General features: G+C 49.9%; 8 protein-coding genes across 8 annotated transcripts in view; 7 read left to right on the top strand and 1 right to left on the bottom strand.

Annotated features, from left to right (window-relative positions):
- LOC306813589 (uncharacterized protein) overlaps positions 1-3,359 on the top strand; it is a gene marked incomplete at both ends in the record, with an annotated part of 10,599 nt that extends 7,240 nt beyond the window's left edge. The window contains 7 exons of the mRNA XM_079329097.1: positions 859-1,019; positions 1,882-2,096; positions 2,197-2,257; positions 2,418-2,513; positions 2,636-2,800; positions 2,895-3,020; positions 3,135-3,359. Of these exons, the coding sequence (XP_079185223.1) occupies positions 859-1,019; positions 1,882-2,096; positions 2,197-2,257; positions 2,418-2,513; positions 2,636-2,800; positions 2,895-3,020; positions 3,135-3,359 (1,049 nt within the window). The remainder of the gene's footprint in view (positions 1-858; positions 1,020-1,881; positions 2,097-2,196; positions 2,258-2,417; positions 2,514-2,635; positions 2,801-2,894; positions 3,021-3,134) is intronic.
- Positions 3,360-48,954: 45,595 nt separating this feature from the next.
- LOC306813607 (keratin, type II cytoskeletal 73-like) lies at positions 48,955-54,366 on the top strand (the record flags this gene model as incomplete). Its single annotated transcript, XM_079329124.1, has 9 exons — positions 48,955-49,410; positions 50,379-50,593; positions 50,981-51,041; positions 51,686-51,781; positions 52,369-52,533; positions 52,613-52,738; positions 52,983-53,203; positions 53,458-53,486; positions 53,894-54,366. The coding sequence occupies 9 exons, from the start codon at positions 48,955-48,957 to the stop codon at positions 54,364-54,366; spliced, it is 1,842 nt and encodes a 613-aa protein (XP_079185250.1).
- Positions 54,367-68,822: 14,456 nt separating this feature from the next.
- LOC306813697 (keratin, type II cytoskeletal 4-like) lies at positions 68,823-75,692 on the top strand (the record flags this gene model as incomplete). Its single annotated transcript, XM_079329266.1, has 9 exons — positions 68,823-69,761; positions 70,863-71,077; positions 72,119-72,179; positions 72,444-72,539; positions 73,268-73,432; positions 73,914-74,039; positions 74,590-74,810; positions 75,161-75,189; positions 75,295-75,692. The coding sequence occupies exons 1-9, from the start codon at positions 69,216-69,218 to the stop codon at positions 75,690-75,692; spliced, it is 1,857 nt and encodes a 618-aa protein (XP_079185392.1). The 5' UTR covers positions 68,823-69,215.
- A 4,764-nt stretch (positions 75,693-80,456) lies between these two features.
- On the top strand, positions 80,457-87,290 carry LOC306813696 (keratin, type II cytoskeletal cochleal-like; the record flags this gene model as incomplete). The annotated part of the gene is made up of 9 exons (XM_079329265.1): positions 80,457-81,203; positions 82,030-82,250; positions 83,087-83,147; positions 83,641-83,736; positions 83,843-84,007; positions 84,116-84,241; positions 84,527-84,747; positions 84,860-84,894; positions 85,302-87,290. 9 exons carry the CDS (start codon positions 80,457-80,459, stop codon positions 85,826-85,828), a joined length of 2,199 nt encoding a protein of 732 aa, XP_079185391.1. The 3' UTR covers positions 85,829-87,290.
- Positions 87,291-91,510: 4,220 nt separating this feature from the next.
- Positions 91,511-97,575, top strand: LOC306813592 (keratin, type II cytoskeletal 5-like). The gene is made up of 9 exons (XM_079329103.1): positions 91,511-92,189; positions 92,753-92,967; positions 94,551-94,611; positions 95,227-95,322; positions 95,574-95,738; positions 96,115-96,240; positions 96,418-96,638; positions 96,918-96,952; positions 97,125-97,575. Exons 1-9 carry the CDS (start codon positions 91,620-91,622, stop codon positions 97,424-97,426), a joined length of 1,791 nt encoding a protein of 596 aa, XP_079185229.1. The 5' UTR covers positions 91,511-91,619; the 3' UTR covers positions 97,427-97,575.
- A 7,372-nt stretch (positions 97,576-104,947) lies between these two features.
- Positions 104,948-109,237, top strand: LOC306813595 (keratin, type II cytoskeletal 75-like; the record flags this gene model as incomplete). The annotated part of the gene is made up of 9 exons (XM_079329110.1): positions 104,948-105,430; positions 106,337-106,551; positions 107,052-107,112; positions 107,344-107,439; positions 107,683-107,847; positions 108,098-108,223; positions 108,457-108,677; positions 108,921-108,952; positions 109,041-109,237. 9 exons carry the CDS (start codon positions 104,948-104,950, stop codon positions 109,235-109,237), a joined length of 1,596 nt encoding a protein of 531 aa, XP_079185236.1.
- Positions 109,238-113,630: 4,393 nt separating this feature from the next.
- LOC306813695 (keratin, type II cytoskeletal cochleal-like) lies at positions 113,631-122,619 on the top strand (the record flags this gene model as incomplete). Its single annotated transcript, XM_079329264.1, has 11 exons — positions 113,631-114,110; positions 114,490-114,704; positions 114,968-115,028; positions 115,121-115,216; positions 115,452-115,616; positions 115,867-115,992; positions 116,386-116,606; positions 116,829-116,863; positions 116,971-117,113; positions 121,791-121,875; positions 122,540-122,619. The coding sequence occupies 11 exons, from the start codon at positions 113,631-113,633 to the stop codon at positions 122,617-122,619; spliced, it is 1,707 nt and encodes a 568-aa protein (XP_079185390.1).
- A 14,201-nt stretch (positions 122,620-136,820) lies between these two features.
- Positions 136,821-139,914, bottom strand: part of LOC306813599 (keratin, type II cytoskeletal cochleal) — an 11,672-nt gene continuing 8,578 nt past the window's right edge. Inside the window, exons 7-9 of the mRNA XM_079329115.1 lie at positions 139,398-139,618; positions 138,918-138,952; positions 136,821-137,975 (exon numbers count right to left, since the gene is read on the bottom strand). Of these exons, the coding sequence (XP_079185241.1) occupies positions 137,788-137,975; positions 138,918-138,952; positions 139,398-139,618 (444 nt within the window). The 3' untranslated portion in view covers positions 136,821-137,787. The remainder of the gene's footprint in view (positions 137,976-138,917; positions 138,953-139,397; positions 139,619-139,914) is intronic.

Below are 139,914 nucleotides of genomic sequence, written 5' to 3'. Positions count from 1 at the left end.
ATTTGGGGTGTGCTTGGGGGAATTGTGAAAGCCTCATTCCATCTGGGTTTCACCAAAATCCTTGGCTGGTGTGGAGTGTCAGGAGAAAAAATCTGGAGTCAGACAATCTGTGGAGTCGTTAGGAGCAGGCAGGGAAGTGGGAGGAGGGAAGAACATGACAACATCACTGTAAAACATATTTTTCCAGATGAAATAAAGATATGGGAGTCCACTTACTCACAGAGACCTGCCTCGGTACTCCTGCTTTTCCTTCTGCACGGCGAAGCGGATTTCTGGGTGGAGTCACCAATTTGGCAAAAATCTGTTAACCGCACCAAGCTGATGAAGACAGTAAATTTGTTTCCTCCTCACGCCCAAGCTGTCCCAGCCCACCTCCAGGAGCAGATAAAAGGGAATGCCTGGAGCTGTGAAGCCAGAGAAGACTCTGAGCACTTCTCTCTGCCCTCAGCACCAGCTCAGCTCTGTCGATCTCTCCTTCCTCCCCAGTTTTGGATCTTTTGAGGAGAACCATGTCTCGTCAGTCTGTCTGCAGGAGCTTCGGAGTTGGGAGCAAAAGGGGATTCAGCTCCTGCTCTGCTGTTGGTGGTGGCTTTGGAGGCAGCGGCCGGAGCAGGATCAGCTACAGCTCGTTCTCCACATCCAGGGGGATTGGAGGTGGCGGCGGACGCTGCGGAGGATTCAGCAGCCGGAGTCTCCACAACCTGGGGGGCAGCACAAGGATTTCCATGGGCAGCTCTTACGGCAGTGGCTACGGATGTAGAATTGGTGGCTTTGGTGGAGGATTTCCAGGAGGATTTGGTGGCATTGGAGGAGGTGTCGTTGGTGGAGGAATGGGCGGCTTTGGTGGCCCTGTCAGAGGTGGCCCTGGGTTCCCTGGAGGGATCCAACCAGTGCAGGTGGACCCAACCCTCCTGCGGCCAGTCCACGTTGACATCGACCCTCAGATCCAGCAAGTGAAGTGCCAGGAGAAGGAGCAGATCAAGACTCTGAACAACCAGTTTGCCTCCTTCATCGATAAGGTGAGAGGTTGGACTTGCTTGGGAATGGGAAAACTGCAGAAATTCCTTTTGCTCTGGAGAGGGAAATATTGAGCTTCTCAGCTCGGTGTTGGGTTGGGATTATTTCCATTGGGTTCCATATCGTTTCCTCCTGAGGAAATATGGAAATTTAGCATCCACAGAGAAACTGAACAACTTTCTCCAGGTTTGGTGGATGCACACTGGTTTTTCTCTCCAATGCAGACAGGCCAAAGTGATGGGGATATACTCAATGACCAAAGTATCTTTAAGTCTGTCCTTTTTCTGGGATAATTTTTGCTCAAGGAAATGAAAATCTAGGAATGAAATTTAAAAAAATCCCAACCATTTCTTATTTCAGTTTAAGCGCAAATGAGTTCACTTTAAATTATCTGAATTGGGAAAATATTGGTTATAAGTGTGCTCCATCTTTTTTAAAATATATGACATGTATATGGAATAATTTCTGTGTCTGATAAGAGGGATGTTCTTGAATATGGAGACCAATGGGATTTCATTCACTGGAAGGTCAAAAAGGATCTGATGCTCCTGAAAATTAATGTCAAAATCCCAACTGGCATTGGAAATAATTTGTAAGATTGGAATAGAAGCATTTCAATAGCTACAGCCCACCTCCAAAAAAATAACCAACAAAAAAAGAGCAGAAATACAGGAGGGGAAGAGAGGTGGAATTTAAGGATAATGAGGAAAAAAAGGAGAAAAAAGGGAGGAATTTTCCCCTTGGAAGCAGTGGTAATGCTAAGCTTTTGGGGAATGATTCCTATGGCCTTCCAAAGCTCCCAGGAGGTTTGAGCAGTGGGATGAGTCCCTGGGGAATGTTTCACACACCCTTTGTTGGCTGTAGGTCCGATTCCTGGAGCAGCAGAACAAGGTGCTTTCCACCAAGTGGGAGCTGCTCCAGCAGCAAGGGCCGTCAGGTCCCAGGAAGAACCTGGATGTGATCTTTGAGAATTACATCCAGAACCTGCGGAGGAGGCTGGAGTCTCTGCTGGGGCAGCGGGGCCAGCTGGAGTCGGAGCTGCAGAACATGCGGCAGTACGTGGAGGAGTTCAAAACCAAGTGAGTGTGGGGACAGACAGGGACAGCAGAGCTGGTGCAGAGCCTGCAGGTGCAGTGAGCAGCGGTGCCAGAGCCTCACCTTGTCCTGCCCCCACCACAGGTACGAGGAGGAGATCAACCGCCGCACGGCTGCTGAGAACGAGTTTGTGGTGCTGAAGAAGGTGAGTCTGAAGAGTCCAGCAGGGAGGGGGTGAGGGGGGACAGGAGGCAAAGACATGGGAAGGACTCAGCTCCAAAATGGGGAGATCTCAACAGGAAGAGCCAACAGCTCTTGTGTGATGAGACAAAGCCATGGTCCAATTCTGAGATCTTTTGTTTTAGGACGTGGACTGTGCCTACATGACCAAAGTCGAGCTGGAAGCCAGGGTTGGAGCTCTGACAGATGAAATCAACTTCCTGAGGTGCATCTATGAGGAGGTAGGAGCTCTCCCTTCTCCCGGGGGCTGGACTTGCATTGAGGAGGCCAAACATCAAGATTGGATGCGTGCCTGGTGCATTTAGGCTTGAGATGGTGCCTCTGACTCATGTCTTGGTTGCAGGAGCTGTCTCAGATGCAGACCATCAGCCGGGATCTGTCCGTGGTGGTGTCCATGGACAACAACCGGCACCTGGACCTGGACAGCATCATCGAGGAGGTTCGGCGCCACTATGAGCAGATTGCTCAGAACAGCCGGGCTGAGGCTGAGGCTTGGTACCAGAGCAGGGTGAGTTGGGAAGGGTTGAGGCACCTGGAGCATGGGAACACCCTGAGTTTTTGGTTGGTTGTGTCTCTGATGGTTTTTGTCCCCATGCCCACAGTATGAAGAGCTCCAGAGCACGGCCGGCCGGCACGGGGACAATCTCCGCAACACCAAGATCGAGATCCAGGAGCTGTCCAGGAATGTCCAGAGGCTGCGGACAGAGATTGAGAACGTCAAGAAGCAGGTGGGGGTTGGCCAGTCTCATGAGTTCCTCCTGTTTTTCCTCCAGTTTTGCCATGAGGATGCTCCAGCAGAGGGTGGGCAGAGAGAAATAATGAATTTATTTTCTTCTCCACAGAACCATCATCTCCAGTCAGCCATCGCTGAGGCTGAGGAGAGGGGAGAGATGGCCACCAAGGATGCCAGGAGGAAGCTGGAAGAGCTGGAATGTGCCCTGAGCAAGGACAAGGAGGAGCTGGCTCGCCTGCTGAAGGAGTACCAGGAGCTGCTGAACATCAAGATTGCCCTGGATGTTGAGATTGCCATGTACAGGAAGCTGCTGGAGGGCGAGGAGAACAGGTGAGACCTCCCACCATTGGCTGGGCCAGGGTTCTGTCCCCCCTTGGGTCAGATTCGAATTCCTTTCCTTTTTTCCTCCAAATTTTGAAGACCAAAACAGAGACATGGTCCCCACCCGAAATACTTCTCAGGGGGCTTGATTGACTTTACATGAAACAGGATATAAAAAGAATATTTGGGGAATATTATTACTTCTGACTGTGTATAGATTCTGACTGATGTTCCTCTCCCTACACAGGCTCTGCTTAGAGAACCCCTCCAACGTGAATGTCTGTAAGTACTCACACATTGTTTTCTCCGCAGAATTACCTTTATCCTTGGTTTTGTGAAGATTCCCAGGATGTTGCCTGGTGTTCAATGAGCCTCTCCCTCTCTTCCAGCTGTGGTGGGCAGAACTACAGTGTGTGGAGGCAGATCTGGCAGCTTTGGAGCCAGCAACGGCCTGGGAGGAGGAGTGTGCACGGTTGGCGGCGGGAACGTCGTGGTCGGCAGCTGTGGTGTGGGAGGAGGGATCCTCAGTGGTGGCTTCTCCTCTGGGAGTGGGAGGATGTGCAGCACTGCAGGTGGCAACTTCGTGGCCGGTGGGGGCTCCTCCTCCGTGCGGAGATGCGTCACCACCACGACGGTCAAATCCTCTGGGGTCAAATACTGAGCCCTTCCCTCCGTCCTCCCAGGGAAAGCAGCACCTTCCTCTTCCTCCCACCAGCAGCACAGCCCCTTCCATCCCCATTGGCATCCAGGGGGAAACAGTTTCTGGGGGAAATCTCTCCTGAGTGAGATTGAGAATGAGACACATCCCTCTGGCCCAGCCTGGCCCTCACTGAGCCCCGCTGGGGTGGAACATCTCCCTCGTGAGTCCCCAGCACTGCAGAGCTCCCCAGGGCTGTGCACCAGCTGGGGAGGAGCCTGTGGAAATCTGCTCTTTCCTGTCACTTTTCAAGGCCTGTGTTTCCCCCGTGCCCCCCATGGGTCCCCTGCACCTGCTCCAGCTGTGGCAGGAGCCCACATGAACAGAAGGAAGGAGATGATGTCCCATAGTCAGATTTAGGAGTGAGAAACAGGTGTCTGGAATTGTCCACCTCCCCCAGGTGGAGTAATTTGGCAGCTTTAATGTTTTATGAGTCCCTTTCCCTTTTCTCCTTCCTGCCTGGAGTGTGTGGCCCTGTTACCCCCTCTGTCGTGTGAATCAGCTGCTTCCTGCCAGTGTCCTGGCCCCAGGGTCCTTCAGTACCAATAAACTGCAGAGAGATGAAGATGTTCTTGTGTTGTCTCATCACTCGATGCTCCCCAGGGGAGGGGAAACATGGGTTTGCCCTGGATCAGGGTGATTGCAGGACAAATACAGACTGAACAGCAAAATAATTGAGAGCAGCACTGGGAGAAGGACTTGGGGGTGCTGGTGGCTGAGAGCTGGACCCGCCCCAGCCCAGAGACCCCCAAGCCTGGGCTGAGCCCCCAACATGAGCAGCAGGGGAGGGGGTGTTCTGCCCTGCTCAGGTGAGACCCCACCTGCAGAGCTGCTCCCAGCACAGGGAGGAGAGGAGCTGCTGGCAGAGCCCAGAGGAGCCCCAGAGCTGCTGCAGGGCTGGAGCCCCTCTGCAGCCAGGCTGGGAGAGCTGGGGGTGCTCAGCTGGAGACAACAAGTGAAAGGAGACGTTTGAGCCCCTTCCAAAGGACTCCAGGAGAGCTGGAGAGGGACTTGGAAAGGGAGTGAAGGGACAAGAGGTAATAGCTTCAAACTGGAAAAGAGGAGATTTAGATGGGATATTGGGAAGGAATTCCTGGCTGTGAGGGTGGGGAAACACTGGAATGGATTTCCTTGAGATTGGCCCTTTGCTGAAAGTGTCCAAGGCCAGGTTGGACAGGGCTTGGAGCAACTTGGGATAATGGGAGGTGTCCCTGCCCATAGCAGGGCGTAGAATGGGATGAGCTCTAAGATCCTGTCCAACCCAAACTCCTCCGTGATCCTATTTTTAGCTGATATCGATGGTCTTGTGGGAATGTCAAGATTTCCTTGTCATCCTCCTGAGAACTAGGATTCACTATTCCCATTCAGGGTTTGGGCTGTCCAGAGGTGGATGGGAGCCTGGAGCAGCCTGGTCTGATGGAAGATGTCCCTGCCTACGACAGGGGGTGGAACTGGGTGGGTTTTAGGATCCCTTCCCATGTTCTGTGATCATCTCATTCCATCTCCTACCATGGAGGAGTCTCCAGTGGGTGACTGGAGCCAGGGTGAGGAGGATAAATCCTCCCTGGGAATGGCACAAGGATGAGCAGCACCCTCTGCCTGTCTGGCTGGCTCTTACACCAGCTCCTTGCCCCAGAGCCGTGGGAAGGTCTGACAACTCTGAGTGGACAAAAATTACTCACAAAGGAAAAAAAGCCGGCATGAAAGAATATTCCAGAACCCAGAACCTGCCATCAGAGCTCCAGGTTGCTCAGCCAGGTTAGTCATTAGCCCTCTCCAAATTACATCCCATTGCAGCCAAATCAATTTGATTAATGCTTGACTGGATTATTCTGTAGCTCTGGGAGGAGCAAGAGGTGAATCAGCTCTGGCTTCTCTGCAGTGTGTGTTATGGAAGGTGGGACCAGATGGGATTTAAGGTCCTTTCCAGCTTCAGCCATTCCATGATTCTATGATATGGAGATCAGTATTGTCAAGCCCTTGTCATCTAAATGAGCGAAATAAAGAAGAAATTATTGTTTTTATTTGAACCAGTGTTATTTTCCTGCTGTTTTTCTTATTTACCTCTGAATTTCCTTCCAGTTCACCCTTCTGAGTTCTGAATGATGTTTACACCAGGCTGCAATGCATCTTATCCTCCTGTTTGAGTCAAAAATAACATTTCTGATTCTAAAATTCACAGGTTGGGATGGGAAAGACCAAAAAGCCATGGCTCTCTTCCTTATCCCAGGGAAGACCCTGAAATCAGCTCCTTCTTCCTCATCCCAGGGAACAGTCCAGGGACAGGTGTGTGTCCCAGTCTGGGGTTTCTCCTTTGCCCTGAGATCACCCCAGAGGGACACGAAGGTGGTTCAAACCCTGGTTTTTCTCTCGAAGCCGCCAAAGAGAGATTGCCAGAGACGGTTTTCTCTTTTTCTAAGCATTGTTTATTATTTCTTATCTCAGGGACCTTTTGCCTGGCCAGCAGGGTCTGCCCAGCCTGGCATCCATGGTGGAATCTGCCTGGTGAAGGCAGGGCTGATCTTATATAGTTTGTACTACATATTACATGATTACAAAAATTTCCCAATACAATACAATTTTATTAAATGGTCCAGCCCTGACCCCATCCAATCTAAAAGTGCCAACGTGTCACCCAGCATGGATGACATGGAGAAGAAGGAGGAAAAGGTGTCCACCCCCCAAATTCTCCATCTTGGCCACGTGTCCCTTATCATAAACATTCAAAAAAACCTATTTCTCTACGTACTAACAATCTAATTTACACTTCACTAATTTTGGTAGCTTGTTTCCATTCCCTTTGTGCTGACAACTTCTCCCAGGGGTTAGAATTCAGCCCCTGAGGCACCAGGGTCTCACTCAGAGTCTTTGAGACCCTTTCCAGGGGGGTTTTGAGACCCCCAAGGAGGCCAGGGGCACACCCTGGGCTCCCACAGTGTGGACCCCAGTGGTTCAAAGCCCAGGAGAGTCGTGGGACACCCTTGGGAGGGTGGCAGAGAGGACAGAGATCTCCAGCCTGTTGAAGCCAAAGGTGCTGATGTCATCCTGCCAAAACCCACTAGATTTTTCTGAGTTCCCTGAGTTTTTCCTGGAGGGGAGCCAAGAGATGCCAGGGTTTATCATTCCCATCTGCTGCACTCATGAGAAAGGGAGGTGAAGGAAGTTGCTCAAGTGCATTGCTCTGGGATGAAAGGGTTGGGATCCCCTCTGCCAGTTCTGTGGGGCACTGTGAGAGCTGCTGGTTCCCATCCAGGGATGCCAAGAAAGACACTGAGGGGCTGGAGCATGTCCAGAGACAGGAACAGAGCTGGGGCAGGGCTGAAGGCCAAGGAGAAGGGTCTGGAGAACTCCTGAGGAGCAGCTGAGGGAGCTGGGAGGGGGATCAGCCTGAAGAAAATGAGGCTTGGGGGAACCTTCTCACTCTCCAGAGCTCCCTGACAGGATGATGCAGCCAGGTGGGGGTTGGAGGGCAGGGAAATGTCATTGCTCCACTGGGGACAGGGCATGGGCTGAGCTCCTCCTCTTCTGCATTAGAACATGAGAAGAAACCAACTCAACCTAAAGTAAGTGCTGTGCTTTCTGACCTCCTTGGGAAATTAACCCAAGTGGCATTTTATTGGCTGCAATTAGGGCTGTAATGAGTTTTTAATTGTTACTAATCACGTTGGTGGGAGGGCCTCAGGAGCCACCATGCTTTTTTCCCCCAGGTGGGTCACTGTGCAAACATGGAGGAGAATCCCCCAGTTTGGGCTTGCAGGGGATGACATTGGACAGCTGGGGAGCAGGGAATATTTGCTTTTGTGAGAAGCACTGGTTTGTCACCTGGGAGGTGACCTCCCTCTTCATCTCCAGACTGGGGCTTTCCTGGCACTCTTCTCCTGAGCAGCTGGAGCCCTTTGGGATTCTTGAGGATGGGACATTCAGGGGAAGGGATTGAGGAACAGAGAGGTTAAAGGAGGTTAAAAGTGGGGATCAACATCCTTTGAACCCCTCTCTGCACTTCAAAAGCAACACTCCCAGTTCTCTCACCTCCAACTTGACTGGTCTAAAAAAACAGGTCAAATACACACTAGAAAACCCTCTGACCTCCTCAAGAGAGACCAAAATCAGCAGCTCATGGAAGCAGTGACTGCCACAGAATATCTGAGCCTTGAGGGGAAAACTTCTGTGGGCAAATATATCGACAGAAGTACCTAAAGCTGTGCAACTTCCAAAGAAATTTAGCTAAGGGGAGCTCTTCCCTTTGCTTTCCACACTGTGCTCCTGATGTTTAATCCAGGATACTCCATCACCTCCTTTCCTGCTCTTTGGACACTGCCTTGGGTTCCTTGTGAGTGAATCCACTGCCAGTCTCCAGGGGTGACTTGTGCAGGATCCAGAGGCATCTGTGTCCCAGAGCATCACCTGCAGCTGATCAGAAAAATGTGGGCCCTTCATCTAATCAATATTCACCCCAGCTTTGCTTGGACATATTGAGCTGACATCTGAGCACTTTTCCTGCTGGACTTGGCCCCTGTTGGGGGCTGACCCTCTCCCCTGAACAAAACAGCTGCTCCCACCCAGCCCCACGGCCTGGATGAGCTGGGAATGTGGTGCCTCCTGCTCCCTCCTCAGCTGCAGCTGGGACAGGTGGAGCCAGATTTGCACAATTTATGGCAACTGCATCATTCACACCTGGTGCTGACAGAGATTGTTCCTCCTCTTCCTCCTCCCACCCATTTCAGTTGGGATGGTGGTGCTTCCCTGAGCTTCATCCTCCTTCCACACTGCCTAGTTCTGTCCTGGGAGTGGAATGATATTCCATGGGGTTTATAGGCACAACCCCAAAACCCCCATTATCTGAGCAATTCTGTTGGAGTGTGGGTTGCATCAATTCTGCCTCTCCTGTGGACTGGGGACTCAGCTGGTCTGGGAGGGTAAACACAGGCACAAAATGTCACAGAATGTCACTGGGAGGTTTGGACCCTTTGCAAGGGGAAGTTCTGTGACACAGCTGAATCTGCTGGTGACCTCCAGGTGCTGCTGTGACACCTGAACCTGTCACTGTCCTCAGATGCTGCTGTGACACACCTGAACCTGTCAGTGACCTCCAGACCCCTCCTCACACACCTGAACCTGTCAGTTACCTCCAGGTGCTGCTGTGACACCAGAACCTGTCATTGTCCTCCAGGTCAATGACAAATTGATTTTCCCAGAAGGTCAGGCTGAGATGGGAATTGCAACTTGGGTACAAACCCACCCACGTTCCAGGTTGTGACTCTGGCTCATAATCAGGAGGAAGGTGACAGGAGAGGAGCTGGGTTGTTTGTGGTGGGTCTCTCTGGGCTGGGGATTCTCTGCTGAATCTGACCCCTTCAGGATTTGATCTGGGGCAAGAATCAGCTGAAATGGGAACTGCTCTGTGTATCAGCCTTGGACAAAGACCTCCTGCTGGCCCTGGGGGCTTTGGAGCTGCCTCCCTCCCTCCTCCCCCACGAGATTTCTCCCAATTTTGGGGGGCTCTGCCGGTGTTTGTGATCCCCTGGAGTAAAGGCTGGGCTGGTGGCCAAGGAGCTGAGCCCTTCATCTCGATTGCTTTTCATGGGGCATCCTCTGGAAAATCATTCCAGGACCTCAGTGACCTCACAGGGAGGAATTCCTTCCCAGTATCCCATCTATTCCCCTCTGACAGTGGGAAGCCATTCCCCCTTGTCCTGGCACTCCAGGCTCTTGTCCCCAGTCCCTCTCCAGCTCTCCTGGAGTCCCTTTAGACACTGGAATGGGCTCCAAGGTTTTCTTTCCCTTCTTCTCTCCAGGTGAGCACCCCCAGCTGCCCCAGCCTGGCTCCAGAGGGGCTCCAGCCTTTGGAGCATCTCCATGGCCTCCTCTGGACTCACTCCAACAGCTCCACATCTTCCTATGTTGAACAATGCTCTCGGCTCATGGTGGAATTGTTGGGATTCTCCTGATCGAGGCCAGGCTTGATGATTCCCATCTGTCCATTCCAGAACTTGAGATATTCCAGGAGTCTGTACCTGTCAAAGCCCTTCCCCACCCCATCCTCAGACTTTCCCTCCCCAGGAAGGAGGTTTACTCTGGAACCATCACAGTTTTGGTGTTTTTTGTGGAGCTTTAGCTGTTCCCCACCTGCCTCATTGCCCCGTGGCTGCTCCTGCTGCCTCTGCAGAGGGAACCACGGCAATTCAGATCCACCAATAGAGGGATTTACTCAATTTATCATAAAGTCTGACCTTGATTGGGCTGATAATGAGCTTGGAGTCCAGCCCAGGTGGAGCTGGGTGTGGTCACTCACCTGCTGCTGACGCTGCCCGGGAAGGCACAGGGAACCCACCTGGCTGGGAGGTCGGTAATCACCTTGTTTACGGGATTTTACATCTGCCAAAATTAACTCCAGCTGCTTCAGCTTCCTGTGGGACAGGATGTGATTAAAATCATTCTCAACTCACACGGCAGCTTTTGAAGCTTCTTCGCCTTGGAGACCAAGTGAAGAGGTTCCCAAGGTTCCAAAAGCCTGGAGAGGCCATTCCTGAGACCTCTGATTGTTGGGTCACCTGGAGATCCTCATCAAAATCCTGCCCTAATAGAAATAAAAATCATTTATATCATGACTGCCATGTCCATTGACCACTTTTTTTCTGAGAAATATGTGCAAGCAGAAAAAAAAAATAAAAATTCTCATGTTTCCCTGTATTTTTAACCTGGAGTTCAACCCAGTTTCCTCCTCCTCTTTTTTTTTTTTTTTCCTTATTTTAATATTTTTTTTCCTTGCAGGTCGTACCTTTCCTCCTCCTCCTCCTTCTGAAACCCTTTGGAGATTTTATCTCTGCCTTGTTCCAGCTCCTCCCACCCGAGCCTGAGGGCATCAGCTGTGTGTGGAGGCAGCTCAGCCTGTTGGAGAGCTCAGGGATCAGAGGCTGATATTTGGCATTAGCCATTTAAGCAAAAAAATTAAAGAGCTTCTCCTTCGTCCACTCGCCACTCTTGTTAATAATAACAGCAGTAGAAAAAATTAGATCAGCGTATTCACAAATAATTTACAATTTAATTAATAAACTTTCACATTATTGTCAGGGAAAGAGGAGATTAACTGACATTGTAATTATGTTGTTATTTTCTGGATTGATGATTTAATATCAAGGGTGTTATTGAGGACGTTATTGGCCTGTTTGCCTTCCTGTCAACCCCAAATCACAAACCATTTATTAAAAGGGATTAAAAGAGCCATCAGTCCTTTGTTAACGGGATCACTAGTTAAAGTCAGATTTCGGGTTCCTGGTCCCTAAATGAGCCCTGCCAGTTCCCCCCTCCCTCAGGGACACAACACCAGGACTGGCTGACCCTGGGGCTGGTCACCTCCCTCCCCACTCTGGGTGGAATCCACCCTCAAACCTCCCTCTGGCCTTCTCAAAGTCAAAATTCCAGTCTGAAACCATCACCAGGGCATTTCACCTTCTTTTTCCTGCATGAACAACCCCATGGTTGTTCATGTTTTGACATTTCCCTTCCTTCATCCTTTCAGAATTTTCCCACCTTTGCTGACCCCAGGCAAGGGTTGTGGCCATTCCCTGCAGGGATGTTTCTGGCCCTGGGGAAGCCCCTCCTGCTCTTTGAGGGCTTCCCAGCCCTTCCCACGCTCATCTCCCTTGATTCCCTTGCTCCCATTGGATCTTGGACTTGATTCCAGCCTCTACCAGGTTGTTCTGTGCTGCCCTAGACATCCTGGTCTCCTCTTCATCTACTTGTGCCTTCCTTTCCCTTAAAAAAATACTCCTCTGTGGCAGCAGTGTCATTCCTCCTGCTCTGGAATTCCATGTTCCACTGGCTGCTTCCTTCAATTTGTGCTTTGGATCAGCTCCTGATGGGTGCTGTTCCTCCTTATCTGCCCAGTTTGGAGCACCCAGCACTGCTCCTTCCCCTCCCTCCAAACCCTGCCCTGGCTCCCTCCAGTTCCCACTGAGTGTTTCCATAAGACACAGCTGCTCAACAAAGGCAAAACAAGATATTCCCCCCACCAAAATCATTCCCAGCCACCTGAGCTCTGTCTGTCTGCACAGGACAAATCCTTCTCAATTAGAATCTTCCCAGACCCCCCTCCAGTTACAGTTTTCTCACCAGGAAACTTCACTATTTACCACAAAGTGTTGAGAATTCACGGAATTCTAAAAATTCCCCAATAGAGGGATTTTTTTCTTGTGGTTTAATAGCAACTTCCAGTCTCACCCAGCTCTAGGTCTGTGTGAGGGAAACTCCATTTGATCTCCCTGTCCATTAAATGATGGATGTGGGATCCACTTTGGAAAATCTGTATCATTAGGACAATATATTCTTACAGCTGGGAAAGCTCAGGCTTGAAATAGGATAAACTTTGGGAGAGTACCAATATTTCACTTCTTGTTCTGCAAAAAACACCAGGTTTTTGCCATTTCTCTCCTTTTTTTTCTTTTCTCTTCTCCAAGTCCTTGCTGCCTTCACTGACCACAGGGAGAGGTTGTGGTTATTTCAGAGAGGGAGGGGGGAGAAAAGGAAAGTCTGTGGTCTAAAGGCATTTTTATCAGTGTGTCTGTGTAATCCCAGCCCCAGTTCCAAGTGACTGAGAGCCCTAATTATGCAGAAACTTTGGCAGCTAGAAATCAAGAGATCTCTCTCTGTGCTCATTTATCTCCTTCACTGGGGTAGTCATTAGATTTAAATACTGTATTTCTTCATGTGCTACTGTATGGCTCTGGCAGTACTTCTCAAATAGTCAGAAGTGCATTGATATCCCTATTTATTCACTCTGTTCTGCCAGTGGGGCTTGTAAAGGTCCTCCATTTGTATTTAGGATCTGTTTTTTTCACGACACCCTCAGGATTTTAGTAATTTCAGTGTTTATGTTTTCTGTAGTTCTTTTTTCCCTCCCTTTTCTTTTACTGTTTTTTATTTCTATTTTCTAAAGAGTTTATGGCTGCCTCATCTGAGGAGGTGCTCAAGGACAAGCTGGATGGGGGTGGTGGAAGGGAGACCCTGGAGTCCCTTCCAGTGCCCAAAGAGGTTCCAGAAGAGCTGGAAAGGGACTGGAGAGAAAAGACAAGGGGGAATGACTTTCCACTTCTAGAGGGCAGGGATAGATGCAATAGTGGGAAGAAATTCCTCCCAGAGAGAGTGGTGAGGCCCTGGAATGGATTTCCCAGGGGAGGGTCCATTTCTGGAAGTGTCCAAGGTCAGGACAGAGCTTGGAGCATCCTAGGATAGTGGAAGTTGTTCCTGCCCATGGCAGGAATGGGATGAGCTCCCTCCCAACCCAGACCATCCCATGACCTTATTTTGAGCTGATTTAGATGATGCTATGGGAATGTTGAGGCGTTTCCTTGAGTATCAGCCTGAGAACTGGGATTTAGGGTTTGAGTTGAAGGTGGACAGAGGTGGATGAGGGTGGTGGAGTTTGGCAGGTTTCTGCCCCAGTTGTGCTCAAAAAGCTCCAGTTTGGGTCTGTCTCTAAATTTCTGGGTATTTCCAACATATCCATCCTGGTGGTTTTCTGTTCTCTCATTGTTCACAAAAGCTGCATTCATGTCACTGTCTCAGAGGCTTTTCCAGGTGGGAGGAATTTCCCCACCTTTGCTTTGGATGGGAGGAACAACACAAGAGCCCTCAGTCCCTGCTCCAACAGCTGCACAAGTGGCCCAGGCAGGCAGTTTTAATGGCTCAAGGTCTGGGATGCAATTTAAATTTATCCTTAAAATCCCCAGACAAAGAACCAGGTTGATCCTGTGGTTGTAACACCCTGGTGCCACGAAAATCTATTTCCCTGGGAAGGATGATGGATGAACCTGTGATTCCTTTGCTCCAGCTGTGTCAGAAAGAGGAAGGAATGACAGGAAGCTCCCCCTTCATCCGCAGGATGCGTGGACATCTCTTGGGATGCATCCCTGTTTCTGGAGCCAGCCTGACAGGTCCAGGTGTGGTTGGGATGTGCTGCCAAGGCTGACCCAGTGCCAGCTCTGATCACAACAGCTGCCCACGCTCTGGATCATGGCACGTGGGGTGGGATGGCTGCTCTCCTCACTCCAGCTGATGGAAAGCTCAGGATTCACACCTGGTTCACTTCAGCTGCTGCACAGGGCTGTCCCAGTCTGGGGTTTCTCCTTTGCCCCGAGATCACCCCAGAGGGACACGAAGGTGGTTCAAACCTTGGTTTTCTCTGAAGCAGCTGAAGAGAGATTGATGGAGACAGTGTTTTCTTGTTCCAAGAATTGTTTATTATTTCTTATCTCTGGGACTTTTTGCTTGGCCAGCAGGGTCTGCTCAGCCTGGCATCCATGGTGGAATCTGCCTGGTGAAGGCAGGGCTGATCTTATATAGTTTGTATTACGTATTACATGTTTGCAAAGTTTTCCCAATACAATACAATTTTTATAAATGGTCCAGCCCTGACCCCATCCAATCCAAGAGTGCCAACGTGTCACCCAACATGGATGACATGGAGAAGAAGGAGGAAAAGGTGTCCACCCCCCAAATTCTCCATCTTGGCCACGTGTCCCTTATCATAAACATTCCCAAAAGTCTATTTCTCTACATACTAACAATCTAATTTACACTTCACTAATTTTGGTAGCTTGTTTCCATTCCCTTTGTGCTGACAACTTCTCCCAGGGGTTAGAACTCAGCACCTGAGACACCAGGGTCTCACTCAGAGTCTTTGAGACCCTTTCCAGGGGGGTTTTGAGACCCCCAAGGAGGCCAGGGGTACACCCTGGGCTCCCACACAGGGCAGGGTTTTGGGATAGACACCTCTCTTACTGGTGTTCCACAGGGAGCTGTGGCTGGTCACTCTCTGGGTCACAACACTTCCTTCCATGGTCCATGGGGATTACCTGGAGCAGCTGCAGAATTGGGAAGAGGAGGAGAGGGGAAGCACACTGGAGCCAGCACCAGCCTTCAGAATCACAGAATTTAATCATAGAACCATTTAATCATAGAACCATTTAATCATAGAACCATTTAGGTTGGGATCACCAAGTCCAATGATTCCCTTGGCACTGCCAAGGCCACCACGGACTGTGTCCCCAAGTGCCACATCCACACATTTCTTGGACACTTCTAGGGATGGGGACTCCACCCCTGCCCTGGGTAGCTATGCCAGGACTGGACAACCTTTTCCAGGAAGGAATTTCCCCCAATTTCCAACCTAAACCTGGCAGAATTTGAGGCCATTTCCTCTCATTCTGTCACTCATAACCTGGGAGAAGAGTCAGACTCCCACCTTGCTCCAACCTTTCCAGTCTCCTTCAGAAATTCCCTCCCCTCTCACCTGCTTTTAAAATCCTGGCAATTGCACCATTTTTAAACGTTCATCATAATTAATACCTGCAGGACACAGAATTCCCAATCCAAGTCAGATTTTTATACAGGTTTATAAAAAGGGGGAAATTGGCTAGAAATCTGGTTGAATTTCTTCAGGAAATGTAGATAATGAGTAAAATTTAATTACAAAATTAGCACAGAAGGGAGGTCTGAGATACTGGTTTGTCTGTTCCTGGAGTAAGGTGAGGCAGGGAATTTTGGTAGGGAAAAGTGGATTTCTCAGCTGCTTTCCTGGAAAACACTGTATTTCCAGGTGAGAAAAGCCTCGCTGAGCATCCAAAGTCTTGTCCACCTTGAGATAGTCCAGCTGTTTTAATAACAGCTCTAGCTGTTATTACCTCTAGCTACAAACCCCTAATTTAGTGAATTTATGATGCACTTTCCAAATGGAGGCAGGATTGCACAGCCCTGACCACAGAACCTCTATGTAACTGATGGATTCTCAGCCTGGCCTCATCTACCTCCTTTGGGAGGAAGAGGATCCTGCCAGGTGAAGTCCAGCTCCTCCTCAAGTCATAAAGAGGTTCTTTGCATGGGGAAGTGGTTCCAGAGGTGGTTTTGGAAGAACCACATCTCTGTGACTTCCTGAGAAATTAATCCAGGCTGGAGCCTCCAAGTGGTGCTGCCAGCAGTAGGGTTTGGCTCCCAAATGCTTTTCCATATGTCCATGGCCACTGAGCACTGGAAATGTGGGGTCTGGCACAGAGACAGGGAGAGGGATGGATCCTCCCCATAAGAGGCAAAAGCTGCTCCTGGGATATTCTGTGAATGAGAGAAGAACAGGAATCAGAAGCAAAGGGTTCTGTAGGTGCTCCTGGTGATGTGGTGAAAGGAGGTCAGACATTCCCAAGGACCACCAAGGTTTTGTGCCCCTTGAAATACCAAAAGAGGTGGGGAAATAGGGGAGAGAATGAGCTGTGGGGATGAGCAGGGGTAACTGTAATTACAGATGAAGGCTAATGAGATAAGGAGATCTGTCAGCAAAGCTCATGAGTCAGGCAGGATTTGGGGAATTTCACAACTGCCCCACTGGTGTTGGTGTTTATCTGACCTCTCTGGGCAGCCATTAATTGCTGCCTGATGAACCAAACCCAATAACAACATTAGAGACCTGCTAATTACCACGGAATGGAGACAAGCTCCTCCAGAACGTATAAAGGAGAACTTCCATACTCCTTCAGAGTACCTGAGGATCCTTCATTCTCATTTCTCCTCCTGTTCCACCACCTTCTCCACTGGCTCTTTCACCTGGAAGTGCTGCCATGAGACGATATTGCTCCAGATATGGGGATGGGAGTTTCAGTTCTTCTTCTGCTCACTGCGGGACCTTGGGTGGTGGAGATGGGAGATTTGGAGGCTTTGGGCATGGGTATGGCAGCAGGAGCCTCCACAATCTTGGAGGGTTCAGGAATGTCTATACTGGTGGAGTCTATGGAGGAGAAGGAGCGAGATATGGGAGATGTTTTGGGTTTGGTGGCTGGAGACAACCTGAGAGAGGCTTTGGTGGAAGAGGATATTTCGTAGGAAGTTTTCAAAGTGGTGAAACAGGGCTTGGGGGCACCTACAGAGGAGGTTCAGGCAGGGAGGTGCTCAGAGGAGGCCTTGCAGCAGGGGGACAAGGGGCTGGACAGGGATTGGGAGTTCTGCGGGGCATTGAGGAGGTTCATGTCAACACCAGCCTGCTGCGGCCAGTACAGCTCCGGGTGGACCCCGAGTTCCAGCGAGTGTGCTCGGACGAGAAGGAGCAGCTCAAAGCTCTCAACAACAAATTTGCCTCATTCATCGAGAAGGTGAGTCCCGGTCTCTGCGCTGTTATCTGGGAAGGGGGAGATGTGAGTCACAGGGTTCATGTTTCACTTTCTGCCCGCCGAAAATCCCAGCATTGGCTGAATTCCCACAGGCATCTGTGAAGCTCACAATGGGTCACTGTGAATCACTGTTTGCCTTGGGATAACGATCTCGGAGTTGTCTTTTGTGGCAGGACAATAAACTGCCAGGATGTCACTGGCACGTTCACTCACTCCTCTTTGAGGAAAGGGGTTTCTGGGAATATATATTCCTGTATTCTGGTGCCTGGTTGTTGTTGATGCCAGCAGGAAAAATGGGTGATGGACTTGGACATCTTGATGAGTTGGTATTTTTTTTCTAAAGCAAAGCCAAACTTTTCAAGAACAGACTGTTTTAGTGCCTCCTCATGCAGGGGGTTGCACTTGCCAGAAATTGCAAGTGAATTCAATTTCTCTGAACTATTAAACAAATCACTTTCTGATTTGGAAGCCCTGTCCTCTACTAGTTCTTTCATGACTTTCCATCTCTCCAGTTTTGTCTTCTCTTCTGCTTCTACTCAAACCAGCCACGAAAGCTCTCTCACCCTGGTGGTATCTGGGAGATGTCTCTGTCTCAGTATGTTTCTGCTACATGTGGAGACTTCAGGGTTTCCTGATTCAGGGGGTGTTACTTGCACTGAGGAGGTTTACAATTCCATAGGGATGAAAAATAAGAGTCTGTGACTCTTCTTTCCCTCCTAAATTGTTGGGTGTTCAGGCTATCACTCGGTCAGCATTATAGAAATTGTGGAGTGATTTGGGTTGGAAGGGTCATTAAAGCTCATCCAGTTCCTGCCATGGGCAGGGACACCTTCTACTGGACCACTCTGCTCCATGGCCCTGGTCTTGGACACTCCCAGGGATGGAGCATCCCCTGGGAAATCTATTCCAGGGCCTCATCACCCTCTCTGGGAGGAATTTCTTCCAATTATGCACCTATTCCTGCCCTCTGGCAGTGGGAAGCCATTCCCTGTGTCTTGTCCCTCCAGGCTCTTGTCCCAAGTCCCCCTCCAGCTTTCCTAGAGCCCCTTTAGGCACTGGAAGGGCCTCCAAGGTCTCCTTTCCCTTATTTTTTCCAGGTGAACACTTCCAGCTCTCCCAGCCCGTCTCCATGGCGGAGATGCCAACTGGACACATGCTGCCCCTTTGGATCTTCTTTCTCTTCCAGGTTCAGTGTCTGGAGCGCCAGAATCAGGCACTCCTGGCCAAGTGGGAACTTCTGCAGCAGCAAAGCTCTGGCCCTGAGGAGAGCAGGAACATCAATAACTTCTTCCAGTCCTATGTCACCAGCCTGCAGCGGCAGCTCGAGACGCTGCAGAGCCAGAAGGAGCAGCTGGATCCCGAAGCCTACAACATGCTCCAGCTTGTTGAGGATTATAAAAACAGGTGAATAGTCACAAATCTGGGATAACAGCTGTTGGGGTTTTCCCAGGTGATGCTGACTGTGCCCTTGTAGGGCAAAGCTCAGATTTGTATCTGCAGGAGTTTGGAGTTTCTTAGCTTTGCTCTGCTGCAGGTGCATTACAGGGCTTGACTTTGATGCTGGAAGAGTTTGATAAAGGTTGAGCTCCCAAAAATAAGAGGAAAATCAAAGTTTGTGATGATCTCCCTTATACTTTTTCCTTCCCAGTTTCCTCCTCATATTTTTCCACCCTAGCAGTGAGTGACCCAGGATTCCACTTGTGGGGCCCTGGTGAGGAGGGACAGGGCTGAGCTTGGGGTCAGGTTGGGAAGAGTTGTCACCTTTTCTGGCTTAGATATTTTATGTCCACTCACAGCTCTGAAAAATGAAAGTTTAGTTCAGGATTACTAAATTTAGGACTGATCTGTAGTGATCCCACTTTTTGGGCTGCTTTAGTGTCTCTTTTTGCAGAGGGTTTGCACTTGCCAGAAATTGCAATTCAAGTGAAATGAAAACTCAACACATTCAGTCTTTGGGTGATTCTGTTGTTTACTGGTCTACTTGACTTAAAAATTAAGAGCAATACATAAGATAATGGATAAATTAATTAAATATATTTATAATAGATAATAGATAATGGATAATAAATAATCTACCTCCTTCTGTCCCCCAGATTTGAGGATGAGATCAACAAACGCACTTCCAAGGAGGAGGAGTTTGTGGAGCTTAAAAAGGTGAATTAACCTGAGACCCTGAGCAAAATCAAAGCCTTGGAAATAAAACAATATCTGGGTGGTTGCCACGGTTCTCAAAGGCTGAAGTTCTTACTGAACTTTGTCTAATTTTAACCAAAGTAACTGAAAACCAGAAGACTGAGGAGGGATTGTTTCCTCTAGAGAATGAATTGGTCCTTTGTAGGTCAAATATTTAAAAAGTGCATGATTTTCCCTAGTCACTCAATCTCAATCCAGGTGCAATATTGTTATTATGTTAAATAATGCCAATAGATGGCTTAGAAAAATAAAACTATCTGTGAAGAGAAAATTTAGGCAACTTTTTACTAGAAGTATGAATAAAAATGGCGTTTTTCCATTTCTCATGTTCCCCAGGAACATATTTATTGCTGAAGTTGTGGTACTCATTTCCCAGCCAATTTTTTCTTCTTAAATGCTTTCCCTTTGTTCCCATTGCTTTTCAAATGAAATCTGAGATCTCTAGGCCATTATTTGATCCCAGGAATGAAGGCTTTATGGAAATAGCCCAAGAATTGCACTTCAGTGGAGCATTTGAGTCAACAAAATGCAAATATTCCAATGGTTTTGGGGTTTTTTTTACAGGAACTGGATAGTGCCTACATGGGAAAAATGGAGTTTGATGTCCGAGTGGATATCCTGAGGCAGGAGCTGGAGTTCCTACGGTGTTTATATGAAGCTGTGAGTGATTAAACTCTTACCCTCATGTCTTGAAGGACACACCTTCTGGAGATCCCCAGAAATTTTGCTTGGGTGGGGTTTTTTGGCTTGGAGAATGAATTATCCTTGGCTTTTTGTGTGTGAAAAGGGATCTGGTGTGTCCCGATGGCTGAAAGACCTTGAAAATTACAAGTGGTGAGGGTACAGTGGTACCTGGGGGCTGCAGGTGGAGAAATTCCAGTGGGAAATTGGCCACGAGGTCCTATTTTTTTTGTCATAAAGACCACAAAGACTGTTAAAACCCTAACCTGGCTCTCTGTGCAGGAGCTGTCCCAGCTGCAAACGGTTGTTGGGAACACCGACGTTGTTCTGTCCATGGACAACCACAGGGATCTGAACATGGATGGGATCATCGAGGAGGTCAGGCAGGAATACGAGGGGGTGGCCCACAGGAGCACAGCTGAAGTGGATGCCATGTACCGGGGCAGGGTGAGTGGACACCAGGGAAACAGGAACACCAATCCCCTCCTTGGAAAAGAAACCAACAACGTCTTGTGTCCTCTTCCCATCAGTACCAGGACCTGCAGAACATGTGGGTGAACCAACGAGAGCAGCTGAGGAACAGTCACCAGGAAATCCAGGAACTTGCCAGGCAGATCCAAAGACTCCAACCAGAAATTGAAATCGCAAGGAAAAGGGTAAAGCTGATACTTTCCAGCAGGACTAAGTGGTTTAAGCCCCTTTTCCGTGGGATCCCAGTGCAGAATGTGGCAGCCAGTCATTTGGAGGCAGACCTAGGGATGAAGTTTCCTCTTCCAAATTAAGCAGACTTGGATTTATGGGATCTATGTTGGGGTTTAATTGCATTAATTTACCCAGTTTAATGCATTTTGGGTGTTCTGATTTCCCAGGAATGCCAGGACGGTGTGAAAATTACAGGATTTGGGGGTTTTCCTGTGCTGGAATAGGAGTTGGCCTCGATGATTCCTGTGGTTCCCTCCTGACTACAGATATATATGATTCTGTTATAAAATCCTCCCCACAGACAGGACATGGTCACATTCCCTTTGCTCCCTCTGCAGAATTCCAGCCTCCAGGACTCCATCAAAGATGCTGAGCACCGTGGGAGCTCAGCTGTCAGGGACGGCCAGGAGAAGCTCCAGGAGCTGGAAAACGCTCTCCAACAGGCCAAGGAAGACCTTTCTCAGCTCGTCCACGATTACCAGGAGCTCCTGAATGCAAAGCTGGGCCTGGACATTGAGATCGCCATGTATCGATCACTCCTTGAGGAGGAGGAGAACAGGTGGGGGCAAAATCCACCCTGGGTGAAACACTCAGACAAAACAAGTGTCCATGGATCTGTCACTGGGATGGACTGGGCCTGGGAGCACTCACCTTTCTGCAGATCATTGATAAAGCCTAAGATGAATTTTAATTCTGATTTTATTGGCTGTTTTACCTCAATATCACTTTTTCTCCGCAGGATCCAGGAAGGATCACCGGCCACGATCTGTGAGTATCTCAAGGATTTTCTCAGGGTTTTTGTAGTCTTGACACCACTGGAATAAACCATCCCAGTTCCCGTCTTAATTCAGGAAAGGATCCAAAGGGGAGTTTGTGAACACACATTAATATAACAACTGGCTTTGGAATTATTGGCTAATTCCTAATAAATTTTGAAGAAATAGGGAACACTGCATTTAACCCACAGGTCTGTTTGATGCAGGGCAGAAGGAAAGGAAGGAAACAAAATCTAGTCCTAAAATTTGTGGAAAAGCTGAGGAGCTGAGGGACAGAGAAACACAGTTTTGGCCTTTGTAAAGGATGGGCTGCACTGAGTGCTCATGGGTGGAATAAGACATAAATTATGTTTTTAAAAAAGCTAAAAACCCAGAAAAGTGAGAAAATATTCCATAGGTTAATCTCTACTAAGGGATATTCTTGTTGGCCTCTTCAAAGATAAGTCCAAGACCACCAGGGTTGGAAAGATGATGCTTAAACCAGCCTTGCTCTGAATTTTTTCGGGTAGAAAGAATAAATAGAGCATAATTTCCATTTCTTGCAGGTGTCATTGACCACAATGCCAGAGCTCCTGGAGTCTTTGGAGGCATAACAAGTGTGAAGGGAAGAATGTGCTCTGATGGTACAAGTGGGAGCAGAATCAAAGGGCCAGTCTCTGGAGGGGGGAAAGGTGGAAGCTCTGGAGGGTGGGGATCCAGCTCTGGGGGAGGTGGATCCATGTCTGGAGGAGGAAAAGGATCCATCTGTGGAGGAGGAGGAAGCTCTGGTGGTGGAGGTTCCATGTCCAAGGGTGGCAGCAGCTCTGGCGGGTGGGGATCCATCTCTGGGGGAGGTGGATCCATGTCTGGAGGAAAAGGATCAGGATCTGGAGGAGGAGGAAGCTCTGGCAGTGGAGGGTCCATCTGTGGAGGAGGAGGAAGCTCTGGTGGTGGAGGTTCCATGTCCAAGGGTGGCAGCAGTTCTGGAGGGTGGGGGTCCAGCTCTGGTGGAGGTGGATCCATGTCTGGAGGAGGAAAAGGATCCAGCTCTGGAGGAGGAGGAGGAAGCTCTGGTGGTGGAGGTTCCATGTCCAAGGGTGGCAGCAGCTCTGGAGGGTGGGGATCCAGCTCTGGTGGAGGTGGATCCATGTCTGGAGGAGGAAAAGGATCCAGCTCTGGTGGAGGAGGAGGAAGTTCTGGTGGTGGAGGTTCCATGTCCAAGGGTGGAAGCAGCTCTGGCGGGTGGGGATCCAGCTCTGGGGGAGGTGGATCCATGTCTGGAGGAGGAAAAGGATCCAGCTCAGGTGGAGGAAGCTCTGGTGGTGGAGGTTCCATGTCCAAGGGTGGCAGCAGTTCTGGAGGGTGGGGATCCAGCTCTGGTGGTGGTGGATCCATGTCTGGAGGAGGAAAAGGATCCAGCTCAGGTGGAGGTGGATCCATGTCTGGAGGAGGAAAAGGATCCATCTGTGGAGGAGGAGGAAGCTCAGGTGGAGGAGGTTCCATGTCCAAGGGTGGCAGCAGCTCTGGAGGGTGGGGATCCAGCTCTGGTGGTGGTGGATCCATGTCTGGAGGAGGAAAAGGATCCAGCTCTGGAGGAGGAAGCTCTGGTGGAGGAGGTTCCATCTGTGGAGGAGGAAGCTCAGGTGGAGGAGGTTCCATGTCCAAGGGTGGCAGCAGCTCTGGAGGGTGGGGGTCCAGCTCTAGTGGTGGTGGGTCTATGTCTGGAGGAAAAGGATCAGGATCTGGAGGAGGAGGAAGCTCTGGGAGTGGAGGGTCCATCTGTGGAGGAGGAGGAAGCTCTGGTGGTGGAGGCTCCATGTCCAAGGGTGGCAGCAGCTCTGGAGGGTGGGGATCCAGCTCTGGTGGTGGTGGATCCATGTCTGGAGGAGGAAAAGGATCCAGCTCTGGAGGAGGAAGCTCTGGTGGAGGAGGTTCCATCTGTGGAGGAGGAAGCTCAGGTGGAGGAGGTTCCATGTCCAAGGGTGGCAGCAGCTCTGGAGGAAGTGGATCCAGCTCTGGAGGGTGGGGATCTAGCTGTGGGGGAGGTGGATCCATGTCTGGAGGAGGAAAAGGATCCAGCTCAGGTGGAGGTGGATCCATGTCTGGAGGAAAAGGATCAGGATCTGGAGGAGGAGGAAGCTCTGGCAGTGGAGGGTCCATCTGTGGAGGAGGAGGAAGCTCAGGTGGAGGAGGTTCCATGTCCAAGGGTGGAAGCAGCTCTGGAGGGTGGGGATCCAGCTCTGGTGGAGGTGGATCCATGTCTGGAGGAGGAAAAGGATCCAGCTCTGGTGGAGGTGGATCCATGTCTGGAGGAGGAAAAGGTTCCATGTCTGGTGGTGGTGGATCCATGTCTGGAGGAGGAAAAGGATCCATCTCTGGTGGAGGAAGCTCAGGTGGAGGAGGTTCCATCTGTGGAGGAGGAGGAAGCTCTGGTGGAGGAGGCTCCATGTCCAAGGGTGGCAGCAGCTCTGGAGGTGGAGGATCCAGCTCTGGTCGAGGGGGGTCCAGTTGTGGAGGAGGGAAAGGATCAGGATCTGGAGGAGGTAGTTCAAGCAGTGGAGGGTCCATGTCTGGAGGCGGAGGACAGGGAAGTTCTTGTCATGGAGGCTCCATGTCTGGAGGTGGTCAGAGCTCTGGCAGGAGAGGGTCCATATCTGGAGGTGGAGGACAGGGAAGTTCTTGTCATGGAGGCTCCATGTCTGGAGGTGGCCAGAGCTCTGGAGGATGGGGGTCCAGCTCTGGGAGGTGCAGCCCCCAGAGTGGAGGGATGAGCTCTGGAGGTGGCCAGAGCTCTGGCAGGAGAGGGTCCATGTCTGGAGGTGGAGGACAGGGAAGTTCTTGTCATGGAGGCTCCATGTCTGGAGGTGGTCAGAGCTCTGGCAGGAGAGGGTCCATATCTGGAGGTGGAGGACAGGGAAGTTCTTGTCATGGAGGCTCCATGTCTGGAGGTGGCCAGAGCTCTGGAGGATGGGGGTCCAGCTCTGGGAGGTGCAGCCCCCAGAGTGGAGGGATGAGCTCTGGAGGTGGAAGCAGCTCTGGCAGGAGAGGGTCCATATCTGGAGGTGGAGGACAGGGAAGTTCTTGTCATGGAGGCTCCATGTCTGGAGGTGGCCAGAGCTCTGGAGGATGGGGGTCCAGCTCTGGGAGGTGCAGCCCCCAGAGTGGAGGGATGAGCTCTGGAGGTGGCCAGAGCTCTGGCAGGAGAGGGTCCATATCTGGAGGTGGAGGACAGGGAAGTTCTTGTCATGGAGGCTCCATGTCTGGAGGTGGTCAGAGCTCTGGCAGGAGAGGGTCCATGTCTGGAGGTGGAGGACAGGGAAGTTCTTGTCATGGAGGCTCCATGTCTGGAGGTGGCCAGAGCTCTGGAGGATGGGGGTCCAGCTCTGGGAGGTGCAGCCCGCAGAGTGGAGGGATGAGCTCTGGAGGTGGCCAGAGCTCTGGCAGGAGAGGGTCCATGTCTGGAGGTGGAGGACAGGGAAGTTCTTGTCATGGAGGCTCCATGTCTGGAGGTGGTCAGAGCTCCGGTGGTCATGGATCCAGCTCTGGGAGTGGCGGATGCAGCCCCCGGAGTGGAGGGATGAGCTCTGGAGGTGGCCAGAGCTCTGGCAGGAGAGGATCCATCTCCGGGGGAGGAGGAGAAGGAGGAGGAAGCTCAGGTCATGGAGGATCCAGATATGGCAGTGGTGGGTGCATTGGTGGAGGAGAAGGAGGTTCAGGTTATGGAGGAAGCTCTGGCAGGAGAGGCTCCATGTCTGGAGGTGGTCACAGCACGGGTGGATATGGCTCTGGCAGCGGAGGATCAAGCTCTGGGTGCATTGGTGGTGGAGAAGGGGGTTCAGGGTATGGAGGAGGGTCAGGTTATGGAGGAAGCTCTGGCAGGAGAGGCTCCATCTCTGGAGGAGGAGGAAGCTCAGGAGGATCCAGTTATGGCAGTGGTGGTTGCATTGGTGGGGGTGAAGGAGGCTCAGGGTATGGAGGAAGCTCAGGCAGTGGAGGATCAAGTTCTGGGTGCATTGGTGGCGGTGAAGGGGGTTCAGGTTATGGAGGGAGTTCAGGATATGGAGGTGGCTCAGGCAGGAGAGGCTCCATCTCTGGAGGAGGTCACAGCTCGGGTGGATATGGCTCTGGCAGTGGCAGCTGCAGCCCCCACAGTGGAGGGATGAGCTCTGGAGGTTGGAGCAGTTCTGGCAGGAGAGGCTCCATTTCTGGAGGAGGAGGAAGCTCAGGTCATGGAGGATCCAGTTATGGCAGTGGTGGGTGCATTGGTGGTGGTGAAGGGGGTTCAGGGTATGGAGGCAGCTCAGGATATGGAGGTAGCTCTGGCAGGAGAGGCTCCATCTCTGGAGGTGGTCACAGCTCTGGAGGATTTGGATCCAGCTCTGGTGGTGGTGGTCACAGTTCTGGAGGAGGAATCAGCTCAGGGTATGGAGGAAGCTCTGGCAGTGGAGGATTGAGTTCTGGTGGGGGAATTGGTGGAGGAGAAGGAGGTTCGAGTTATGAAGGAAGCTCAAGCAGGAGAGGCTCCATCTCTGGAGGAGGAGGAAGCTCAGGAGGATCCACTTTTGGCAGTGGTGGGTGCATTGGTGGTGGTGAAGGAGGCTCAGGGTATGGAGGCAGCTCAGGATATGGAGGTAGCTCAGGATATGGAGGTAGCTCTGGCAGGAGAGGCTCCATTTCTGGAGGAGGAGGAAGCTCAGGTCATGGAGGATCCAGTTATGGCAGTGGTGGGTGCATTGGTGGTGGTGAAGGGGGTTCAGGGTATGGAGGCAGCTCAGGATATGGAGGTAGCTCTGGCAGGAGAGGCTCCATCTCTGGAGGAGGAGGAAGCTCAGGAGGATCCACTTTTGGCAGTGGTGGGTGCATTGGTGGTGGTGAAGGAGGCTCAGGGTATGGAGGCAGCTCAGGATATGGAGGTAGCTCAGGATATGGAGGTAGCTCTGGCAGGAGAGGCTCCATTTCTGGAGGAGGAGGAAGCTCAGGTCATGGAGGATCCAGTTATGGCAGTGGTGGGTGCATTGGTGGTGGTGAAGGGGGTTCAGGGTATGGAGGCAGCTCAGGATATGGAGGTAGCTCTGGCAGGAGAGGCTCCATCTCTGGAGGTGGTCACAGCTCTGGAGGATTTGGATCCAGCTCTGGTGGTGGTGGTCACAGTTCTGGAGGAGGAATCAGCTCAGGGTATGGAGGAAGCTCTGGCAGTGGAGGATTGAGTTCTGGTGGGGGAATTGGTGGAGGAGAAGGAGGTTCGAGTTATGAAGGAAGCTCAAGCAGGAGAGGCTCCATCTCTGGAGGAGGAGGAAGCTCAGGAGGATCCACTTTTGGCAGTGGTGGGTGCATTGGTGGAGGAGAAGGAGGTTCAGGTTATGGAGGAAGCTCTGGCAGGAGAGGCTCCATCTCTGGAGGAGGAGGAAGCTCAGGAGGATCCACTTATGGCAGTGGTGGGTGCATTGGTGGTGGTGAAGGGGGTTCAGGGTACGGAGGCAGCTCAGGATATGGAGGTGGCTCTGGCAGGAGAGGCTCCATCTCTGGAGGTGGTCACAGCTCTGGAGGATTTGGATCCGGCTCCGGTGGTGGTGGGATGAGTTCTGGAGGAGGAATCAGCTCAGGGTATGGAGGAGGCTCAGGCAGTGGAGGATCAAGCTCTGGGTGCATTGGTGGTGGTGAAGGGGGTTCAGGGTACGGAGGAAGCTCAGGCAGGAGAGGCTCCATCTCTGGAGGAGGTCACAGCTCGGGTGGATATGGCTCTGGCAGTGGCAGCTGCAGCCCCCACAGTGGAGGGATGAGCTCTGGAGGTTGGAGCAGTTCTGGCAGGAGAGGCTCCATTTCTGGAGGAGGAGGAAGCTCAGGTCATGGAGGATCCAGTTATGGCAGTGGTGGGTGCATTGGTGGAGGAGAAGGAGGTTCAGGTTATGGAGGAAGCTCTGGCAGGAGAGGCTCCATGTCTGGAGGTGGTCACAGCACGGGTGGATATGGCTCTGGCAGTGGCAGCTGCAGCCCCCACAGTGGAGGGATGAGCTCTGGAGGTTGGAGCAGTTCTGGCAGGAGAGGCTCCATTTCTGGAGGAGGAGGAAGCTCAGGTCATGGAGGATCCAGTTATGGCAGTGGTGGGTGCATTGGTGGAGGAGAAGGAGGTTCAGGTTATGGAGGAAGCTCTGGCAGGAGAGGCTCCATCTCTGGAGGAGGAGGAAGCTCAGGAGGATCCACTTATGGCAGTGGTGGGTGCATTGGTGGTGGTGAAGGGGGTTCAGGGTACGGAGGCAGCTCAGGATATGGAGGTGGCTCTGGCAGGAGAGGCTCCATCTCTGGAGGTGGTCACAGCTCTGGAGGATTTGGATCCGGCTCCGGTGGTGGTGGGATGAGTTCTGGAGGAGGAATCAGCTCAGGGTATGGAGGAGGCTCAGGCAGTGGAGGATCAAGCTCTGGGTGCATTGGTGGTGGTGAAGGGGGTTCAGGGTACGGAGGAAGCTCAGGCAGGAGAGGCTCCATCTCTGGAGGAGGTCACAGCTCGGGTGGATATGGCTCTGGCAGTGGCAGCTGCAGCCCCCACAGTGGAGGGATGAGCTCTGGAGGTTGGAGCAGTTCTGGCAGGAGAGGCTCCATTTCTGGAGGAGGAGGAAGCTCAGGTCATGGAGGATCCAGTTATGGCAGTGGTGGGTGCATTGGTGGAGGAGAAGGAGGCTCAGGGTATGGAGGCAGCTCAGGATATGGAGGTGGCTCTAGCAGGAGAGGCTCCATCTCTGGAGGTGGTCACAGCTCTGGAGGATTTGGATCCAGCTCTGGTGGTGGTGGGATGAGTTCTGGAGGAGGAATCAGCTCAGGGTATGGAGGAAGCTCTGGCAGTGGAGGATTGAGTTCTGGTGGGGGAATTGGTGGAGGAGAAGGAGGTTCGGGTTATGGAGGAAGCTCAGGCAGGAGAGGCTCCATGTCTGGAGGAGGAGGAAGCTCAGGTCATGGAGGATCCAGTTATGGCAGTGGTGGGTGCATTGGTGGTGGTGAAGGGGGTTCAGGGTACGGAGGCAGCTCAGGATATGGAGGTAGCTCTGGCAGGAGAGGCTCCATCTCTGGAGGTGGTCACAGCTCTGGAGGATTTGGATCCAGCTCTGGTGGTGGTGGTCACAGTTCTGGAGGAGGAATCAGCTCAGGGTATGGAGGAAGCTCTGGCAGTGGAGGATTGAGTTCTGGTGGGGGAATTGGTGGGGGTGAAGGAGGTTCAGTGTATGGAGGAGGAAGCTCAGGCAGGAGAGGCTCCATGTCTGGAGAAGGTGGAAGCTCAGTTTGCGGGGGATCCAGTTATGGCAGTGGTGGGTGCATTGGTGGGGGAGAAGGGGGCTCAGGGTACGGAGGAGGGTCTGGATATGGGGGAGCCTCTGGATATGGGGGAGGCTCAGGGTACGGAGGAGGAAGCTCAGGCAGGAGAGGCTCCATCTCTGGAGGAGGAGGAAGCTCCATCTCCAGAAGTTGGGAATCAGGCTCTCCTGGCACCTGCAGCCCTGGCAGGGTGGGGGAAGGAGGTTGGGGTTGCTCCGGGGAGGATAGTTATTATGGAAGTGGAACCTATGGAGATGGGACACCCAGCTGCCAAGAAGGGACTGAGGAATGCAGCTCAAGAGGAGGATGGTCTTCTCCAAGACCAGGTTACTGGTCTGCCTATGGAAGTGGCTCAGGTTCCTCTGGAGATGCTGCCCACAAGTAAAACCTGTCAGCAAAATCTCACCAGTGGAACAGGATGAAGCTGTTGCCTCATTGTTGGGGCAATGGGACTTTCCTACTGTCACCACTGGTCTGGATGTGCTGTGTGCCATCCTGAGCTCTCCCTGCACCATCCCTGGACTCTCCATCCCACTCCTCTGCTGGATGCTGATATTGTGACAGTGTCCCTTCCTTGGGCTTTCTCAGAACTTTTAATCCCTGGCTGTCTGGAACCTTTATCTTTGGCAACTAAAAGCTTGAAACGCTGTCTGGTATGTTTGTCTTGGTCTGGGGGAGGGCAGGACTCTGATGTTTCTGATGAGATATTTGATATAACTTCCCATATAAATATGTCCTGGTTTGGAAGGACAGATGTCTGCCAGTAAGGGCAGAAGTTTCCCCTTGAAATAGAGACTTTGGTTCCACTCCCCCCCAAGTATTATAATTGTTTGAATCAAGGACTCTGAGGCAGAGATAAGGGGGTGGGAATAACAGCTCTTTTACTGATATATCTAACTGTACAAGCAGAAAACAACAGCAGTTGTTAAAATCGCTAACAGAACAGAATAGATAACTCGGTGTCAGTTCCTTTAGATGCAAGCACGCTGTCTCTGTGCTTAGTCCCAGCCCGGAGCTGCCGAGGGGCAGGCGGGAACGGAGGCAGGAGGGGGCGGCAGCCACGCTGGTCTCGGGCGGAAACGGGCTGGAGCGGCGGCTCCTCGCTCACCGTGTGTGTCTGGGGGATCAGCTGTGTCCGCAGAGGCAGGAGGCTGGAACGGGGCAGATGCAGGGCAGGTGATCACAGAGGGTCTGGCTCTCCTGTGCTCGGCCTCGTGGCTGAAGATCAGGGATCCTCCTCCCCACTCGTCAGAAACACGAGTCCCCACCTGGAAGCCTCAGAGGCCCCTCCGGGAGCCGCGGAAATTGACCCCTTTTGTCTGGACTCATCAGAGACCCTGGGTGTAACCCGGCAAGCTCCATTGGCATGATAATGGGAAAATTTCTTCCAATTGACACAGTAATAGAAAAACACTCAACCCCCAACAAAATGAATTCATGGAAATTTGATCCTGGAAAAAGCTCCTAGAAAAATTAAAAAAGTGGAAGAAAGTGGCTGGAAAAGAATGACAAATGCAGATTGTCTGGTGTACAAATGGTGTTTAGGGTCAAGCCCTTTAGGTCTGGTCTGACCAGTCAGCCAGGACATGTGGCTACACCTTGGATCCATCATTCCCTCCAGGAGTCACTCATTAAGTAATTTGGGGGCAGATGCTCTATATTGCTTTATTTGGGGCACTGCAGCTGCAGATGAAGAAATAAACAGAAAGTCTAGGAATAACAAAGTCTCATCTCACTTTTGGTTCAGTTTTCCCCCTGGAGAACCAAGTTAAGGTGAGATGGGGTCTATATGAGGAAACATTTCTTGGCCAACATCTGATTTTGGGGTTTTCATGTGCAGGGTCATGAGTTGGACTCAATGATTGTTGTGTGTCACTTCCAACTCAGGATATTCCACGATTCCATCATCTTATTCAGTGGTGATTTTTATCACAGGAAGTAAGATATTCTCCAAATTTCTTCCAGAACCTCCTTGAAGTCAAATCAAAAGTTCTGAAAAGCACAGAGCAGCTGATTTTCTGTCAAAAGTTTGTTCAAGTTTAATAATGTCACCCTTATTTAGCAACACTCCACTGAGATAACTGGAGTGTCCCAATCTCATTAGGAATATTCCATATTGTTTCCCCACCTGGTGGCAAGGAGGATCCTCTCTTTCCCAAAGAATTCCAACTGTGAAGAGTCCTGAAAGGGGCAGGAGGGTGAGGGGGTGTCTTGGTTTAGGACAATATTAGGGGAAAACTTTTCCAGAGGAGCCCCCTAAGAAACAAACTTCCAGAACTCCTCCCCCCTCCCACTACCGGGTTCGGGAAGAACTTTCTTTGAGGGAAAAGTGGAAAAAAATTGTTTATTTAGCAAACACGCAAAAAAAACCACTCCCCAACACAAGGAAAAAACAGCCACGGATGCCAGAGGAATTTGTCACCCATCTGAGTAGCTGCACAGCCTCAGAGCATCTCTAGTGCTGAGGAGGGCAGAAAACGTGTATTTGTTGTTGCGAACGAGCAGAGTTTAGGATTTTCTTGGTGTTCCAGGTTTAGGTGGTATTTCTAGCTAATAAGGGAAAAAAAAGCCAAAAAATGGCCAAAAAGCAGCTAAACCAAGCAAAGGTTGGGGGGAAAGGGGGCAGCCAAGAGAGCAGGAGCAGCTACCAAGTCAGCTGAGCAGCGAGAGCGAGCGGGGCGGGGGGACCAGCAGCCCCCAGCTAGCGGCGACAGCGACAGACTAGTTAAAACAAACCTGCCAAGCATGAACAGCACAGGATTTGGGGATACAAACATTGTAACATCAACTCAGGACAGGGGGAGAGACCCAAATTTCTGCGAAATCCACTGTGGAGACTGTTTTGCAAAGGACTGTAGAGCCACAAAACCAACAATGGAGTGTTAATGGAATTATGGAACTATTTTGATTGATCTTTAATGGTCATTTTCCTTCACTGGGGGCTCCAAGAGAGCTGGGGAGGGACTTGGAAAGAAATGATGGGACAAGTGGTGGGTTAGGGGATGGAAGAGGGGAGGGTTAGGCGGGTCATTGGGAAGAAGTTCTTCCCTGTGAAAGTGGTGAGGCCCTGGAATGGATTTCCCATCCCTGGCAGTGTCCAAGGCCAGGTTGGATGGCGTTTGGAGCAGCCTTGGACAGTGGAAGATGTCCCTGCCCACGGCAGGGGGTGGAACAGGATGGACCCTAAGGTCCCTCCCATCCCAATGCATTCCATGTTTCCATGTGGAGCCACCAAGGGCTAAATCAAACCCTTGCAGCAAAGTCTGGAAACATTTTGGATACAAATGAAAACCACTCTGTACCATCACAATCCTGTTTTGATCCAAGGAATTAGGCTTTAATTCAAGCAAAACCTCATTTTTTGTGATAAAAAGTGGAGTGATTCTGCACAGTGTGGAGGGTCACAGGGCTTTGGTTTCACTGATAAATTTATTGTGCAGCCAGGTTGTTTCTCATCTCTAATAGGAGGAAATAAAATTTCATAAATAATAAAAATATGAGATTATTAATAAAAAATATTAATAATACAAGTATATAATTAATTTAAAATTATCTGATTAATAATAAATTAACAATAAAATGATTATTGAAAAAACATCTTAATAATAAACATGTATGTTAAAATTATCTAACATAATAATAGAATAGAATAGAATAGAATACAACACAACGCAATACAAATGCAATACAATACAATACAATACAATAATAAAAATATAGAATATTAAAATATTGGATTAACATAATTATCTGATCAATAATATAGTTATCTGATTAAAATGAAAATATTGAATTATGGATTAAATATTTGCTTAATATTAGACTCATAATAAATTTATCAGATTAATAATTAGAATATTGGATTACTAACAAAAATATCTGCTTAGTAAAAAAAAATTGAATTTATGACAGGAATATCTGATTAGTAGTAAAATATTTTATTAACAATAAAAAGATGAATGCTGTGGTCTGCAGGAACAAAGGACTTTTGGACAGTAAATTAATATGATTATGCAGAAGTCAATTTATTGTTTACTTTTGACCTTACTTATATATTTTAAAACTACTGTCCATGCAATTATGCATTTCTTGATTGGTGTTTCTATTCTGTCCACGTGCCTTGCATGAGCCTTGCGGGTATGATAATTGGGGGCAGCCCAGAACTTTTATCACTTAATTTTATTTTGGGTTTTTTAATCTTGGTATTCTGTTTGCCTCTTACCTTTATTTTGGGTTTTTTCATCTTGGTATTCTGTTTTTCAGCTTCTTTTTTCTCAATTTAGCACAATTTATATTTTAGTAACCTTGAAGAGTTCCAACAGGTTCAATAGACTGCAGAAAAACACCTAAAAATGGCTCATCTAGTGCACTTGTTATAAACATTGGTTTAAACTAAGAAACATGTAGAAAAACAACTAAATGTGCAGAAAAACAGCTAAATATTGTTTGGCTGGTGCACTCGATACAGATTATGGCCTAGACTGTTCAGATACATTGCTACAGTGGTCTACACTAAGAAACATGTAGAAAAACAACTAAATGTGCAGAAAAGCAGCTAAATATAGTTTGATTGGTGTACTTGATACAGATTACGGCCTAGACTGTTTAGATACATTGCTACAGTGTCTTTTTTTTTATTGATCCCTTTTTTAGCGCGAAAGGACAAAATGAAGAAAGCCAGTAAGAAATGAGCGTTTCTGGAGTCAATTCCTGCCTCCCAATCATCCCTCTCCCTTGGAGGGGATGAGTCACCCGCCGGGATCAGACACAGTATCTGCCAGACTCCTGAGGCTCCAGGGAGAACTGAGCAGTAATTGGGAACCCCCGCGGGGTTTTACACGCTCAGGAGTGTCCCAGGTACCGCAGGGGAGGCTTGGAAGGAAACGGCCCAGCCTGTTCTGCTCATCAGCAGAGCCATCCAGGGCTGCCTGGTTTCTGGAGACAAGTGTTCCAGCACCTCCTTTCATATCTGATTATCTCTGTTGCAGTAGGAGGGGAAAATCTCATCTGGCGTTTGAGTTGCCTAAAAATACCATATTTTTTAATATTTATGGTGATTACTTTCTTCCAGTGGCTTTTGATCTGGCTCCTGCTGGTTCTGCTAGGAGAGTGTCTGGCTCAGTTTAGGACCTTGGACCACATGGATTTAAGACCAACACTGATTATTTACGGCTTTGGACCACATGAATTTAAGAGCAAGACCAAATTTCTGGGCTTTGGACACAAATTTTAGTTCAAGATCAAGTTTTAGGTCTTGGGACCACAAAAACTTAAGACCAACACCAACATTCAGGTTTTTAGACCACACAAGTTTGAGATCAAGGTCAAACTTAAGGTGTTTAGACCACAAAAATTTAAGACTTAGTCTAAATTCCAGGGTTTTGGACCACAGAGATCTAAGACCAAGCACGAATTCCAGGTCTTCAGACTGCACAAACTGAAGATCAACACCAACATTCAGGTCTTTGGACCACAGAAATTTAAGACTAAGAGTGAGATTGAGTTCTTTGGACCATTCAGATTGAGCAGGGGTGACCAAGCAGATGATTTTCTTTCCAGTGCCAAAGCACATTGAAAAATGAGTGGGAAACATCAAAAAAGATGGAATGTTGATGTTTCCACAGCAATGTCCACTGCTGGCTTCTCACTGGATCATCCCTAAGTAACAGAACAACAGAACCATCGAATATCCTGAGCTGGACCCACAAGGATCATCCAAGTCCAGCCTCTGTTTCAAACGTCAATTTGAGATCACCCATAAATTTTTTGATGGAAAATGTCACGAGATTGAATCCATAAGACTGCAGACATTTTGAGTTTTGGCCTTCAGGGGCTGAGCTGAAGACATGAGAAGAAGAGGATCAAAAGAGGGGGCCCTGGGCTGAAACCTTGGGGTGTGTTTTCCATCACCATGGGTCTGTGAACGCTGAGAGAAGGAGTTTGCTGACACCCTGTGCCCAGGCAGAGCAGGAGCCTCTGGGAGCGGTGGGGGATGAGCAGGATCTCAGGAATGGGGGGCGGACAGGGAGAAGGGAGGAGCTGGTGGAAGGTCAGCTGTCTTTGGAGCTGGTGTTGGCTCTGTCCCATTGCTGGTTTCATGCCAGAGGTTCACACGTGTTTTACAGAACACCCCAGGCTGAGTCAGCCTTGGAGCATGAGTCTGTGGGGAATGTCAGCTTTCATGGATTAAGGACCTCGTTGTCCAAGTGCTGTCCGAAATATTATCTCCCACTGCTGGAATAATCTCCTGCTTGTTTCCAGGTGTGAACTGGATCATCCCACGGAATCTCAGAACTATGGAATATCCAGAGCTGTAAGGGACCCACAAGGATCTTTGAGCCCAACTCCTGGCCCTGCACAGACATCCCCAAAATCCCATGAATCACAAAATCCCACCTCCTGAGAGCATTGTCCAAATATTCCTGGAGCTCTGGCACCTCGGGGTTGTGCCCATTCCCTGGGGAGCCTGTTCAGTGTTCAACCACCATCTGGAGAAGAAGCTTCTCCTGATCTCCAGCCTGACCCTCCCCTGGCACAGCTCCAGCCCTTCCCTGGGTCCTGTTCCTGGTCCCCAGAGCAGAGATCAGAGCTGCCCCTCAGGACAAAGCTGCAGCCTCCAAAGAGTCTCATCTCAGACTCCTCCAGCTGGACAAACCCTGAGCTGGTCCTTGTGTGGCCCCTCCAGACCCTTCCCCATCCCCACAGCCCTTGTTTGGGTCCTCCAGGATTCTCCAGGATGCTCCTGACACCCCAGGAACCCGACCAGGGGCCCAAATGCACTAGATACCACCATCTAGTGGGAGGAAAAGGCTGTGCTGTGCTAGTGTGGGGCTGGTCTTTGCCCCAGTTCTCCCAGTCTGACTAGTGGAGTTTTTTGCATCTTTGCTGTGCAGATGTGACCAGAACAAGATGTTCCCTCCTGATTTACTTTGGCAAAAAGCCGTGAAATTAGTCATGGCTGTATTGTAGCACCATGAAAATTGTGGGGCTCATTGCTGGGCCTCTTTCCAAAATTCCTGGTGATTAGAAGAGCATTAGTGAGCTGTGATTACCGTGGTACACATCCAGCCCTCCCTGTCCTGGGAGGGAGCTGCACAAAGGTGACTGCTCTGACACAGATACACCAAGTTCCACCAGCTGGGTGGGAGAACTGGAGAAGAACCTGGTGTGCTTCAAATCTGGGGACTTTCTGCTGTCAAGTGAGGCATTTTGTCTCCTACAGCAGTTTGGGTAGGATGGGATGGAACTGGGAGAGGGAGGCAGAGCTGATGTTGTGTGCCTGTAAGCTACAGCCCAAGGGAGGCATCAGGTGGCCCCAGGTACCTTTTGGGGACTTGGGTCATCAGGGGTCAAGTGGGCTGGAAGCCAGAAGAGAGGCCCAATGGATGAACCTTTTGTGATATTCAGGGCTGTGAAAACCCAAATTCAGGAGTTTGGCTTAGAAAAGTGGAAGAAAACTCAATTAAACCATGAATTTTTCAATTTATTCTGGGAGGATGACCTAGGCCCAGCCATGACCCTGCTGGCTCTGGCCACAGGAAGGAAATAAAGACTCTATGTGAACTCTTTCTTTGCTTGAAAAGCTCAAAATTTTCAAGGCAGGTGCTGTGAGAACCCTGCTCAGGGCCCAGGAGTACCAGGAGGGGGATTCAGGGGAGTCCAAGGAGAGACAAACTGGAGGCACAAAATGAAGCTGAGTCAGAGCAGCTCCAGGCCAAGTGTCCTCCCCTGGGCTCCAATCCTGCTCTTCCAGCTGGGAATGCCATGGACGCTGCCTCTGTTTAAATGAAACATCCAGACTTCAATCACTGCCCTGTGTGGGTGTAATTGATAGCGCTGTCAAGAACCCCTAATTAAGCTGCTTGTCTTTCCAGCTGCCTCATCCTATCAATTATCTCCCTAGCTGGGCCGAGGGCAAAATGTTCCAGAGCAGAACATTTGCAAATAACGAGGTACAGGGAAACCTTCGGCATCAGCTGCTCTTGGAAACAGAATTCCAGCAAAGTTCCTGTAACCAGATTTGTTTTTCATCATCTTTTTTGTGAAATGTGCTGAAAACTGCTTTGATGAGCCCAGGAATTGAAAAAAAAAAAAAAAAATTAAAATCCCTGAAAAACCAAGGAGAGAAATGAGCAGGGGAAATGTTATCCCATTTCTTGATGATTTGAAATGCTTAAATGTTTAATGCCCACAAAAACACTGACTGAGGTTTGAGAGTATTGAAAAAGCTCAGGATTAGTCTGGTGGAGTAGCAGAGGAAAATTATTCCTTCTGAGTGATCTGAATGCAACCTTCACCATTTTTTTTTTAAAGAGATTTGGCAGGAAGCCATGAGCAGAGAGATGGAATCTTGACTCCACCTCTCAGGCTCTCAGCAACTCTGTGAAACTTCTCAGCCTTTTTGTCTCCATCTGTCAAGACACTCCAATAAATCCCTTTTTATTTGCCTTGAGCTATCCCGAGGATTTTAATTACAAGCTCCCATACAAAGGATAGTGACAAGGAGTAGCAGATGTATTTATAAGGAATTTTGCAGGATACAAGTTGCTCGTTCCTTAATGCTCTGCCCACCACAGCCAGCTTACCACTGCTCTCAATTAAATGATTAGCCAGTGTCTAATCAATAGCCTTGGACAGAGCCTCCTAGTTTAAAATTTCTTCATTGTCTTCTCCATGTGAGTTTTGTTTTCCAAGTGTTCTACATAATCAAAGCCAAAGACTTAACAAAAATCGCAGAATCATGTATTGGGTTGGAAGGGAACTTAAAACTTGTCCAGTTCCACCTCTGCCATGGGCAGGGACATCTTTTACTTCCAGGGTGCTCCAATCTGCATCCAGCCTGGCCTGGGACACTTCCAGGGATGGGGCAGCCACAGCTACTCTGGGAAATCTATTCCAGGGCCTCATCGCCCCCACAGGGAGGAATTCCTGCCCAGTATCCCACCCAGTCCTGCCCTCTGGCAGTGGGAAACAATTCCCTGTGTCCTATCCCTCCATCCCTTGTCCCAAGACCCTCTCCAGCTGTCCTGGAGCCCCTTTAGGCACTGGAAGGGGCTCTAAGGTCTCCCTGGAGCATTCTCTTCTCCAGGCTAACACCCTCAACTATCCCACCTTGTCTCCATGGCAGAGGAAACTGTCCTTGGAAGAAGGAAACACCCTTCAGACTATTTCTTCAGCTGTATTTACTGTAGGGAAGGAAGACAAACTAACCCAATAGAAGAATCTGAGCTGACTACATGATTTACATCTAGAGGAATTGCACTGGATTTCACAAATGTTCACTTGTATTGCATATTTAAACCACCCAATTTCTGCCAAGTTCAAAGAACCCCAGGAATGGCCCAAATTATTCCTTTTGAAGATCCAAGCCCCATCCTGAGATGTGCATAAATGAGGAGCAGAGGGGTCCTTCTGGGTTGTGTCCTCTCCTCCATTGTGTATTCCAGCATGAGCCAGCAGCTGCCAGCTGGGTGAGCTTCCCATGAGAGAAGATTCTTCTCATCCTCTGCTTCTAGTGGGTTTATCCTAGGCTGAAGCAGCAATTTCCCCTCCTGGCATTGTTTGGGAGAGGCTCTGGAGCCTGCAGCCATGGCCAGGTGCTGGGGCCCAGCAAATGGAAAGGTGCTCAGCTGGTGCAGCTCAACAGGGACCTCCTGCAACCCCTGGATGTGAAAGTCAACCCTGAAATCCAGCAGATCTGACAGCAGGACAAGGAGCAGCTGAAGAGCCTCCCCAGCCAATTTGGCTCTTTGTTTGACAAGCTGAGAGTTGAGACTTTGGTGTCCCAGACTTTGGTTTCTCTTCTTCTCCACTGCAGCTCATGAGCCTCGAGCTGGTTTTGGTGTGTGTGACCCTGGCACCATGAGCACAGGTCGAGCTTGTTCTGTTTTTTAATCTGATTTATGCTCTTAAATACTTGGAGGAACTGCAGCTGTTTTTATTATTAATAGTGATATTTATTATTAACAGTGATTATTAATAGGGATCTGTTCTTCCAAAGTGTCTGGCAGGGCTTTGGCACTTTTGGCTTCTTTCTGCAGCCAGACTTTTTTCCATGGTCTCTTATACATGGCTGAGGATTTCCACTTTCAGCCACTGATGCAGATTTATTTAAATGTTTGGTGCTTCCGTAGCTGCCACAAAGGCTGTGCTGTCCAGGGCTCCCCTGGAGAAGGGATGAGCAGCAAGATTACTTTGCTCCAGAATTCATGGAAGATGCTAAGTTGGAAGGGACCCACCAGAATCATTGAGTCCAGCTCCTGATCCCATGCAGGACACCCCAAGGATTGGGATAGACCCCAAGGATCATCCAGGTCCAACCCTTTTCCATGGCAGGGACACCTCCCACTTGATTGTAAGCTTAGGAAGGTCACATTCACCCCCTTTTCCCCTCTCATTCAATTCAACAAGCCTGGGGACTGCTGACCCAGAAAAGCAAATTCCTTGTGTCCTCCACACTCCTGTGGTCACAGTAGGATCATCCCACCTTGCACCTGAACAGTGGCTTTGCTCTCTGCAGCTTCTGGAGCAGCAGAACAGGGTCTTGGCTGCCCAATGGGATGTCCTATGGAAGCAGGCACTGCCAGCCCAGAGGGACAGCAGGAATGTCTTGGGCAGCTTTGCCTGCAGCTGGTGGCAGTGGCTGGGCTCCCTGCGGTGGGAACAGGAGCAGGTGGAGCCCGAGCTGAACCACTCTGAGAAGTTTGTGCAGGAGTTGAGGTGCCAGTGAGTGAGGAGAAACTACCCTCAGGGCAAGAGCTACAACTGCTGCACTAATGGGACTCTTGGCTTGGACAGTAGGCTTCCAAAAAACTGAGATAATGAAGGCGATTCTAAGGGTTAGGACCTTAAAGACCAAAGGGTTGAGATCCGAAAAGGGCAACGTGCAAAAATCTGGGATCCAAAAGGCTGAGATCCAAAATTCTGAGACCCAAAACATTGAGATCCAAGAGCCTGAGATCCAAAAGTCCGTCATTAAAAAGCTGAGATTCAAAAGGTTGAGATCCAAAAGATGAGCCCCAAAAAGCTGAGATCCAAAAAATCTGAGACCCAAAACATTGAGATCCAAGAGCCTGAGATCCAAAAGTCTGTCATTAAAAAGCTGAGATCCAAAAAGCTGAGATCCAAAGCGCTCTGTCCCTTAAATATCCACTCAAACAAGTCTCCAGTTTTGGAATGACCCCTTCATGGTCTCCTCTTTTCCCCACCAGATATGAGCAAGAAATGAACAAATGCACCACTGCTGAGAGTGACTTCATGTTGCTGAAGAAGGTAAGGAATTGGGATGAATGGAAGGTTTGGGTGCAGAGATCCAAAGGTTTTCCTCTGATCCACTCCTTGCAAAGCAAGGGGCAGGTCTAGAGAACCTTAGAAGTCCTTGGACAGGTGTGGGGTGTGGAAAAACACCACTGAGTGAATACTTAATTCTAAACTGCTGCTTTTCTGATCCTCGTTCTTGAGCTATGACAGTTTTTCAGCAAGAACTCTTCAATGCTGAATATATTCTTGGGAAACCCCCAGCTGTTGCTGGTCGGCAGCTAACTGAGTTTCTCAAATTTCTTACTCCAAAAATATAATGGAATTGCCTTAGATCCTTGTGTGGGCATAACTTTGACTCCTAAATGTCTGGAAACTCTTTTAGGACATGGAGTGTGTCCATCTGACCAAGGCTGGAAGCAAAGGTGGAAACCCTAAGGCAGGAGATGGAGTTCCTGAAATGTATTTCTGCTCAGGTAAGGATGCTCCTGTCCCTGCTGTTCCTCATGGCAGCTCTTCCTCTTCTCTATAAGAATTTTGGGAGATTAACCCATCAGACTCTTTTTGGGAATCCCAGATCAGGAAAATTTTGAGATCTGAAAAAAAAATAAACCAAACCCAGTTTCAGCTCCTGAGCTGTGGCTCAGGTCAGATTCTCTATGTGGTGGTGTTGCTTCCACTGGGATGTAAGATGAGTAATCCAGGAACAGGGATGTGCTGGTGACTTACAGCCACTTATCACAGATTTTAGGAAAAATCTGAGCTGGAGACAAGTCCCTGTGAGGCCTCTGTCATTGGAAAAATGGACAATAGCCAAGTCCTGGACATGGGGGGCATCCTCAGAGGCATGGAGCACTGGAGTGGGGGTACAGCTTGGAAAAGCAAATCCCAGTTGGAAACATTGTACTGAGCCAGGGTAATTCTGGTGGGAGCTTCTTAAGCCTCTCATTGTCAGAAATGATAGTGCAAAAGTGGTGGGGTTTGGTTCCTGTCTTCAATAAATGATTTCTGGATCTAATTTTCCATTCTGATGCACTCTGTGAGTCTCAAAGCTGAGAAGACCCCTGGAAGAGAGGTGGTGGGATGTGCTGGGAATGGGGAGTTGCAGGTGAGTTGACCTGTGGAGGGAAGTTCCATTTTCTGCTGGCAGCCTCAGGATCCACAAATCTTTTTTTTCTAAACTGGGTTTAATTCACTCTGGATAGAGACTCAAGGCTCCTATGTAAACCACAAATATCAACTCCCAGCTTTCTCCTTCCTTACTAAGAGCTTGAGGAGGAAAAGTGGAGGCACTTCAACGAGCTGAAGTCCCACCAGTGAGAGATGAAAAAGCTGAGTTTTGTGCCACAGAAGGCAATGTGACCTGGAAAACATGAAGGAACAGGTGGGATGGATAGGATTTACTGTCTGGATCCTCTGTGTCACATCCCAAGTTGTGTTTTCTACACTTTGTGGCACCTTTAAAAAAATGGGGGCGAAATTTTAGCAAGGTCTGTGGCAGTAGGACAAGGGGTGATAGTTTCCAAACTGGAGGAGGGTGAATTTCTATTAGATATGAAGAAGTTCTTCCCTGTGAGGTTGATGAGGCCCTGGAATGAATTTCCCAGAGCAGCTTGGAGCAGCCTGGAATAGTGGAAGGTGTCCCTGCCATGGCAGGGTGGCATTAAATGAGCTTTATTGCCCTTTGCCACCCAAACCATTCCATGATCTCACAATTTCTTTATCAAAAAGAGTTGCCTCACACTGGCTCCATCAGTCTAGGGAAACTCTTCCCAGAGCTGAGCAGGGAAGAAGGATTGTCTCCCAGTCTATTATCTGTTGGATCCTTTTGATTATTGCAAAGAACTAATTGCACCAAATTAGATCATGGGATTAGCTGCAGCTCTCAGAAAATTGCTCAAATTGCTTCAGCAGGAATTCTGGCTTTTGACATGGGTTCAAAGCATCCAATGAATGGGTAGAATTATGAGTCACCAGTAATTCAGCACCAGTAGAAACTGGTATAATTTCCAGACCATCTAATTCATTATATAGTTTATAACGGGAAGCAATGGGAAACCTTAATTATTAGTTCCAGTTAGGGCAGAGTATTGGTATCCTCCACACAAAACTCAAACCCAGTCTGGCAGCACAGGGACATGCTCAGACTTCTTGGAGTATTTTATAACTGATTATTGATCCTGGAAATGTTTGGATTTCCTAAAAAAAGCCCCGATATCCCCCAGATTAGGACTCTCAAAATAGGCAGGACTTTCTCTTTTAGAGGAGGGAATGATGAGACAGAAGGCAGGAAAAGGCAGGATGTCTCATGTGCCCCAGATGTTTGTCTGCAAACTTCACGTGGTGACACTGAGCAGCACGGGGGTCTCAGAGGAGCCTGGGGGAGGCAAAATGAGCTCCAGAAGAGCTCCAGAAGGCCAAGGATGAGCTGGCATGGGTGCTGCAGGATTCCCAGGAGCTGTGGAATGGCAAGATGGCCTGGATATTGAGAGTACAATCTACAAGACTCTTTTGGAGAGTGAGGAGAGCAGCTGGGTTCCACCACTGGTGTGTGGGCAGAGTTTGGTCCTTGGGGCTCCTCCAGAGTCCCAGCAGGGTGGAAAGTGCTAGAAATGCTCATTCCATCATGGATAATCTTGTGGCCTCCTTCTCCTCCAGATGTGCCTCGGGAGCCCTGCTGGAGTATGTAAGATAAAGGTTTTCAATTTTCAAAATTTACAAAATTAAAGCATTATGGCTTGGGTGGGGAGGAGAAGAAGGAAGAGGAGAAGGGAGGCTGTGTCCTTCCTATGAGTGACTCCTGTTTTGTTTTCCCCCAACAGTGATTTCCATCAGCTCTAGGACTGACCTGGGATGTGGACCTGGACAGCACAGAAGATTCAAGTCATCCTGCAGTGCTGCATCCTGACCCCTGATATTTGTGAAGGATTCACCTCTGAAGGTGGCTCTGTAGTGAGAAAATTCATCCCTGGTTCTCCTGGCTGCATCCCCCAGAGAGAGGAATTTAGGGCTAGAGCTGGGGAGCATTTCCTGACCCTGGGGAGGTGTGGGAAGAGCTGCAGGGATGCCAAGAGCTGGGGAAGTGATGTGTGGGCCAGGGTGAGGATTTCAGCTGGAGCTCCTTGTCCCAGGAACAGCCAGATCTGAACTGCAGCTGTGAGGACTGTGACAAACAGGATTTAAGGGCTAAAATAGAAATATTAAAGTCCTGCTCCACTTTTAGGGCTAAAAATAACCTCAACTGCACCTCAACACGAGAGAGAGGTGGATTGGGTGTGAGAACACTGGAGCATCAGGAAACCACATCAGAGAAGTTCCACCACTGGGATCACATCACAAAGGGACACTTGGAACACTTAATATCCCCAAATCCTTTTGATTTCTGCTCTTTCTTTAAAGGCTTGTTGGTTGTGTTGGGGCACTTACCTTCTTATCACTCAATTCCTGTTTCCCTTTTATTTTTCCTCATTAAACCTTTGCTATCTCTGTGCCAAACTGTGAGGTGTAATAGATAATCTTTTACCTAAAGTGTTGTGGGAAGTGTTTCTGGAAAGGAGCTCATAAAAGTCTCTCTGATGTAGCATTTAGGAGACTTACTGGAGTTGTGTGGTGGGATACAAGGGGTCATGGAGAGGAAGGAAAGATTTTAGTGATGTCTTGAGAATGACTGGTCATTCATGTCCAGGAAGGGAAGCCATAAAGGAAATCTTGATTCAGAATTCCACCTGCTGGAGTCAGCAAAGATTAATTACTCCACTTGTGCTCCTTGGACACACATAAATTACATCACCCTCACTTCTCCTGGGATGACTCAATGGCTTTAAACCTTTTTCTCCTTTTCCAGTCAAATTAATGGAAAACCAGCATATTACTATTTGCTTTTAGGTGTTTATCAAAGGTACAGAAATGCCTATTCTTTAATGGCACAAGACATATCTAACGATTGGAAGTCTTAATTAAACAGAGGAGGTAGAATGGTCTGGAGAGTCATGGAATCACAGAATGGTTTGGGATGCAAAGAACTTTAAACCCCATCCAGTTCCACACAGTGCCAAATGGGGAGGGACAAATTCCACTGGACAAGGTGATTCCAAACTCCTTCCAGCCTGGCCTTGGACACATCCAGGGGTGGAGCAGTGTGGATCCAATGATGTAGATACAGCCTTTAGTTGGTGTAAATTTAAGCTCTTTTAAGATTATTTGCACCAAATTCGAGTCCTGCCTGAATTCAATGGGTGTTTTAAAATTCAGAATAAAACCATCTCAGTCTTTGCATTTTTATGTCTGCCACAGATGTAAAAACACATTTTTTTAATATCTCTACAAAATCTGCTGAAAGAGGGTATTATGGGGAAAGAGCCCCATAATGTGCTTGGTTGGTTTTGCAATACAGTTTTTGAGGTCCTATGAGTATGATTTAGGCTCTCAGAAAGATCAAAGGGAGATCTTTTTGTTTCATTGTACATTTAAAAAACAGACCAGAAGTAAGTAACGTAAATCAACACACAATCTATAATAAAAAAAAAGTACTAAAGTGTTTTGTGATTAAACTGATGAAAGAGCACAACAAAGAAATGAACCTGAGGTTGGGCAGATACATTTTACCAAAGGCAAAATCCAGAGTAAAACTCTTACCCCCCAAAATTACCAAGACTCAGAACTGGAAGAGCTTCCTCTCCCCCCACACTCTCATGTGATAAGAAGTTATTTCCCAATCAAATATGAGAAGCACAAAATAAGTCAGGCTCAGTCTTTAATGAAGGAAACCACAAGCAAGATTTGACAAGAAAAGAGCAATCAAATAGGTATAAATATTCATTAGGAGGACTCTGATCTCCAAAGGTTTCCCATTGGAAACAGACCATCCTCTCACTCTTTATGCAAGAGGGGAATAAATCAGGGCAATGGCATTGAGTGAGGGTTATTTCCTTGCCTCCAAAATCCCCTATCACCATTTCAAGATGTGATAAGCTAATTTGGCAAGTGTTGAACTTCAGCCTGGCCTCTCTGAACATCAGACATTCTGCAGCACCTCCCAAGGCTGCACCAATCCAATCCAATCCAATCCAATCCAATCCAATCCAATCCAATCCAATCCAATCCAATCTTTTATTTGGGCACTGGGCTTTTGGCATAACAAAAAGAAGAGCTTTTCTCCTTCTGGCTGAATAGACTTCCCACTTTCCACAGGCAGCTCCTTCCTTGGGATGGCTCAGGGAATTTTTTTCAACTGGAAAATAATTTCCACTGGAAGGGATCAGCGATCTCGTGGATTTACAGAGATATTTCTGTAACCCTTTAACAACTGAGGTACTTTTCTCACCTTTTCTAACAGTTTTGCTATGCCAGGAAGCAAGATACCATCCTGTTCCAGGATTCCCATACATCCCTCATTCATTTCCACTGTGGGAGGAAGAAAACAACCGGAGGAAGAAAATAACAGGAGGAAGAAAACAACAGGAGGAAAATCACAACAGGAGGAAGATCACAACAAGAGGAAAATCACAACAGGAGGAAGATCACAACAGGAGGAAGATCAAACCAAGGCTTTGCTTTGTTGGGAGCCTCAGCTGTGATGCCTCCAGTCGCAGGATCGGGCGATGCAGCACCAGGAGCCGAGCAGACCCAGGAGCGTGGGATGTTTGGGCTCTCATTAGGACTTCAAAGGTGCTGAAGAAATTTAGTGCCCAAAGGGTGGGACTCATTTCACCTCCCTCAACCTCCCCAAGCGGGCGCCGGGGCCGGTGTCTGGCTGTCTAGACGGCCTCTGGTCTCCTGGAAGAACAGAGGGAAGGAGCTGCAGAGGTGGATTCCTCCCACCTGCCTCCACTGCCTATTTTGGGAGGTGATGAATCAACGTCTGGAGATGCCAGATCTCTTTCCATGAGCCAGAGAGACTCTCAAAGAGGAAATTAGAATCCGTAGCCAGTTTGATGGCTGAAGGAGAGAGGAATGTGCACCCAGGCCCAGTGTTTGATGAATTTTATGAGGAATATCCCTTGAAAATCCCAGCTTTGACTTCCACGTGGATTAAGAGGATGTTAATGAGAGGCAAAAACACATGACCAGACTAAGTTGCCTTGGATAACCTTGGTTTTAAGAAACAAGAGGCTGCACTAATCAAATCAATCCTCCAACACGTCATAAGTGACTTGGACAAGAGTCAGCACAGCCCAAGAAAATGTAAAAGTCCATGTTCCAACCATGTTACATGGATCAAATGGTGGTGGCACAGGCAGGTTCCTGCCATTGTCCAGCCTGACTGAGGAGCTCTCGATGGCTAAGGATAATAACAGAGCCCTTTGAGACTATCGCATGAAACACCTTCTGGGAGCTCGTCCGGATTCATCTCCAGAGGCAACAAAGAAATTAGTGAACGCCACTGTTGCCCTAATGAATTCCCTTTTCGGCAGAGCATTCAGGGAGTGAAATGCTGACAAAGGAAGAGATTGCAAGTTGTCAAAATGACTCATCCAACCCCTCATCAAAATATTTTTCTTTTGCCTTGCTGCTTCCTCTCTTTTTTTTTTTTTTTCTTTTTTCTTTTGAATCATAAAACTGCAGGTTTTTTTCAGAGTGCTCTCCTCTTTCCCATCCCTATATTCACAGAAACAAATTGATTATTCTTGAAGACTTATGCACCACTTATTATTCCTTAGAAATACTAAAAGACATTAAATGAAACTGCCTTCTCACTGGGATACAGAAGAAACAACAAGAATTTGGCCAACACATAAATTTTACCCAATGCTGAGTAAGTTTCCCCAAATCTCTTCCCTCTCAGGAACCCAGTGGCTCTGGTGAGTTTGGGAACCTGGGCTGCTGCAGCACAGCTGTTCCACAGATGTTTAATTGCAGCCTATGCTGCATTCCAAGTGTCTCCCACACATCCCACTGGGATAATGGGGTGCAGAGCGGGAACGGGGCACATCTTCAGTCTGACTGATGAGCCCCGTTTCCTCCACAGGGTTCTGAACAACTGCTCTTCTTTGAAGTCAGATCTGCATCTTGCAGTCTGTTTAGAACTTTAAGGACAGTGGAAGTTTCAAACTGCAGCTTGAAGCCTCTTGTATTTGTTTAATCTGATATTTCCAATTGTGCTGGCAGCTCAGTTTACACTGTAAGCCAGAACTACTACAAACAAAGGTGTAATCTAAACGTTGTAAATATCTGGAATTATCCCTTTTGGATACAGCAAAAGTAGCAGTTTACACAGCTAATTTATACCACCAGCCCCTCAAACTCACAGAAGCTGCAATTACAGGTTCAATTAATGGCTTTGGGGATCCTGGAGTTGCAGTCACATCCTGCGGTTTCCGTGTGCATCTTCTTTTCAACCTCTTGATATTGGAAAGTTGTGTGTTTGGAGGAGGTTTGGCATAATTTTTATGATCCTGACTCTTGGAAAATGTTTTTGGAGGAGGTTAATGAGGATGAGGAACATAGAACCTGGGTATCTCCAGCTGCCATCCCACTGTATAATATTCCTCCAAGCATTGCTCCCTTCTAAGGGACCAAGGGTGTTCAGTTGTTTGAACTATAATGTCCTTTTCTTCTCCCAAACACTTCATCCACAAGGAGCTGAAAGAGCCCTTTTGTTTTGACTTTCCAACTGCCAGTTTGGAGAAGGCCTTGAGAGGTTTCCTGCCTCACCTCCTTGGGCTGGTGATTAGGAAAGAGAGGGATTCATGCCCCTGGTGTGAGTCAGAGCCTTCCCTGGTTGTCCAACCTAATCCACTGATTAATACTTCCTCTGTTGGTGCAGAAAGCCCCTGTGGAGAGCAAATTACCCTCATTGCCCTGAGCATGGCCATGGGGAATATTTACCTTGGAGCTGTCTCCCTGTGGAGTCTGAAGGACAGGTCTGGCAAAGTCACCCAAATTCAGCCGTCGCTTGGTGAGTGTGGTGGATCTCACCAAGCTGGAACAGACTATTGTTCCCTTTTTGTTCCTCATAGAGACTTCCAGGAGGTGAATCTGAAAGCACTCTGACACCCAGCCTTGGGAGAAGCTCCAGAATAGTAAAAGCCAAAGAAGCAACGGTCACAAATATGAATTTGCAGCATAATTGTAGAAATGCCGACACTGATGGCACAGAATATTTATTTGTGAGCAAACAGAAATATGTCACATATCCTGGATGAAACCTGATCTGCTTCATTGGTGTTTCAGGGAAGGTCATAATGAAATGCTGCACATTCCCAGGATTCAGCACATTCCCAGAATTCTGTGATTCTCTGTATGTAACTGGTAGATATTTTGAGTCCTTGCATACAAATCCAGGCCTTCAACTCAGTGAATTTACTGGTGTTTTAGATACAGAAATGATCCATTATGACACAACTTCCACAGTGTTTGTTGTTCTACAGTTGACTTTCTTCTTTTATTTTTCCTTTGAGTTACTTTTCCGCACCCAAAATTGTGAAATTACCCCCACAAAGTGCAAGTCCGCAAAACATCCCATCATACGCAGCCCTATGAGACACAAAACCCCAAACGACACACTGCAAACAAATCACAAAGAGTCCCTTCAAAAATGTTCCTAAACTATAATTAGCACTAAGTTAGGGGAGTACTTCAAACCGTAATGTATTCAAAGGCAACTTGCAAACAGAGCACTTTTAGATTCCTTTTTATTTCCTCAGTAGTTACTATTTGCCGGGCTGGTTTGCATTTTGAGGAGCATTTATTGCTGCCAGGCAAACCAAACCCTTAAGTACTTAAATTAACGTCCTGATCCTATCAAGGCCAGCTTCCCAAAATATATATAAGGGACAACATCCCCGCGTCGCTCCAGTGGGATCTCTGCTCCTACCCTGCGCCAGAGCAGCCCCATAACTTTGCTATTCCACCTTCAAATTAGCCACGATGAGCAGGCAGGCACCGACGGTGAGATCTGTCCTGGGAAGAAGAGGTTTCAGCTCGGCCTCGGAGATCTGCGGGCGCAGCTACGCGGCGTCGGCCAGCCAGCCCGTGCGGTGCGGCGCCTACAGCAGCCGGAGCGTCTGCAACCTGGGCGCCAGCAGGAGGATCTCCTACGTCAACGGGAGCTGCGGCACCGGCTGCTTTGGGGACATGGGTTTCGGAGGAATGGGCTACGGGAATGTCGGAGCAGGGAGGATGGGGCTGTGCGGCCCCCGGGGATACAGCATCGTGCGGGGGTACCCCGAGCGCAAGGCGGACGGCATCCAAGGGATCTGCATCGACGAGCGGCTGCTGAAGCCCCTCTGCGTCGGGGTGGACCCGCTGGAACACGAGATACGCTGCCAGGAGAAGGAGCAGATCAAGACCCTCAACACGCAGTTTGCCTGTTTCATCGATAAGGTGAGTGCAGACCTGCTCAGGAAAATAAAATCTGGCCAGCCCCATCCCAAATCCATCTTGTCCCAGCAGTCCATGACCTCCTCCAAAGCCCCAGACCAGCTCTGCCATGAATCTCTGAGCTGGATCCACACAGGGGTCCAGCTTTCCACAGAGAATTTTAAGATAATTCTAATAATTTTTAAAAACTACTGATAATTTTAAGAGGGTGTTGGTGCAGACTGAGATCTTTCTAATGGGGGTCATTTCAGCCCTGTCCCTTGCATTTCATGGCCTTTGAATCATGGCCATGGCTGCACTGGACTTTCTTGCAGGTGTCTCCTCTTGAACAGTCTCAGTTCAAATTGGATTTCTTGCTGCAGCTCAGGTAGAAGTTACAGCCCTGACAGGTTCATCTTTCTGTCCTGTGCTAAATAATTCCAACAACTCCCTCCTGTCTTTGACTTTAAATACAGCAACAGTTCAAAAAACCTTCCTGAAGGCAAAAGTGGTTAGTCTTGATCCAGACATGTAAAGTTTGAGATCAAATCTGATCTGTCACCCAAGGATCCCTTTGTAAAAAATACAGAGACAAAGCAGTTTCACTATCTGAGGACTCAATTTTATCCTAAAATACATCAGAGGCACCATCTGGAAGGGTTTTGTTCCTAATACTTATTAAGAAATGCAAATTGAGATACCAGGCTCCTGAATTTCTAATGTATACATGGGACTCTTTCGAAATAATGTAGACATGACATTTAGATTTCTAAATAATTTAGATGTCTGAATTCTAGATTTTGAAATAAATCAGACTCATGGCATAAAGATTTCTTAATAAGGACAGATAACTTTCAGATCAAGCTGCTGTACCATCTCTCACATCCTAAAAATTCCATTCCTGCACCTGTGGTTAAGAGCAGAGAGTTAAGCAGGTGTTGTGTCCCTGCCTTCACCTCTTTACTTAAAGAATTACTATCTTTTGCTTTCAGGTTCGATTCCTGGAACAGCAGAACAAAGTGCTGGAGACCAAGTGGGGCCTCCTGCAGCAATACGTGCTGCCAAAAAAAGGGAAAAACCTGGAACTCTACTTTGAGAATTACATCTGTGACCTGAGGAAGCGCCTGGACTGTTTGCTCTGCGAGAAGCAGAAACTGGGCAGTGAAGAATGTGCCACAAGCCAGCTGGTGGAGGAGTTCAAGTGCAAGTAAGGACCTTCTGGGCTCCTCTAGTTGGTGGCATTTTCTGGTTCATCTCAGGCAACTTCTCCCAGACTTGTGGCATGTCCCCTCTGGGAGTGCCACATTCTTCTGTCTCACTGGCAAGCTCTTTGCATTGGTAATGTTGTTGTTGCTCATGAAGAAGCTTCTGATCTTGGGATGGTTTAATGTTGGTCTCCAGACACTGATCTGGCAGTGCCCGATGGCAGTCCCAGCTAAACAGAGTTGTCATTTATACCTGGTGGTTATTGCCATTTATACCTCAGGTTACTGTCATTTATACCTCAGGTTATTGTCATTTATACCTGATGGTTGATGTCTTAGTAGCTGAGTATATTTTTTTCCTCAGCCCTTTTCTCCTCCTTTTCCAACAGGTATGAAGAGGAAATCAACAGGCGCACAACTGTGGAGAATGAGTTTGTGGCACTCAAAAAGGTGAGAAGCTCAAACGACACGAACTGTTGTGCCAGCAGCAGGTTTATCTGGGGCAAAACTTGGCTGAAATAGTTAATTGTTTCCAAAAATCCACAAAAACGTTAAGATGAGTTGGGGGGAGACTTAGAAAGAGGCACAGTGTTGGGAAAAGAGGCAAGTAGAAAGTAAAAATAAAGTTTGCAAAAAGTAAAAAAAGTAAAAATAAAGTTTGCATCATCAGCACTACAGCACCAGTTTTGTTGCTTCAAAAACATTCCTGAAGTGTGGGAGGGGGACAGAGCAGGACAGGTCACACCAGAACACCAGGTTATTTCTGGCTGTCTCTCCACATCCTTTATTCTTGGACATCAGAAAAGCAGGAATCATTTGAAGAATATTAAAAAATTGTGTTTAAATACTCATTAGTCAATTGTGGGTTTGTAGCTGCGTCCTAAGTGATAAATCAACTAATTCCTGTAAGTCGTGTTGGAAAGGTTTCATTTTCCTTCTGGAGGCACCAGGATATCCTGACTCACACTCTCACACCTTTTTTCTCTTGAAATCTTGTTGAGACACATTTCTGTCTTGTTGGTGTTGCCTCTGTGTGTTTCTCCAACATTTACAGCCAAGTTTGGGCTAGAATGTGTGTGTCTCTTCTCTTGCAGGATGCAGACTGTATCTTCCTGAACAAGGAAGAGCTGGAGGTGAAGGTAGATCTGTTAAGGAGGCAGCTGGAGCTGCTGAAATGTGTGTTTGAGGAGGTGAGTTCCTCTGGTACATCCCTGGACTTTGGTGGTCCTGTCTCATCCTTCAGCTGTTCCAAATTCGTACTGCTTGAAACTCCTCTGGGATGTGTCTCATACAAAGCCCTGAATAATTAAAAGCATGGAAGTACAAGGTTGATATAAAATTAACATGATTATGCTGGAGATGGGGTGTTTCCCCCTTCCTTCGTGCAGCCCCAGGTAGGAATTGGCTGAGTCCTAACTCTACCCCAGAGTGAAGATGCGTCTGTCTTGTTCCTCCGGATTGCAGCTGCCTGATTAGAGCTGAAGCAACTCCCAGCTCTGTCCTGTCATTAAATCACTCAGGCAGCAGGAGATGAGAGGATACCAAGGGCTAAGTCATTCCAGTTCCTTGCCCTTGATGTGGACAGAATTGCTGCAGGTCAGCACGTAGGTCAGCAGTAACAGGTGGCAACTCATGCCGCCGCAGGATTTTCTGCTGAGCCATCCCGAGGGGCATTTCTTGACTTGTTCTATCCCTCAGCGACTCCATGTCCCAGCCTTTCCCTCCCTGCAGAGCCTGGGAGGTGAAAAGAGCTGACTAAGCCCTTCCCAACCCACAGGAAAGGGCCCAGGTTGATCGGCAGCTCTGCGACACCTCTGTCATCGTCAAGATGGACAATAACCGAGACCTGGACATGGAAAGCATCATCAAGAACGTTGAGTGCTGGTACCAGGAGATCGCCCAGAAGAGCAAAGAAGAAGTCGATGCTTTCTACCAGACCAGGGTGAGCAAGAGGCCAGCTTGGTCTGTGCCTGGCAAAGCCACAGGCCAAAAGTGACAATTGTCCTGTTTCTTGGTTCCAGTTTCAGGAGCTGCAGGATAAGAGAGGGAAATACTGCCATGACCTGCAGAGCAACAAGTGTGAGATTTCAGAGCTGACCCGGATGATCCAGAAGCTGCAGTGTGAGCTGGAGAGCGTCAAGAAGCAGGTAGGAGATGTTTCCAGAGGAGTAGGACAGCTCAGACAAGGGGCAAGGTGATGCATTGATCTTGAGGAGACTTGAGATCTGCTCTAGATCCTGGCTAGAAAGTGAAAAGTGGGTGGAGAGGGATGGGATGCTGGTGGAGTTCCCCTGTTTGCACTTGGAAGAGCAGATTTATCCAAGCCCAGAGTGTCCAAGAACTAGGATAAGAAGTTTTACAGACACCCACACTGTTGTGCTCCCCTGACAGGTGTCCTGCCTGCAAACCTCCATTTGTGACGTTGAGCAGCGTGGGGACTGTGCCCTCAAAGATGCCCGGGAAAAGCACGTTGAGCTGCAGAACGCTCTGCAAAAGGCCAAGGACGAGCTGGCCTGCATGCTGCGGGACTACCAGGAGCTGCTCAACGTCAAGCTGGCCCTGGACATCGAGATTGCCACCTACAAGACTCTGCTGGAGGGTGAAGAGAGCAGGTGGGTGACTCATTTCCCTCCTGTGTATCTGAGGCCATGGCAGCTCCTGCTCCACAGTGAATTCTACAGCTCCAAGACCTCCCCAGGCTCACAGAAATTGGACCTGGAGAGGTGCTTGGAGGCCAGGGAGGTAACACAGGTGCCAGCAAAAGCAGTCCCTGTCCTAGGGATAGTGAGGCGTGTTACAAGGGACTAAGGGTTTGGATTGTGGCTGGGAGTTGTGAGTAACGTGTGTTTCTCTTTTCTCCCCACAGGATATGTGTGGGGAACCCTGTGAGCGTGTGTAAGTAACTGCACATTTTCAGTCATGAAGGCTTTATTGTTTTAGGAAAGATTCCTTTGGGAGCAGCATTACCTGTCTGCCCCAGGTCCCTCGCTTACCTTCTCCAGTTCTGGAAAGTTAGCCTTAGAAATATCAAGTACCTTAGAATTTAAAAAAAAATCAGTTTTTGAAGCGAGTGGAGAAGGCCAAACTCAAGACTCCACCCTTGGAGTCAACAGGGGACATGTGCTGAACCTGGGAGGCACCAGCAACATGGGAAGGGGGAGGATGTACTGGAACGGGGAAGGAGCAGGGGCTCAGACACGTTGGACAAATCCAGAGCAGATCAGGTTTGGTTGGTTCTGTCACTCAAGAAACAACCTGCCTGGTGAAAACGCTCCATTTTTCCTCCCCGGGCTCTGTTGCAGCTGTGGTCAGCAGCGGCTACGCCGTGCCCGAGGAGTGCGGGATGATGGTCAGCGGGGCCGCCTGCGGCTACGGCTCGCTGGGCCGGCGGGCCGGCAGGCACGGCTCGCAGAGCGGCGGCTTCAGCTCCCGCAGCGCCGGCGTCCACCCCAAGAGAGTGCTGAGCGCCGTGGCCAAGCAGTGCATCCCGGAGGTGTTCTGCCAGGCCGGGGCGGCCGGCTGCAAGGCCGGGGGCTTCAGCTCCCGCAGCGGGGGGTACCCGGCGCGCACCGTGGTCAGCGCCGGCGGAGGGGCCGTGGCCGCCAGGATGGGGCCCTGCCAGGCCCCAGGAGTGATCATTGGCAACCAGGGCTGCGTCATCCGGCAGCTGGCAGGGCCTCCCGTCGTCGTGTCCAGCAGCCCCGAGGTTGTGGGATGCAACAACGGCGTGGTGGGGAATTTTGGGGTGGTCAGAGACCCCTGCGTGGTCCCGTAGGGCGGCGGAGCTCGCGGACGCGCCGAGAGCCTGCAGGGCCATTCCTCTGCCCCTCAGCATTTGTCACCAAACATTTGTCAGCCCCGGATTTATCCCCCCCAAACTGTGTTTTCAGAGTCCCCAAGCCTGAATACCCTTCTAGAAACTTCTCCTGCAGGCGCCCGGCAGGATTCTGAATCCCAGTGCGCCCGGTGTGATTTCTGAATCCTCACTCAAGGTTATCGCAGCTTCAAGGGTTTGTTTGTCGCGCTGCTTCTCCCTCTGTCATCTCCCAGATTAATTCACAATATCCCCCACTCCAAGCTCCCTCTTTTTTGTTCCAGCTCCTCCCAAAGCATTTCAGAAAAGAGAGTGAGGATTTAACTGCTTAACTTTCCCAGGAGTTGCTGTAAAGAGCAGACTCCTTTATTTTTATCCTACCTTTTTTGTTTTTTTTTTGCTCCAAGAAAACCATGCGCTGCAAATTTATGCTTAAATCTGAAACAAGGCAATTTTCAAAGCACCTGCTGGTTACTCCACAGACATCAGCTGCTTTTTTTTTTTTTTTTTAATTTTTTTTTTTTTTTTTGCGTGTGGAATTTGCTTATGGATGAACATGTAGTACCTTAATTTGCTTCTGCATGTTGGGGTGGCTAGCTCAAGGTGTGTTGATTTTTAGAAGAGATCACCCCCTTTCCTTTTCCATTCCCCCAAAAATGAAAAGGGAAGTTACTGGTGCATAAACTGTCCATGTTGACACCTTGGACAGCACAAATGGAGCTGTTCCCATTGACTGCCCAAACTTCCCAGCTTCTCACTGTGTCCTCAATAAACTGCTTTAAAAGGATGTCTTTTGTCTCTCAATTTTTGCATAGCTAGTATTTAAAGAAACTACAAAATAGGTGAAAAAATACTCTGGGGAGAAGTAAAACCCAAGAGACTTCTGGGTTCTCTGTAGGCAGTTTGAGACACAGGGGACTCAGGTGTCACTGGGGGTTACTCTGGTTTATTTATCTCCTCACAGCATATCATGTAAGATATTTTATAGACCAAGTAACAATTGATGTCAAAAGTTTCCAGGAATATCCAAAATAATCCTGAGCACCAGTGGTGTTTTCCAGCCTGTTGCAACCTCCAAACAATGTATTTGTTTGATCCTTTCATGTCAGAGCAGTCGAATGAAGATGAATTCAGCACTGCCCTTCTGGGCTCATAGGTCTGGTGATCAGGGCTGTGGCACCAGAGTCCTGTTTCAGACACAAAAACTCAGCTTTAGTGGCATTGATGATGATGACAAAGTGTTATTTGAATGGTGTGACTAAAAAGGCAATGAGATCTCTTGGCCATAATGGGGTGGGATCGACTTTGCCACGGTTTTGGAGTCTCCCATGTTGAGCTCAGCAGGGTTACTGGGGGTTTATTTCATGGAAAAAAAAATGATATTTCCAGAGGGTGATTCATCTGGCCAAACACAGGTGCCTAATTCAGTATGAAATGCATTGAGCTTGAGGCTGTCTGGACCATTGGATCTGTCCTGGCTCTGGAGGCAGCCCAGGGCAGGGGGATTAGCCCAAATAATGGATGTCCCATGCCAGGCGCCTGCAAGTTCCCAGGAATCCTCCCTGCCTCTCCCCGCCAGGCTTGCAGACACTATTATCACAGGGAATTTCTTCCTGTCTCCAGCCCAGGAAGAATTACAGGTCACACAGCCCCAGTAATCTCCCTACTCTCACAGGGCAAAATTCTAATTGCAACCTGAAAAAAGGGGACAATTAAAGGGCGAGGCAGGGGAGAAGATCAGCACCTTTGGGGAAGGGCAGGGGATGTCCTTGCTATGCTGAGGGTGGAAAATGCATCATCCAGCTCTGACCAGCTGAGTGTCAGACCCTGGTGAGGGGGGTGGATGCTTGTCCTCCACCCATGTCCTCTCTCCAACGAGCAATCCCAGCACAGCAGGTTCATTTTTAATTGGTTCCAAGTAGGTAGGATGGAGCCCACCTCAGTAGGGAATTCTGCATCTGAGCTTGCTTCATTCACCACTTGCAATTGGAATTTGGAAATAGGAGTCCCTCGTATCAGGCAGCTTCTGTGAATTGTGTGAACATCACGGATTCCTCGTGACGTGTCCGGGTCTCACTCAGCCTTGGCCAAGTGTCCAGGAAACACTGCAGCTCCAAATTTGGGTCTTGTGTCTGTGAGGAGGCCTGGCCATCCCTTCACAATCCATACCCAGCATGATTCATCTTGGCTTTGTGCTGAGCTCTCTTTCTCCTGGGTTTTGCTAAAAAGATGGTTTCTTGAGGAAGAGGATGGGGAGGAAGCCCTGCTGTGGAGCTGGGCTTTGGTCCTCACCTGGCTGACCTGACCCATTGCTCTTCCCCCACCTTCCCTGCCTTTAAGGCCTGGAAAAACAGGAACTGGCTTTGCATGGCATTCCCAGCTCAGCGGGGTGGGGGCCTGGCAAGCCCCAGAATTTCCAGAGCTTTTCCCCCCTGACCATTAACATCAGACACTGAGGCAGCCCCAGGTGAGAGAGGACCTGAGCCTGGGCTGACCCTGTGGGGCCTTGGGCTGAGCTCAGACAGGAGCCTGAAATATTCTGAGCATTACCAAGAATGACTCTTCCCATTCCTGACTGAGGAAGCAGGAGGTGACTGCCTAATTTCAGAGGAATAATGAACTTTTACTGGCCTGAATAATAGAGAGAAGAAAGGGAGATGATCCTGCCTCACCCAAAACAAGGGCAGCTCCTTTCCTCCTCCTCCTGGAGCCAACACCCAAATATTCTGAGCTATAATATTAACAAACCAAAGAGGGAAATGAAGGCTGCATTTATTTTTCTCTCTCTGGCTACAGCTCTTAAAACTTTTATCACAGGAGCAAAGGGAAAAGGTTAATCTCAAATGGCTTTCAAACCATTCATTAAAGCTGTAAAACAACCTCAAAATCCTCTCCTGGCAAGAGATTGCTACCTGTCTTCCCAATATTTATTTTGCGTTTTTATCTTGGGGATTGTTTTGCCTTTATTATTTTTGTTTCCTTTTTAGTCTTAAAGGGTGTTTTGACTGTTTTTCCCGTTCTTTCCAATAGCAACAAGTACAAACACTTGTTATAGGTTGGGGAACTGGAATTTCTGTCAATTAAGAATAATCAAAGGAAACATTTTGATACTGGAGCAATGTCTCTATGAATTTCTTTTAGAAAAAAAAAATTTAAATTCAGAAATACCATTCCAGGAATCATTCCAGGAATTTTATTCTATTAATATCTTGGGGTTGGTTGACTAATTGAATAAAATTAACATCATCCCAACCAAACCCAAGACACCAAACCAAAGCCTAACATGGCCAAGGAGATGAGAATGGCAAGCAGCAAAGCCATCCAGGCTGAGTGGCACAATCCAGGTCTCTTCCATCTTCCAGGGGACACATGGAGGGGGTTCTCCCTCCAAAAACCAAATGTGTGCTGCCAGAAGAGCAGCATGAGGAGAAGGGAGACTCTGCTCCTGCACCAGACACCTCCCCACCCTCCCTAACAAGCATCATCCAATTCAACCATCCTGAGCAGGGTGGGACAATTATGCCACAAATTCATCTTTAAATAGGAGAGATTGATGGCACAAACCCACCCAGGCTGAGCTTAATTTACCAATTAGAAAGGTGAAGGTGAGGCCTGGCACAGGCTGCTGAGAGAAGCTGTGGCTGCCCCATCCTGGAAATTCCAAAGCCAAGTTGGACAAGGCTTGGAGCAGATGCTCAATGGGATTCTTCTTCTCCTACATCATCTCTCTGCACTGGATGCACCACAACTGGAATGGAGGAAGAGGAGGAAGAGGTGGGACCCTGACAGGAACAGAGAGAAAGTAATCTCCCAGAAAATCACCTCTCAAAAGTCCTGGCCACAGCGTGTCCCCGCAGCACAAGGCAGGAGCAGCAGCACAACCACAGCAGGAGGAACACCCATCCCACTAAATAGCTGAGCTGGTAATTAACCCTGGCAGGATGAATGGAACAAGGAAATGTTCTCCCAGCCAAGGCTGTCATTTAAGCTTTTCCACTTGCTCATTATTCCCTGGGTGTAAGAGTTGCTAAAATGTTTTTTTTTTATGTCAAAAGCTGACACCAGCCACCACAAGCCAAACAAAACCAGGCAGGCTCAAGAGACACTTCTTCCATCCAGCCTGGATAAGGAATCCAAGATAAGGAATATTTATTTAAGTCTAGCACTAGACAGGCTCTTTCTCTGGCGTCTCTGCCCCTTCCTTCTCTCCTGACCTGGAATAAGATAAAGATGCTGAACCTCTGCATTTTAGCCTTGAATGAGGAGTTTTTGAAGCCTTTAGCTCAGGATCAGCAGTAAAGGGAAAATCAAACTCATCCAGCCTTTAAATCAACAGCAACAGCAAAAATTGGATCAGATTTACTGGGACAAGAACCCTTTTTGGCCTCTGTGGAGATGGTGGTGGTGGAGAATGTCAGGAGAAGGTGAGAGGGACACGAGGGGAGGACGTTTATCCCTTAGGCTTGGCTTTAACAATCTCAGAGTCTGGGCATTGCAGAGATTTGGGGTTCTGGCAGCAGAGGAGTTGCAGGATGAATCCTACTCATGGTGATTCCAGTTGCTTTCACTCTGCAAACAATGAAATAGAGACAATGACAGAGATCTGGGGATGAATCACTTGGGACTGTGAGAAAGAGACAAAGAAATCTCAGCAGTAAATCTGCCTTGCTGACAAGGCAGGAGTGGGATTTTTGCTTTACTCCATGGTGAATTCATTACAGAGTCAAACTGGGAAGTCCCAACCACACCACAATGTTTTGGTTTGGAATATCCCACTTTAAACCAAATCAACTTGTGCCATTTCAGCTTTTGATTTTAGGTGTTAACAAAAAGGTTTCAATGTCTCAGAAGTTCCTGGAGGACGGAAGGTGACTGATGAGTCCCCATCCCTGGAGGTGTCCAAGGGGTGACTTCATTCATAGCTTGGGTGTGGGTGACAAGGTGGGGATCTGTCACAGGTTGGACTCGATGATCCTGGAAGGCTTTTCCAGCCTCACTGGTTCTGGAATTCTGTGAAGCAGATGCAGATTCATGACATCCTATACCCAGGGAATGATTATCAGGTATAATCTGAGCCTCTTTGTTTTTGGCTATCCAATTATCACTCTGTTTCCAGTTCCTGGGAAGTCCAGTGGTTTTATTTCATCTTTCTGACTCCAAATGAGATGTCTCTTCTCCTGAGACATTACTTTCTGTTCATTACCATTTACTACATCCATTTACTACTATCCCATTACTCCACTGTCACTGATTCCAGCACACAAAGGTGGAGCCAAGTGGGGGGGACTCAGCTGCACTCATGAGAAACCCAAGGCTGGATTGCCAGCCCTGCAGCCCCAGGAAGGTGGGAACAAACAAGATCCACAGAACCTGCAACAGAGTAGATTGTGAATAGATAGGCAAGAAATTAGTCCCTAATTAGTTCCTCCTGCCAACACTCATTCCTTGCAGTAAGACAGCTCCACAATCCATGCTTTATTCCAAAGCAAGCTGTTCCCTGTGATGTGGTCAGTGTTACTAATGGGAGGGAGGGGAAAGGGTTTGGTCAGAGATCTGAGTTGTGAAGGGGTGGATCAGGGCAGGACAAAGATATTCCAGGCCTGTGGTCCAGGCTTAGTGTGTGGGGAGGATTCTCCACCTCCTTGGATAAAGCAAAGTAGGATCATGCAGGGCTTTTTCCCCCTCAGCTTAACACAGCTTCCCTTTCAAGGTGGTGTTAGTGGAAATGCCTCTATATATTTATATTTATATTTATATTTATATTTATATTTATATTTATATTTATATTTATATTTATATTTATATTTATATTTATATTTATATTTATATTTATATTTATTTTTTAATTTTTATTTTTTGTTCAGCCCTGGAACATGGGGAACATTGGACCAATTTCTTTGGTGACCAAACCAAACATCTGGGTAAATTCTGACCTAATTTTAAGGGGTTCAAGTTGTTCTTTTCTACAACCATGAAACCTTCTTAGGAGATTTGCTCTTCCCAGAGCACAGACAAGCAGAGTCACCTCTGTACAAGTTGGACTTGGTGATCCTTTTGACTCCCTTCCAACTGAGGATATTCTGTGATTGTGTGATGGTTCCTCTCTACTTTTTCCAGGTCTGTGTCACTGAGATGGCTCGAGGAAGCTCCTAACCACAGACAACACCCTCCACAACCCTGCTCAGAAGAAAAGAAAGGAACCCAAGCCCCAGCCAGCCATGCAAAGCAGCCAGGTGTGAACCAGTGTCACTGGTCCTGTGCTGGCTCTGGGAGCTGCATGGTGCTGCAAGAGCCGTGGGGCAGGGTGGGCTGGCCAGGCAAGAGCTGGCAGTGCTGGGGTGTGTTTGAAGAGCAGAAATCCCTCTCTTTCTGGCCATAGGGAAATGCAGGTTGGATTTGGTTTTTTCCCCTGATACACCCATGTATCCAGGACAGCCTAGTTTGGCAGAGCTGGGCTGTGCTCCCCACCAGGGTTGTGGGTTGGTTCTGTATGGGAGCAAAAATACCATGGATATTCTTCAGGGTTCAGGTGGAGAATCCTCTGTCTCCACCCAGTGCTGCTGGCCATGGCCCAGCTCAGCAGGGGGATTTATTCACTTCCAGGATTAAAGGAGGCTTTGGTGTTTTCTTCTGTGCTGCATCAGCCCTATCTGGGCAGTAGCTGAAGGATGGAGACTCCATTAGATAATTAGTTCTGCATTTCCCCAAAAGTGATGCAAATGAAGGGGATTCACTCTGGACAGCAGCTTTTCTACCACCTTTAGGCACAGAGTTTGTGACACCTCTGCTGCTGTGAAAATGGACAATTTTTGGAATACAGGCCCTGTTGGAAATCCCAGGGCACAGCCCAGAGCAGACTTCAAGGCTTTGAACCATAAAGGAAGGAGGAATCAGCTACTGAATATTATTGCACAAGAGCACTTCCAGCTCTGGAGAAGCCCAGATGTTGACCTGGGATAAGGAATTAATCATGACCTCTGCCAGCTGCCTTGAAATGGGCTGTTTAGTACAACAAAAATCAATTGGCAGTTACTCTGAATAAAGTAAGGGGGAAGAGGGGAAAGGATAAAAACCTTTCTGATTTGAAGGTTCTTGCTCAGTTTTGGGGGTCAAAGAACGAAGGTTCAGGGTAAAGGAGTGAACTCTGCATCCCAGAGCTCTGTGCTCAGAGCTCTGTGTGTGACAGAGATGTGGCTTTGGGTGGGAAGGAGGTGCTAAACCCCACGGGGTGAGAGGCACTGATGCCAAACCCAGGAGCAATCCCAGAAACAACCAGACCCCTTTATCATGAACTCTTGGAGTGACTTGAAAGGAGCTGCTCAAAGGGGCAGTGACGTTTTGGGGACAGCCCAGGGTGTTTGTCAGCCCTTAATGAAATGAGGCTGAGGAAGCCACAGTTGTCGTGCTCAGTAATTAAAGGGAAAGTAGAGCCTCCTGTCTGTGCTTTGGGAGCAGCCTGGCTGCAGACAGGATCAGGAAGGCTGAGCTGAGCAGCGACAGCATTGCAAAAACGCCTGGGAGGAAAAAAAAAAAACCATGAAATGATCCCCAGGTGAAGCCAAGGAGGAGCTTGGAATACCAGGGGTGCAATTATTGGGATGCCTTGAACACCAAGCTGGCATTGGATCATTGAGATTTCCACATGCAAACCATTCTGCCTGGGGAGCAAGAGACACAGGTGCTTCACACTCCCTGGGATCACATGCAGTGCCCAGCAGGTGGATTTCCCCATGGGACATTAAGGGAGAAAATTCAACCACATAATAACAAGAACAAAGGGAATAACAAGGCCAAACATGGATGTGTGTTTGTTGCTCTGAGAAATTGCCCTGGAGTTCCCCCAGTGAGTGTCCCCAGTGTGTCTATCCTACCAAGCTGAGGGGGAAGAGAGAGCCTGAATCATTTGGGATCACTCAGGTGCTGAGCTGGAAATGAAAATGTGAATTTCTAAGATCTCACTCAGCACAGTTTGCCCAGAAAAGTGTAGGTTTACCTAATGTGCTTTCTTTGATTGTCCTACAGAGCATGGCCAGATAGTCCTGTTGGCAGGAAATAGAGATTCATGAAATGGGTTATGTTGGAAGGAAGCTCAAAGATCATCTAATGCCATCCCTGCCATGGCCAGGGACATTCCCACTAGCCCAGGCTGCTCCAAGCCCTGTCCATCCTGGCTTTGGACCCTCACAGGGAGGAATTTCTCCCCAAACCCTGCCCTCTGCCAGTGGGAAGCCATTCCCCCTTGTCCTGGCACTCCAGGCCCTTAGAAACAGTCTCTGTATGTTTCTTGTTGTCTCCTTCAGGCACTGAAAGGCCACAATTGGGTCACCCCAGAGCCTTCTCTCCTCCAGGCTGAACAATCCCAATTCTCTCAGCCTTAACTCACAGCAGCTGCTCCATCCCTTTAATCATCTCCATGGCCTCCCCTGGACTCTCTCCAGCAGCTCCACATCCTGCTGTGCTGGGGGGGGTCTCACCTGAGCAGGGCACAATGCCAGAACCCCCCAACCCTGCCTGCTGCCCATGCTGGGGTCTCAGACCAGCACAGAATTCACTGGAGAATTTTCCATTCATTCTCTGTGCTGTTTCTCGGCTTTCAATCCCAGTCACTCATTGCTGGGTTTTCTTGCAGCCCAGCTTCCCAAGCCTGGTGCCAACACATGTTGAAAGGGGCCCAGCTGGATTTCAAAGCTTGTATTGGCACATCTCTGGCCATGGAAGGAAGAACTTCCCAAAACAGGAGATTTAGTCAGGCAGTGAAGGAATCCCCACCAGAAACAATGAAATCAAAGTGTGACTTTGCACCTCTGAAGGAAGTGGTGGCTGCCCCTTCCCTGGAAGTGTCCAAGGCCAGGCTGGATGAGGCTTGGAGGAGCCTGGGACAGTGGAAGGTGCCCCTGCCCACAGCAGGGAGCAGAACAAGATGAGCTTTAAGGTCCCTTCCAGCCCAAACCATCCCAAAACCATTCCATGACCCTGCTCAGGGAAGGGATCATCACCCCAGAGGTGCCCTGACTGTTGCTTTGCTTTATCTCCAGGAAGATGTGGTTTTGTGGCAATTCCATTGTTAATCTCTGGAAATGGAGGTTCGAGCCCTGCAGGCTTTTCTGAGCCAGGGAAATAAAGAGTGTGGAGCCCAATGTTCCAGCTGGCTGCTCCAGGGCACTGGGGCTTTAGGGAACACCTGAGCAGGTGTTCCTGAGCATTAGGGCTGCAGTGGAGGCAGCTGCCAACTCCTCCAGGACAAATGCTGCCTTTATCTCCCCTTATTTCAGTGGAGAAACCATCACACACAGCACACACGCTGAGCTGCCACTGCTGGGGTGACACACCGAGGCTCTCTGCGTGTTGGTGACAAAATGAATGACAAAAGTGGCTCCAACCATTCATTAAGGTAATAGGTACATCCTCCAGAAGCTCAGCCTTCTCTCATCTCCTTAATCTGAGTGTCCATCTGGGAAATTTAATGAGTAAGTGCTCACCACACCATTGTTATTTCTCCTGCTTCGAATTTGTCCCTTTATTTTGCTGAGGCAGCTGTGGACAGATAAGAATTTCTGCTCTGGGATCACCCTCCCCAGGCCCTGCTGACTCTCATGTTCTCCTGCAATGGTGGCTTTACAAAACAGTGTTTTCCTTGATGATCCCAAGCTCTCTCATTGGCTATTCATGCTCTCTCTCTCCAACTTGGTGCCTGATTTTTTGGTGTCTGAATTCAGGTAAAGGTCTCCCACACTGGAAGTGTTTTTATTTATTGGTGATCTCACCTGCTGCATTGTTTTCACATGGCCTGAGAGAGGCTTTGTTCTCTAACCAATGCCTCTCCTTGTCCTTCTTCACTTTTAAATTCAGCACAGAGATGGTTTTGCTGATAAAATCTCAGTGTTCTCTGCTCTGCTGCCAGCAAGGAGCATGAAATGTTTGTGCATTGTCTCCACTTTGGCTTTAAAGAAAACTCTAAAGCAAAAGTTTGCAAAATTAACTCTTACATCAAGCACCTGCTCACTGAGCAGCTCCTCCCTGTGGTGCTGCAGATCCTGGTGTGACACACAGACAGATTTCCAGACATATCGATGGGAACTAGTTGAAATTCCAAGGCTGAATTTCCCTCCTCCCACACTCTCCATTTCACTCAGCTGCTGGAAGGCATCTCCAGAGTCCCCAGTTGGCTCTGTGCATGAAAGAACATGTTTTCTGATTTAAACCACCTGTGCCATAGAAGAGATGAGACAACTATCCTGTGAAACAGCAGAACCCTATTTCCCACCTCCAAATCTGATGCCCTCCCTATAGGAGACTTTTTCCCCCAAAAGCCATTCCTCAGAAAACTCTTCCAGTGGATGCTTTGGGGGGCTCTTGGGGGGCTCTTTCTCCCTTCAGTGCTCCCTAGGTTGCTCTGCTCTCTCCTGACACCCCACTCTAATCCCACCCCATTACTTAGAGCCCCTGTGGTCCCTCAGCCACACAAAGTTGTCTGGATGATGTCAAAATGCCTCACAAATTCCTATGCAAAGGAGGGATGTTACAAAAAAGGGGTGGACACTTGTGGTGGTTGGTATGAAACCTCTGTGTCTCTTGCAGAAGGTGTCTCCACGTGTTCCTCATGTGAGACATGAGGAGGGCATTTTATAGAACCATGGAATATCCTGAGTTTGAAAGGACATACCCAAACCATCAGTCCAGCTCCTGACCCTGTACAAGACATGCCAAAAATCCCAAAAATCATGTGCCTGAGAGTGCTGTCCAAAGGTTTCTGGAGCTCTGGCAGCCTTGGGCCCGTGACCATTCCCTAGGGAACATGTTCAGCATCTGACTTCCCTCTGCAAGGCAGAACCTTTTCCCAATATCCAACCTAACCCTCCTGACACAGCTCCAGCTGCTCCCTGGGTCCTGTCCTTGTTCACAGAGAGCAGAGCTTGGAGCTGCTCCTTGAGATAAAGATTCAGCTGCTGACGAGTCTTCCCTCAGTCTCCTCCAGGCTGACTTTGTGTGACCCCTCCAGACCCTTCCCCATCTTCACGTCCCTCCTTTAGACCCTCTCCAGACTTTTAGGTCTTCCTTAGCACCCAAATGTGCCCCTGGATGGAGGTGAGGCTGCCTCAGCCCAGAGCAAAGCAGGACAATCCCCCTCTCTGGCCAGGACTCGTGTCCCCAGGAGGGGCTGTCCCTCCTGGCTGCCAGGGCAATGAATGGATCCTAAACTCATTTTGTTCTCTGAGCAGACTGCCACAACACCCCAACAATGGTGATGGGACCACACAGTTCACCCACAGCCCAGCAGAAGGAAGGGAGAAGTTTTGGGAAGGTTGTACCTGGAAACACCTCAAATGCAAGCAGTACATATGGGCAGGAATCATGGAACAGCCTGGAAGGAACCTCAGGAATTATCGTTTCCATCTCTTTGCCCCAGAGCAGCATAAATGGACAGGGATGATCCAGGCTGAGCTGAGGAGTGGCTGTGGAGCCAAGTTACTGGTTCCCAGTTTCAGACCATCATCTCTACCCCAGTCCCCACTAAATCCCTGCCTGCTTTGATGTGGGAGCCAAATCAAGCTGCACTTACGAGATGGGGAACAGCCACCTTTGGAGAACAGGACCAGTAAAACCAGGGGAGGTGTCCCGGGGGCCTCATTAACCCTTTTGATGGTGACTTTGTGTCCCTTCTGCAGGGAGCCACAAGAACTGCCCAGCCTGCAGGGAGGGAGGGAGCACACCACCACCATCAGGCCCTGACAGCCCCATTTTCTGAGGAGAGGGTCTTAAAAAGTGCTTTTCTCACTGGGACAAAGCAGATTCGGGAGGCTGTTGGATGGTTTTTCCAGCTGGAATCCAACAACAGGTTGGAAACGCCCCCAGGCACTCCCTGTCTGCAGGGGTGGCTTAGCAGGTCCCAGTTTAGTAGGTGCTTAAGCAGAATGAATTTATCTGGGCACATGTAAATCTCAGAGGTGTTAAAGTCTCACGAAAGCCACCACAGCTCAAGGAATGTTTAGGTCCAAGCAGCTCAGGGGTTTCCCCTGTAAACCTGAGTGGAAGCTGTAGGTTGAAATCAAAGATGAATCCCTGAGAGAAGCGTTTCGTATCCTCCTTGAAAAGAGGAAGGTTGGTCCTTCTCTGCCAACACCATCTTACCCACAACCAGCCAGGACAAAGTGGGGACACATGAAAAGGTCTCAAGGAAGATGACCAGTGCATGAAAGCCACTGCAAACTGCCCGGGAAGCCCAAATCCCATCGGAGTCCTTCCTGCTTTGAAGGTGGTGGAAGCTGCACCGTGTGACTCTGAACCAGCTTTGTGAAAGCTCAGCAGCTGCAAACCACAGGCACTGCCCTGCACTGGCTTCCTCTGATGTGCAAGGCTGGGCACCTGGAAAAGCCACTTCTTAGGGACAGGAGCAGCAGCCAGAGGTTGAAGATCAGGTTTGCTGTAGAGGAACAGCCTGACAACTCTTCATACACAGGAAGGGATCTCAGAGCTTGCAGCTGGTGGAGGGTGATTGTCCCATGAGCAGCATTTTCCCTGTTTTCCAACAAAACCAGGGATTTGGAGGGTCTGCAGTCCAGAAATGTGTGTCATTCGTGTAGTACACAGCACACTATGGTGCTTGAGCAGAGATACTGGGATAACTGGGACCCGACCCCAGCCACATACAGATTTCTCCCAGCTGGAAAAACTGGAAAGTTGTCCTCAGGGGAAAAGGGTCTTGTCTTTCCTGGCATGAAGAGGAGATGCAGTCTCTCTGTGGCAGCAGAGCTTGGAGCAGCAGCTGCTCCTGATCCCACAGCTCTGCAGGGCTGAGCCACATGGAAAGCACAACTAGAGCCTGGCTTCTCCTGTTTTTGGCTTGCCCGTGGTTGTGCCAACCTAAAAAAGTTCATGAAGGTCATGTCTGGACCTCCCTGAGGGCTCAGTGATGCTTTGTCCTGTGAACGCCCTGTCCCCAGGCACTGCTCCACGTGTGGCTTCAGACAACACACCCAGTGTCTTCTCCAGGGATTGCACCAATGCTTTGGCTCAAAATAAAACTCATTTCCAAAATATTTCTTCTATTTTCACTTGCATGCAAGAGGTCCCAGTGGTTGGGTTACCTCGAAGTGCCCAAAAGCTCATTTGATTTCTCCAACTATCCAGCAGATGACAGTAATTTGGGATAGTGAAAGGTGTTCTGGCCACAAAAGGGGGTTGGAATGTTTCATGGTCCCTTCCAACCCAAACCATTCCATGATTCCATGATTCTATGAAAGTACATCTCATTGCAAGATGTGCATCTGTGTATACTCAGACCAGCATAACTATAATGAAAATACTACATGATTATAATTAAATATAGTATTTTTTGTAATTTCATCCCATTACCAGATCTGTAAAAAAAAGAAGAAAAAAATGAAATACTCCACAAATATTCTAAATATCCTGATTCTTTTTCCTGACTTTTAATTCAAGACACTGCATTTCACATTGACAAGAGCACTGAGTCCTCCCAGAACCAGTTAATTTTGCCCCAGCAAAAATGTAAAGATTTCTCAGGGCAAGCTCTGCAATCCCTTGTGTTTTTGTGATTAGACCCCTTTCCTAAGGCAAAAAAAAAGGAGCTTTATTTGTTCCCAAGCAAATTCAAAATTCCTTTAAAGAATTTTAATTAAGATGGGATGATGCCTTCTCATTACCAGACACTACTGGAGTGATTTAATATCAAAAAGGTGTGTCAGGATACAACCAGGCAAAACCTTCACTCCAGCTGACATTTCTCAACCTGCTTGTAACACTTCCCTTCTTTGTTACTTCTCCAGTCCATATAAATCTGCTGTGTGACCATGGACCCATCATGCCCATATTCAAAATTTATCACCTTCCATGGGCACATAACCCCGTAGTAAATCACTGTCACTTCCCAGAATTGCCTTATCTTCAGTTTCAGGTATTCTGAGGGGCAGTGGAAGCCCCCTTGGACCCTGGCACAGCTGTGGCTGCCCCTTCCCTGGAAGTGACCAAGACCAGTTTGGATGAGGCTCGGAACCACCTGGGATAGTGGAAGGTGTCGCTGCTCACGGCAGAGGGTGAAATGCGACGAGCTTGAAGGTCCCTTCCGAGCCAAATCACTCCATAACTCCCCAATTCTGTGGAGTTTCCCAGAGCATCCTCCCATCACCAAACTCATCCCCAGCACCACCTCACCACCAATACAGAAACCACCACCCCCATCCCTCTGGCCAGCACCCGAAATCTCTCCGAGAGCCGCAGCCATCCCCACAAGAGGAAGGAATAAACGCTTACGAGGATCCCAGCAGAGTCAGAGCTGAGCAGGGACGGATCCGCCTTCCCTGCCGCTGTCACCGGCGGTCATTGCCCAAGAGCCCGCCCGGAGCCCCTGCAAGGGGCGGCATCCCCACGACATCTTGCAGGAGGTCCTGAAACGTAATTAAACGCTGTGGTGAAACCAAACCGTAAACAAGCCATGAATAAAAACCCCTTGAATTATTTTGCTAAACTATAATTACACAATAAGGAAGCAGATTAATTAAGTAAAATATAAGTCCTGAAACCGAAGCTTGCAAGCAAAGCAGTTTATTTTAATTTCCACATTATTTCATATGAGATAGAAGTGTTTGCTGTGGGTTTAAAATGTTGGAAGCCATTCCTTGCTGCCAGGCAGACCAAACCCAGTGGATAAATTAAATTTTTGCATCTGAGGCACCTCCTGAAATGTATATAAGGAGCAGGGCTCTGCCTCAGAGGAGCTAAAGGAGATCTCCTTCTTCCAGGCCCTGCCCGTGTCTCGCTCCTCCGCACCACCGCCCGCCCAGCCCAGCACCATGAGCCGACAGTGCTACACCTCCGGCTCCATCCTGGGGAGACGAGGCTTCTCCTCGGCCTCCGCCGTCTGCGGCCTGGGCAGGGCCAACAGCAGCTCGGCCTCCGTGTGCCAGCCCGTGGGCCGCAGGTGCGGGATCGGCGGCTTCAGCAGCCGCAGCGTCTGCGACCTGGGCCGCGGACAGAGGATTTCCTTCGGGGGCAGCTGCCGCAGCGGGGTCTACGGCGGGGCCGCAGTCGGGCGCTGCGGGGTGGCTTACGGCGGGGGCCGCTTCGGCACCGTGGTGGGATTCGGGAACTGCGCGAGCTTCGGGGGCCTGGGCAGCTACAGAGGCCTGGGCGACGGCGTGGCCGTGGGGGGCTACGGCGCTGGCATGGGCGTGGGCCTCGGCGGAGCGCGGTCCGAGGGGATTCGCGGCGTCAGCATCCACCCCGAGCTGCTGAAGCCCCTGTGCGTGGGCGTGGACCCCGAGGAGTGCCAGGTGCGTACCCACGAGAAGGAGCAGATCAAGAACCTCAACAACCAGTTCGCCTGTTTCATCGACAAGGTGAGAGCTCGCTTTCCCCGCCCCGTGTCCCTCTGCGCGGTCCAGACACAACCTGGGGGTTGTTTCTCCTGGTGCCCCGGTATTTAAACATTTCTGATGAGCCACGGTGGTCCTGGCATGGAGACCCTCTGGATTTGAGCCTTGCACCAAGGCACCTCCATCAGTGTTGTACCTTTGGATGGTCACCAACCTGACAAAGAGCTCAGTCAGGAGCAGCTCCAGGTAAATCCTGTGAGTGAGGAGGTGAAGACACAGAAGGATGGGAAATTTTATTTCAGGTGTATAATCTGATGTTGCTTTCACAAATCTGTAAACTCCAAAGGACTTCTGCATCCTTAAAATTGCTTGTGTTTCATTAAGGTGGTGTGGAAGGATGAATTTAACTAAAAGGGGAGGAACTATTTTAATTTCTCTGTCCCTCCACTCTGTGAATGAAACAATTTGGTGACTTTCTAAAAAGATGCAATTTATCATTGTTTTATTGGCTGCATTTAAGGGTTTTCATGACTAGACAGCTGTTATGGGAAATAACTTTTCAAACAGCAAAGAAAATCTGCTCCGTCTCATTTGATCTTGATTTTCCTGGAGAGTTGTTCTGCAACTGGAAAAACTGAATCCACCCAGGAGCAGCAACTCCTGCTTCTTCCTATTTGTAAAATGACTTATTCATGACCCATCAAGCTCCTAGAGAGCCCTTTAATCTAGAGGCAGAAAGGCATGATAAGTACCCACGATTGGAGTTTAAATCAGATACATCCAAATGAGGTCCTGGATGGAGCCTGTAGTGCTGAGAAAGACTTTTTAGTGCCCTGGGCCCACCAGGGCCGAGGATCCAGTTCTGGGAGAGGAGGGGAAGTTCTCAGCATGTGCTGAGCCCAGGCTTGGCCTCAACACAGAGTGAAGGCACTGATGTTGCTCAGCCTGAGATTCGAGTCCTGGGTGGGACCAGTTTAGCTCAGAGAAGATGCTGGTCCCACTCAACCCCCTGAGACAGCAGCACCTGACCATTTGCAATTCTGATTTGATTTTCACTTCTCCCTTTGGGAAGTGCAGAAACCCTGGGACAGGAGATCCTGACTCTCCCATCTCTTCCTTGCCCAGGTGCGGCTGCTGGAACAGCAGAACAAGGTGCTGACCACCAAGTGGGAGCTGCTGCAGCAGTATGTGCTCCCAGCATCCCGCAGAAACTTGGAGCCTGTGTTTGAGAACTTCATCTGCAACCTGAGGAAGCAGCTGGAGTGTGTGATGGGGGAGCGTGAGCGGCTGGAGAACGAGGAGCGCTGCCTGCGGGACCTGGTCCAGGAGTTCAAGTGCAAGTAAGTCCCACACAGGGAAGCTGCAGACTGAGTGTTGCTGACCTGGGTGGTGCTCCTGAGTGTGAATCTAAGGAAATTGGACCAACAAACTGGGGCACAGGGCAACAAAGTTCAGTACTGGGTGAATTTCCTGCACTGGGCATCCAGTGCTGCACTGGACATGCTGGTGATGGACTGGGAGATGTTTTCAAGCCCTGTTTCTTTAGGGAGCAGGATAGGAAACCAATTTTCCTCTGCCTCCTGCACACCCCTGTGATTTCCCATATCAAATCTCCCCACCACCTGTGCCTGCGTCTTCCCCAGTGCCATCCGTTCCCACAAAACAAAAAAAAAAGTCAGCCAATTTTCTACACCCCACTCTTCACCCACATCATGTTGGGATTCATTCTCTCTTCCCAGTGGGAATGTGGGAATGTTTTTTTTTTCAATCTAAGCCACAGATACTCCCTAATATCTCCCTGTGTGCTCTGCTAAGCCACAAACCAGGTCACTGGATCAACTTTCCCCAGAGTTCATCATCTCAGATGTTTTTTCTTGCTGAGCCACCAGTGAGCAGGTCCAACTCACAGAATCATCATCTTGTGAAAGTTCTTGCAGGTCCCAATTACTGATTCATTATGCCCTGACTGTGCTCCTCACTGCACTCTGGAGTTTCACAGGTTGCTCAAGCTCCTGACCTTCCCCTGAGGCATTTTGGCCACAGTCTCCCCATAAGCACTCTGAGCAGAGTCCTGGATGCTCTGGAAAAACATCTCACAAAGCAGAAGGGCTGGAAGCAGCAATCCAAGCCTCCAGCTTTGCACTTCTAGTAGTTTGGCTGGATTTTCTGTCCTCTGACTCCAGCCACCCAAACCACTGGCGTGGCTAAAACTGCTGAGTAAAGCCCAGTGTGAGGGGGTTAAAAACAGGAAAAAAACCAAAATAATGATAAAAGAATGAGGTGCAAAGCGAAATCTCATTTCCCATGGTCTGCAGTGGGTGGCTGGGTGGTGGAGATGGGACCCCCAGGGCTCAGCATCTCCCTGCTCTGCTTCCCTGCAGGTATGAAGATGAGATCAACAAGCGCACGGCAGCAGAGAATGAATTTGTGGTGCTCAAGAAGGTGAGTCAGGACCAGCTGAGGGGGGGCAAACCCCAGGACTGGGGTCAGTGAGAGAAGTGGAGGGTCCTGGCACCATGGCACAGCCTGGTGCCCCAAAAATGAGGCAACCCAAAGAATCTGGAGAAGTTTCCAGCACATGCAGCCCAAACCCACATCGTGCCAAGGGCTGGAAATAGCAGGGTTTCCTCCAAGTCTAAAGAAAAACCGGGATTTACCATAATCGTTCCTTCACCTCTTTTCACCAAATTCCTGGTATCTCTACAGGATGTGGATTGCCTCTACCTGACCAAGGAGGAGCTAGAGGTCAGGGTGGGTCTCCTGCGGCAGCAGCTGGAGTTCCTGAAGTGCATCTATGCCGAGGTAAGAGCTGCTGTTCCCATCTGCTCCCTGGGCTGAGGCATCACCTCCTGCCCTCCCCACCCAAATCTTTCACCAAGCATGTGGGGAAAGGTCTTTTCTGAAAATCCTGCAGTTGCAGCCCAGAAGTGTTTGTCTTTTAGATGTGTTTGATAACAACACTGTCACACCTGCTTTGGGAAGGCAGAGGGGTCTTGGCTGTCTCCTACATTGCTACCCACAAGGAGAGGGATCTTTTGCCTGAGAACCTTTCAAATGCTAATCCAAACCATCCCTGGGTTGGCCCAATGTTTATGTAACTTGTTTTTTTTTTTTTTTTTACATTAGTCAAAATATTTTTATGAAAATAAAACTTCTGTCTAAAATTCCACAATTTTTTAACAAAACACACAGGGAATACTTTGCATTGACACTTTTTTTGAGCTAAACCTCTTCAGTGGGGGCCCAAAGAACTCACACCCAAAGGATTCCCAGTCCAGGAAAGCTCTGGCACAACCAGGAATGCAAGAGTGGGTTACTCCACCAGGATTCTCTGCCCTTCCTGAGGGAACTGCACACAGCCATCCCATGTTGTCCCAAAACAGGTCCCAGCTGCCAGGTCTTGCTGGACACAAGTCACCCAGCTGGGAGCTCAGGGCAGAACCTCCCCCAACCAGACCCCCCTTGCTGGGGTTGCTGCTGGGCTGGCTGGGGCTGGTTGAGGGGCTGGAAGTGATGCTCTGGTCCTGCAGGAAAGGGCACAGCTGGACTGTCAGCTGTGTGACACCTCTGTCATCGTGCAAATGGACAACAGCCGGGACCTGGACATGGAGGGCATCATCAAAAGCGTGGAGTGCTGCTACGAGGAGATTGCCCAGAAGAGCAAGGCTGAGGTGGAGGCTTTCTACCAAACCAGGGTGAGTAGTCCTTGAATTTCCATGACAGACCATTCCTGAGACCATTGCTGAGGCCATTCCTGTCCTCCCTGATGCAACTTTAACCCACCTTACGTTGTGTATTAGCTTCAGTTTGCTTAAGAAAGTCGTACCAAAAAAACTCCAAATCCAAACCAACCTTAAAAATGTGGTTTGAGACATTTTGGCACAAGCAGAGCACATCAGAGTGTTCAAAGATGTCCTCTTTGTGCACCCTGAGGAGCATCATTACTTCCCAAAGGACAAATCATAGAACCCTAAGGCTGGAAAAGACCTCCAAGATCAGCAAGTCCAGGACTCACCTGAGACTCTCACCTGGTCCAGGCTGAGGCCATGTCTGGGTGGTGCCCTGGGGACACTGAGCCTGGTGCAGCTCCAGAGATTTCCATCTTCCCAGGGAGGCAGGGGGCCCTGGCAAGGGATGATTTGGGTGCATTGACATCACCTTCTTCCTGTGCAACAGCTGGAGGAGCTCCACAGCAGCCGGGGCAAGTTCTGTGACGACCTAAGGAACAACCAGAGTGAGATTGCTGAGCTCAACAGGATGATCCAGAAGCTGCAGTGTGAATCAGACAATGTGAAGAAGCAGGTAGGACCAAAGGACAGATCCACCTGAGTGCAGCTCCTCTGTCAAAGGGCATTGTCCCACCAGCTCCCACCCTGTGGAGCTGCAAAGAACCCCCTGCCCCAGGTTAGATCTATTTTAACCTCTTACCTCCTATTCATGCACACAAAAAATCAGATTTATTTCTCTCTTGGCATGTAAGAAGTGCATTGGTTTGGCAGTACCAGAATAAGTGTTTGCTCTGGGGTTCCACCAGGTTGCAGCCAACAGATCCCATCCCCTCCATCCCATATAGCTTGGCCACCACAAATCCAGCCTAAATCTTGACTCTCTGGCACTTGCTGGCTGAGAAATAAGGGGCCAGAGCTGTAGAGATACCGCTTAATATCACCCTTGGCTGTCCTCTTGCCCCAAGAAACTGTGCCTGGAAGTGTCCAAGTCCAGGTTGGATGTGGTCTGGAGCAGGCTGGAGTAGTGGAAAGTGTCCCTGCCCATGGCATGGCAGGAGATGGATGGGATGGATGGGCTTCACTCTCTTTCCTGAAGCTTTGTGGGGATGTCCTCCTGTCCCCAGATCTCAGCCCTGCAGACTGCCATCTGTGACGCCGAGCAGAGGGGAGACTGTGCCCTCAAGGACGCCCGGCAGAAGCTGGTTGACCTGCAGACAGCTCTGCAGCAGGCCAAGGACAAGATGGCCTGTCTGCTCAGGGACTACCAGGAGTTGCTCAACGTCAAGCTGGCCCTGGACATTGAGATTGCCACTTACAGGACGCTGCTGGAGGGAGAGGAGAGCAGGTAGGAGCAACCCCAGATACACCTTCTAAGAATGGTCAGCAAAAGACGAGGAGGAGAAAGAATTGCTGCACCCAGAGGTGCAGAGGGGAGCAGGGTCCCTTTGCCCTCCCACTGGGTGCAGAGGGGATCACACACTCATCCAGAAAGAGGATGGGATATCAGTATGTCCGTGGGATTAGGGATCCCACCCTGCAGTGCTTTGGTGGGCAATTTGAACAAGCTCCTCTCAGCAGAGTGCACCTAAAGAGCTGGAGCAGGTTTCTAAAGAGGCAGTGGCTGGGTTCTACTTGCCTGTGAATTTGAGCAATATGTCCCTAAATACTTCTCTGCGACCTTTCTTTCCTTCACAGGATATGCACCGGCAACCCTGTGAGCGTAGGTGAGTTAATAACCCCCCCTTAATTTCCTTAGAAGCCTTTCGAGGCTCCTTCCAAGGCGGGTTGCGGCCGCTGCGGGCGTGACCGAGCGCGTTTGTGTCCCGCAGCCGTGGTCAGCGGCGGGGGCACGGTGGGCGAGTGCCGCTCCCTGTCTGGCATCGGAGGCAAATGCAGCGTCAAGAGCGGCGGGGCCGGCGCGGGGCTGGGCATGGTCTCATCCTTCGGCAGCGCCGCCTTCAGCGCCCGCAGCGTGGACTGCGTGCCCAAAGCGGGCGCGGGGTTCGGAGCCCGCAGCGCCGCGGGCTGCGTGGGCAGGGAGGTGCTGAGCGGCGTGGAGACGGTGCAGTGCGGCCCCGGCATGGCCAGCCTGGCTAACCTGGGCAGCCTGGGCAGCGTGGTGTGCGCGGAGCAGTGCGCGCCCGGCGCCGTGCTGCTGCCCGGGGCGCCGGGGCTCTGCGGCAGCCGGTTCGGCACAGCCGTGCGTGTGGTCAGGACGAGCCGGTAGAGCCCGGCCCGGCGCCGCAGGGTTTGTACAATCAGCATTTCTGCAGTAAAACAGTATTTCCCCCCCACCCTCCCTCTGACGGCCACAGGGATCACACAACTATGCACTAGGACAGCGCTCTGCCCAAACGCCTTTGCCTGACAAAACCCTCCCTCTCCTGATGTCTTTCCTGGCTGAAACTCCCCCCCCCTGCCCCTCTCAGCCAGGTGAGATTTTCATTTCAGAGAGCATTCCTGCCTCCACGCATCATCTCGGCTTTTCGATCACCCTCCCCAGCTTGGCCCCTTTCTTTCCCTAATGCAGCTATTGCAAAAGGATGAAAAATTTGGTCATCCCAACTTCAGAAAGAGAAGCCACAATTTAATTGTCCGAGACGAAGCTGCAGCTGTAATTTAACTTCTTTAATGACAGCAGAAAATCCAATTTTTCCTGTTTACAAGATGGTTAGGAATGCTTATGTAAATTGGTCCAGGTTGCTACACCGTGTTTGGTAGAGCAGATTTTAATTACGCCCCAACGAGCACCTTATATTTCTGTAGTTAAATGCATGCGTTGTTTTTCCTGTGTGCAATAGACGGAGTTAAAGCTTTTAATGTGTAAGTGAACAGAGTTATTACCCTTCGCTTACTCCAGACTTTCAGCTGTACCTTCAATAAACTCCATGCATAATTCATGCTGCACTGGCTGGGCTTTATTTCCCTCCCTGGTATTGCAAATCATAGAAATTTCCTCAAACCTGAGTCTCCAAATGGGTGGAGTTTGGAGCTTCAAGAAGTTTTTGTCTGCTCTGCTTCCTGAAGCACCTTTGCATACCTTTATTCCATCCACTGATTAGTGTGGCCACAAGGAAGTCTGGAAAGGAGGCTGTTTAACCATCTGTGGGATATGCAGTTTGCTTGGATCCCTCACAGTGTCTGGGATCTCTGGAGATGGAACAAAAAGGCAGCCAGGCCCTTGTTTAAAGAAATCTGTGAGAACCAGCTCAGGGAGTAACAGGAAAATAATCTCACACCACACCTGTGCAACTCTCTCACCAGAGTGGGTTGATTTTAGAGGAAGAAAAAAGAAAAGTGCACGTTCCCAAAATGCAGCACCAGGGGCTTCTTCCTCAATGCCCACCTTCCTTAAAACATGGGAACTCACACAAACATCAGAGTCTGGAGATAAAGCTGGGCACGCCCTTCCATCATCCCTTCTAGGGAGGAAAAATCCTCTCTCAAATTTTAGGAAACTGGGATTTAGGAGAAATCACATTGCCCTCTCCTTCTTGTCTGTGAATATCCTGGGTGGGAAGGGACCCACAAGGATCACTGAATCCCAGTCCTGGCCCTGCACAGGACACCCCAAAAATCCCACCAGATGCTTGACTGCTGCCTGAGTGCTCCTCCAGTTCTGCTGGGCTCCCTGTTCTCCTGCACAGTGGCCACTGATGGGTCTCTAGAGCTCGGCTGGGGGGATCTTGCCATGGTGACCACTCAACCCAGCTGCATGCACAGCTGGAATCACAGGAACACCAACCAGCCCTGCAGCTCCTCCCTCCCCACATCTCCCCATGGCACAGCCAAAAAGCCCTGAGCCAGCTCTGCATCACCCTTGGAAAACTCCCTGTGTCCTCGTCCAGCTTGGAACAGCACAGGGTGTGGGCAGGTTCTGTGTCCATGAAAGGCTCACCAGCAACCAGGGGCTGTAATTTATTCCCCCATGTCCCACTCCATTGCCAAAACTTCCCTGCTGACTCACAGCTTCTGTCCCTCTTCCTCTCCAGGGCTGGAGGATCAAGCCCCAGTCCCATTCTGGGTCTGTCCTTGCTGGTGGGATGGGGATGAATCCACCACGGGATGAGTTCCAGCCTCTGCTGGCTGTTCTGGCTCCCCTCATGGTGTATTGGAGCAGAACACTAATTCTATTTTAATAAATGCCACACTGGCTGTGGCATGGTGAAAGCCAAGTGGGTCAGCCCTTGGTGAGAAAGCAAAACTCACCTCACTAAAGATGGTTTTGGAAACATTGTTCTCATCTTTTTTTGCTGCATGAACACAGCTCAGGCTCCATCTCATTTCTATGTAAATACCAAGCAGAAACACCCAAAACAAGAAGCTTCCAGTGCCCCAACAGCTCATAATTTATGATCATCTCCCTGCAAAGCAATACCTGAGCACCAAACACCAGCCAGCTCCCCAGGGGACAAAAGCAGTCTGGCAGCTCTTGCATTTCTGGGAGAAAACCTTTAATCATCCCTGTCCTCAACTCCCAGCTATTGCAAAACCCAAATTTGCTGCTGCCTGCTTGAAGATGTTCATGTAGATCAGGGTATTTTGGAGAGAAAAAAACCAAGAATGTGGGTTTGGGGCAGATGGAGGTCAAATCCTGCACAGTGTCAGTCTGGTCAGACACTTTTATAAATGGATAGAGTTTAAAACTATGGATTTAGAAATGGTTGGGTTAGAAGGGATCTTATAAACTGTCTCATTCCACACCCTACCACGGCTAGGGACAGTTTCCACTATCCCAGGTCACTCCAAGCCCCATCTAGCCTGGCCTTGGATGCTTTGAGGGATGGGGCAGCCACAACTTCTCTGGGAAATCCTCCCCACCCTCACAGAGAGGAATTTCTTCCATATATTTAACTTTGACTTTCCCTCTTTCAGCTTGAACGCAGAGCCTGGCAGAGTTGACCCAAACAGATAGATGAAAATGCCAGATCTGCCTCTGGGTTTGGAGCCCCAGCCCCTGGTTCCTCCACACCACCAAGCCCCAGGAAGGGAAGGGAGCATTTTTGGGGTGGCCTTTGCGTTGCTCACATACCCTGTGGATAACAAGCCGAGGGGAGAAGAGTGTGGGAGCCTGAATTGACAATTCCCTCTTTCTTCTTGGCTGCCCCACCTTTAATCCCATTACATTCATTTAGCTCTAACACCTGATCTGAACCCGTTCTTCAGCTTCAGGACAAGCTGCCTTTACTGGGGTCAAGGAACCATGAAGACAAAACTTCATTTTCCCATCGCGCCCTGGCTTTGAATTTTATGCAAATCGTCGAGGCAATGGATGCTCATGAATTTCAAGTGACGTTCCAGATTCAGACCCACATTTTCCAAAAAAGAAACAAGCTGACCTGCACCATCTGGGAATAATTTCTCACTGCAAAGGGAAATTCTCTTTCAGTGCCCCAACTCTTCCATTCGAGCCTGCCTGGCAGCATTTCTCCAGGGATAATCAGATATTTAGTTTTCTGTATTCAGTAGCACCTGTTTAATTGTTCTTCCAGGGATGCCAGTGGGATTTTAGCTCCTTAATGCTTTTGTAGCACTGGGGCACGGGGATGTGTTTTGAAGGGCAAGTAGAGTCCTGTCCAGTAAATATATTTATTTTAATATATTTATTTTAAGCTCCAGTCCTGCAGAGTTCAGGCAAAGCCACCAGGGCAGCCCTATGCCAAAAACCAGCTGAGCTCTGACATGCAAGGGATAAAATCCTCTCAATACTGCAGTTCCACAAAGTGTGAGATGCCAGAAAATGTCACCACACCCTGTTGAATTCGATCATTTTTTCCCAAGGACTCCCGGAAGTAAAATAATGAGAATTTCTGGGAGTATTTTTCATGCTGGTTAAATCTGCTTTTGGCAGCATTTTGGTTGGAAGGTTCAAAGGTCTTTAAAAGAAATCAGAGCTAGAGAGAGTCAGAAACTCAGTACTGACTACATCCTAAAGTGGGCAAATTGCATTGTTCCACAGAGCTGTGCAGAGTTTTTCAGAAAATTTGCCTCTTTTTCTGAAATGGTTTTTAGGTCAAGATGAAAATGCATCAATAACATCATCAGCTAGCTGGGCAAATCACAACACAGCCTCTGCACAGAATGGAGCTGTCCTCTAAAAATTCAGGAGGAAAAGCCCAGAAAACCTGCGTAGGCTAAGTAATGAATATAAATGGGCAAAATTTGAGGTGGTATTTGTATATGGAAAGGGGAAAGAGAAAACCTTGATCAGGAGCCTCTTTGTCAAGTCATCCCAAAGAGATGTCCCTTCTAAGGGAGTAGGAACAGCAGACTGGATAAATAAGAGCCCCAGAAGGGATGTCAGGTTTCATGAACAGCAAGCAGCCTTCTGCCTTCAGGCAAGGAAACCCCATGAATTATTTTTATTCAGATTTAACCATTTTGTTCTCAATGTCTTTCACTTGAGTTAGTCCAGAGGACTCTCCACTGATCTCTGCGTTGATGTGCTGCATCTTTTAAGTAGAATTTTGAATCCAAGACATTATGTTATAACATTTTAAAATTATTTTGTCACACAGCGAGTAAATTTTAGAATCATGCAATCCCAGAACAGTTTGGGTTGGAAGGAATCTCAAAGACCATCTCATTCTACCCCGTCCCATGGGCAGGACACGTTGCATTAACCCAGATGGCTCCAAGCCTGGCCTTGGACACTTCCAGGGTTAGGCAAAATAATAAAAAATAAAATAACCCAACTCTTTGAGGAGACAGAGGTTTTGCATCAGGCTGAGATCTTCCTGCCAGAAATCTGGGTGTTAGATAACCCTTCCAGCTGAGCGGATCCAGCCCCGGGAGGTGTGTTTGGGTGCAGTCAGGGTTTAACAAGTCTCAGAGAGACAGCTGCCTCCTGGCACGTCAAAACCATGAAGGCACTAAATTGATCACTGGACTTCCATGCAACCAAGCCCAGATCCCTGGGGGATAAAAGGGGCGCCTGCATTCCCTGTTCTCAGAGTCTCTCTGGCTGTGCAGGGCCCTTCTTGCTGCTGCCATGAACCGGGCGCTCAGCATGAGGGCAGGAGGGGGAGGCCGGTCCTACAGCGCTGCCTCGGCCATCATCCCAAGCAGCAGCAGGGCTGGCTTCAGCTCTGTGTCCATGGCACGCTCAGGAGGAGGAGGAGGAGGAGGAGGAGGCTTTGGGAGGCTGGTGGGAGGAGGTGGCGGTGGCGGTTCTGGCGGTGGCGCGGGTTTTGGCAGCAGGAGCCTCTACAACCTTGGCGGTAGCAAGAGAATTTCCATCGGGGTTGGAAGCAGCTTCCGAGCTGCCTTTGGAAGTGGAGCTGCTGGTGGGTCTGGGATGGGAGGTGGTGGTGGTGGGGGTGGCTGTAGTGCAGCTGGTGGTGGCCTGGGGCTGGGGCTTGGTGCTGGAGGTGGATTTGGTGGTGGTGGAGCTGGTGGTGGCCTGGGGCTGGGGCTTGGTGCTGGAGGGGGTGGGTTTGGCTTTGGTGGGGGTGCTGGGGGGCTTGGCTATGGTGGTGGGCACGGAGGTGGCGGGGGGTTTGGCTTTGGTGGGCTGGGGGGGCTGGGAGGATTCCCTGTGGGGCTCGGCGGTGGCAGGAGTCCTGGAGGATTTCCTGGTGGACCCTCTGGAGTGGGTACAATCCAAGAAGTGACTGTGAACCAGAGTCTCCTGGCACCACTGAACCTGGAGATAGATCCAAACATCCAACAGGTGCGGAAAGATGAGAAGGAGCAAATCAAGACCCTCAACAACAAATTCGCTTCTTTCATTGACAAGGTGAGACTTTATTGGGTGCTGTGAGTCTGTGGTAGAGAGGGAGTGAGGATCCAGTAGGTACAAAAATACCACTTCAGAGATCTCCAGTCTTTCACTCATTCCCTCCCTGCACGTCTCTGTTAACTCCCTCAAACAATAATGTCCTTCTGAGCATTTACAGGGGGAAAAAACATGACAAGAAAATTGTAGTAATGGGAGTAGATCCAGGTTTTGTGCCTGGGAAATAACACAGATGAGTTGAAATGGAGAAAGTCACTTTTGGGTCCGGGTCTAGTGGCTCAACCCAACTCTCTATGTGGGCAATCACAGCAGATGTCTTGGTCTTTGTTGTGTATTGCCTGCAAGATAAAATCCTTTTTATATTGACCCAATTGTCTCAATCACTCAAATCATTCCTTGGCTTTCAATTGGATAAATATGTTGTACGTGTAAGCAAAAGGAAAGACAATTAAGCCTTTTAACATTAGTACTAAGACTTGGCTTTAATGAAGAAAGACAAATATCTTGCAAAGAAAGAAACCCCAGAAGGTGTGAAAGAAGAACTTCACTGTCTGGTGAAGAAAGAGCTGAACCCAAGTTTTCTTACCATCACTCCTTGGCTTCCAAAATTAAATTGCCTCTGAAGAGAACTGTCCACTGAGGGTGGATTTGCTCAGCTCCAGATTGAGCTAACACAGCCCTGGATAATCCAGAGGATATTCCCAGTTTGGAAACTCTTAGTTTGGGAATCCCTTGGCTCCTGCCATACATCATTCCCAATATTGAATATTGTCTGTCAGCTCACAGGTTTCTTCTGCCTAACCCTCTTCTGCTTCCCAACGCTCAGGTTCGCTTCCTGGAGCAGCAGAACAAGGTGCTGGAGACCAAATGGACCCTTCTGCAGGAGCAGGGCCAAAAAAACAATTCTGGCAAGAGCAACCTGGATCCTCTGTTCGAGGCTTACATCAACAACCTGCGGCGGCAGCTGGCCAACCTGCTCAACGAGAGGGGCCGCATGGATGGGGAGCTGAAGAACATGCAGGACCTCGTGGAGGACTTCAAGAACAAGTGAGTGTGAAATGGGGTGCAAATTGTTCAGCTGGACATTGAGCAGCAGGAGTTTTCACCCGGAGGGTGGTCAGGCACTGAACAGGCTCCCCAGGGAATGGTCATGGCCCCAGGGCTACCAGAGCTCCAGGAGTGTTTGGATAACACTCTCAGGCACAGGGGGGGATTGGTGGGGTGTCCTGTGCAGGGCCAGGAGTTGGATTCAATGGTCCTCATGGATCCATTCCAACTTAGCTGAATTTGTGATTCTATGATTCTGTAATTCTATGATTCCATTATTTTATAATTCTATGATTCTATAATTCTATGATTCTATGGTTCTATGATTTTATAGTTCCATGATTCTATGATTCATGTCAAAAATTTCTGTTTCTGGAAGTAAATATCCAGACTGAAGTATTAATGGAAATTTCTCCAGGAAAGGGGAAAAATAAGTCTCCAGTTTGTGCTCCAACCTGCAACATAAAATATCACTACTCACCTCCAACACTCCCTGCTCAGAGCTACCTCTCCTTGCAGGACATATTTTTCTCAACAGCACCAAAAAGGGTCCAACGACATTTTTCCCATTAAAAAAAAATAGAGACTCAGCCAGGACACAGCACCTTGTGATGGCTCTTGCTAAGGAAAATCCTCTAAACCAGCTTTAACTTCCTTATTCCATCTGCGTTAAGTCAAAAATGTCCTTTCAGTCTTTTGAGAAAGAGGAATCTCACACATTTGAGCTAGTTCCCAGGAGGCTGATTTGGAGATGCCACCCCTAGTCCAGATCACCTTGGACACCTGTTCTGCTTCCCAAGGTCTGATCCAGATCCTCTTTCCCTTTGTCCCTGCAGATATGAAGAGGAAATCAATCGGCGCACGGCAGCAGAGAACGAATTTGTGGTGCTCAAGAAGGTGAGTGAGACAGAAGGTGCTGCAGATGCTGAGCCAATCCCAACCATGGCATGGACTGGGAACATCCTGAGGGATGGGAGGTCTCATGGAGCTCAATCCTCATCCTTTAGAGGGGTTTTAAATCACCATTTGATTGTGGGAAAGGAATGGAGTGGCTTGTAGGGAAGAACTCCGTTCCCACTCCAGTCCCACGACACACACAGGTGCAAAGCAGCATGTAGAGACAGAGGGTATCAGTCCTGCTGGACATCCCAGGTACCAAGGCCAAAGAGCCAGGACCTGCCTCCTTTATCCACTTCCAAATTGGGACAAGAGATGCCCTCTTGGTGCTTTTCCTGCGGGATGTACCAAGCACAGCTTCTCTACCAGGCAGCAGGGAAAGGGGCAGCCTCATCTCCAGGCTTCACTGTTTCTTGGCTGTGCCAAGGAATTTCTTCCTGGCTGAGGAGAGGATCCAGGTGCCACACGTGTCCCTACAGCTGCTCTTTTCCAGGACGTGGATGCTGCTTACATGAACAAGGTGGAATTGGAGGCCAAGGTGGACGCCCTGAGCGATGAACTCAACTTCCTCCGAGCCCTCTACGAGGCGGTACAGACAAATCCCCGGTTCCTGTCCTGCCGTGGTCCTTGGCTGCGGACTGCCACCACTCTCAGGGCTGGGACAGGTAAGTGCAGCTCCCGTGTGCTTCCCACAGGAGCTGGCCCAGCTCAGCGCCCAAGTTTCCGACACTGCTGTCATCCTGTCCATGGACAACAACCGGGACCTGGACCTGAGCAGCATCATCGCCGAGGTGAAGGCGCAGTACGAGGACATCGCCAACCGCAGCCGCGCCGAGGCCGAGGCGTGGTACCAAACCAAGGTGGGCTGACCATCCTTGCCACAGGCCATCCCTTGGGATTGCTTGAGCCATGTCCTGTCCAGCCAGACACCTCAGATGGTTCAGGTTGCATCTTCCTTGTCTCCTCAGTTCGAGGAGCTGCAGGCCACGGCTGGGAAACACGGCGATGACCTGCGCAACACCAAGGGTGAAATCTCAGAGCTCAACCGGCTCATTCAGAGGATCCGCTCCGAGATAGAGAACACAAGAAACCAGGTAAGAATGGCAAAAGGAGATGACAGAGCCCCAGTCTGTTGTCCCTCAGCACCACAGCTCAGCTTTGCTGATTGGAGACTTCTCCAGCCTCACTGAAGGTGTTCAATTCCCTCTTTGAAAGGGCTGTAAAATGTAATTACTAAGTCTTCTTGCCAGCCTGGCATCTCAACTCTATCCATGTTTGCTCATCTGGAACATTTTCCATGAATGCCAGGATGGGTTTCTTCCTTGGGTGGCTCTTACCCAAAGGGAGGAGCAGCTTTCCAAACCCCCCATCCCTTGCAGTGTGCCACCCTGCAGACAGCCATCGGGGACTCTGAGGAGCGCGGGGAGCTGGCCCTCAAGGACGCCAAGGCAAAGATGATTGACCTGGAGGATGCTCTGCAGAAAGCCAAGGCTGACATGGCCCGGCAGCTCCGTGAGTACCAGGAGCTCATGAATGTCAAACTGGCCCTGGACATTGAGATTGCGACCTACAGGAAGCTGCTGGAGGGCGAGGAGAGCAGGTGGGAGCAAAACTCTTGTGGGGATAATAATGACTATCAGTTTTCCCATCAGAGGCTGGTTCCTCTGCCTGTCTCTGTAATTTTGCTCTAATCTCCTCTAATCTCTCAACAGGCTCAGTGGGCAGGGACTGAACCCCATCAGCTACTGTAAGTACCACAGTTCTGAATCCCAAAGTCTGGCTTTGGGAGCAAGGCCTGGGAGAAACCTCGGGAAAAAGGGAGTTTTTCCCCACATAACACTTTTTGGAGTCCTCCACTGTCATTAGGGGCTGGTGTAGGGGGTGGAAGTGGGGCTCAAGTCCTGTGGGTCAAGGTCCTGATGATGGCACTTCCTGGAACTGGGTGACTCCCCAGGGCAGCTGTGGCTGCCCTTCCCTGGAAGTGGCCAAGGCCAGATTGGGCAGGGCTTGGAGGAACCTGGGATAGTGGAAGGAGCCCCTGCCCATGGCAGAGCAGGGATGGGATGGCTTCTATGGCCCCTTCCAGCCCAGCCCATCCCCTGATAACATGACTGCTGAGCAGATGTCCAACCCTCTGGTTGCTTTTCCTTGCAGCAGTCATCAGCTCCAGCTCCGGCATGGCTGGTGGAGCTGGCTTAGGAGGAGGATTTGGTGGACTGAGCCTGAGTGGAGGAGGCGGCGGAAGTGGTTTTGGCCTTGGAGGAGGTGGTGGAAGCAGCTTTGGCCTTGGAGGAGGTGGTGGAAGCAGCTTTGGTCTTGGAGGAGGTGGTGGAAGTGGTTTTGGCCTTGGAGGAGGCAGCGGGAGCAGTTTCGGTCTTGGAGCTGGCGGTGGAGGAGGAGGAGGAGGAGGAGGAAGCTACAGCTTTGGAAGCGGAGGAGGACTTGGACTCGGAGCTGGAGGTGGTCTTGGAGGTGGATTTGGAGGAGGGAGTGGTCTGGGCACTGCCAGCAGCTACAGCCACGCTGGAGGCGGCAGCAGCGCCCTGAGCACCAGCGGAGGGAATTTCAGCTCTGGAAGCGCAAAAGGCACCAACCCAGGTGTGAAAATCGTCTCCAAAACCTCCTCCAGCAAAAAGAGCATAAAAAGCCAAAGCCTGAAGAATGCCACAGAGCCTGAGTAAAGCAAAGCCCAGACCCTCCTGTGTTCCTCCTGCCCACCATTCTCCCCCACCTCAACCCCTCCAGCTGCCCCTGCCCTGCTCCTGCTCTGTAGTTCTCACACATTTGGATCTCAGGTCAAGAAAAGCAGTGGAACACACAGAAAACAGAGCTCTCCAACCCCCTGAAACAGGAGTTAAAGGAAAACATGGGCCTAAGTTATTGTTCTGAATGGGCAATTAGTTTGGTTTTCCATTTGTTTGTTTTAAATAAGGTCAAGCAATTTGTGATTGTGGTCACCCACAGCCATCAGTTAAACAGAGCAAATAGCAGGGAAAGTTTTAGCTCAGTTCTGGCCCCCAGAAGCCCAGGGATGGGCTGGGAATGTGTGTTTAGCTCACCCTGCTTTGTCTTCACTGCTGGAATGACCCAACCTGCTCCTTCACAGGAGAAGCTCATCTGCATCAGAGGTCTGGGCTATTTTTCTGCTGTCTAGAAACACCCCTGGAGGATACTCAAAGATCCCAGGCAGCGGCTTGTAATGTCCCTCTTAAAATATCCTTCATTCTGAGTCACTCTGGTGAGATGGAAAATCCCTCTTTCCTCCATTCACAGCCAAGTTTTGAAAGAGATGATTTTTCCAGATATTGCCAAGTTTTGCTGCTGAGTCAGTTCAGGCACGTGAGCCTGACCAGGGATTCAGAGTGCTGATGTTCAAGCAGCAACCTGAGATCCCTCCACCCACACATGAGAATTCCATGTGCCACAAGCTTATCAAAAAGCTTTTCCCAAATCACTTTCCCATTCCTGTCCTTTGTCTTCTTAAATGAGTTTGCCCACAGTGGCTTTTACAGGTAACTTCAGGGCTGATTTCTGTCAGAGGATTCACCAGTGATTGATCCAAAAAGGGCTTGTTTTCTAAATTATAGAATTTTAAAATTCTAAATAATGTCTGACACTATGAGTCCTTCAAAAGTAAGATCAGTGCTTTCTGTTAAATGTGGTTTCTATCCTGTCCCATGTAAGGTTTTGCTGGAATGTCTTCAAAAAATTCCCAAATCCTCCTGCAGTCCAAGTCTTGCTGTCTTTGCCCACTGCCTTGGTTGCAGCAGCTGGGGAAAGTCTGAGACTCTGCAAATCACACTGGAAAAGCTGCCTGAAGGGCCATGTCCAGAATTCCAGCACCTCCTCCTTGTGTGGGTTCCTCTGCCAAAAGAAATATCTTTGGGAAACTGGGAAGTGCAGCAGGTTCCAGCCCAGTGTGTGGCAAACAAAGCAGTCAAGAGCAGAATGCCAAAGGAGCTCCAGCATCCCAATTCTATTCTCCCCTTTTCTGGTGGAATTTAACCTTCTAGCCTTCCAATGTGTCTTTTTTTATTTTTGGAAAGCACCATTAAAAAAGAAAATTGCAGCTTTTTATACTTCCATAATAGTGATGCGACTCCATGTTTCCCTTCCTCTCTCTATTTGGAATGTGTCCAATAAAACCAGATTGTAATTTATTTGTTCTTTTTATTTATCTTTTAATTCTAAACCAGAACCAGCAATACAAAATATTCCCAACCTTCATCAGGATGAGCTGGAGGCATATTTGCTTTACTTCCAGGGAAAAGTTTGAAATTCCAATTAAATTATAATGAAAATCTTGAAATCAGTTGTCCCAAAATAAATTGAAGAATTTGAGAAAACTGGAGGAGGAAGAGGAAGAAGAGAAGGAGGGTGGAGGTTTACCCGTAAGTGACAAGATAATTAATTACCATTCATTTCTTAACGTATTGGGGTTAATCCAAAAGCTTTTCTTCTATGGAAGGGAGGGTTTGGGGCAGCCAAGCAAAACCTCAGGATTTAATTTTTGCTTTCCTAAGAAGCCAGAGCAAACCCAAGTGTCTGCAGGGCTCTTGAGGAGGCTTTATCTGGAAGATCTGGGTTGGGAATGGGTGCTGGAGCACAACAGCAGCACTGATGCAGATGTTTCAGTCACTGCAAAAGGAGAATAAAACCGAGAAAAAGTGGATAAAAACCCCTCAGCCAAATGTTATTGCAAAGCCCTTATTGAATTTCAAAGGCTCAGATGCTTTGCTCTGCCCTGACCTTGCAGCATCCTGGCTCTGCATAACTCTGGGCAGATTTGGGAAGGAGCAGGAACATGGGCAGGAGCAGGAATGCACATGCCAGCGTGTCCTGGCAAGTTCAAAGGAGACACTTCAGCAAAACCTCGCTCAAACCCAGCTGCACCAAAACACCTCCTCTCCTTTGCCAGGAAATCAAAGGAGCCTCAGTGAAAAGCCAAATCCAGGGAGAAAACCGGGCTCAGAATCCCAGGATAGCTGGGTTGGAAGGGCCCTCTGGAGCTCACACAGTCTAAGCCCTGCCAAGGCACAGACACCTGGAGCAGGTGGCACTGGAGGGCTTCCAAGAGGGCTTGGGATGTCTCCAGAGAGGGACAATCCATGCCCTCCCAGGGCAGCTCTTCCAGGGCTCTGCCACCTCCATGGAAAGAAGTTCTTCCTCACGATGGGTGGAATTTCTTCTGTTCTAATTTATGGCCATGACTGCTCCCTGCCCAGACAGGTGGAATTGCCATTCCTAAAGGTGTCCAGGGAAGGACTGGATGTGGCACTCAGAGCTCTGGGCTGGTGACAAGGTGGGGATTGGGCACAGCTTGGATGATCCTAGAGAGCTTTTCCCACCTCAGGGATTCTGGGATCCTTGTCCTGTCACTGGGACCACTGAACTGTCTGGCACCATCCTCTTGCCACCCCTTGGAGATGTTCACATGGATTGATGAGAGACCCTCTCAAATGAGATCCATGTATGGATATTTGGATATTCCTATGATTATTTGGATCTGCTCTCAGTCCCCTCTTCTCCAGACTGACCACGCCCAGCTCCTGCTATTTCTCCTCATCAAAGAGCTGCTCCAGACCTCTCATCACCTTTGTGGCTTCCACTGGACTCTCTCTGGGAGCTCTGGGTCCTTCTGGACCTGTGGAGTCCAGAGCAGAACACAACACTCCAGAGGTGGCCCCACCAGGGCCAGGCAGAGGGCAGGGTCCCCTCACTGACCTGCTGGCCACGCTCTTCCCAAGGCAATCCAGGATTCCATTGGGAATTCCATTCCTTCTGACTGCAGGGAAACACTGCTGGCTCATAGTCAACCTGTCATCCACCAAGACTCCTCGGTCCTTGCTGTCCAGAGGATGTTGCAGAGGCCAAAAAACCCAGTGAAGGTTAAAAATAAACTCTGAGTCACCTCAATTTCTGACCTCGCTGAATTGCACAGGTCGGGTGTGAGGATTTAACACAGCTCATGACAACACAACCTTAACCAATCTGGAGGGTTTTTAACATCTCTTTTCCAGTCCCTTCTGAAAAAAAGAGCAAATTGGAGCTCAGAGGCAGCTGAGAGCAGACAGGAGCCCTGTTCCTCCTGCCCTATCTCTGCAGTGCCCTCACCCCCAGTAATCCCCCCATGTCCTCCCTTTCCACAAGGACCTGTCCCCCCTGAGGGGCCAGCACAGCCCCCTGCAGCCCTGAGCACCTTCAGGGGAACACTGCATGTGAGCAGCACAGAACAAAAAAGGAAAGTGTGAGGGACCGAGAGATTCTGCAAGAGTTTTCCTTGTTTTGGTGCCTAAACCGTCATTTGCTTTGCTCTTTCAAATCCTTTGTAGTATTCCACTTAATTGCCATTGTCTGCAGCAACAGGCTTTCCTAGAAGAGCTGGGGAAGTAATGACTCCCTTCCACATGAATCCTTTCCCTGTGCTTTAATTAAAACCTGTGCTCCTGTTCCCAGGTGTGACTTTGCATAAGTGATTTGGGAGTCAAAGGCAAGTTCCCTGCCTGGCCCCTGACCACAGGCTCTTGGCACAGTTGTGCCAGTTCACATGGGCAGGCATAGGAAAGCAGATCTCCATGGGTCTGCCATGCTTGGAACAGAGGTTATTTATTTTCAGTATCTCTGTGTTTATTTTCAGCACCCAGAGGTCTCACGGCTGAGGCTCCCGCCGCTGTGAAATCAGGAGTCGCGGGGTTTGGATGGAGTGAAGTTTTCCCAGCTGCGTTTCCAGCCTGCAGGATATTCCCACATCTCTACTCCCGGGGCGAGAGCACCCCCTTGCTACAGCCCAGCCACCTCCCCATCCACATGAGGGAATCTTGGATCAGCCCATCCAGGGATCGGCTCCGATGGCGCCCGCGGTGACTCACGGCTGGAGTCGGGACACGGGAGCTGGGAGCACTGCTGTTTTCTGATTGCAGGGAGACAAAACCCAACCAAATCAAACCAAACCCAACCAAACCCCTCCTGCTCCGGTTCTTTTAAGTTCCCAGACAGAAAAAAAAGCAGTGGTTGGAAACGCATCAACACAAACAACCTCTGAGATGCAGCCGATCCCCTTAAGCGCCTCCTTTTGGATCCAGCTCCTGCACTTTTTGCTCACGTAGATGAATTTGGGGATTTTTTTTTGTTTAACTGCTCAGGGTCTCATCTTTCACTGTTAGTTCATCTGGCCAAGGTGGACAGAATCCAGTTCACAAAAGTATTTGGGGAGGTATTTTGAGTGGGAATGAGGGGATTTCTTTTCCTGTCTCTCGTGTCCAGCTCTTCATGGACACAAGAGAAGGATCCCCAGCTCTCAAGCCCTTACACAACCCAGACTCACTGTGGGGGTTGAAACTCCTTCACAAGGGTTCACCCAGGAGCAACATCAAGAGGCAAAAGCTATTTTAGAAAGTTTTTCCAACTGTGTGATCTCAGTGGAGTGAAGGAGGGGGTGGGAAGGAAAGTGGGTGAATTCCCCTCCGCAGAACATCTTGGAGAGCCAGAAATGACGTGGAAACTGTTGGATAAATATAAGGCAGGAGGGCAGAAAAAGAGATAGAAATACCACTTCACAGGGAGCTTTTGAACCCTGAGCCTGACAAGGACGTACCACAGAACCAGAATCACTTCACACAACTTTTAAATAGTATTTTTATATGTCTGTATTAAGGAAAGTACTATTTAGGCTATTTTGACATGATTTTGGAAAAGGCATTTACTTGCTGTCTTTCAAAGTCATGTCAACTAATTCCTCAGTTTCCCCTGAAACAAGGAGAGATGATTTTTGGTAAGACCCCAAAAAATACTGCCATGACACAACTTCCACTCAGCTCATCTCTTCAAGCCCATGACCGTTTAGATCCAGAAAAAAAAAAAAAAATCAAACTTGAATATTTAAAAAAGCACAATAATCAGAACTGATCATTAAAATCACCTTCAGACATAACTTCCCCAAACCAACCACAGGACACACATGGCCAGTTGCCAAGCTGGAAACCTTGGAAAAGCCCCTATTTTTCTTGCCTGTGCAACACGTTAAACCTTAAAATGCGACTTGCAAAATCTCTGCTTTGCTCAAGCGAGCGAGTCCTTGGCTCGCCTGAGGGAAAGCTGCTCCCAGGGTCTCGGGAATCATGTTGCATCCTGCCCCTGAGTGCAGACCTCGTCCCATTCAATTCTAATTCCATGACTCAGAGCGGCGGCTTTGGTGGAGGGGGGAGCTCCCTCTCGCCGTTACTTTCCTGCCTGCAAACAATGCATTTTTCAGCGCCTCGCCATAGCCGAGGTGTGTTTGACAAGGCAAGTTGCTGCAAGGCACGTCAAGTTCTGAATTCCCGTGCCAAGTTTTCCAAGCAGATAAAAGAGGAGGCTCCCAAGCTCTCCCATTACAGGGGTTTCTGCCTCCATTGCCCTCTGCTCTTTTGCTGCTGCACGGCCTTTTTCAGTTTTCCCTCTCTCCTACTCTTTGTCTTCCCAACTGAACCAGCCATGAGCCGGATCTCTTTCAGATCATCTACTGGAGGGGGCATGAGGGGCTTTAGCTCAGGCTCTGCTATCGTAGGAGGTGGTGGCTCTGGGACCAGGAGCAGTTTTAGCTCTGTCTCCGTCTCCAGAGTCGGAGGAGGAAGAGCTGGAGGTGGCGGAGGCTTCGGAGCTGGCGGTGGCTTCGGCAGCAGAAGTCTCTATAACTTAGGTGGAAGCAAAAGAATTTCCTACAGCTCGGTCGGTGGAGGTCTACGAAGCGGAGCCGGGGGCGGATACGGCTTTGGTCTTGGCTATGGTGGTGGAGCAGGCGCTGGCTTTGGCTTAGGAGGAGCCGGTGGTGGTGGTGGCTACGGGCTGGGAAGTGGATTTGGGCTGGGAGGGCCTGGATTTGGTGGCCGAGGTGGCCCCGGGTTCCCTGTTTGCCCACCTGGTGGCATCCATGAAGTGACTGTCAACCAGAGCCTCCTGGCACCCCTCAAGCTGGATATCGATCCGGAAATCCAGAAGGTGCGAACGCACGAGAGGGAGCAGATTAAGACCCTCAACAACAAATTCGCCTCCTTCATCGACAAGGTGAGAGTTTGGTCTGAACCATTAAGCCACGCATGCTATCAGTTGCCTTGGGGAAAAAACTTCAGGATGAAACTTCACTTCAGTTTAGGGACTTGCCTGAACTGATCCCAGACAACCAATAACAGGGGCTTGGCTTAAAACTAAGAACTGTTTTATGTTTCCTCTTAGCAAGGATGAGTTTTTCAGCGCCTTTATATTATTGACAAAGTAATTCTCTCTCTTCCCTGTAAAAACCATCCTGGGGTGGATGGATCTTCTACTCTACAATGGGATAGAACCAGTTTAAACCAGTAAGGTGGGGTGAGCATCTTCTGGAGGGAGAAACATTAAAGTTGCAAGTACGGGTGTTCGGCCTGATTACAACTCCTGAAAAAGTTTTGCTAAACATCTCCAGAAGCTTCTAACACTTTTGAGAATCCAATTCCCTAAACTGAGATACTCCTAATAATTCCCCTCTGATTGTCCCAACATCTCTGGACCTTTTCTGTTGGTGATCCCACCTTTCCCTGGCAGCTCTGAGGTTTTTTTGTTGTTCACACGTCCCTGGTTCCGTTCCTCCCCAGGTGCGCTTTTTGGAGCAGCAGAACAAGGTGCTGGAGACCAAGTGGACACTCCTCCAAGAGCAGGGTCACACTGTCACCAGGAAATCCCTGGAGCCCATTTTTGAAGCCTACATCAACAACCTGCGTCGGCAGCTGGACAGCCTGGTGGGAGAGAGGGGCCGGCTGGACTCCGAGCTCCGCAGCATGCAGGACATGGTGGAGGACTTCAAGAACAAGTAAGGGATCACAGCATCAGTCATTCCAGCCAGGTGCTCCTTCCTGCTGGAGCACACATTGCGTTTGACTCAGGCATAAAACGTGTTCCCAGAATTACCCCTTGTTGTTTTACATTTATCGTGAGCAAGGTCAGTGTTTAGCACAGAGTTCCAGCATAAAAGAGGTCGTGGTCTGATTCCTGGAGTCTCCTGAAATAATATACAAGGAGACAGAAAAATTAGTAGATTGTGAGGATAATAGGCAAAACCAGAATGAAATGGAGCCAATAAACTTCCAGCTCCAAAATCCCCCGTTTCCCATTCTGTGAAGGAAAATCCAGATTTTCTAGAAGGCCCAGGTGGCCTGGGAATTCTTGGGCTCGCTCAGCTCCCATCACCTGGAATATTATCAGCCTTTTGCCAAAAATTTCCCAGGGGAGAGAATTAATTCCCTGCTGAGAAACACGGGATCCAGTGGAGGGGGGATGGATCATTCCCAGGACACACCAGTCAGCACCTGCTGCCTGGAGGGGATTTTGGGAGGATTTTTAGGCAAGGCTATTGACTTTTATTTGGCTGAGAAAAATATGTCCCTTCTTCAACCAGCCCTGTCCGACTGCAAATTTGAGAATCACCCTGCAGGGCTAGAATATGTTAATATTAGCTAGCTAAGCATGGGAAGAGACAGATTTTTGGGAGAGGGGCTGGGAAGATTACACTTAAATCCGACAGGAGGGACTGGCAGAGCTTTTGGTGTGGTTTGGGGTGCATTTGAGGTCTTGAAAAGTGTTCTAGGCTTTTAGAAATATTGGTCAGGCCCCAAACAATGAATTCTACACTCTGGATTTCAGAGCTACCTCCTGGGAAAGAGAACACATTTTGTTTCAAGTCCAGAGTTTGTTCCTAGTCCACTGGCTAATTCCCACCTCTTCCCTTGTCCACTCAGAGATCTGGCTGCAGGGGAAACTCTGCCAATATTGGTGAGAGGACTGGCACAAACCTGCCTTTGAAAGCCAGGTCTTTGTCTCAAGAGCCTGCATGTTTTGTCTACTTTCTAGCTAAGCCCTGCCCTGATTATCTGATGAGAGGATGTTGCTCAGAGCCATAAAAAGTTCCACAGAACCACTGTCAGAGCTGTAATGATCCTCTCTTGCACAACCATGGAGTTTTTTGTTTTAATTAAATGCTGCAATGGGTTCTTCGGAGCCATTAGCATTATTATAATACCAAATATCAAATGATTGCTTTATTATACATTTGTAGGCATTGCAGTGCAGCTTTGTTGAAAGTCTTTTGCATAACTTTGCTTGGAGCGAAGGTCACAGGGAATGGCTGCTCCTGCTTCCTGCCAAAACGGGCTCTGAATCTGCACATTTATGCATGAGCTTGACTTTATGGGCAGTGATTAAAATATATTAATTTAACTGAGACTACTCACACCATGGAGTCCCACAGTTCAAAGACAGTAATATTTGCTCTGCGTCTGCTCTGGATAAACATGTGGGAGTAGGGAAAATATCCATGAGCCACAACTGAGGATTTGGGAATGGAGTGCTCCCACCTCTTCACTCCATCCAACCCCCCTCACTCTTTTATCCTGGCAGATATGAAGATGAGATCAACCGGCGCACAGGTGCCGAGAACGAGTTCGTGGTCCTCAAGAAGGTGAGTGGTTTGGGAATTTTGAGCCAGGAAATGGAATTATCTCACCTTGCAGAGTTCAAGCAAGACTTGGTGAGAGTTGGGGTCCTGCAGCCTCATGGCTGGGTCAAGCTGTGAGATCAGCACTGGGCTGGGTCCTCCTGAGGCCAGGAATGGGCACAACCTTCTCTAGATAGAGCTGCCCTGTTTTCTGGTCTCTTGTGGCTCGGCTCAACTCAGTCTCTGGTCTCATCCTTGTGAGTCAGAGCTTTGCCTTCTGCCCGAGAACCTGGTTCTGGCTCACAGTCAATGTCCAACGTTATGTTAAAAAAGTACTTTGATCATGAGGACATGAAAATGAGCCTAAGGAACTGCTGGCAGTGGCACAGGTTGCCCAGGGAAGCTGTGGCTGCTCAATCCATGGAAGAGTTCAAGGCAATATGGACTGTGTAAGGTGTCTTTGCCCATGGCAGGGGTGAGAATTGGATAAGCTTTCAGGTAGGACCCTTCCAACTCAAATCATTCCATGATTCCACAATTCCATGAATAATAAACCTGGAAGCAGACATGGTCCCATGGGTGTCCTGAAGCCCCTTTGGGTTCTGGTTTCATCAGAAACCATTGGTATCTTCTCTTTAGGACGTGGATGGTGCTTACATGAACAAGGTTGAGCTGCAGGGCAAGGCTGATGCACTGGCAGATGAAATCAACTTCCTGAGAGCTCTGTACGAGGCGGTGAGTGGTTCCTGGAGAGCATCCCCCAGCACCTGCCCCGTGGATCCCACACCCAGGGCTCTATGGGACCAGAGGAGAGGGTGGTCCCAGCCTTTTGGAAACGATAATGCAGAAATAAGTTACAAAATGGAAACAGAGCAGGAGAAATGCATGAAAACAGCTTGGCAGGGAGGATTCCCAAATCACCTCATCTCTGTGGTTTCCACCATGGATGCCAGACCATTGACTTAATTTTTTTGCATCTTCTGCAGGAGCTGTCCCAGATGCAGCAGCAAGTGTCTGACACCTCGGTGGTGCTGTCCATGGACAACAACAGGAGCCTGGACCTGAACAGCATCATCGCCGAGGTGAAGGCGCAGTACGAGGATATCGCCAACCGCAGCCGCGCCGAGGCCGAGGCCTGGTACCAGAACAAGGTGGGCGACGGCTGGCAGGCTCACTTCTGTGGTCAGAAATGACCAGGAATTGTTTCCCGTCATCTGAGGGGAGACAGGGAGGAGATGTTCAAAAGTTTTGACTTCAGGCTCACGGAGTTACTGGTAGAACTGGCCTTGAAGACGTCCCCTTCCAGGTTCTTGTAGGTGACAATGCCCAGGTCCCCTGTCCCATTGGGCACTGCCTTCCCTACACACATTGAGAGCTAAGAGCAAGTGCTGTTATTCCATGGGCAGATTTCAGAGCAATCTTGTGCCTCAACCCTTAGCCCTTATCCAGACCTACCCTTAGTTTCCTGAAGTTCCTCACCCTTCCCTGAGCTCACCAGGGCTCTCTGCTCTCCTTTCCCTGCCCCAGTACGAGGAGCTGCAGGTCTCTGCCGGGAGACACGGGGATGACCTGAGGAACACCAAGATTGAGATTTCAGAGATCAACCGGATGGTGCAGAGGCTGCGGAATGAGATCGACAGCGTGAAGAAACAGGTAGGAGGGAGATGGTCCTGCAGGAGAGGAGTGGGAGGTGATGGTGGTCAGAAACAGCAGGAAGAGCCAGCTCCCATCAGGAGCCCTCAGTGCCATCCTGGGAGCCACCAGCCAGGGCCCACAACCCCCAACAACAGAGAGACAAGTGAAACAACTGCCTGTTCTTGCCCCTCCCAGTGTGCCAACCTCCAAGCAGCCATTGCCGAGGCCGAGGAGCGCGGGGAGATGGCCCTGAAGGACGCCAAGGCCAAGCTGACTGAGCTGGAGGATGCTCTGCAGAAAGCCAAGGCTGACCTGGCCCGGCAGCTCCGCGAGTACCAGGAGCTCATGAATGTCAAGCTGGCCCTGGACATCGAGATTGCGACCTACAGGAAGCTGCTGGAGGGCGAGGAGAGCAGGTGGGGACACGTGGACCTGCTGTGTGCTGAGCAGGGACCATCTCCTTGGGGTCAAACAGCTCTTCCCAAGGGGATGGAGCACCAGGGCAGGCAGATTTTTGAACTTTGTAGGAAAAGTTTTGTCTCCAGCTCTTGGCACCTGATAGTGATAAAAATAATCAGTATCACCTTTCAGGTGTAGCACAGACACACCCCACCCACCAAAGCCATGCAGGCCTAATTAGATGATCCCACGGACGAGGTTTTGGGATTATTGCTCACTTTCCCCTTTCCCAACAGGCTTGCTGGAGAAGGAGTGGGAGCTGTCAGTGTCTGTGAGTATCACCCCCCTTCCCCCTCTTCATATCCCCCTCCTCCCACCTCTTTGTACCTGCTCCCCTTCCACCCCTTCCCTCCCACCCACCCCTCACCAAGGGGGTGACAAGGCGGGGGTCTCCCCACCTTGGCGGCTCAGCCGTCTCACCTGAGCCTTCCTGTTCATTCCAGCCGTGGTCAGCAGCTCCAGCGGGATGGGCTACGGCGGCGGGAGCTGCCTGGGCTTGGGCGGGGGTCTCGGCATGGGCGGCGGCGGCGGCGGCTACAGCGTGAGCGGCGGCGGCTTCGGGGGCGGCAGCGGCTTCGGGGGCGGCAGCGGCTTCGGGGGCGGCAGCGGGGGCTTCTCTGGGGGGCACAGCTATGGTGGAGGCAGCTCCTTCAGCTCCGGGAGCAGCCGCGGCGTCAGCTCCAGCACAGGAGGCAGCGTCAGGATCGTTTCCAAGACCACCACCAGCAAAAAGACCATCAGATAAAGCTGGCGAGCGTGTGACCGGCGGCAGTGCCGGCCTCCTGCCCTGCGGATCGTGGTGTAAATAGCAGCGCTAGAGCCTCCCCTTCCTCCATCCTTCACCTCTGGGGCAGCTGGGGGGGGACCAGGGCCCCTCCCTGAGAATCTGGAGCACTTTTGGCTGAAGCACAGGTTGTAACAGGTCACCGGCTGTGGTGCCCCTTGGTCTCTCCTCAAAGTTTAGAGGGAGATGGAAGCACTGTGTGCGACAGCGGCAGCCGTTTCACCCATCCCATTCCAAGGGTGCATCGCAGCCTCGTGGGACCACAGTCCCAGGTCCTCAGCACTGAAAACACCTCCAAGAGGCTCTAAAAGTCTCTGCCCCACAACCCATGTTACAACCTCCAAAGGTTTTGTCTGCAATTCAAGATTTCTTCCAGCCCCTTCTGTTTTCTCTGGCACTTGTGGGAAAGGTTTTTGCTTTGTGTGTATAAGATTTCTAACTACTTGTCTTCATGGCTGCAGCCTCCTCACTTCCATGCCTAACCTACTGTAAGGTCCAATAAAAGAGCATTTCTCATTTTTAAACTCTGTGTTTCGGCTTTTCTTCCCTCCTCCTGCTGTGGGTGTTGGTCTGTGCCGTGTCCCTGCTGCACTGGGGACACCCTGAGGGCAGTTCCTGAGACAGGACTGGCTCCTAGAGGAAACAAAACTCAGTTTTAGGACTTGGGCTCTAGGATGAGTCAGGGCAAATGGAAAGAGGGTGGGATGGGCAAGGTGGTCTATGAAAGGTGCCCCTGCCCATGGCATGTGGGTGGAACTGGATGGGCTTTAAGGTCCCTTCCAATCAAACTATTCCATGATTCTGTGGATGGAGAACTGAGGCACAGGAAGGAAAAGCTGCTTCAGAAATGAGCCAAAAGCTGGATGAATCCCACTGTGGTGGTTACCTGCAAAGTTGCACTTTCTCCTATCACTGCAAGAGGGAGGAGGTACGGGGAAGTGGGGAGAAGGAAGGTGGTTCCAAAAGGTTTATTTGGGATTCATGGGCTGGCTCAAGCAGGGCATGAGCTCAGCTATTAGTTTGTACAAGCAGGAGTAAATTGTACAACAGAGGAGCCCACCTGTGGCATCAGCACACTGAGAGATTGGCACCCAGAGGAAGGGGATGGGGCAGGTGGATATTGCCCTGGCTGGGAAGAGCAGCTGCAGGGGCAGGCACAGGGCAAGGCACCCAAAATCTGCACCTTTTGCACACGGAGGTTTGCCTGGGATGTGCAAATATCCCATGAAACATCCTGGCTGCTCCTCTGCAAGGGCAGTTTCAGGGCCTTATTTGGAATGAACTCGACGTCTTCCAAGGTGCCCACAGCACTTCAGTGTCCCACCTCCCACTCAGCTGCCAGGGAGGTTTCCATCACCTGGCAGGTTGGGGGATTTCAGCTCAGATTTCATAACAGCCCCCCCGGGGCTTCCTCCTGTGGCTCCACAGGTGTCTCCTGATCCCACTCCTTGCTTGTGCCAGGTGTGGATCCCAGCAGGAATGGGGCAAGGTGGGAATCCAGCCCCAACTGCAGGACAAGAACCAAGGGCCAGGAAAGAGCCAGGGCAGAAGGGGGGTAGATGAGCCAGGACTGCAGTCCTTTGGGAATGCTGGTCCCAAAAAGAGATGGATGGTGCCCAAAAACCCATCCCTCAATCCCTGCAACCCCCAGCTGCGAGTAGAGAGGGAGTGTTAGCTGAGTCTGCCAGAAAAAAACCCTCATGCAACATTCCAGAGGAGTTTTCCAGGGAAAACCCTCCAAGCTCCCACACCAAGGGGGCCCCCTCAGCCATCACCTGGCGCAGGTGTGAGAATTCCAGCCGAGCGTCTCCAGCAGGTGGGGACCCAGAGCAGGGAAAGGGATGTCCTGCCCCATGGTGGGGTGAACATCCTGAGGCTCCCCTCCAGCACCTGGGAAAGGCCATGGGACCATATCTTGGGAAAGCTGGGGCAGCCCATTTGCACCACAGGAGGTTTTATGGTGGGTGAATGGTTGGGTTCTGTTAATTGAAGAGTTTTACCCACTTTTCAAGCATCTGGCCTTGTTTCTTAGACAGATTTGAGGGAATGGGGACACACTCCCAGAGCTGAGGTGGGGGCTGGAGGCAGAGCAGCCCACTTGGTTGGGTTTTATTATTGAAAGTGTCAAATCTGATGCTTTTTGATTTTTAACTCAAGTTGCACAACACATTGGACCATTGGCCACATCAACACATGGCTCCACCACCAATGAACCCTCAATGAAACTTCTTTGCCAAAACCTTGATCATCCCCATGGCAGCTCCTGATTCTCTGTGAGCCAGTGAGACATCTTTGCCAAATCCTTACTCATCCCCAGGGCAGCAGGAGAGCTCCTGAGCCTCTGTGAGGCAGTGCTGAGGGTGAGGATGCAGCCAAAAGCAGCCCTGAGCAGCTCTGTGTTTTCTGTTTCCAGTGAAGTGTTCTGAGAGCCCATCCTGGCACACCTTCTTTGCATCTTGCAGAGCAGATGCAAAAAGCTGTGTTCAGCTTCCATCCTCATGATTTGCAGACACCTGGAAAATTTGACACGCTCAACTCAAATTTGACATGTGATTTTAGCTGCCACCAAAACACCGGGTGAAACATTTTCTGAAACCAAACATTTAATTTCAATATTTTCTATGGCAATGACCCTATCCCAAAACACTGAACCAACTGCCCTTAACAATTCCTAAACAAAACTTTGCAGCTTTGACTCAAAAGCAGAATTTCCATCAAAGAAAACGATTTTAATTTGCAAATTGTTTATTTGCAAACAAACACGAAGCGCCTGCAGGAAAGGCAACACAGGATGCAGCAAATCCAGAGTGGAACAATATCCCAGCTGCCACCTGCTCAGTTGGAGCAATATCCTGCCCAAAGCAGTTGGAGGTCAGGAATGGAACCAGTCCCTCAGGACAGCAGAGTGGTAAATAAGCACAAGAGCCCCTGGAATCACTGCCCTGTGACTGGATCCTCTTTCCAGGATTCATGGATAGTCCTTGTTTATCTCCCCAGCTCCTTGTGCCAATCCAGCTGTTTTAACAGGGGAAAATTAAATTCCACAGCAGAACCATGGATCTTCAGAAGGAAAACCAAGCCAGGAGCAGGATGGAGCTGAGGGATGTGGAATGTGCACAAAGATCACCAAAACTGTGGGTCTTCCCAGCAAAGCCATTCCCAGGGCTCTGTGTCCTATACTGGGAAAAAAAAAAACATGCCCCAGGGCCAGGAGAAAGGATGGGATAGGACAAATACCCTGTGATCAGATCACCTTCAGCCTTTGGAGTTCATGTTTTCACGTGGGGTCACAGCCCCAGCAGCCCAGCCCTGGGCAGGGCATTCTCCAAAGGCTTCACAAGGAGATGTGGAGCATCCAGGTTCCTTCAGGTGCCACCAGCCAGGCACCAGAACAGGATAAAGGAGGGACCAGACCCCTCCAAAAGTCTGAGGCTCCTTCAAGATGCAACAGAGCCCATGAGAAGAAGCCCTCCCAGGCAGCAGCAGTGGAATGAAGCTCTTTGCAAAGCCTGGAATGCACTGGAGCCTCTGTGCTGGCACAGAAAACAATTATCTGGGGAAAGCAGGTCACACCTACACTTCAAAGTCACCAGGAGCTGGAGCTGACTGGCCTGCAGATACTGCTGGGAACAGGCTCAAAGGGCCCAGAGCGGGGCAACACCTATGGGAAAACTTCTAAGGAGCTCATCCTAATTCATCCCTTCAGGAAATGGGATTCTGGGACAGTCAGGGGGTCTCTGAGGGGCCCAGCCCCTCAGCACAGGGATGCTGTGAGTTCAGTGGTCTCTGTGGAAAAACCTCAGTCCTGCTGGTCTTCATTAACACGGGATGAAATAGTAAATTGCACCCAAAATGAGTCGGGTTTGAGTTTAGCTTGGAAGCCCAAGTTTAACCCAAAGGCTTTAATTTACACAATTAACCTAAATTACAGCCTTGACTTTGCTGATAATTAAACTGAGATTAGGTAGCACAGGTGAACCAATGCAAAGTACTTTGACATGCTCTTGTTTTACAAATATGGTTATTTTAGCAAACAAAACACAAGGAGTAACATCCAAAATATTCAGCCCGAGAAGTTGCATCAGGTGAAGGATTCTAAGGTGGATTCTGGACAGGAGCAGAAGAGCAAATGGATGGAGAGGAGGTGATGACAAGCTGTTGGAGACATCCCTGTTCACCAAGCCACAGGAAAATGGCTCAGATTTATCACTAAAGTTGCATTTATTGCTCTGACAGAGACAGAGCTCCCCAGTCTCAAAGGAGAGGTTTTTACCTTGACAGCACATGGTGCCAGATGCAAATTCAACCAAGACTTTGCTCCCAGGTTTGCAGTGTTTGTAAAGTGTTCTCCTGCCTGTGGCTCTGGGCTCGCAGCTCCTGCTCATCCTGGAGGGAAGAAACGAGGAGAGGGAGGGAAGGGAGCTCCAGAGCCTGCCCAGCCTCTCTCCCACCAGAGGGACCTGCCCCAACACAGCTGCTGAGGTGGGAATCAGGAGGAAAAGCTCCCAGCAGTGGGTGAGCTCCAGCACCATCCTCTATCAGGAGGTTCCTGGGCCAGAGCAGCAAATCCATTCCCTGTCTGGAGCTGCAGGAGCATGGGAGACACTCCCCTGGGAGCTACCTGGAAACTCTGTGTTTCGCCAACAGAGCAGGGTGGGGGACCCCCCTTTCCACCAGCCCTTACCCCAAACCTGCAGCTACAGTTCCTTGTGCTCCCAGTTCTGCCTTTTGTAATTACCTCTGAAATTCCTTCCGGATGAGTGACGACCACATCACCTCCGCCCTGGCAAAACGTGGAATGGAAAGAAATTAATTCCTTCTCAGTTGCTTGGAGGAGCTGCTTTATTACTACTGTTATTAACCATGGGCTCCAACGCACTCGGTGGATTCCTTTGCCAAAAAAAGACAAGTTTCAGATGTAAAGAGAGCCTGGGGGGAAAAAGGAAAGCACTGACACATCCCACTGGGAGAACTGGGGGGGCTCTGCCCTGCACACCCAGACTCCCCACGTTGTGTATCTCCCTGGGGAGGGAGGATCTGCCCTTTGGTGCTGATCTCCACTTGAAAAATTGGAATAAAACTGCTGTCAGGTGCTCAGAGTTAGGAGAGATGGAGAGAGCTGAGAGAGTGATTCCCAAAGGAACCATGGGCTGGCAACTTCCAGCTGCTTTTGAGAATCTTATGGTCATGGAGTGGTTTGGGTGGGGATGAGCCCCATCCCATCCCATCCCATCCCATCCCATCCCATCCCATCCCATCCCATCCCATCCCATCCCATCCATGAACAGGGATACCTCCCACTGTCCCAGGCTGTTCCAGCCTGGCCTTGAACACTTCCAGGGATGGGGCAGCCACAGCTGCTCTGGCCAACCTGTGCCAAGGCCTCACCCCACTCACAGGGAGAATTTCTTCCCAACATCCAATCTAATTTTCCCCTCTTTCAGTGAAAAATCTTTCTGCCTGGGACTGGAATCCAGCATGTGGGAATGAGTCTCATGAGCTCAAGTCCTGATATCTGTCTGCTGGTGGGCAAAGCCCCCAGACTGATCAATAATCCTTTCAAAAATGCCCTTTGGGCACAGACCTTGCTTACAATCTGTTTGTTTCCAGCTCCCAGGGGTGCAGCAACAGAGCCCCACTGTGCAAAACCTGCAGGACTCAGCCCTTCCTTGCAATATAGGCTCAGCCTGGCAGCAAACACAAAACCAACCTGGCAAACCCTGCCTAAGAATAACATTGGATTTAAAACCTCCATTGCAAACATCATGCCTCAGACAGCTGGGAAACAACAGGGACACAAAGAATTTCTGGGAGTTTCCTGCACTTGGATACATCACCAGGCAGGAGCAGATGGAAGAACAACTGCCCCCACCACGGTGATTCCTCATTATTCCATTGATTCCTCATCATTCCATTGATTCCTCATTATTCCATTGATTCCTCATTATTCCATTCTTCCTGTGCTGCAGCAGCACCTGGTCTGGCCTGCAGCCAGCACAAGGGGAAGCTGTTCAGGGTTTATACATTTACAATTTCAGCCTTTTTGTATAAATAAATATAAATCCTATTTTCCTGAATAACACAAAACACCACAAGCAATTTTTGTCCCTCAAAATCAATTATTTTTTACGTTTTTACCTTTTATTTTTACTCAGACCTGTTAAATGCAAAGGGCTGTGGTGGTACCTGTGGTGGGAAAGACTCAGGATGGCCAAGAGTGTCCCATGGATCTGGGCAGAGACAATCCCATAGAGCAATCCCAGTGGATTTCAGCAGGCAGGATCACACTTCCAGATGTGCTGAAAGAGCTGATTAAATCCTAGGGAAATGACATTGTGTTTATTAAGTGTGCATTGGGAATGGCCCCGGAGCGCTCCATTTCCACCAAGCCATTGGAGTCAAAGCAGTTCCTATTCCCACAATCTTTCCTCCTATGTATTTATTTCTTAGTTGTTTATTTGTTTGTTTTCATCCTGCTAAAATAAAGTCCAAACCCTCAAACTTCAGGTAGCAACACATGTTTGTGTCAGAGCTCCGTGGCAGCTGTCAAAATCCACAAAAGAACAAGAAGATCTTGTCAAAATATTCCATTTTTATTAGTGTAATTATATTTTTTAAGACAGTGGGATAAGCCTGGAAAAACAGGATTTCCAGCAGGATTTCCAGAGGGACCTGAGCTTTTTAGGCATGGGAACAAAACTTTTTCTGCCAATTTCTGTGGTGACTCAGAGGGTACCACATGGTCCAGGGAATCACAGAACAGTTTGGGTGGGAAGATCATCGAGTTCCATGGACAGGGACACCTTGCATAAACCAGGCTGCTCCAAGTACCAGGCCTTGGACACTTCCAGGGATGGGGAGACCACAACCTCTGTGGGCAGATTTCACCAGAATCCTCTCACAGAGATATCCCAAAACCCCAGGATAAAACAACTGACTGCAGGGCTGGCTGTGAACCTGGCACCGGTCCCACTCCTAAAGCACGAGGATTTAAACTTTCCCAAGCCCTGCTTGTGAACAAAAGAAGGGGCAAAAGCAATCCTGAGGGATGAAATTTTCCAATGACAGAGGTGTTGAGTGACAGGCACTGGTGTTTTGCTGCTGGTGCCCAGTGTGACTCATCAGCACTTTCCAGCTTTGAAATGGGGACGAGTCTGGCTGTCTACAAAGACCGGCGACAGTTATTCCCAAACAATTCCCTGTTGCTGAGAACCTGGGCTGTATTATTTCAGCAGGGCGTGTGTGCAGAGTGAGTTCACTCTCCAGAATGCTGTTGGACATGCCAAGCCTAATTCATCAGAAAGATGATCCACCTCATCCAACCCATCCCAGGCTCATACATGCATAAAAGGGCTCTCTCCCCAGCCCTTGCAGAGCACAGGTTCACCTCTCTCCTTTCCCTCCTACTCCTTGCTCCAGGCCAGCTCCTTTGCTCCTTTATTCTAGCTGCAGCATCCACCCCAATCCAAAAAAGCCCCAGCAATGTCTCGCCAGTCCACCGTGAGGATTCAGAGGGGCAGGAGCGGCTTCAGCGCCGCTTCAGCCGTGGTCCCCAACACCTGCCGGACCAGCTTCAGCTCCTGCTCCGTCACCCGCCTGGGCAGCTGCAATGCTGGCAGTGGCTTTGCCAGGGTCGGGGGGGGCTTTGGAAGCAAAAGCCTCTACAATGTTGGTGGCTGCAAGAAGATCTCCGTGGCTGGAAGGGGCGGCAGCTTCTATGGTTTTGGGGGCGCCGGGAGCGTGTACGGGGGCGGATTTGGCGTTCCTGCCAACCTTGGCTACGGATACGGGGCCTTTGGGGGGGGCCCTGGATTCCCAGCTGGGGGCATACATGAAGTCTCCATCAATCAGAGCCTCCTGAAACCTCTCAACTTAGAGATTGACCCCAACATCCAAAGGATCCGAAAAGAGGAGAAGGAACAAATCAAAACCCTCAACAACAAATTCGCCTCCTTCATTGACAAGGTGAGATCTGAGCTTTCCTAAATATCTGATTTTTCAGCAGGGACAAGTTTCTTTTCTGCTTGATGAGGACAAAAGCTGATCTAAGAGGAATAGAAGTGAGGCATGAGACGGGAGGATGCCCTGGAAGCTCCAGGGAATGGCACCTGTTCTATAGCGGTTGCCATGAATTAATCATCCAGTGTTTGAGTTCTTCCTTGTTTGCTGCTCCACATCACACAGGCAGCGGGGAAAGAAATCTCCAGAGGACAATCCCACCCTTCTGGGGACTTTAGGCTCTTCCAGTGAGCATTTCAGGAGCTTTGGAAAGAGCTTTCTGGATGATTAAATGAATTCCAAAAACCCACTTAGAATGACCAGGAAATTGGTACAAGGGAGAAGCAGCTTTTCAATGCTTGAATTCTCTAAAAGGCATTTAAATCTGTCACTAAAATTTGGATTTTCAGTTCAAAATATCCAAATCTGTCTGCCCACCACATTTCACTGATGCACAAGAACATCTGCTCAGGTCCTGCTCTGGCCAAGCTGCTCCTCCTTGGTTTCAAGGAAAATGCTGTAATATTTTGGATGTTTGGTGGGGTAGGGGAGCTGTACTGAAGGAAAGGAGAAGCAACACCTTAACAATGTTATTTTAATTAAAGAGCAACCCCTGCTTTGATCCTTATGTGATTTTACTCACATTTTTCACTCAAAATTCCTATACCTGGTCTCAGTTTAAAGAATGAATAGAAAGCCAGAAAACCAAGGGTTGTTCCAGAGTTTGTAACAGTGAACAGGATCCCTGCAGTCAAATCTCCCAACAGATGAGAATTTGAGCCCTTCACCCTCTCAGCCAGACCCTCCCATTTGCAGGGAAATTCTCCCCATTTCTGTTTTTTCAAAGCCCCTTCAGGATATTTCTCCTTCCAGGTCCGATTCCTTGAACAACAAAACAAAGTACTGGAAACCAAGTGGAGTTTGCTGCAGGAGCAGGGAATGAAAACAGTGAAGAACAACTTGGAGCCACTTTTTGAGACCTACATCAACAACCTGCGGGTGCAGCTGAACTCACTGCTGAGCGACAAGGGCAGGCTGGAGGGAGAGCTGGTCAACACCCAGTACTTGGTCGAGGACTTCAAGAAGAAGTAAGTCTTGAGTTAAAGCTCTACTCACCTGGGCAGGTGCATCCTTTCTCCTCTCAACATCCTTAAACCAACTGGGGAATCCAGGAGAGTTCAGGGTCCTGGAATTCCCAGCTGTGATATTTTGTCAAGGAGAAATTTTCTCAGTGGCAAAGTAACAGGTACAAGTGCACCAACATTTAGGGAATAATTTGGAGCATGATCAAAGACTTATTAACTAAATTACCTAGTGAGAGGGGAAAATTACACAGTAGGTCTGAAAGTTTCAGGGCAGCACGTTTCATTTGCTTAAAACAGCAGAAGGAGGATGACTAATGGCCAGAAATAAGTAAAAAATAATGGATTCGTTCAAATGGTTTTGATGTACTTGTTTTAACTGGTTCAGCTCCTGGTCTCTCATTGAGGGAAAAGAGCATTGTATGCAAAATGCTCTGAAGGAAATTCATTCCAGCAAACTCAAGTCTCTCTGTTACCTGCCCAAACAAAAACTCCCTGTGCCTTAGGTATGAAGATGAGATCAACAGGAGGACCATCGCAGAGAACGAATTTGTGACACTCAAGAAGGTGAGAGCAAATTCCAGGGCACTGTGGGATGGCTCACTGATCACCCACTCAGTCACAAATCCATCCACTACAGTTCCAACCCTGTTTTTTTTTGGTTTTTTTTTTTTTTTTTTTTTTTTTTTTTTTTTTTTTTTTTTTTTTAATGGTTTCTTCCCTGGACTGTTACCACAATGTTGTGTTCCTGATTTACTGATAGGGGTGCAAACCACCCAAAAATCTCTCATCCCCCAGGATGTAGATGCTTCCTACATGAACAAGGTGGAACTCCAAGCCAGGGCAGATGCACTGAGTGAAGAAATTAATTTCCTGAGAGCACTTTATGAAGCTGTGAGTACAACCAGCTCCAAAACATCCCGGTTCTCAATGAAGAGCTTCTCTCCCTCCGCTCCTCTGAGAGCCTCTAATTCCTTCCCCCAGGAAATGCTAAATCCTTCCCCTCTGTAGAGTTGCACCAACACCTGAGCTGTTCAGATAACGATCTGCAGCAGCCTCTCCCAGGTCTGCAGCTCACCTGGGAAGGTGAAAAGGCATCTCCCAAGGGAATTACCTCGTTCCCTGTGCTCTTTGCAGGAGCTGTCCCAGATGCAGACCCAGATCTCGGACACCTCTGTGGTTCTCACCATGGACAACAACAGGAACCTGGACCTGGACAGCATCATCTCGGAGGTGAAGGCGCAGTACGAGGACATCGCCAACCGCAGCCGCGCCGAGGCTGAGTCCTGGTACCAGACCAAGGTGAGTGACAGGGACGGTTCTGCAATGGGAAAAACACCCTCCCATCCCCAAATTCCCCTGGGGAGGTGGCTCCCACCGGGATTTTGAAACACAGAATCTCTTCATGTTTAATAACCCTATGAAATCCGAAGTGTTAATTTGGGATTGGGAGCGTGCACGCATTTTGCGGCGCAAACACCCCCAAACCCACACTCTGCTGGGCTCTAAATCCAGCTTATTTCCCCTGAGTGGTTGTTTCTGTCTGTGGCAGTACGAGGAGCTGCAGGCCACGGCTGGCAGGCACGGGGATGACCTCAGGAACACCAAGCAGGAGATCTCGGAGCTCAACCGCCACGTGCAGCGGCTCCGGTCCGAGATCGACAGCGTGAAAAAACAGGTGAAGGGCAGCAAGCCCCGCTTTAACCAATGCACCCCTGCAAGGGAGAGGGAGGAAAAGGCTGGAGCAACCTCAGCAGCTCTGTTTGGTTTGACCCTTTTTCATCCAAACAGAGAACTGTCAGTAAAACTGGTGGAGCTGATGGTGCTGGGATAGAAGCTTGTGATCGCAGGGGAGGTAAAGAACAGCCTGAGTCTGGGTGGGGACTCTGAGCAGAGCTCTGTGTTTGGCAGTGTGCAAACCTGAAAGCTGCAATCACTGATGCCGAGGAGCGTGGGGAGCTGACTCTGAAGGACGCCAGGGCCAAGCTGGCTGAGCTGGAGGATGCTCTGCAACAAGCCAAGGCTGACCTGGCCCGGCAGCTCCGCGAGTACCAGGAGCTCATGAACGTCAAGCTGGCCCTGGACATTGAGATTGCGACCTACAGGAAGCTGCTGGAGGGCGAGGAGTGCAGGTGGGTGGGAAACATCCAGCCCTGGGGCTGGGCATTGCTCAGGAGAAGCTCAGCGTTTCTGGAATGATAAACAGGGGGCACAGAGCGGGGAGATTGTCCCATATGATGGAAATAACAAATATCCATGAATTATGCTGTGATTTTAATTTTCTTCACAAAGGCCTCTGGGAAATATATCCCACCCTCCCCCCCCAATATCAACAGAGTCCTAATCCTCTTCCTTGTGCTCTATCCCTGAAACAGGCTGGCTGGAGATGGGGTCCCAGTGAATATCTGTAAGTCTCTAAAATAGAATAATTACCTTATTTAAACATTCCTGTGTCTCTGCACCAGAGACACTGAAACTTTTCCTTCTCCTTGCAGCCGTCACCAGAACAACAGTGGGAACGGGATACGGAGGAGGGAGCAACCTCAGCATGGGAGGGGGGATCTGCAATTTGGGGAACAGCTTCAACTGTGGGAGCGTTCCCGGGGTGAACAGCAGCACCTTCGGAGCTGGCAGCAGCTCCAGCATGAAGTTTGTCTCCAGCTCCTCCACCAGAAGAAGTTACAGGAGCTAAAATTCTCCTTCCAGCCACCTCCACGCAGCAGAAAGCACCGAAAATGGTCCTTTACTGACGTGTGGCAGGGTCAGCACAACCAGGGCCACCTGCAGCCCCAGTCCTGTTCCCACTTTAGGAACTCTCTCTCAGCTGTGTTGTCTCTCACACATCCTGTTGGGCTCAGCCCTGGAACCTGAGTCTCACTGGGTTAAACTTGCAGCTCGCTTGCTCCAGCTCAGCAAATTTTTTGGCCGGATTTTGTATATAAAATATGTCCCGTGACTGTTTGTCTCTCTTCACTTGCTGGGGTTTGTCTAATAAAAATGCACATGTAATTTATTCTATTTTGTGGTCCTTTGAATTAAAGAGGTGCAGGAACAAATGCAAACACAGGTAACAAGAACTTTCCCTTAGGCCCTGACCAGTTAAAGGCTCAGAATTTTGCTCCTCATTCAGATTTTACTGAATTTCACTGTCAGCAGCCAAAACACCCCAGCCCAGCAGAGCCTCAGAGGGAGGTTTGGTGTTGATTTCGACATTCCCTCCCCACTGTGCAGGGAAAACACCTGGAAGCCAAACACCAGGACACGCCAAGGCAGGAGTTAGGCATAGGGGAAAAGGTCTGAGCTTCATTTGCTTCCAGCTCCCAGCCCAGCGAGCATCCAAAGCCTGGATCCTGGGCGTGGGATCCCCGTGCCAGGTGTGTGATGCACTTGCACAAACCTCAAATGAGAGGGAATTAATTCCCAGGGGAGTCAGAGCAACCCCCTGGCCTGCTCAGGTGAATCATCCACCCCAAACCCCTGGTCTCAGCCACGCCTTGCAGCCAGCAGTGCCAACATCTGCCTGAGCCCTCCCTGGCTCAGGTGCTCAGCCTGGTCCTGCTGCTGACATTCCCTCCAGCCACACAGAGGGGCAGGATCACATCCTGACTCTGTTCAATAGGAATTATGAGCCAGACACGGTCCCACACTGAATTAAATGTCACTTACCTAGTAGCTATAAAAGCACCCAAGGAAGGGATTTATTTCACTAATGAAAAGTGAAAGTCTTCAAGATCCAGCATTTCTTTGTGTTTTTAGGACGTGTTGGAGACAAGGTCTTGTTTTGAGAAGGTGGAATTAAAACCAGAGGAGGTATAGGGATTTCAGATGTGGTTCTGACTAATTGGGAGAAATTAATGCAGAAGTAAAAGCAGAGAAATGTCTACAGTGACAGATCTCACTGCTGGAAGGTCACTTGCATGAACAGATGTGACTGGAAAAAACATCCCAGCCCTCAGTCCCTGATTTTAATTGGTTCAAATAATGAGTAGAGAGACCCTCTTAGGAAAATACTCACAGATTTGAGGAATTAGAAGGGAACTGGCAGTGCTGGAATGACAAACTGCATTCAGGGTTTCCTTCAGGACCAGCAGTTCCCAATAATTTTCTAGGATGCCCTGTGCTCTGCATGTGTATTTCTGCCTGAAATCCTGCAGGCTTGATTGTGGACCTGCTGTGGGTGCCTGCATCTGCTCCACCTCCTCTCTCAGCAGCCTCCAGGGAAGCAGCAACACCCTCCCTCAAAGCAGCAGCCCAGCCAGGTCAGCAGCCCTGCTGCTGCCCAAACACCCTCCCTAACCACGAGGTGATTGAATAATCCAGAACCCCTGAAGCTGGAAAAGCCCTCCCAGACCACTGAATCCAACCTGTGCAATCCCCACTTTGTAACCCAGCCCAGAGCACCAAGTGCCACGTCCAGTCCTTCCTTGGACACCTCCAGGATGGGGCTCCACCACCTCCCCAGGCACTCCCCACCACCCAGCCCCTTCCAACACCCATGGAGAAATTCCTCCTGGTGTCCAACCCGAACTTCTGCTGGCACAGCCTGAGGCTGCTTCCTCTTGCTCTGTTGTTCCCTGACTCTCTCCTGGCTGTCCCCTCCTGTCAGGGAATTCCTCCTTCACTCCAGGCTGAGCCCCCCAGCTGCCTCAGGAGTTCTCCAGACCCTTCCCTGGTGCTCCAGCCTTTCCCCAGCTCCATTGTCCTCTCTGGACACACTCCAGCCCATCATGTTGTGAGTGGTCAATATATGGGGAATTAGCAGGAGTCTTGGAGCACCCAACACCAAAAAACAGCTGGGGGTAGGAAGGATGTGGAGAGAATTTATGAATGGTGTTCTCAGATCTTTTCTGTGAAAACTGCCCATGTTCCACAAAACCATCAGGGCTGGAAGAGACCTTCAGGGTGACCCAGTCCAGCTGCCAGCCCAGCATTGCCATGACCTAAAGCACATCCCCAAATGTGCCAAATCACCCTGATTTTGCTTGAAAAGAGATGGTGAAATATCAGAACCTGCTCCAGAAGGGAGTTTCTGCCATCTGTGACACCAACACTTGGTCCCATGTCCAACAGGGTCATCAGAAGGTGTCACCCACTGCATCCACACCTGGGTCACAGCACAGAGAGGACAAATCCTTTCATCCAGCCCAGGAAATGCCGGAGCCAGAATATTTCTTCTTCCAGAGTATCACACAAGGAACCTACACCTGTCCTTGCTCAAAAGCAGGGCTCTGGTATCCAGGCTGTCCCCTCCTGCATCCCCTCAGACTGCAGCCATGACCTGGGGCCAGTATTTCAGCAGGAGAAGATGATCCCCATTAATTCCAGCCCAGCCCAGATTAAAGCCTTAGTCATAATGACATGGATGGTGCTGGCACTCAGGGGCCTGGATTTGCATGTGAGGAGGGAGCTGATTGCAGGTTGGTGCCCATAAGGATTTTACAGAGTTCTTTAGGGCAGCCTGAGGCTCAGACACAGGAGCTCCTCTCTCTGGAAAACAGCTGCTTGTTGTTACACACAGGAGGTGAAACACTCCCAAGACAGTTATTTTCATTCCAGGCTGTGTAATGCAAATGTTACAAGAACAGAGAGAAAAATAGAAATAAAAGTTTTAAAGCTTGGCTGAAAATAAAAAGAGATGATGGGAAACTGCCCATTTCCCTCCTGACACCTTCTGGTCACAGTCACTGTTCTGTCTGGCTGCCACGTGTGCCAGGACAAGTTCCTGAAAGATGCACCTGCAAACTCCTGTGGCACATCCCTGGACGTGGCTGAGGAAGCTGTGGATTCCCAGGAATGCTGTGTGGGATGGGTGCCAGCTCCTCCAAGGAGAGGGGGCTCAGCTTGGGCACCCAGAGCAGAGACAAAGCGTGACAAACCCCAGGGGCTGCAGGGGCTGGGAAAACATTCCCACCCCTGGGCATGCAGACAAGGCTCTGGGAGAGATCTGAGAACATCTTGACTGCTCTGGGATAATCCTGTGCTGAGCTGAGACCACGTCCTTCACCAGGGAAATGCTCTCTTGGCTTTTCCTGGAAGCCACAGGGGTCAAAGTGAAGAGAGGCGTCTGTGAGCAACCTTGTCAGCACTGAAATTCCTGGTGAGTAAGGGATATCAGAGGGGAAAACAAACAGGTGTGGGGAGGGGAGCCTGGTAAAGACAAAGTCATCCCATGAGTCAGGAAACAGATCAAAAATCTGCACAGGTGAAGCCCTGAGAAATCGCCGAGTCAGGGTTTGTGGCATCACAGATGATGGAAACTCCCTTCTGGGGCAGGTTCTGATATTTCACCATCTCTTGTCAGGCCAAATCAGGGTGATTTGGCACATTTGGGGATGTGCTTTAGGGTGGTCATGGCAGTGCTGGGCTGGCAGCTGGACTGGGTCACCCTGAAGGTCTCTTCCAGCCCTGATGGTTTTGTGGAGCATGGGCAGTTTTCACAGAAAGAAAAGGTCTGAGAACACCATTCATAAATTCCCTCCACATCCTTCCCACCCCCAGCTGTTTTTTGGTATTGGGTGCTCCAAGACTCCATCACCACCCTGGCCCTCCTCCATCACCTATTTCCCTCTCCTGTACCAGTTCTGCTTTAAAGAACCCTCATTTGGGCACGAGAACAAGAGAACAGCTCCCATCAAGTTGGGGCCTGAGGTGCTGAAGCCCCTCTTGACTTTGTTCAAAATCACAGCCCATGATCAGAGACTTCTCAGAAGTCCTGCACCAGGAACCAATGTTCCAAAATCAGCCAAATTAACCTTACACAACCCGGGCTGATTCATCCATGGACTGGAGATGAGCGAGCACTTGCCCAACAAGGAACCATCTCCTGCAGCAGTGGGAAAGGGGTGGCTGCAAACAGCAGCTACTATCGAGGTTTTCTCAGATATTTCAACACCAAAAAAATGCAACCCCTGCACTTTTTTGAGAGCTCCATAGGTGCTCATAGTGAACTCACTGTGGGTGTGCCAGGTTAATCAGGGGCAGCCATCCCCTCCTCAGGAGGGTATAAAGGGCCAGTCCCAGTCTGGGGGAGCACAGCTTCACCTCCAGCTTTCCTGTCACTGCTTGGATCACTCCTGGCAGCTGCCATGTCCCGCCAGTGCACCGTGAGGAGCCAGGGCAGGGCTGCCTTCAGCACCACTTCTGCCTCCATCCCAAATGTCAGGGGCTCCAGCCTCTGCCTGCGCCCTGCACCCCGAGCTGGGGGCTGGGGGGGCACCCCTGGCTGTGGAGGGGTCACTGGAGGGTTTGGGAGCAGGAGCCTCCATGGCCTTGGAGGATGCCAGAGGATCTCTGTGGCTGGAAGAGGTGGTGCCTTCTATGGACCTGCAGGTTTCGGTGCTGGGATCTCCTGTGGGTTTGGTGGGGCAGTTGTTGGTCCCTTTGGGTTTGGTGGTGGCTCTGGATTCCCTGCTGTCCCAGCTGGAGGCATCCATGAAGTGTCAGTCAACCAGAGCCTTCTGAAGCCGCTCAACCTGGAGATTGACCCCAGCATCCAGAGTATCCGTAAGGATGAGAAGGATCAGATTCAAACCCTCAACAACAAATTCGCCTCCTTCATCGACAAGGTGAGACCTGAGATTCCTGGTTATGCTGTGGTGATTCTTTGGTGGGGAAGCACAAACAAGGGTGAATCGCATCTTTAGCCACAATTTTGCTGCTCCTGTACTGCCAGTTCTAGCATCACAGCAGCCTGGGAACAAATCCTGAGGGTTCCCAGCTTTGAGAGCATTTACATTTTTTGGGAATGCTGAGGTGAGACCAGAAAACAGGGACAAAGTGGTGGTACTGGATGTAAGGAAGCAGAGTGGAGAAAGAGGGCAGGAGTGTTTAAATTGCCAGATGTTCCCAAGGGCTGAGACATTCCAGCTTCCAGCAGGTGAATCCTTGCATGATGTCCCTCACATCTCCAAGGAAAACCACCCTGAAACACCCTTCTCTCTCCAGGTCCGATTCCTTGAACAACAAAACAAGGTCCTGGAGACCAAGTGGGCCCTTCTGCAAGAACAGGGGAACAAAACAGTGAGAAAGGACATTGAACCCCTCTTTGAGACTTACCTGAACAACCTCAGGAGGCACCTGAGCAGCCTCATGACAGACAGGGAGAACCTGGGAGGGGAGCTGAGCAAGATGCAGAGCCTTGCTGAGGACTTCAAGAACAAGTGAGTCTGCCCATGGTCTGCCTGGGCTTGGGTGGGCTGCAACAGATGCAGAAAACAAGGGGGAAAAGTCTTTTTGCTGGTTTAATCTTCTGAGGAGGGCCCGAGTTTAATACAAGATATGACTGAAAAGCCACAGGCGGAAAATTGCAGAGCAGTGAGACCAAAGGGCAGAACTGTACATACAAAAAAATTGGAGTCTGCTCCTGAAAATGTGAAGTAATTTAAAACAATCCTAGACCACACTTTCCTCCTCCATTGCACAGATATGAAGAGGAGCTGAACAAGCGTGCAGCTGCTGAGAGTGACTTTGTGACCCTGAAGAAGGTGAGTGCCTGCCCTGAAGGAAACCCCCTCTGCAGGGTTTCCTCTGCTTCTTTGGAACTCACCTCATTCTGTTGATGTGTTTCCTCTCCGAGGAGGTGGACACTGCCTACCTGGACAAGACAGAGCTGCAGGCCAGGCTGGATTCCCTCACAGAGGAGATCGACTTCCTCAGAGCCCTCTACGAAGCTGTGAGCACCAGAGCTGATATCCTTCTCCCAGCCTCTGCCTTTCTTTCCCATTCCAGAGCCTCAGGGATGATTATTTTCCCCACACTGCACTAAATAATTCAATGGTTTTTCCATTTCATATTTCTGCATGAAGCTACCTTTTGTTCACCCATCTCTCCCCTCTCACCCTGGGGTTTTCCATCCTCCAGGCAACATTTATGTCACGACTCTCAGGAACATTTGCTGCTCTTTGCAGGAGCTGTCCCAGATGCAGACCCAGATCTCGGACACCTCTGTGGTTCTCACCATGGACAACAACAGGAACCTGGACCTGGACAGCATCATCTCGGAGGTGAAGGCGCAGTACGAGGACATCGCCAACCGCAGCCGCGCCGAGGCCGAGTCCTGGTACCAGACCAAGGTGAGTGACAGGGACGGTTCTGCAATGGGAAAAACACCCTCCCATCCCCAAATTCCCCTGGGGAGGTGGCTCCCACCGGGATTTTGAAACACAGAATCTCTTCATGTTTAATAACCCTATGAAATCCGAAGTGTTAATTTGGGATTGGGAGCGTGCACGCATTTTGCGGCGCAAACAGCCCCAAACCCACACTCTGCTGGGCTCTAAATCCAGCTTATTTCCCCTGAGTGGTTGTTTCTGTCTGTGACAGTACGAGGAGATGCAGGCCACGGCTGGCAGGCACGGGGACGACCTCAGGAACACCAAGCAGGAGATCTCGGAGCTCAACCGCCACGTGCAGAGGCTCCGGTCCGAGATCGACAGCGTGAAAAAACAGGTGAAGGGCACTGCCAACACATCAGATGTGACTCTTGCTGTGACCAGACCTCTGGGGTGTCCAGAGAATACAGATAAATCCACCCAAGGGAGTTGGGATCAGGAAGGAACATGACAGGATTTGTACCAGAGCAGTGATATCACCAAGGGTTACTCAGTGTAATGTCAATTACCCCAAGGAGATTCTGGGGGTTGTGGAGGTAAATCCAGAATGTGACCTGGCTCAGAACATGGATCAGTTCAATGGATTGAATTCAATTCATGGATCAGTGACGGTTACAATCACAACCTACTGATGTTAACCCAAATATCAGACCTGGGATCAGGAACTCAGGGTACAAAGAGCTGGATTACGCTCTTGGTAAGGAATGGAAACTCAGATTTTTCCCTGCAGGTTGCTGGGCTGCAGACAGCCATTGCTGATGCAGAACAGCGTGGGGAGCTGACCCTCAAGGACGCCAGGGCCAAGCTGGAGGAGCTGGAGGCTGCTCTGCAGAAAGCCAAGGCTGACCTGGCCCGGCAGCTCCGTGAGTACCAGGAGCTCATGAACGTCAAGCTGGCCCTGGACATTGAGATTGCGACCTACAGGAAGCTGCTGGAGGGAGAGGAGAGCAGGTGGGTGAGAGTTTATATCCCAGAGCTGCAATGGAATTCAGGTTTTAAACTGTTTGAAGACCAGTGAGTGCCTGTGAAGAGGAGCTGTTTAGGAACAGCAGCCTTTCATAAAAACTTCTCACCTTTCAAAAATATCCCAAGGAAATTTCCCTGCCTTTGTGAGCAGGTTCTGCTCATGGGCTCCCCTTGAATTCTCACTGGCTCTCTTTTTCTCCCTGACAGGCTCTCTGGGGAAGGTGTTGGCTCAGTGAACATCTGTAAGTAACTCCTAGGGACATTTGGCACATTTTAGATTTGTCTCCCACCCCACCCCACCCATCCACTGCCTGTGGATTCCTCTCACGAGAGTGTCTTCCTCTGGCAGCTGTGACCAGAACCACTTCAGGAATGGGATATGGGAGTGGGAACTGCCTGAGCCTCAGTGGTGGGGCTGCAGGTGGAGTCTGTGCTGGAATGGGAACAGGCTCCATCTCTGGAGCTGGACACAGCACAGGTGGCTCATGCATGGTCGGAGGCAGCAGCTCCAGCTTCAAGTCCACCTCCAGCAGCTCTTCCAGCAGGAGATGTTATTGAGGAACTGACTCCAGTGCCACCAGCACTGAGGCTCCTCTTGGGTCCAATCCTCACCCAGCTTCTTCAAAAGATTTGGAAATCAAACACATCTGTCATTATTTATATAAAAGATGCTGTGCTCCTGTTTGTCCTTTGTCCCTCAAAATTCTTCATTTCCCAGTGTTTGTCTAATAAAAGGCATGTGGAACTAATTATCTTGCATCCTCTTTTTAATCCCAATTCTTTTATCATACCTTGTGGCAAAGGGTGATAGGTGCAGCAGAGTAACTTTGCTGCTTTGGAGGTAAAAAAAGCCACACACAAGCTGAGACATCTCCTTCAACTCCATGGACCTCATATCCAACAGGAATAGAACATTTGCATGGGAAGATAACTTCCCTTCCTACTGGGCACAAGAGAAAGTCCTTCCATCTTAACTCCTAATTATGACATTTCAGCCTTTTATGCCAAAGTGGTCATACCCAAACCTCTGTAATCAAATAGGATGAGTCATGGAGGGACATAAATTTGGTTTTCCCAAGAAGATGAGTGCTGCAGCTCATCTGTTCCGTACACTCATCTCCTTCAGGGACTGATAAAACACCTTCACTGCCATTACCATAATTAGAAATGGAAAACACACATCAAACCTCCAAAGTAACCCCCTTTGGGAGGAACAGTGTCCCCAGAGGAGGTTGTGAGACAGTGAAAGACACTCAGGGCGCTGGGAAGGAAGTGGCTTGTCCTGTTCATGACCTGCCCATCTTTCTCCAGCCTCCCCAGTCCACATCCCACTGGCAGCAGCAGAGCTGGAATTGGCTGTTTAAGCACTGTCCAGCATCAGAGCTCCATCCAGAGCTACATGGGTGGGGAAGGGTCTGCAGGGATCACACAAGGATCAGGGTTGGTTTCTCTTGGAAAAGAGGAGACTGAGATGAGACTCTCCAGGGGCTGCAGCTTCATCCCGAGGGGCAGCTCCAATCTCTGCTCTGGGGACCAGGGACAGGGCCCAGGGAAGGGCTGGAGCTGTGCCAGGGGAGGCTCAGGCTGGAGAGCAGGGAAAGGCTCTTCCCCAGAGGGTGTCACACACTGCCCAGGGAATGGGCACAGCCCCGGGGCTGCCAGAGCTCCAGGAACATTTGGACACTGCCCTTGGGCACAGGGTGGGATTTTGGGGTGTCTGTGCAGGGCCAGGGGTTGGACATGATGCTCCCTGTGGGTCCCTTCCAGCCCAGAACATTCTGTGACTTACCTGATGAGCAGGACTTCCATACCTCAGTTCCCTCAGGGCGCCCTGGGCTTTCAGAATTCTCATTGTTCAGCATTTTGACTCAGAGCACCTGGGCTCCAGAAGGACACTGGTGGCTCCAGATGGCACTGGTGGCTCCCAGAAGGGCACTGGTGGCTCCAGGTGGGCACTGGTGTCTCCAGGTAGGCACTGGTGGCTCCAGATGGGCACTGGTGGTTCCAGAAAGGCACTGGTGGCTCCAGGTGGGCACTGGTGGCTCCAGAAGGGCACTGGTGGCTCCAGGTGGGCACTGGTGGCTCCAGGTGGGCACTGGTGGCTCCAGTAGGGCACTGGTGGCTCCAGATGGCACTGGTGGCTCCCAGAAGGGCACTGGTGGCTCCAGGTGGGCACTGGTGTCTCCAGGTGGGCACTGGTGGCTCCAGATGGGCACTGGTGGTTCCAGAAAGGCACTGGTGGCTCCAGGTGGGCACTGGTGGCTCCAGAAGGGCACTGGTGGCTCCAGGTGGGCACTGGTGGCTCCAGGTGGGCACTGGTGGCTCCAGTAGGGCACTGGTGGCTCCAGAAGGACACTGGTGGCTCCAGCAGGTCACTGGTGGCTCCAGAAGGGCACTGGTGGCTCCCAGAAGGGCACTGGTGTCTCCAGGTGGGCACTGGTGGCTCCAGTAGGGCACTGGTGGCTCCAGCAGGTCATTGGTGCCTCCCAGAAGGGCACTGGTGTCTCCAGGTGAGCACTGGTGTCTCCAGGTGGGCACTGGTGTCTCCAGATGGGCACTGGTGGCTCCAGCAGGTCACTGGTGGCTCCCAGAAAGGCACTGGTGGCTCCAGCAGGTCACTGGTGCCTCCCAGAAGGACACTGGTGGCTCCAGAAAGGCACTGGTGGCTCCAGGTGGGCACTGGTGGCTCCAGTAGGGCACTGGTGGCTCCCAGAAGGGCACTGGTGGCTCCAGGTGGGCACTGGTGGCTCCAGATAGGCACTGGTGGCTCCAGAAGGGCACTGGTGGCTCCAGTAGGGCACTGGTGGCTCCAGGTGGGCACTGGTGGCTCCAGGTGGGCACTGGTGTCTCCAGGTGGGCACTGGTGGCTCCAGGTGCGCACTGGTGGCTCCAGGTGGACACTGGTGTCTCCAGAAGGGCACTGGTGCCTCCCAAATCCCTGCAAATCATCAGCACCTCAGTGCAGGTGAAGCTCTGCCTGCAAAGCTCAGGAGTGCAGATCAAGACAGGAACTTCTTGCCTGGATCAGCACAGGTGTGGATGTGGCTGTAAGACCAGGAACAGTAAATGATACAGCAACACACGACTTCCTCCAGAGGCAGGAAAGAAGCAAAAGAAGCTCCTTTATTAAAGAAGCAATTGCACTTTTATAGATTAGATCGTGGAGCTGGGGATAGAAGTTAATTTCATTGGTCCAAGCAAGGTAACACCTCCTGTAAACATGCTCTCACCAAAACATCACATTTCCCACTTACTCTGCTGCACAACAGCAGCTTTGTCATTAAATCTTTCTCTCCTGTTTTCCTTTGAGTAGCTTGAGAAAAGCTTCTTTTTATCCCCTAGCTCTCACAGTATCCATGTCACTACTCGACAATGGCTGCAAATCTGGGGACAAAGTCATTATTTTTCTTTAGCAAAGCACATCAAACTGGTATTTTCCCCATTTCTGGATTCCCTCTTGCAGCAACTTCAGTCCCATCGGCTTTAACCAAACAGGAACCACTTTAACCAAGCTAAAACCAAGCCCAAAGGCAACTTGTGGATGAAAATGGATTTTTTCTTTGCTCCATCAGCAATCTCCTCTTTGAAAAACAGCTTAGAAAATACAGGTAAGAAAGGTTTATGAGCTGCTGCTGTGGCATTAGGCACAGAGATGGGGGTGGCTGGGTGCCAGATTCCAAACCCATGAGCTCACTCCCTTGAGCTGTAGCTCAGCTCTCCAAAAGCATAAAAGACTGAGGGGGCTTGAATTATTGAATTATTTATATTGTTCTGTTGAGTTTCAGGTGCAGTTCCTGGGGCAACAAAAATTCTGGAGACCAAATGGAGCCTCTTGAAAGACCAGAAAATGGTGCAGAATAACCTGGAACTCATGGTTGAGTTGTACACCAGCAACACGAGGTGGCAGCTGGAGGCTCTGGGAGGGAGAGGCTGCAGCTCAGAAGGCAACATCCACAGAAAGACCTGTCCAGTTTTCCTTCACTCTGTTCTTCAGTGAAAAGGCCCAAAACAGCCCAAAAATGTGACCTCAGAATCATGGAAAGGCTTGGATGGGAAGGGACATTACAGATCATCTCATCCCACCCCTGCCATGGCAGGGACACCTCCCACTGTCCCAGTTTGCTCCCAGCCCTGTCCAGCCTGGCCTTGGGCACGTCCAGGGATGAGGCAGACACAGCTTCCATGGGAATTCCATCCCAGCCCCTCCCCAGAGCCCCTCTGGGCACTGGAAGGGGCTCCCTGGAGCTCTGTGTTTTACTGAATTCCTTGGAGCTGCATCTCAGTGTCTGCAGAGAAGAAAACCCCATCCAGCAGCAGCCATGGAATCACAGGATCCCAGAATGGTTTGGGTTGAAGGGATCTCAGAGCTCATCCATCCAGTATTTGTGTCTGCTCCCATGGCTATGGCTGAGAATGGATGTGAATAAACGAGGAGCTTAAATTGTCAGTGTGGAACCAGAGAAACAAGTGGTGGGAGTGGGACATGGATCCTGCCTGAGCCCTCTGCTCTCCTTCCCTGGGTGCATGCCTGACGCTCTGTGCCACCTTTCCCAGCAGGAAAAGTTCCCTCCAGCCCCAAAGCAGCATCAACACAGCCTTGACTGCACTGAGGAAGGAAATCAGCATTCACATTAAATCTTGGGACAGTCAAAAGTCACATCAGAGAAGCTGTTTAGACTTTAGAGCTCTGCTTTGCAAAGAGGCAAATATTCCTCAGTAGATTCTGGGGTGAAGTTCAAGGACACCACACATATTGCTGGGCAGGGACCATCCTCTGCTCACCAGGCTCCTGCCCCACTTCCTAGGAATTTGTCCTTCCCACCTTTATCTATTTTCAACTTTTTGGGTCCCACATTTTCTTCCTAATATGGGAATTGGAATGGCATGATCTTTAATATCCCTTCCAACCTTCTGATTCCTCTGGGCCAAACGTTAATCCAGCAACTGGAAAACAGACATTGAAATTCCTCTTCGACGTGAACTTCAAGACCCATAAATAGATGCAAAGCTGGGGCTCTGCTTAATGTAAATTATTTTCAAGGATGGATATTCCTGATGGGAATAAATCATTGCCATTTGCCATCATAATCAGTGATGCTGAAGTAGAAACAACAAAGCTCCATCAAGGACTTTGTTCCTCTGCTGCTCCCTTCAAAAATCTGTGGCTAGGTGGTCAATGCCCACAGGAAGAGGATGAAGAGTGAGTTTGCACAGGTGGAGGCTGTGGAGGGTTCTGAGCTCTCCCTCCCCAAAGGTAAAAGGAGATCAACGAGCAGAGAACAACTTTGCCATGTTCAATAAGGTGAGGAGGCACCAGCACCAAGACAGGGACAGCCCTGGAAAGCCAAACCACATTCACATTGTGCAGCAATGCCAGGCCCAGGGCACAGGGCACAGGTGGAGTCCCCCCAGTAAACAGAAACACCAGCAGGGCTGTGACTCCTCATCCCAAACTCAGGAGTGTCCCACAGATCAGCACAGATCCCACAGATCTGGTTCCCCAGATCAGCTCTGGGACATCCAGACCTTGTCCCTTCCCAGGTGCTCTGCCAGTCCTCAGCCTTCCACCCCAGCAGCCCCTGGTCCCACCTGCAGGAGACACAATGAGAAACTTCCACTGCTTCAAGTATTGTACAGAATATCTGCCTGGGCACTGGCAGGAAAAGGGAACTTCAGTGGTGTGGCATTGTTTGGATCCATTGGCCTCCTCCCTCCTCTCCCCCAAAAAATGGTGGAGGTGAAAAATCAGTTCACTCTTGGCTCTGTTGAGAGGTGCAGAGAGTAAGAAATCCTCCATTTCTGATTTAATATGAAATTTCAGTTCTTCATTTAATCTGAAACTCCAAAGGTTTGTGTTAGATACAAAGATTTTACCCAAGGGCATAGAAAAGGTCCAACCTCCATTGTCACCATTCCAGGATGTGGAGCTGCCTTTGTGAACAAGGTGGATCTGGGGACCAAGCTGGATGTCCTGACAGATGGGATAAACTCCCTGTGAACCACCTACAGAGCAGTAAGACATCCCAAATTTCCATCTGCTATTGCCCATTTTCTCAGTCTCACAGAATTCACAGAATTTTGGGTTGGAAGAGACCTTCAAGATCATCAAGTCCAACCCATGCCCTAACACCTCAACCATGGCACCAAGTGCCACATCCAGTCCTTTTTTTAAACACATCCAGAGATGGTGACTCTACTGCCTCCCTGGGCACACCATTCCAACACTTTATCACTCTTCCAGTGAAAAACCTTTTCCTAATGTCCAACCTTTATCTCACCTGGCACAGCTTGAGGCCGTGTCCTCTCATCCTGCCAATTGCTGCCTGGTGAAAGAGGCCAACCCCAACCTGACCAAAGCCACTTTTCAGGGAGTTGTAAAGAGTGATAAGGTCACCCCTGAGTCTCCTTTTCTCCAGGCTGGCTGGAGAAGGTGTTGGTGTCATGAATATTTGTAAGTAATCAATCTCACAAACAATATATTAAGTGATTGTACCTGGAATTGAGGATAAGACAAGGAAGATGCAGCTTGTAGTTATTGGCACAAAATTTAACATAATTCGGTTTTGCTGCTTAATTTTTCCAGCCTTTTAGGTAGGACTAAGGAGGTCAAAGAGCAAGAGGCACATTTTCCTCGACCAGATTTGAACAAGGGATTTGCAAATTGAGATTATCCCTTGGGAGGCTCAGATGCCTCAGGCCACAAAGAAAAGATGTGTGAAACCCAGTCAGTGATAGACTGTCCAAGAAATAATTGGCACGTGTGAAACTAAAGCTTGAAATTCCTTTGTGCCCTCCCAAACACAGCCTGTGCCCCTTTTCCCATTGCAGCTGCAGAGGTGGGAACACACTGGGGCTGGGACAGGGATTCAACACAAGAGTGGGAAGGGGGGATTTGACTCTGGAGCAGGAAGAAGCTCCAGAGTGAGGTTTGTGTCCAAAAAGCAGCACCCAGGAAGGAGCTGAGCCACTCACCTGGAGGAGGGCGAGCAGCACCTTCACCTGCCAGCACAAAGCCTGGAATCACCTCAGAATCCCTGCTCACACTTTGCCATGGAGAAAAACCTTCCCAGTGCTATTTCTGGGCTTGGGAGTGCTCCCTGTCCCAGCACAAACAATTCCCCTGCACATCCCCCCAAGCCGGAGAGTGCATTGTCAGTGAATAATCATCAGACTCGTTAACGAGTCTCATTAACGAGTCTCATTAATGTCAGAGCTCAGCCAGCACCTTCCCAGTGTCCCGGTGCCAGCCCAGAGGAGGGGCAAGAGTTATGTTTACATCTGTTCCTTCACCTGCCCAGGAATCCAGGAGAGTTGAGCCCATGGTGTTCTACTCCTCCCCCAGTCCCCAAATTCTTAAGGAATTGAAAACAAAACATCTTCCCACAGGCTGTTTCTCCATTCCCCAATTCCTCTGGCACTGCTGGCTCCCTGGGAGTTTGTACCCTTGTTATCTGCTGACATTAAACACCTTCCTTTTCCATTTCCCAAACCCTTTGAGAGTTCCAGGACACGTGGATTGTGCCCCTGTGAGCAAAGCCAACCTGAAAGCCAAGGTGGAATTCCTCATCAAAGGGCACTGAAGAGTCTCTGTAAAGGGGTAACAGCTTTTTCTTTGCTCTTCCCCCCTGTCATGTCCCTTCAGGGGCTCTGTGCAATTGGGGTCCCACAACCCATCACTAAATCCCAGAGATTTTTGGTGTTCCAAGTGTGCGTCAGTCGACTGCTCTGGATTTCAAAGGTGTTAGTCCCACACTATTTGGGCAAGACCCCACAGAATCTGTTCCAACTTGATGGGGACGAGAGATGTCAAGGGCTTCATTCTTCAGATTTCCAAATTTGTATTAAAAATGCTTTTTAAAGGTCGATTTTCCCAGCTCCTGCCAGGTTTCCCTGTCTGTGACATATCCTCTGTCCACTTCTTCCTGCTGTTGACTCACTCGTATCCCCAGAAACAAAGGTTTGGCTTTAAAGCTCCAGATCTGGGACTGCAGCCTGAAAATCCCACCAAGGATTTGATCAGTGACTCACCTCCTCACTCTGTTTGTATTTCTCATGTTCCTGCTCTCCTCGATGAGAGGAACAGAGAGCAGCCACTGGAATGAGAGCAGCTCCCTGGACACAAAGACTGCAGTTGTGGAGTGACCCAGAGACTGCCTGGAACAGGGAAACAGCAAAGCCCAGGGAAGGATGACTCAGGACCCTGAGGTGTCCAGTGCAATCCCAAGTTGTGGTTTTCCAGGCCTTTTCCAGAGCATGGGAACAATAAAGGCAGCTGGGATGGGATTTGGCTGAACTGCACCTTTCAGCTCGTGTGTAACCTGAGAACCAAGTGAAGGCTGTGACAGCAGTGAGGACACAGCAGAGACCATCACCTCTGGAGCTGCAGCAAACCCCACCCAGACCCCACCTCCCAGGGTGTGACAGTTCCCAAACCATTTTTCAAAGCACTTCTCAGCATTTAATCCAGGCATTTGAGGAACCAAATGCCTCTCCAGCCAAACAATCCTAAACCCCCAGAGTTTTCCCCAAATGGGAGACATCCCATGAGTGAAAATGAGGTTTTGTGCAGCCTCAGGTCTCATCCAGCTGCAGGTTCAGCCAGTGCTGTGTCCTTTGCCAGCCCAGCTTAGATGAACTGGAACATTCCCCATCACTGGAAGTGTCCAAGGCAAGGCTGGATGGGACTTGGAGTAAACTGGGATAGTGGAAGGTGCCCATGGCTTTAAGGTCCCTCCTAACCCAAATCATTTGTCCTGGTTTGGAGGACAGGTGTCTGCCAATAAAGGCAGAAGACTCTGAAATGGAGAATGTAAATCCCCTCCCTCCAAATTATTATAATTTTGAAATTAAGGGGATCTCAGGCAAAGATATGAGAATTAGGAATAACAGTTCTTTATTAGGAAAATTAAAATAGAAATACAGTATTATAAAGAACAATCCCAACCCTGCCAGAGTCAGAATCCAAGCTGACACCCATCAGTCAGTCAGGGTGGTGGCACAGTCCCATTCCATGGTGGCTGCATCCTCCTGCAGTGGCAGATGTGGTTCAGCTGGAGCAGTGCTCCTGGAGAAGGTGCAGTTTCCTCTGAAGGTGCAGGGATGATGTGGAAAGGTCTGGCTTTCCTCTGGAATCCAGTGGGAAGATGGATAACTTGCTGTCCAAAATGTCAGTTTTCCTCTGGGTAGGAAAGGCTTGGCTGCTGCCCTGGGTGGAGCATCTCCCAGTGGGATGGTGGAATTTTATCAGTCATGCACTGGGACTCAATGGGCCATCAGCAGATGATATCTTCCTGGAGAGAGGATGGGTTGTGGAAAAGATAAAGATGATTGCCCCATTTTGTCTTGAAGATGGCCCATTAGCAGATGGTATGTGCCACGGAGATAAGGAATCACCATCAATCCTGGTTTTATCTGAGGGTGATAGAATACACATTTCTGGCCACATCAACCCAACACACCCCTCCTCCCTCAGGTTCCTGCCCCACTGCACTCCCAGGCCTGGCTATGTCAGCTGGTTCATCCAAAGCAGAAGGAATTCCCTAGGATGAAAACGTGGAGAAAGGAGCTGCAGCCAGAGAGCCCCAAAACACAGCCAATGTCTGGAGCAACACAAGGATTGAGGAGAAAACTGAGGGTAACTCAGGCTCCTCTCCTGCCCAGATCCCCTCAGAGCTCCCAAACACCTCCAGCAAAGCTGAGATTGTGGCTCCAATCCCAACCACCCACAGCACAGGGAAAAGGAAAGAAATAAGTGGAGCTAAACCAAACCCTTGATCTGAAACTGTCACCTACAAAACACAACCCTTCCATGCAGGGACACAGCTCCAACACCACCTGGTCCTTCCAGGGACCCAGCACATGCAGAAGCAGCAGGAAGAGCCCAGTCCCAGCCCCACAAGGGCAAAATGTCAGAGGTGAGATCAACCTGTGAGTGGGGGGTGAGGAGATGCTGCTTTTCCAAGGATTTGGCCAAGGAATGTCTAGAAAAAGCCACCACGTTCCAGGCACTGGCTTGGTTTAAACTAGTCAGCAATTTCCTCACATTAATTAATGTTGGAAAACACCCAGATCAGCAACCTGCAGGCAAACCACCTTGGGAAATAGATTTGGCCCTGCAGATGTTTCCTGGCATTGAAACACAGCATTCTACCATCCTCTAGGTAGAACCAACAACAAAATAGTCACTTACCCTTAATCTGGCAGCCAGACTTCATTAATTCACAGTAAATTCCACTTATTGCTGAGAGTTTTATTAACCACTTTCCTTCAAATCTCTCTCTTGAAAGCAGAGTGACCAGCAAAAAATTAGGATCTCCTTGGATAAAATGCATTTTACACCTTCAAAGTCTCAATTTCAGTTCACTCAACCAGTAAAAAAGGGGAATTTTTCTCCTGAAAATAATTCACCTGACCCAAATCCCTAATTTTTGTTGTCCTTACATGAGGCCTAACTATGGCCCCTGTGACTGAATAGGAGAGACCAGATGATGCTGTGGCTGCCAAGCATAAGAAATGTTAATTAGTCCCCATTCTTCACATCACAAGCATTCTGTGAATGTTTAGTGCAGCCATACCCCATTTTCCACACAGATAAAAGGAAAAGGTGCTCTGCAGAGGGAATGGCACCCAGGAATCTGATCCCAGCACCAACCCCTGTCCCAGCACTCATGGTGCACTGCTGCTCCTACTGCATCGGTGTGACCATGCAAAGGGAATTTTGTCTCTTCCTCTGTAGCTCTTCCCAGGAGCTGTGTGGTTTCAACACTGCCCTGGGGTGTCCCTGTGGTGCTCTGGGCTGTTCTAGCAGCAGGAATTGTCATGGTTCTCAGTCAGGACCCAGAAGACTGGTGGAAGTTTTCCTGCAGGACATGGACAGGTCTTTGGTACATCCAGAGCAAGGTTTGGCTACAGCAGTGCCAACTTCGGTTCCAGGCTGGGTGGAGCCTCCCAGTCCTGCAGCATCCCCATCACCATCCCCATCATCACTATCACCATCACCATCACCATCATCACTGTCACCATCACCATCACATCACCATCACCATCACCATCATCACCATCATCACTGTCACCATCACCATCACCACCATCACCACCATCACCATCACCATCACCATCCCCATCCCCATCCCCATCATCACTATCACCATCACCATCACCATCACCATCATCACTGTCACCATCACCATCACCATCACCATCACCACCATCACCATCACCATCCCCATCCCCATCCCCATCCCCATCATCACGGTCACCATCATCATCATCACCATCACCATCACCATCCCCATCACCATCACCACCATCATCACTGTCACCATCACCATCACCTCCATCACCATCATCACCATCATCACCATCACCCCATCACCATCATCACCAACACCATCACTCCCATCAACATCACTCCCATCACTATCATCACCCCAACAACACCCCATCACCATCATCCCCATCACCCCCATCACCATCATCATCACCCCATCACCATCACCCCCTGCCCCATCACCATCACACCTTCACCATCATCATCGCCCAATCACCATCCCATCACCATCATCACCATCACTCCCATCACCATCATCACCCCATCACCATCACTCCCATCACCATCACATCATGCCCCACCATCACCATCGCCCCCATCACCATGACATGACCCCCTGAACCCCCATCACCACCACCCCATCATCATCACCCCCTGCCCCATCACCCCACCCCATCACCATCATCACGCCAATCACCATCACCCCATCACCCTATCATCACTCCATCACCATCACCCCCATCATCCCTTGCCCCACCACCACCATCACCCCATCAGCACCCCAGAGCTGCTGCTGCAGCCAGAGCTCCATCCCAGTGTGCAGAAGGTGAAGCACCAAGAGCAGGAGCAGCTCCAGACTCTCAAGAACAAATTCACTCATTGACAAGGTGAGCTGGGAAACCCCCAGCTCCAGTTCCAGGGTCTGGAGTCCAAGGGAGGTGTTGGGCACAGACAGGGCATGGAAAAGGCATGGAAAGGGCAAAGAATCCTGGCAGGACAACTCAGAGACACCAAGGGAAGTTGCACAAGCTGCCAGGGGAGAACCTTGGGGGTTTATGAGGTCTCAGTGTCCAGGCACTGCTGCTGGGCAGGGAACAAGGTAAAACCAGTTCCAGCTGCCCTGCAGTTCCCTCTCAGCCCTCTCTGCACAGCCCAAATTTATTGCAGAGCTGGTTTGCAGAAAATCTTTACTTTTTTCTGCATTTCCACATGGGTGGCCCCAAAGAAAATCTGCTGGATTGGGAAACACTGCTGGGTGTGCCACAAGCAGGAACACGGCCCAGGGCATCAGCACTGCCTCCCACCAGCACTTTGCCTGGGAAAAGACCCCCAGGGACCATCCAGTCCCACCCCTGGCACTGCACAGACACCCCAAAATCCCACCCTGTGCCCAAGGGCAGTGTCCAATGTTCCTGGAGCTCTGGCAGCCCTGGGGCCCTGGGGCTGTGCCCATTCCCTGGGCAGTTTGTGACACCATCTGGGGAAGAGCCTTTCCCTGCTCTCCAGCCTGAGCCTCCCCTGGCACAGCTCCAGCCCTTCCCTGGGCCCTGTCCCTGGTCCCCAGAGCAGAGATTGGAGCTGCCCCTCGGGATGAAGCTGCAGCCCCTGAGGAGTCTCATCTCCTCTTCCCCAACCAGACAAACCAAATTATGTCAGCTGCTCCTCCAGAATCTTCACTGCCATTTTCACAATCCTCACCCCATTATTTCCATTTTTCCTTTCTGGGATTTATGTTTGTATCCTTGAGCAGCAGAAGAAGGTCCTGGAGACCAAGAGGAGCATCCTGCAGAGTCACAGTGAGAGCAGCATCAAGACCATGCTCAGGGCTCTTATCTGGAATTTGAGGGAGGAACTGGGAGCCCTCAGGTGCAGCAGAGTCCATTTACAAACAGGCCTTGGAGCAGCAAAGCAGGATTGGGAAACCAACAGGAAAATGTGAGTAAAAACCAGAGAAATGCAACTTCAGAACTTAAAATTTTGCTTGAAGTTTGTGAACAGGCACTAACACTGGACTATTCGGGGTAGCAAATGGTTCCCAGAGAACTTGTAGATGGACATGAAATTCACCTCCAGTAGACTCCCATGGTGGAGGTGAAAATGATGGAAAGATCTCCCAGGATCTCAGCACAGAAAGCAGCATCCATATTTACAGATGCATGGAGGAGGCAGAATGTCTCTCTTCTACATCTGCTTTCCCTCCTCCTGACTCAGAAGTTCAGATTTCCAAGTGTTCAGCATCTATTTGAGGTCACACAAAAGCAGTTCTGCTGCAGAAACCTCTCTGAAAACACACTTGTTTTCCCACAGGCAACAAAACAAGAGCAAGATATCCCCAAACACTGTCTGGGGAGAGGGAAAAAATCAGAGTTTCATTTGTTTCACTTGTGGCCTGAAGGAACTCTAAGAATGAGGGAATTGTGCTGAACTCCAGCAAAACATGCCATTTTCCCACAGAGGTGCAGGGATGAGCAGAGCCTGGGACACACACCCAGGAGGAGCTGCTTGTCCTAAGGAAGGTGAGCAAGGGACTTGCTGGTTGAACTTTCCCCTTCTGGTTCAGGTTTTTGGGTGGTTATGGTGACTTCTTCCCCCAAGGCAGCACAAGAAACAAGTACAAGCAGAAACTGGATTGCTGCAGCTCCAATCAGACCCCAAATCCCAGGAGCTGGAGCACAGACCCTGAGGGCAGCCCTGAGTCTGCTCTCCCTCCTAAAATCCTTCTTTTCACCCCAATGTGTCTCCAGGACACAGAGGCAGTTCTGGTGGACAAAGCTGAGGTGGAAGTAGGTGAATTCCTGCAGGCTCTGCAGAGAGATGAGCTGCAGCAGTGATTCCCATTTCCCAGCTGGATTTAGGAGCTGGTTATGCTGGGGAAGCAGGGAGTGGCCCAGGGGTGATTCACTGTGAAATGTCACTGCAAAGGGGACACGAGGGGGTGGCACTGGTTGGGGCTGGGCACGTCCCCTGTCCCCCCCAGCAGCTCCACTGCTCAATCCTGTGGGTGACCAGGCTGGAAGGATCCTGCAGGAGGAATCTTTGCCAATGACTCACAGCTGTGCTGATTACCAAGGAGTGGGAGCATCTGTGTCTGCACAATCAGTTTGGGGAATATAAAAGAGTAGGTTAGCTGGCCACAGCTCTAGGCAGCTGGAGTTTGAGTTGGAACATGAGATCCAGAGTTTGCTGGAGTAAAAGCAGGAGGCTGCTGGCTGTGCTGTGAGGAGGAAGGAATATGTAGTTGTGTGAGGGACAGTCAGGTAAGGTGGAAAGGGACAGGTTGGGGTTAGCCAGTCCTGCAGAGTGCAAGAAGGAGTCACAGCCTGTATGTGGAACTGCCTGTAGGAAAAGGGATCAGTACTATGTGAAGCTGCCTATGAGAAAAGGAGCCAGAGTTACCTGAGAGAGGTCTATGAAAGAAGGAGTGAGAATTGTGAGAAAAGAAGACATGCGGAGTTTGCTACTAAAGGGCTGATGCTGATCCCAGCTGTGTCAACCTCGACATAATAACTGCAACAAGACCCAGATCCCAGACATGTCTGTGTTCCTGCAGAGGGGCAGCAGCCAAGATCCATGCCTGGATGGAACCACTGAGGATGTCAGGCTCTGCACAGGGACATCACCTGCAGGAGAGCAAGGTGAGAACACCTGGAAAGGGTGAGAGAGGCCAACTTCAACCCCACAGAAACACCCCCTACTCCCTGATCTGCTCTGGTTTAACTCATGATGTGTTTTGGGGTGTGCAAGCCCTTTCTGAGCTTGTCTAAGGGACAAGGAACAGCCTTAAACCAGAGGGAGGGGAGACTTAGATGGGATATTGGGAAGAAATTCCTTCCTGTGAGGGTGGGGAGGATCTGGAATGGATTTCCCTGTGGCTGTCCTATCCCTGGAAGTGCCCAAGGCCAGGCTGGATAGGGCTTGGAGCAGCCTGAGATAGTGGAAGGTGTCCTTGCCATGGCAGGGGTGGGATGAGATGAGCTTCCAACCCAATTTACTCCATGGCTGTGATTTTAGCTGGAGGAGCTGAGAGTCACTGCAGGCAGAAACACAGAGAGACTCAAAGGTGAAACCCAGGACAGCTGAGCTGGCACAGATGGTCCAGAGCCTGGAGGGAGTAATCAGGGTCACCAAGGGTCAGGTGGGAAATTAGAGGAAGTAAAGAGCAAGTGAGAATCTGGGAATGCAATGGGCCAGGTGAGCACAGCCAGGTGTGGGAATTCCTGCAGGGAGGGAAGGTTTGCTGCTCCTGAGAATTGCACAGCAGCCTTTCCTGGAACTGCAGCAACTTGTAAAGGCTCTTCAGGAGCTGCTGCTGCCCCAGGGCTGTGACAGCCCCAGCTCTGCCATCCCTGAGAGCCAGGACTGGCTGTGTCCCACTCCCTGCTGTGTCCCATTCTTTGCATAGTGCTGAGCTTGGGGCCACTGTGGCCAGCACGGAGCTGGGGACAGTGCTGGATGCCAAGAATAAACTCTGAGCTGGAAATGGCTCTGGAAAAGACTGAGGCTGACCTGGCCCTGCAGCTCTGTGAGCTCCAGGAGCTGCCCTGAACATGGGGATTGTCACCTTCAGGGAGCTGCTGGAGGGGGACAGGACTCCAGGACTCCTCAGCTACTTCAGTTCCATGTGCTGGAAGGAACCTCCACTATGTATGCCCAGGGCTAGAGGGGCCCTGCCTCTAGCCAGGGAGAGGCATGGGATGACAGGATTTATTGGATAGTGTGGGTGCGATGGCCTGGCACATTAAAGCCACAGAAACATAAAGTGCTGGTTGATACTGGTTCACAATGCACCCTGATACCATCAGAACATGTGGGGAAGGTACCTGTTTCCATTGTTGGGGTGACGGGGGGATCACAGGAATTCACTTTGCTGAAAGCTGAGATTAGCCTGACAGGGAAGGGGTGGCAGAAATATCCAATTGTAACTGGCCCAGGGGCACCGTGCATTCTAGGCATAGACTTCCTCAGGAACGGCTACTACAAAGACCCAAAGGGGTTCAGGTGGGCTTTTGGAATAGCTACTGTAGAGACAGAGAGCATTAAGCAGTTGTACACCTTGCCTGGACTGTCAGAAAACCCCTCTGCAGTAGGACTCCTGAAAGTGACTGAACAACATGTGCCAATTGCCACCATGACCGTGCACCGCCGGCAGTACCGGACAAATCGAGATGCTGTGATCCCCATCCACAAAATGATCCGTGATCTAGAAAGCCAAGGGGTGGTCAGCAAGAGCCACTCACCCTTCAACAGTCCTATCTGGCCTGTGTAGAAATCTGATGGAGAATGGAGACTGACTGTGGACTATCGGGCATTGAATGAAGTGACTCCACCGCTGAGCGCTGCCGTGCCGGACATGCTGGAACTCCAGTACGAGCTGGAGTCCAAGGCAGCAAGGTGCTATGCCACCATTGACATTGCAAATGCATTCTTCTCCATTCCTTTGGCAGCAGAGTGCAGGCCTCAGTTTGCTTTCACCTGGAGGGGCGTGCAGTACACCTGGAACCAACTGCCCCAGGGGTGGAAGCACAGCCCCACCATCTGCCACGGACTGATCCAGGCTGCACTGGAAAGGGGTGAGGCTCCAGAACATTTGCAGTACATCGATGACATCATTGTGTGGGGGAACACAGCAGTGGAGTTATTTGAGAAAGGAAAGAAGATCATCCAGATTTTGCTGGGAGCCGGTTTCGCCTTTAAAAAGAGCAAAGTCAAAGGACCTGCCCGAGAGATCCAGTTCCTGGGAGTGAAGTGGCAGGATGGACGGCGCCAGATCCCCACTGAGGTCACCAATAAGATCACTGCAATGTCTCCACCAACAAGCAAGAAGGAAATACAATCTTTCCTAGGAGAATGCACATCCCTGAGTACAGCCAGATTGTGAGCCCTCTCTACCTGGTCACTCGCAAGAAGAATGATTTCCATTGGGGCCCTGAACAACAGCAAGCTTTTGCCCAGATCAAACAGGAAATCGCTCATGCAGTGGCCCTTGGCCCAGTCAGGACAGGACCAGAGGTAAAGAATGTGCTCTACTCTGCAGCTGGGAACCATGGTCTGTCCTGGAGCCTTTGGCAGAAGGTGCCTGGTGAGACCCGAGGCCGACCCGTGGGATTCTGGAGCAGAAGCTACAAAGGGTCTGAAGCCAACTACACTCCCACAGAGAAGGAAATCTTGGCTGCCTATGAGGGAGTTCAAGCTGCCTCAGAGGTGATTGGCACAGAAGCACAACTTCTCCTGGCACCCCGACTGCCAGTGCTGGGGTGGATGTTCAAAGGAAAGGTTCCCTCTACTCACCATGCCACTGATGCCACATGGAACAAGTGGATTGCCCTCATCACGCAGCGCGCCCGTATTGGTAACCCAAATCGCCCTGGGATTTTGGAGATAATCACGAACTGGCCAGAAGGTGAAGATTTTGGTCTCGCTGATGAAGAGGAGCAGAAGCAAGTGACCTGGGCTGAAGAAGCTCCACCGTACAACCAGCTGCCAGCAGATGAAACACGCTGCGCCCTTTTCACCGATGGTTCCTGCCGCATTGTGGGGATGAACCGGAAGTGGAAAGCTGCCGTATGGAGCCCCACACGACAGGTTGCACAAGCTACCGAAGGAGAAGGTGGATCGAGTCAACTTGCTGAACTCAAAGCTGTTCAGCTGGCCTTGGACATTGCTGAGAGAGAGAAATGGCCAAAGCTCTACCTTTACACTGATTTGTGGATGGTAGCCAATGCTCTGTGGGGTTGGCTGGAAAGGTGGAAAAAGGCTGACTGGCAACGTAGAGGAAAACCAATCTGGGCTGCTGATGAGTGGAAAGACATTGCCACTCGGGTAGAGAAGCTCCCTGTGAAAGTCCGTCATGTGGATGCCCATGTTCCCAAGAGTCGGGCTAATGAAGAACACGGGCACAACAAGCAGGTAGATCAGGCTGCACAGATAGAGGTCTCAAAGATAGACTTAGATTGGGAACACAAGGGAGAACTGTTCCTGGCTCGATGGGCCCACGATGCCTCAGGCCATCAGGGCAGAGACGCCACCTATAAGTGGGCATGAGACCGAGGGGTGGATCTAACCATGGACAGCATCTCTTAGGTTATTCATGACTGTAACATGTGCGCTGCCATCAAACAGGCCAAGCGGGTGAAGCCCCTCTGGTATGGGGGCTGTGGTCCAAATATAAGTACGGAGAGGCCTGGCAGATTGACTATATCACACTGCCTCAGACCCGCCAGGGCAAGCGCTACGTGCTGACCATGGTAGAAGCCACCACCGGATGGTTGGAGACCTACGCTGTGCCCCACGCCACTGCTCGGAACACCATCCTGGGCCTGGAAAAACAAGTCCTCTGGAGGCATGGTACCCCTGAAAGAATTGAGTCAGACAATGGGACTCATTTCAAAAATACCCTTATAAGCACCTGGGCTAGAGAACACAGCATTGAATGAATATATCATATCCCTTACCATGCACCAGCTGCCGAGAAAGCTGCATGGTGTAACGGCCTACTCAAGACTACCCTGAAGGCACTTGGTGGGGGAACCTTCAAGAATTGGGAAACAAACTTAGCAAAGGCCACCTGGATGGTCAACACCTGAGGGTCCATCAATCGAGCTGGTCCTGCCCAGTCCAAGCCCTTGCACAGAGTGGATGGAGATAAAGTCCCTGTAGCACACATGAAAGGTCTTTTAGGAAAGATTGTTTGGATTAGTCCCACCTCGGGCAAGGACAAACCCATCTGTGGGATTGTCTTTGCTCAAGGACCTGGTTACACTTGGTGAGTAATGGAGAAAGATGGGGAAATCCATTACATACTGCAGGGAAACCTAATTTTAAGTGAGAACTGTGTGTAAGGTTTTCATTATGCAGATAGTAATGGAATAAGGGGTGGATAATATGCTGGGTTGATGTGGCCAGAAATGTGTATTCTATCACCACCTGTTAAAACAGAGTGGGGCAGTGACTCTGATTTCCGTGACACATACCATCTGCTAATGGATCGTCTTTAAGACAAAATGGTGCAATCATCTTTATCTTTTCCACAACCCATCGTGCCTCCAGAAAGATATCATCTGCTACTGGCCCATTGAGTCCCAGTGCATGACTGATAAAATTCCACCATCCCACTGGGAGATGCTCCAGCCAGGGCAGAATCCAAGCCTTTCCTACCCAGAGAAAAACTGAGATTGTGGACAGCAAGTTATCCATCTTCCCACTGGATTCCAGAGGAAAGCCAGACCTTTCCACATCATCCCTGCACCTTCAGAGGAAACTGCACCTTCTCCAGGAGCACTGCTCCAGCTGAACCACATCTGCCACTGCAGGAGGATGCAGCCACCATTGAATGGGACTGTGCCACCACCCTGACTGACTGACGGGTGTCAGCTTGGATTCTGACTCTGGCAGGGTTGGGATTGTTCTTTGTAATACTGTATTTCTATTTTAATTTTCCTAATAAAGAACTGTTATTCCTAATTCTCATATCTTTTCCTGGCAGTCCCTTAATTTCAAAATTATAATAATTTGGAGGGAGGGGGTTTACATTCTCCAATTCAAAAAGAAGCTTCTGCCTTTATTGACAGATAACTGTCCTCCAAACCAGGACACAGGGGAATCAGCATTCCTTAGTGATTCCAAAGCCTCTGGCCCCAGCTGCAGAGAGCCAAGGTTTGTCCCCCCCAGGCTGGGCCCAGCTCCCCCAGGAGCCCCACAGGCAGCAGGAATTGTATCCTTGCTCCAACTGACCCAGACCCATCTCCCAGCTCTGAGGAGTCTCAAACATTCCCAGGCTGGATCTGGGGCTGGGACAGGGACACTGGATCCTGCAAAGCTGAACTTGCATTGGGACACAAAAGGATGTTTTCCACACTCAGAATTTTTGCTGGTTTTGTCCAGAGAATTCAGGAGCAGAAAGGGCTGAAATCCTTCTCCCCTCTCCTATTAAAACAGGATCCTATCTCAGTGCTGAGCTCAAACCATGACCCTGAACAAACTCACCCCATCCCTCATCCCAGACTCCATCCAGGCATGAACTGTGCAGGCAGCAAATCCCAACCCCTGCTCCAGGTGACACAGCTGGGACAGGCTCTGGAAGGCCATTCCTGGATATTTTCCAGAGCTCCTGAGCACCCAGGGCAGCACAAAGAACTTGCTGAGACTAGACATGCAGCTGAAAGGGAAACTTTAATAAAGTACTCATGAGAGACATAAAAAGCATAAAAATCCAACCCAAACCACTGCCAGGACAGGGCTGAACATCAACACAAAAACTGGGAGCAGGTCCTTGGAGTTAGGTCCCTAAAATCTCTTCCTACTACAGTAACAACAATTTCCCTGGCATGCTGAAGACCCATTTTGGCAGGAGCAAGGAGGTTTTGGAATGGGGTATCAACCCTCACTGCAGGAGATTCCAGATATCACTAAATACCCTGAAATAGAGAGTGGTAAACAGAGACACCCAAAAACGGGGAGTTTATCTCCCAGTTCAGGGGGGCACATGGATTTTGAAGCAGTTTTAGATCCCTCAAGCTTCATTTGGAGAGGGAAAGGCTGTGGGAGGTTCTTGAGGAGTTATTTTGCTATGAGGAGTCTGAAATCAACCTGTCTGTTCTGCCTTTGGTCAGAAACAGCCTCAGTCACAGGAGAATGTTGAATCCCAAGCCTGAGCCCATTTCCAAAGAAAATAAGGGGAGACTCAAGCTTGTCTTCTTCCTGGTATATTTAAAAAACCCAACTCAGCCCCCTTGGCAGGGGCTGAGGAGCCTGAGGGATTAGAGTCTTCCAAAACCCAGTAAGAGGGAGAGAATCTTCAGGTCTTTTGCAGCAGCACAGCAGAAATGTGGGGTTTGCCTTTCCAGGGGTGAAATCCAGCCCGGAGCAGGCGGTACCAAGCACAAGGGTAACAGCAGGGATCCCCCACCTGCATCCCAGGATAAATTTCACCCCACAGGCTTGATCCTGCTCCCAGAGGAATGGTTCTAATCCCAGAGTGCAGAATCATGCCAGGGCAGGGGCAGGGCCTCAGCACTGCAGGAGTTTTGCAGCCAATTCATCCTGCAGAAGGCACCAAGACTTTTCTTTCCATGGTTTCCCTCTCTGGGGTGCTGGGAATGCCGAGCTCCATCCCTGGAGTTACTTCCTGATGCTTCTCCGGCTGGATGAGGTGGTGGTGATGGTGTAGGACTTGGAGGAGCCTCCAGAGGAGAAGCCCAGGGCTCCACTGCCCATTCCTGCTCCCAGGCTGAGGCTGCCTCCAATCCCTCCTCCCAGCAATCCGCTGGAGCTGGAATATCCAGCACTGCCACTGGAGCTGACCACAGCTGGGGGGAGAGAAAGGGAATGTGAGCACCAGGACCTGCAGCCAGCTGGGCACCCTCAGAAAAGGTGAGGAGCAAAGGGAATGTGAGCACCAGGACCTGCAGCCAGCTGGGCACCCTCAGAAAAGGTGAGGAGCAAAGGGAATGTGAGCACCAGGACCTGCAGCCAGCTGGGCACCCTCAGAAAAGGTGAGGGTGATGGGATCATGGAATGCTTTGGGTGAGAAGAATATTAAAGCCCCAAGCCAAATCCAACCTGGCCTTGGGCACTGCCAGGGGTGGGGCATCTTTTTGGAAATCCATTCCAGGGCTTTCTCATCCTCACAGGGAAGAATTTCTACCCAATATCCCAACTAAACCTCCCTTTTTTCAGTTTTTTAGTCCTTCCTTCTTGTCACTCCATCACCCCAACCTGGGTCAGGATCCCCTGAGCTTGGAGAGCTCATGGAGACCCCCTAGAAAACCCATGGAAAATCTAATTTCACAAGCACACTCAGCTCATCTCCTGGTGGCCCAAAACTGTGGGAACATGGTTCTCATACTTCCCAGCAGGAATTAAGTGGCTGAAAATCAGAGCTGCTGGTTTGGAGCATCTCTGAGAGAGCAGCTCCTGCCCAAGGTCTGAGCCAGGTGAGAATCCAACACTTCCCAAGCCGGAAAAATGCCCTCTGCCATCACCTGTGCACTAATTCCCAGCCCAGGGAGTGCATTTCCCATTAGGGCTTTTCTATCCATAGAAAAATGGGAGGAGAGGAAGATCAGTGCTGCCCCAAGTCCAATTTAATCCACATGAGCTGGAGCTGAGCTGGGGATGGACCCTCAGCACCACCCCCAATCTCAGGGTGCTCCCACTACAGAGGGGCTGCACTGGGTGAACTGGGACACTCTGAGCCCCCTTTTCCATGGGTTTAGAACGAGGTGGAACAAACAACAAAATCCACTCACAGATGTTGACGTTGCCAACTCCGTCCCCAGCCAACCTGGAAAAGACAATGGGAAGGGGAAGGGTCAGGCTGAGCTGTCCTTGCTCCTGGGGCTCGAGCAGATGGAGGTGCAGGAGTTTCTGCTCCAGCTGCACCTGATCCAGGGAGGATCCTGGACCCAGCCCTGCTTTTACCAGCTCTGTATCACCATGGGAGGGAGAACAGAGCACAGAGGTTCTGTCCCAATTCCACAGGGATTTCCACTTGGAAATGTTCTGCCACAGCATCAAACACGACAGAAACCAATTTTTTCCTTCTTTGCTTATTTTCCCCAGAATCTGCCAGTTTGGCTCTTCAGCCAAAACACTCCCAGGACCAGAACTCAGTTTCTCAAAGGTTTGCCTTGTGGAAATGGGAATTGGGCTCTCACAGCATCCCCAGGCGAAGGGAGGAAAGGGAACACAGGGAATCTTCGCTCACCCATCCCCTCCCATGTCCCCACCTGCTCTCCTCTCCCTCCAGCAGCTTCCTGTAGGTCGCAATCTCGATGTCCAGGGCCAGCTTGACGTTCATGAGCTCCTGGTATTCACGGAGCTGCCTGGCCATGTCAGCTTTGGCTTTCTGCAGAGCAGCCTCCAGCTCCTCCAGCTTGGCCCTGGCGTCCTTCAGGGCCATCTCCCCACGCTCCTCAGCCTCTGCCACAGCTGCCTCCAGCTTGGCTCTCTGCAGGGACAGAGCAGCCACATCAGGGGCTCCTGATCCTGATCCTGAGCCCCCAAACCTGCTCTGCTGCCCAGCCCCACTTTGTGGATCTGCAGCTCAGCTGGGACTTCATCCCCACCTGGCTTTTTGGGTACTGGATGGAGATGGGAACTCATCTCCTTGCAAGGTCTTCCTTGGAGAGGAATTGCTCTCCGCTAGCTACACTTTTTTCAGGTGATGCTCAGCTTCCCACATCCCACAGATCTCTTGGGGTTAAGGAAAGCTCAGGTTCTGTCTCCTGATTTCCCCAGAGTTTG

The sequence above is a fragment of the Erithacus rubecula genome, assembly GCF_903797595.1.
Source record: "Erithacus rubecula genome assembly, chromosome: 31".
Lineage (NCBI taxonomy): Eukaryota > Metazoa > Chordata > Aves > Passeriformes > Muscicapidae > Erithacus > Erithacus rubecula.
The sequence above is the reverse complement of the archived record's forward strand: the minus strand, read 5'-3'. Positions and strand labels throughout refer to the sequence as shown.

What these genes read in the sequence shown, in the direction of transcription:
- LOC306813592 (XM_079329103.1), top strand. Translation starts at nt 91,620, where the DNA reads ATGAGCCGGATCTCTTTCAGATCATCTACTGGAGGGGGCATGAGGGGC. An exon ending in GTGGAGGACTTCAAGAACAA is followed by an intron (nt 92,968 to 94,550) that starts GTAAGGGATCAC and finishes TTATCCTGGCAG; the next exon opens with ATATGAAGATGAGATCAACC. An exon ending in TGAGAGCTCTGTACGAGGCG is followed by an intron (nt 95,323 to 95,573) that starts GTGAGTGGTTCC and finishes CATCTTCTGCAG; the next exon opens with GAGCTGTCCCAGATGCAGCA.